Genomic DNA, 121896 nt, shown 5'->3' on the forward strand with positions numbered 1-121896 from the left:
AAGCTACCTACAGACTTCTCTGGTCCCTCTGAACTGAGACAGGAACCCATCCTGTGAAGTGATACTGGGCCTTGACGCAACAACTGCTGCAACAAAAATGTGGAACTGAGCACAAAGCCCAGTCGAGTTTCAAGTCCTGGTTAGTAAATCCTACTGCGGCAGGCTGCTGTGGCAGCCTTGTGCACCAACCAAATGGATGGTTTCTACCAAAGTTTTCCACATGCCCTTTGACACCAGGCAGTTACTAAGCGGAAATGTTGTCAGCATCCTCAAAAAATCACATGTGCCATCTTCACAGTGCGGTATGTCTCCTCCTCTCCAGGCAGGAGAGTTCCAAAGTTGTCAAAACCAAGCTCTCCTGCACAGCAAAGAGCTGAGATGTTGACAGACATCAGTGGCAGCAGAGGGCAGGGGGCAGTGGAGATAAATCCTCAGTGCTAACGAGAAAGATGCACTTGCTCCGAGTCTCTGAGGACAGATGCTAAAGAAGTTGGGCATTCTGTATGTCTGGGACACCTGCTGACAACTGGTCTCAGCCTTTCTCAGAAGAGCTTTTTAACTAGTCAGTGCACTTTAGACCTCTTTATTCCTGACTCAGGCAGAATAGCTGTTTAAATGCAGCCTGGGGCGTGGATGTATGGCATTGTGTTGCAACTGCCTCCCCAATATTTGCAAAGGGATTGCTTATCTATTATCCAGGTATTATGCATCTCCCCTGCTTGCTTCTTCCCATAGGCTACTATTGAAGCACAATGCAATTGTGCTTGAAAGTCTTTTAACCCAATATATAAACATTCACCTCCATGAACAGCTCACACAATGTATTTACAACATCACTACACCTAATATTCTGAGATTGCACTGTAGTATCTCTCTGTCAGCCACCTAGCTATAAACCCTTGGAGATGTATGCCAAAGGTAACTGATGGAGGGAAATACAACTGGTTTGAAGTAGGATGCTGGCACCTCCTCAACATGGTGTTTATTCCTTGGTCAGAGCTGCTCAGCCATGCTCACATGTAGCACTGCTCTAATCATGAGAAGCTGAGGAAGAACTGAAGAGGCAAATCTGTCTTCTCAGTCAACCAGACCTATATTTGCAGATGGAAACCTGTATTCCAGCTTCTTCTTGCACTCCTGTAAGTATGTATATATACACACTTGATTTTGTGGCACAAGACATGAAAAAAATTCCCTTGCCCTTCTCCCAGGAGTTAGAGCCATTTTGCTCCTCTATTACACTTATTAGAGCTGTAATGAATGAGAATAAATGAAAACATAATTTTGATTGGAATCAGACTCACAGGAGTTTGTAAAGGAAGGCACAAGCCTTGCTCAGTGCATCCCACCCTGTGTCTACTTCTAAACTACTCAGAGATTTGGTATGGCAAGTTGATCAGTTAATTCCAGTTTTACTAACGAGCTGGAAAAAATATACAACATGAGGACTAGCTTTGCTAGCCCCTCAGAAGAGGACACAAGCTAACAGGCACACAGGCTGGAACATTTTCCTAGCTAGCAGTAGCTGGGATTTGAGGTACAAAAGCACAAAGTCTGGAGGAGACTCTGCTGCTGTTACCAGTAAAGGAATAAGGAAAGACATTGCCAGGTCTTCAGTATAAACACTCAATTTACAGAATGTAAAACATTATATGAATCACATGTGCAAAATGAGGACCACAACAAGATAAAAACATTGATTTTTTTTTTTCTCCATGGCTCACAGAGTTCAATTCTGCTCTGATGAAACCAGCAGAAATCTTTGCCTTTGTCTTTCAAAGGACGGACATGTCCTTTTACTCTCCCCTCACAGAGTCCTCCAACTTCTCACCTCCCTTGCTTTTAGTCCAGCTTTCAACAACAGTCACTTAGTGATTCTTGTAAATTAGCAGTAAGCATACAGCATTTCTGTTTTTTATCTCACTTCTTTTCATCCTTCCTGCCTACTGATGGTGGGGTTTGGTTTGTTTGGTTTTTCATTTCTAGGCATGTCTTTCCAGCTTCTCCTCATCTGTTCCACTCTTGAGTTGCTGTCCTTGCCACTTTTCCACATTCCTGCTTTCTACTTGACATTTGGGTTTAGGTACACCTCATCCACATCATTGTTTCCAATCCAACTACTACCCGCAGCTTTTGTTTGCGTTGACCAACAGCTCCCTAATATTTGCTGCCTCTACATTTAATCCATCACAAGCCATAGGAGACCTGTTTTTCCCACGCTTGTCTAGCTCTTGAAATCAAGATTGCAGATAATCTGTAGCATTATAATCAATAGATATATAACTCAGTAAAGAAATGTAGCTCAATTAATGACCACCCATACTTTCCAAACTAAAAAAAAAATAAATAAAAAAATCAAAGTAGTAGAATACTGCACTGGTTACTTTAGCAGTTATTTTCTAAGTATCTTTTCTGGCCTTCCATAAGAGTATCAGCAGTTCAGACAAGCATGAGTGCACAGAACAAGAACACAGCCATAAAATTAAGTACTCATTAACTGTAAATTTCAGCATCCAGATTCCTTTCCAATATACCAAGAAAACCAAGATGAAGGACTGGCAGGGATTTCAGGCCTGCTGTATATATTTTTTTGTAATTTCTTTAAAGACATGGTGAAAGAAAATATGCTTGTTTGTACGACTCTTTAGAAAGAAGCAAGATTTGCTTTGAAGTTCACAAACTTGCAAGTATTTTAGCTGTGGCTGTTACACTGAACTGCTCGTTAAGTGTAGCAGGAACAATCTGTTGCACTATTAATTTAAGAGATCTATATACCTGCACTACTAACGATGCTGTCATTAAGAGAAGACGGAGTGCTTCCTTCATAAGACCTGATCCTGCAGTGATCTTCACATCAGCAGGTTATCCATCAGTCTGGAACTCACAGAGGGACCAGGCACCAATCCCCTACTTTCTCTTTACAGTTTGTTTACTTCTTTTGCAACTTGCTTAGTTTCATGTCACCTTAGAAACTTCAGTTGGACTCCAACTGATCACACAGCTAACAGTCAGAGGCATGTCAACGAGAAGATATTCGAGTTCACTCGCATTTAGCTGATTTAGCCATGTTAACTACAACCACAGCAGAGCGTGGGTACCTGTGCCAGGTAGCAGCAATGCCAGAAGCAGACACTCCCTGGAGACAACTCTTAGTGCACTGAGTAGATGTTGATGTCTGCTGACTATTGTTTGTGTCACCTGAGGTGCAATTGGGTGCCCAAGAAATCCATGCAGGGCTGGCAAGGATGGCACTCCAGGTATGTGACTCCTTTAACAATATGGAGCAGCAGCTGGAGTCCCAATGGGAGAACAGCACTTCCAATAGTGCTGGACTCCTACAACTAGACCAAGCCTTTGAACGCTGGTGGTTTAATCTGAGGTGAATCCCATGCTTACTTATTAGAAATCCTCCACAAAAATATGTAAGAAGATCTTAAGACACATCTCTCTTAAGTTTCATGGGACATAGTAGACCTCTGAGAGACAGCAGAAGAGTCACCATAGTTTTGGTGGTTTGAGGGGGATGAACGTCCAATGCACACTCAACCTTTATAATTGTTCTATATTTTCAAGGATTATTTTAGTAGAAAAATGACTGGAAATCTTTTTAAAAGAGTCTGGAAAGCCTAAACATTTTCAGAAGCACACAAACACAGGGAGTCAACACATCTGTATGAAGTGTCTCAACTGAACTCCAAAAACATTGCTTTTGAACGAGTAACTCTGGAAGACTTCACTACAGTCATCTGGACTTTGTAAGAGACTGAAATATAATTCCTGCCACTAACACTGTGTGACTGCACTGCAGTGGATGCTGCTGCAAAAGGTCTTCTGGATGCTTACAGAGAATAGAAAGGTGCATTCTGGAAAAACAGAAAAATCTTGCAAACCAGATTTTCTGGGCAGTAAAGCCTACAACCCTGCCGGAGATATTCAGGAGTAAAAGTAGCCTTTGAACTGTACTTTATATGCAGCAGGTTGCTGTCGATAAGCCTCAAATGGGAAAGCAGTGACAGATCAGGCAGCTTCTTGTCTAGCTAGAAAAGTATCTCAACTGCTTTTGGGCAAAAGAGATCCCCAGTTCTGTTTCTCATTGGAATTGATTCCTCACAATTAAGGCTAATCCTTCATTTGATGTTTACTCAGTTTATTGCCTTTCTGCACTTTACACTGTCCACATCTGGCATTATGCTTTGCATTTATTCTAGCCAATATACATTTATTCATCAGCTGTGTTTGTTCTAGCTATGGTTGAGATGGAAATTTCATTTTAAGTCTCAACATGCATTGATGGATACATTACCTTTCAGGTGAACCTTTTCATGCCTATTCTCAGGACAGAACTTCCTTTTTTTTTTCTGCAAGTTGGTCCCTTTCAAACCTGTCACATTTAGATGTGACAACACGTCATTTTAACAGAAATGCTTTTCGATATGAAGTGCTTTTTATTTCTGCCTTTGAGGCTTTCCATTTTAAAGCAACTCTGAAATTCTAGGCAGAAGTATTTCTTCAAATGTTACCATAAACGTGAAAAAGGAAGGCACAAAACCATATTTAGGAAAGGTAAGATTTGTAAGGAGAAGAAACACCACCACTCCTGTTCGTGCATGAACTCCAATGGGAGGGGGAAAGTGTGTTACTGTGAGACTGTTTGCGTCACGTTTGCATACAAACAGTTACACAGCACTGAAATGAGTCATGAAAATTCACATGGTTTCTAAAATGCAATGGTGAGCTTTCAATTCAAGATATGCAAAAATATTTACTGTTCTTATTTCAAAAGACTTTAACTTCTGTCCATTATTCCTACCTACTACAAAAGCCTATGTAACTTCACCAAATTCAGATTTTGCCAGTATTTATCTATGCAGAGCTGGATGGATATTTTTTTTTTTTTTTAAGGAAGGGTGGATTTTTTTGGTGCAATCTAACATATTTCTGATGAAATGCATCATATGTCTATCTTGTGGCCACAACATCATCTGCTTTGTTATTCCCCTTCCTAGAAACAATGCTTAAAAACAGCACTATGCAACATCTTGAAGGTTATCTGAAGTAGAGCACAGAGCAGTGCTAACACACTGACTACAGAAGGCACTGAAGAAGATACGACCCTTCTCATGAAGCTTTACTTCCTGCCTGCAGGAACCACTAAGGTGATAAACCTGCTCATTGCAAGCACACAGGCAGCCTAAAACTAGCATTCAGAGTGGGCAACAACGTCAGCTGAAGGAGCAACCGAACGGGATTTCTGGAAGCAAAAAAAAAATCAGATGAGCAAAAAGAAAGCTGGGGCAGGCTGAGGCCCGGAATGGACAGGATATATATTTATGACAAACATCTGGCAAAGGGGTAATAGTGGTATCTTATCAAGAAGTCAAAAATAAACTTAAATTCTGGTAAAAAAAGGCACTTGGCCTAAGATGCTCAAATGTGCTGTCCAGGAAAGCAAGGAAGGTGTCAGAGAGCTGGGCTTTGTGCAAAGAGAAAGATGAGAAAGAGCTACCATTTTTTGGAAGAATGCTTCAGTCCGTCCTTGCAGAGTTGTGTCAGGCAGTATGAGGATGACGGAAAACGAGTTGAGTACAGTCTTCTGTTGCTATAATGACAAATATAAAAAAACCCAAACATACAAATTAAAAACCTGAGTGCTGTTCACGTCCAAGACCCAGGAGACAAAGCAGCAGGCTTACCACAGCTTCAAGAGCTCACTCTCCATTAAAAAGGTTTATAAAAGCAAAGGTAATGTAACAAACAGCAGAAATAACAATGGATTTTTCTTTCTCCAGTACTAAGTGCAATAGCTAAACAACTCAGAAAGACAACTTGTGTTGGTAACTCTGTTCCTATACCAGCTAACCTAAGCACTTATCCATGCCATGGGTAACACTTCTATTGCTCTAGGAGAAGACATCACGTGAGGACTACAGGAACTAAGAACTGCCTGACTTCTGCATCTGTCATCCTCACAAGCTGCCTGATTTTAAAACATTAGCAAAAATGGCAAGGTAACAGCTTGTGTTTGTTCTGTCATCCCCCCACTTCAGGACCCCTGACGCACTGAGAGACAGACTGTGGGTCAGGTTCTGCTCTGCCCCGTTCTTTCTGTAGTTATTTACACCTGTACAAACTGAGTGGAAAACATGCAAAATGGTACCATTTTGTTTTGATAGTGTTTTACCCTCACTTCACAGGGGTGAGAATGAATAGACAGGGTGCAAGGCAGTGGAGAATCAGGGATTCTGTGTATTAAAAAACAGTGCAGACAGACGCAGAAAGTGTCAAACCCCATACAAAAGGACTGTTCGTGCGTTCATGCTCAGCATCTGTGATCCGGACAGTATAAACAGAAGTCAGTATCTTTGTGCTGTGGGGGGCTTATAGGGTTTTGTTTATATAAGTTAAAAATCAGCAGACCTGCAAGGCTGAATGTTGCAGGGTGCTTTGCAAACAGCAATCTCACCCGTTCACAGCATTTCAGAAGCCTCCAGAGCATACGCTGAGGAATTCCCTTATTGTTGGTAGATGGTGAAGCCTATTGTCAGATGCCTGACACTGGCTCTCTGCCACATGATGCTGGAGCCTACAGTTTTAATTAAAAACCCTAAAACAATGTGAAGAATTGCTTGTCTGAAGCTCTGATTAGCTAGGACACCTGCCCTTTCCATAAGCAGTTAGGCAAGTAATAGCAACTACGAAGGAAGCCCTCCTGCTACCCTGAAGGGTTAAGATCTGCAGCTGCACATGCAAGAAAGCCACCCCCCAAAAACCAGACCTTTGATGCTTGGAGCCAAGATGCGTTAACATATTCTGAAAGGGTGGACTCTGCATCAGTCCCCTAGTGAGGCAAGGGAGCTAAATTCACAGATGTGCAAGAGTCATGAAGAATGGAAGAAGCATGGTGGCTAAAAGCAATCTGGTAGAGCTGTGACTGAAGGAGAAGGAAGGTAACAACCAGCAGAGCTGAGAGCTTCTCTTATCTACGTCAGCTGCCAATGACAGCTGGTGATTACTAAACCGGCATTATGGCCTCGTCCTCCCCAGCAGGAAAGGGCTTGACAGCAAAACCACAGCAGAAATAACGTGAGTATGTTTCCATATAGGCTGCCTAGAAAACAATTTAACTTCCACTCTGCCTAGCTGTAATCAGCAATGCCCCACAGGCATCAGGGTCAAAGTGCATCTTAAGGAGTAATTTGAAGGAGAACGGCTGGAGAGAATTTTCCAGACCTTTGTTCCAAGCATGGAGGATAGCATGCAGGAAAGCATGAAGATATCTGGGTGGGAAAAGGACTAACGCATGGTAAAGGCTGGCACTGCTAGCAGTGCAAAGGTCACGTTCAGCAACGTGCTAAGTTAATAGAACTGGAAATAATGGGTGAAGAGTGTCCAAAGAAAGAGCAAGGTTCTTTTTTGTTTGAAGCATGGAAGATGTAATGGAGGTTAGATGCAGGTTTTCCTCTTTAGCTATCTGGTTTGTAAATTGATGGCATTTTTTGCTGTCTGGAAGAAAAAACATGTATCCTGGGATTTTATTTTGGTCTCCCTCATACTGTAAGCATGCTTGAGAACTATTAAGTTGAACAGCCACTAGTTAAGCAGTTCAAGCTGGTCTCTGACAGGTTTCCCAAGCTGCTTCTAAATGTATTTGGCAAATAAATTCCTCCTCATCTGCTAATTTCAGACTTTTAAAATAATTTAGCTCTCAAGTACATAACATAAAGTGATTATCTTGTTCTTTACAGTCTGAGGGCAGAATCTATTTAGAACCTGAGCAGGCTGGCTACATGCAAGTGGAAAGCTTTACACAAAATTCACTTGCCAACCCAGAGCAGTGAAACCAAATTCCCTCTCTGCTCTCACAGGCAACTGCTATACTACCCAACTAACAGCTACATCCCCATATACATTTACGAACACACCTGAAGCTGGATCCAAAAGCTGTCAACCGACAGGGAGAGTCTTCCTGGGTTTCACTGAATTTGCATCAGGCCCCATGTGCATAAAGCATCAAGACTACTGAGACTCCATCAAAGGAGTTTCCACAGCCTATTTTATGTCTAACCCACAGCCACCCCCATAACAGCTGATCCACGCAGACAGCCTGCTCTATTCTATACAGGAATGTACATTTGCAGCTTATACACATGCGCTCAACTCCACAAAACATTACCAAAATAGCAGAAAAGAGAGCAATTGGCACGCTGCAGACTGCTCCCTAAAACAATTCTGCAAGGTGTGTTGCTGCTCTCAGTACAGAGCAGAGAGTATCATCTCCCCAAATGGCAATGCCTTTACCAGGTTTAAAAAAGAAACATCTGCATTACAGCAAAAACCACCCAGACAACAGAAAAATTACCTAAACCTTTCCCATGACATTTGTTTTTCCTGGATGGAATCTATACAAACACTATTGAAATCAAAGTAGAAGCTCACATTAAAAAAAAAAAAAAAAGACAAAACCATTGAAGCAGAGCATGGCCACTCTGCACTAAATAATTTGTGTCTGCAAACAGACCCAAATACCCCAAAATATTCATCAGCACTTTAACGCTAGATATGTCTTTAAAGTGATGCTGGATACTACTGAAACATCCAGTACCCCAAATGATACTAAACAGATACAGGAAGAATGACTTTTCCCATCTTGTGAAACTCTTCACGATTTCAGCAGTCTTACTAGCATGCTTCAGAAGAAAATCATGAGTATTCTCCTGAATATTTTCTCAGGAAACTCTCAGAGAAGTGGTCTGATGTTTAAAAGGCCTGTCAAAAATCAAGACCTCATATTCCATTCTTCCCAGTTCAGACCATAACTCAGAATTTCCACTGTACCAGGTGAATGTCTCAAATGCCCACTTCTGGAGTGCCTCGCATGTGAGGGTTATAAGGATCTCATTGGATCAGTCCCGAACCTGTATCTCGCATAAGCTACAAAATTTATCTAGCTGGGGCTAAAATCAGCACAGTTTACTTCACAAGTTGTCCTAACAGGAGAGAGAAATATGGGAAACTTCTTCAGAAGCATTCACTTTCTGGATGGTGTGGCTTATTTTAGCTTGTCATTTCAAATGAAAGAAACATAAAGCAATGAACAGAGATCTGAAACTTTAATTCTCCCTCTCCCCTGTTCCCCTTTAATCCTTAGACTTCGTTGTTCCAGCTCCAAGTCCTCATACAGCTATGACTGGTGCTTTCCATGGTCCTCCAGCCTCAACATGCTCAAACCAACTCATCATCATCTGCCTTCTGCCCCTCTCCACCAGTTCCATCAGGTTCCTGACAGCCACCTTACTGGCTCTGCAATACCCTATGAGTTCCCAGCTGGAGAGCAGGATCTGAAAGCAATCTATGGCCCCTGAAAAGCCTTCTGGAAAGGAGACCAGAATGTCCCTTATTACAATGAACTTCTGCCACCACAGAATCATTTCCCACATTTACTGACATTTCCCCCTGTCTGTCCTGCTCTCAAAAGAGATATTCCCTTTTCAAGGAAAAAAAAAATTAAATTATAAGCTATAAGCTTAAAAGCTTAATTTTAAACCAGTGGTCACCTGTGAAACAGCTGACCAGAACATATACTGGTTAATAACTCTAGTTCTGGCTGCCAAGCTTGTGATAAATGGGACCCGTTCCTTCAGAGTGCTTGGCATTTCCATTACATGTTAGACATTTAACAACTCCCATTGACTTCCCATGTGGTAAACAGTCTTCTGACAAAAGTCTGCTTTAAATGACTTGTCCATCATCTCACAAAAAAACTTTGTGGCAGAGGCATGGATTGAATTAAGTCCTTCAGCTGGTTTATGGGAGTGTCTTGCCTCTTTCACAACCCTTTGCATACCTTCTACAATAACTAAGGCAAGGCTTCCACAGAAAACAGCCTCCCTGTGTAAGTCTCATCTATGCCACAAACAAATAAGCAGTCCTGCAATCAAAGATTACCATAGCTAACAACAGGCTGAACTATGTCGTAGAAAGGCACAGAGCTTACAGCTACAGCCATCTAGCCTAGAGATTGCACTCTGTGGCCTGTAAATCCCCAGCACTCCACAAGACCACAGCCAGAACAACTTCTCGGTATCAGTATCTGTATCAGTCACCACTCATTTTCTTGCTGCCGTCAAGTTTTTTAATTAAAATGTGTGAAGTCACACACACAAAAAAACAAAACTGGAGAATTGTTGGGGAAGTTTGAGACCACATCAAACCAGGGTGTTTAGTTAAACCATATGCCAGCTGGGCTAAGGACAGCTGGACTCCAAAGTCAAGAGAGTACTGGGGTAGATCTAGAGTCTTTTAGACTTCTGTATTAGGAAGAAATAAGTCACTACAGAAGCAACGATTTTCCCAATTGCCTGTAAACTATGTCTTGAAAGACAGGCTTAGATGTAGACATCAACCAGACACATGCCTTAAGTCAAGTGAAGTGAATCCCATCTCCAGCGCCAAGAGACCTGTAGAGCTGTGAAAGAGAGTAAGGAGCACAAAACTATTGCTACTGAAGTGAAAACAAAGCAGAGTGAGAAGGCAGGAATTCAAGAAACTGCAAGAAGTCCAAATTCTGACTGTTCAACAGAGAACAACTGAGATCCTCAGCTAGGTATAAACCAGCTGTTTTGTTCTGGTCCAAAACATTCTAAGAAGTTTGCACATCCTTTTAATGTTTTCAGACCTCTTGTCTCTGCTGGAAACAATAGCTTGAGGCCTTAAGTAATTTAATTTTGAGTCCATTCCCAATTACTTTAATGTTGCCAAATTTAAACATCTTGGGTGCACATATAGTTTCAGTATTTTGACAAAAGAAGTAGAAGGGTTTCTCAAGCATGTGTTTTGTAATAGTTGAAGGCATTCAGCCTTATGGAGCAATTGACATGAACAATGTGGCGGAATTATCTCCAAATGTATTTGTAGCTAAAAACCCATCAGGAGAACATACAACTTTAATTCCACCAAACTGTACTCTTGTTGTCCACCACTGCCTCTACAAGCTGTATTTTGCAAAAGGACTGTACGTAACCCTCTGATGACCTTTGACAAATATTAAATCATAAAAACACATAGCTTGTCTTTTCCTGCAATCATCCGTTTGCAAAGAATATATGTGCACTGAACTTCAACTAGCACAAAACCCCACTTGCACTTCTGCAATCTGGTAAGAAGCCTGGGTGACCTTTTGCTGATCTCTGTTGAAACAATGAGGTATGGATTTGGGATTTATCCTGTAGTGTACCTCAGCATTACTCCACATCATCAAAACTGAAAAACTATAGCTTTTTGAAACTGAAAATTACATGCTTATCTCTTCAGGGCTAGGATTAAAGGTGACACTTTTAAAGGCATCCAACATCCAGTTTTAGAACTTAGAGACAGATTTTTCCAGGTACGCAAGTGCATAAAATGCAATATAAACTTAGTAATATTTTCCATAGTACTTAACTTCCTTTGATTTAAATAAGCAGCCTTTCAGCTTTCTGAAGTTTCCGGTTGTAGCCTCTTTATATCTTCTGACATTTTTTATGCAGATTTTTATGCCACGGGCTCCTCTCTTAAAAATAGTATGTAGTGCCTCTAGTCACTTAGACCATCTGCAAAAGAAGTTTGCATGATGACATGTAATAGTTCCATACTGAACTTTCAGGCATCCAGCACCAGGATTCATGAGCGTGAACTAGGGGCACACATGACCTTTAGGCTCTACAGGCCTCAGAGACACATCATCCCACTGCATTTCACCCCACCTATCCATCTCCAGCCTCCCAATGGGAGGAATGACCATTGTACAGAGACAGAACTCAACTAACCAACTTCAATTACACACCAAATTTTTAAAGGCTAAAACTGGGATACGATGAATGAGAAAAATCAGTCATCTACAGTGCAATTCACCTCATTTGGCATCTATAAGTCAGGCTTCTGGTCAAAGTCAGTTGTCCAGCTTCTGCTGAGAACACTGGCCCCCAGTGAGGAGATTCATTCCATCCGAAAAGAGGTGTTGAACAGGCACAAAATGAATCACTCTTTGCAGGTGTCTCTTTTTCTCTCTTCCCACTGACTGCAGAGAGACACCAAACCTCCAAACAGCTGAGATAAAGTGAGATGAACCTCACCCTTGAGAATGGGTGAGTCTGCCAGGCCAGGCCCAGCATTCAGGCTTCTTGCCATTCAGGAGATGCCTTTACCCCTAAGCTACAATGTCAGGCTCCCTCTTGTTTATAATCCCTCTGGCCCTTTGAAATTTGCATCTGTTTCTTTACCATGGCAAGCTTGAACAGGATGGGTGGGTGTCCTCCACCTTAGCCTTATCTCTACTCTGGTCATGAGGGGTGCTTTGCAAGCAGAAAGGAGTTTATATCACCTCTGATGAGAAGAACATTGAATTTGAGCACTTCCAGGGCAAGTGCTCTCACGAGAAAAATTACTTATAAAAGAGCAGCAGTTCCTTTCTTTCACTCCCCCTGAACTTCCTGACAGCTACAGCTGCTGCACTTTGTGCTAAGCTCCATGCTGTCAATGTGCATTTAAGCATGATCTGAGCACACCTCCTGGACCAAGCCTCTCAAGAGATTCACACGCATACCTGTTTTGTGATTCCCAGGTGGGTCTGTGCAGGCGACAGTCACAAAGAAAGTCAGCTTAACCTAGATAACGCTCATTCTGGGCCTATAATGAAGCAAAGTTTTAACAGCCTAGGAAACTTCACTGGAACTCACGTGGTTCAGCAGGACTTGAGAGGGTGCACTTGTATTTAAGATGTGTTGCATAGTTTGCTAAGCTGCACTCCCAGTATCCAAACCCTGAGTGCAATTATGCTGTCCCGATCACAGAAAAGTTTGCCTCTACATATTAGTGAAAAAGGATTGAAAATACTGCGCTGTCCTAACATAACCAACAACAATAGCTTTGGTAAAGCACTAAACCAGCACTGCCTGCTACAAGGCTTTCCAACACACAACAGAGAGAAATCTACCTGAAGTGAACAGGAAGCCAAGATCACAGATTCACCAACAATCAGAAGACAGTCTCACTACAGACTCCATTTCTTCGCTATGTTCATGAAACATTATTACTAAGCTAGAACACAGAGCACACTATACAAACACATCTATACTCAAAATTATAATAATTTTACAATTTGAAGGAGGGGGGTGTGTGTTTAAAACCATACCTGGAACAGATTTTCAAAACCTTCTCCCACCAATCCAATTCCTCATCCCTCCTTTTTCCAGGGAAATTAAGCCAGGCATTTTGTGATCTCATTCCTACAGTCCTGTACCTAAAAATCAAAGATAGGCCAAAGTCGGAGACTGAAGGGAGTAGGCCCAGCCATATGGATAACTAACAAAAAGAAGCAGAAGCTTATTTTTTATTCCTTGGTTTATTCCTTACCGCATGAGAGGTACCACCAGTAACTTCCTGCCTGGTCTCTCTTCCTGTTCTATTCTAAATGGATTTTTCAGCAAAATTGCTGGGGAGTGCAAAATTTGCAACATTTTAGACCTATACGAATTAAAAGGTATCACTAGAAAAGCTACGGTAGATGAAAACCATCTGCTATGTAAGCTATGCACTAAGAAGTGAACTTGCTTGATCCCATAACATAGAGATCCCATAACTTGCAAGATCCCATAACCTAACTGGTTCACTTCTAGAAGACATGCTACATAATTAAAACACAGACCTTGCATTAATAAAATAGTTCAAGATCTTTAAAAATAAATGTTTCTGCTTTAGAGTAAAAATGTACGAGTTAATACACGGATTTAATACACCGCACACCAGGAACACTTACTATGCCAGAGAGATAGATGCTGCCTCCAGAAAGATTTAATGGCAGTTTTCTTCAAGTAGCATCAGGTAAGAAACAGCCCTTTGCAGATGGCAGTTTATGTAGAAATGCCTTCAGGGCACTGGTCCTACTTACAGGAACAAGAAATCCTACAAAAGACAAGAAAATATTAGAACTGAAGTGTCTGACCTTGGACTTAATACAAATGTCCCAGCAAAGCCCCACAATTCAGGTAGAAACACCCCTCTTTGCAAGGGTGGTGCCAGAAAATGCAGTCTGAGTAAAAGGCGTTCCTGCAGAACAGTAGTTTGGGAGTGTAATCACAAAATGATACACATGTCAAAACTGAATCAGAACAAAGGCCTGCCTATCCTAAAGTCCAGCACTTCTGGCAAAAACCAGACATGGAGAAAAAAAGAAAGAAAATACATGTTTTGCCACAATACTTCCCAAGCCTCCAACAACATGCAGCTTGGGAATGTAACAGCAGCAGATGAGGGATGTTTAAAAGTGGTGGTGAAGGGAATGATACTGTAAAAAAACAACATTATTCCAAAGCACAGTGGGGGGACAGAAGATCTTACAGTTGGCAGATCCATGACATTTGCAAACATGGCTCAGAAAAGGATGGAGTTTGGAAATGGGGGTCAGAAAACACATCCATGTGTTCTGTGAAGAACAGAGGGGTTCAGAGTGGGGTAGGTGCACTCGGCTGCATGCTTGCAGCCAAATGAGGTACCTGAAATGAGGAGCAGTGACACCAGCCCTACTGTTGAGCGGTGCTGCCAGGGAGACGTGTAGAGCCCGGCCAGCAGCAGCCGGGGGTGCCAGGAAGCAGGACTCATGTTCCCAGCAGCACGGTTGTTCACAAGCAGCCCCTGCAGCAAGGAGATGTCACCTGTGTCTGCTCTGGGGCTGCTCACGCAGCTTCCCAGCCTGTGGTGCACAGCAGTGGTGTCCCACCCGTGGATCCACTCCACCCGGACCAGCACCGATGCTCTGTGAGCCACCAGCAGTGTTCACACACGGCAGAAAGCAAGGGCGTGTGGCCGAGGGCTCGTGGCTGCAGCTGTATCCCAGCCAGCCAGCACTCTTGCACTGGGGGCATGGGGACAAAGAGGGCCTGCTGCATTGCATGGAGAGGAGCGCTGGAGCAGGGGAAAGTGGAAATAAAATGTACAACAAGATAAAAAATTGCTTTCCCCCAAGGCAGCTGCGGAGCGCGATGAAACCCCCTTTCAGGCACAATCAGCCCTGAGCATCTGGGCAAGGATGAGGTGGGTGCAAAGTGCACGGAGAGGAAATGTGTCAGCTGCAGCATCTGAGAGCAGCGGAGCAAACTCAGACGGGAAATGAGCTTGCAAAGTGCACCCAACAAGATGATCGCGGGGATAAGTTGCTTCTATGGAAACTGCAGCCCGATGAACCAAAAAGCAGTTCGATCGCAAAGTTTTAACAGGAGCCGGCTCATGCCTGGTTTCAGCTCCATTCCCCACCCCCTGAAGAAAAAAAAAAAAAAAAAAAAGAAAAAAAGAAGAGAAAAAGCTGCAAAAGCTGCACAATGTGTTTCTTGTTATTGACAAAAAAAAAAAAAAAAAAAAAAAAGAAAGAAAAAAGAAATGGGGACACAGGTTTTTTCCTGTATGGGCCACATCATATTAAGCTGTAAGTTTAGTTCTGGACAAACAATCTCTTGTTGCATCTCTGGGATGGAGGTTAATGAATTCCCACAGATGATGTTGGCCAAACAGTGGTCGGCTTGTGACTTGATTTCCAGCATCATGATGTGAGGGGATCAGTATAGAAAAGCACTTTGAAGGGAAGAGGCTGCCTACAGCAGGATTGTTTCTACAAGCTAATTGTACTGAGTGCAGCTGCACAAAGCTGGATCAACAGTAATAGAAGGCGGCGCAGACTTCCTGACGCCAGCCCCGCAGAGCTCCCACCAACAGCCTGGCAATTCCAGATTGTTTTCCAGACCTTATCTCTCCCCCCAAGTGTTTTTTTGGGTTTTTTTTTTTCTTTTTTCTTTTTTTGGTTTTGTGTGTATTTTTTTTCTTTTCGCCTTTTTTTTAATTTTCTGACCGGAACAAAAGTAACAGGAAAATCCTTTGTGAAAGTAGAAAATACTTTTACAGATCGGTGCCTTTCGCATAAGTTGTAACTAAATATTTTGCACGCATTACTGTCCCGCTCTGAAGAAAGTAAAAAAAAAAAAAAAAACCCAAACTTTCTAAAACTTGTTTGCATGAGTGGGAAACGCGAAGAAAACAAAAGGAACCGGGTGGTTCTTTAAAAGCAGCCGGGTTCAGGGAGATGTTTTACCTGGTACATTGAAAACTCCTGCATCAAAACGTATTTGGACGCCCCCTTCCCCTATTCCCCATGGCGCGGGGAAGCTGGATGGTGTCAATGGCTTGGGAACGGGCCAAGTTTAACAGATTTTTCAGTCCGGCTTCATGGCTTAAATACGCGGCAATTAAACCCACTTACATTATTGTTAGATGGTTTAGGTAAGTTTCCTTAAAGCAGGGGCTCGGAGTGCATAGGGGGAAGCAATGGCCCCCCCGGAGCCCCTCAGCCCCGCCGCACGGGCTGCTCTGAGGCGGCATTAAGAAACGAGAGGTCGGACAGCCTGCCCAAAACGCGTGATTTTTCCTCCCAGAAAACACATTTTCTTTCTTTTTTGGGGGGAGTGGGTTCCACAGCACTGAGCCCCCCCTCTTTCCCCGCACCGCAGCCCGGAGCGCTCCTTCCCGCACGGGTCGCGATCGGCGCCGGGATCTCTCCCTCGTTCACCCCACACACACACCCCACGATATTGCCCGTTTTACTCGGTTCTCTCCTCATTCTGCGACACCCCCTATCACATCCCCCCCCCCCCACCCCCAGCATGGCGGGGCGTCCGGCGGCGGCCCCCGCTGCAGGTGCGCCCGGGAGCGGGAAGCGGGGCAGGGCCGCCGCCTGCCGCCGCCGCGGGCGCAGCCCCGGTCGCCATGGCAGCCGCCTGAGCGGCGCCGCCGGGCCCGGGCGGCGCGGGCGGGGGGGGCGGCGGCAGGGGCTGATGTCACGGGGCTGGCGCCGCGCAGTCCGGGCCGGCCCCGGGCGCGGGGCGGGGCGCGTCGCCCTGGGCGCGGGGGGAGCGGCGGGGGGGGTCGCCCCAGGGGTGGCCGCGCACCCCATTGCCGCCGCGGGCTGGCGCCGGGGGCCCCCCACGGCGGGGCTTGTCCTCACTCCCCCCCAGCCACGGGAGGGGAGCCCCGTGTTTGTGCTTTCAAGAGGGGTTAAGGGGGGAGCGGAGGAGAAAGCGGCGCTTTGTGCACGGCGAGTAGAGAGTCTTCTGGCCAGATGTTTGCAGCAGCGGTGCGGGGCGGGAACCGGCTGTAAAAATCCCGGCCGAGCGCCCAGGCGGACGCGGCTCTCCGGGGTACCCGCTGCCGCACGGGGGCTGCGCGCTGGGTCAGAGCCCCCGGGAGCACCACCGCAGCGGGGCTGCCGCCGCTGCCAAACCTCTCATGTGAGGGAGAGGGGTCGCTCGGGTCGCGGCCGAAGCTGTCCGCACCGCAGCGGGGTGGGGGGGTGTCGGGAGAAGCCCCCGCACACCGGTGTGCCCTAAGGCTTGCCTTCCGTCGCATAACTTCGCGGTGGCTTAAGCAGCGTGCGAAGCCTGTAATACGGAAAACCGGATTTGCTAAGGGCTGCTGTGCGGAGCCGGCCGCGCTGTCCGAGCGACAGGCAGTAACCGTAGGAGCAGTAACATACCTGTTTGTGTTGGCTATTATTACACCAAAAATAGTGTCAAAATTCCGTCCAGAGATGCATTCAGCATACGGAAACACAAGCACGGCAAAGGGCTAAAATCTGTGGCTGCAGATCAAGTATCAGATACGATAGACACGGAGATTTCAGTGGTGGAAAGGACTGAAGTCGCTCTAAGTGGTGACTTTAACCGAGTCGTTAATTGGCGGGATGGGTTTTATCATTATTATTTACTCTCTTTAACCGCACCTGGGCATTGTATTTGCCCTCCCGCAGGCTGGATGTCGGGATTCAGCCCCGGCGGTCCAGGGCGCGGGAACTCCGCCGCTCGCCCCCCCTTCCCCGGGGTGAGCACCCCGGTGTGACAGTGGCCACGACGTCCCGCGGGGAATCAGGCAGCCCAGGAACGAAGCGGAAATGGGCAAAGCCACCGACCTAGCTGCCCGCAGCTTTGTCCCAAGTATCGGGAGCGTGTGTCCTCCCGCTTCCCCAGCGCAGCGCGCATCAGCCCCGCGCCTGTCTCCCCTGAGCGGTTATGATGGACAACACTCTCCTCACGGACAGCGTGGATGTGTGCTGTCAGTACGTGCTTGCTTACAGTGACCACCAATGCCCCTTAAACATCCGGGTAGCTACTACAGAACTGCAGCGTTTTGTGTAGAATTCCATTTGTATTAATCGTATATGTATGTCCACACTGTGTGGACAGCGTGTGAGAAGAGGGACGGAAGGTCTGTCGGTACGTTACACAGGCATTAGTGTGACTATAAATAAACATAATGAGTCTAAACTCAAAAATTAAAAATAATCGAAGTTTCTTCTCCAGCTAAACACACACACACACACACATCTCTCTCCTCTCCCCTCCCCGACTTTTTCCTCTGGAATGTTTCTGGAAGATGTTTCATTGGCTGCAACCAAGAGCCGCAAAAAGTACAGCGCGTAGTAAGAGAGTATTTGCATTTGTCACCAGAAACAACCGTCGCATCTCTAGTGACAGCGCCGTGTCACCGCACCTACGGGGTGCGGACGAGTCGCCTTGCAAGGGCGATGCCTGTAAATGCGCCAAGTGCACATGTACTTAACAAGCATCAATTAACTGCGCCCACCCTCCCGCGGCGGGGGCCAGCAGCGGTGCGGCTCTGCCGGGGCTCCCGGTGCCCGCGCTCTCCGCGGCCAGGGCTGCACTCGGAGCAGTATAGCCCTCTCTACTCGACGATGCTCGCACCTGCAGCCGCTCACTCACGCTGCCGTATTTGTGACAAGTACGCACACACCCCGCTCCACAGTGTAACCCGCAGCGGGCCCCGCCGGCCCCTTGTTCCGGCGGTACCGGGTGTCCCCCACCCTCACCCCAGGCCTGCCCGCTGTGCCCTTAGGAAGCGGAGAGGCCTGCGATGGGCTCAGGGACCCGGGGCTCCGCACCGGGCCGCGCGCCAGCCGGCCGCTCACTATTTACTCCCTCAGCTGTGCGGGCCGGCCACGCCCCCTGCCGGGATTGGCTCTCCGGGCGGAAGGCCCGCGCAGCCCCCGCGCTGCCCGCCCCACCAGTGAGGGCGCCCCGGGGTGATGGACGTGCCGCCGGCCGCCAATGGCAGCGAGCGCGGGCTGGGCTCGGTGGCGGCGGCCGTATAAGAGAAGGCCGCGCAACCCCGCGCCTCAGAGCGAGCTCCGGCGGCGCGCAGGGACAGGTAGCAGTGACAGCACCCGTCAGGCTGCTTGCAGGGCGATCTGTCCTATCGGCTGTCTCCGTCAGCTGCCCACCGGAGCCGTTTTCTCCGCCCGCCGGAACCGAGCTGCTCTGCTCTCTCTCCGCCCGCCTTCCAGCAGCATGAAAGCCTTCAGCCCGGTGCGGTCCGTCAGGAAAAACGGCCTCTCGGAGCACAACCTGGGCATCTCACGGAGCAAGACTCCCGTGGATGACCCCATGAGCCTGCTGTACAACATGAATGACTGCTACTCCAAGCTGAAGGAGCTGGTGCCCAGCATCCCACAGAACAAAAAAGTGAGCAAGATGGAAATCCTGCAGCACGTTATCGACTACATCCTGGACCTGCAGATCGCCCTGGACTCGCACCCCAGCATCGTCAGCCTGCACCACCAGAGACCTGGGCAAAACCCTTCCTCCAGAACTCCTCTGACCACCCTAAACACAGATATCAGCATTCTCTCGCTCCAGGTAAGTGCTCTCCACCGAGACCCCGGCTCCTGCTGGCCGAGGTGGGAGCTGGTGGTGCTTGCGGCACCAGGTGCGGGTCGGTGCGGGCCAGCGCAGTGACATGGCGGTCCCCTCTGCCCTCCCCTGGGTCCCCAGCCCGGCTTGCCGCGAGTGAAACTCTCCATGCGCCGGGACCCTGTTCTCCCCGCTTCCCCGAGTGCGTGGGCACCTCGCCCCCCGTGACTTACCCCTCTGCCGTTTTCTTCTCATAGGCGTCTGAGTTCCCCTCAGAGCTCATGTCGAGCGACAGCAAAGCTCTTTGTGGCTGAATCAAACGGTGAGTGCGGCGCATCTCGTTTCTAAACTTCAAGCAAAAAGTGCTTTCCTGGGGAGCGGGGGGCGTGATGGTTACTTCCAAAAATCGGTTCTAAAAGTTGATTAGGAGATGCGGTTATAATCGGTAAAAAATAAGCCGAATAACTGAGCTTCGTAGTCCGAAGTGTATTTCGTTGCCGAGGTTGAGGCAGCACAGGCTGCTCGGGTACTGCTCACTGCTTAATGCAGATACTCTCGTTATCTTTTCTTGGGAGTCTTGGTTTCCTGGGCCAAAGTGACTGATTAAGTTGGGAATCTTGGCACATTTCCTCAAAATTCTGTGATGTGGGATTGTCTGCGCTATCAGTTAAATGAGTGACTGCTTTTAATCAAATAATTGCTGTAAGAGGCAGACTGGCGCCTCCGAGCATTGCAGTTACAGAGATCTAAATAAAGATTGGGATGAGAATCCTCTTTCTACTCTTTTCCCCTCGAGTGTATGTTATTTTAATGTTCAACTTGCGCTCTTGAGAGCGAGTGCGTGAGCGTGTATGTGTTGCATCTGGACGCCAGCGTTTGCCCAATCTCTGAGTGTTTGGTTAAATGTTCAAACTGTGGCTTCCTCTCTGGCGCCAGTCTGTCCGGATCTCTGCCCTGTTAGCATGCTCCTAAATATGCCTCTTTTCAATCTCTTGCAGGTGTTCCACTGATGAGATTTTTTTTTTTTTTTTTTTTTTTGCACAAGAAAATGTCTACAGGAGGTTTTTTTTTCTGTTTGTTTGGTTGGGTTTTTTTGGTGCTGAATTGTTCAGCTGTATCTGGAGGGGAAAATCCACGTTCAACAAAAAGGACCTTTTAAAGTTAATGAAGAAGAAGAAAAAAAATAATCAAGATTGATCTTTATCCCCACCCCATTCTTCAACTTGGACTGAACCTAGTTATTTATGAAGAGACTCTTAAATACCCTTTCCCTAGTTGGAAGGCTTCCTTTATATACTATTCCCAACGTGGGGAGCGAAACAAAAATCTCACAAGGAGTTGCCCATTTTAAAGCAGACTTTGCCTTTTTTTCCAAAGGTGGAGCGTGAGTACCAGAAGGATCCAGTGTTCAGTTTTTTAGGGAAGTCCGTGGTCAGAAATTACCTTTTTGACACAAACCTAGGACTGAATGCTGTGTATATATTTATATATAAATATATATATATGAGTGAAACCTTGTGAACTCTTTAATTAGAGTTTTCTTGTATAGTGGCAGAAATACACATTTCTGCAAAAAGTGTAATGATGTACTTAATCATGCTAAACTTTTTATAAAAGTTTAGTTGTAAACTTAACCCTTTTTATACAAAATAAATCCAAGTGTGTTTATTGAACTGATTGCTTGCTTTATTCTTTGGGGACCAACTGCTTGCTTGCTTTGATTTGTGTTGTGGTTTTGATTATTTTTTTTTAAATACTTATACATTCTGTTATGACTTTACTGAGTAAAAATTAAAATATGTAGAGAATATAAAGAATAAAATTACCTGAAGTGAAAAATCCTTGTAACTTGGAAAGTCATTTAAGTGTACATTCCAAACTTCTAAGTGAGCTGCCTGTAAACAGTGTGAAAGGAACTAGAAAAGGAATTTATTACACAGGGGATGCTACTGCCAAAGTGTTCAGAAACATACAAAAGCAGTTAATCCTGAGACATTTCCCTGGGAGTGTTGCCTCTCTCCCACCCCTATGGATGATTCAGCTCCCAGTAGTAATGGCCCAGATCTGTTAATTTGTGTTTAGAATAATCACTGGGAATTAAGGGTTGTGGGTGGTTGTTAGTCCCCCAACCTATTACATTTCTCTAAAAAGGCTTTGAATGTGAGAGTTGGTGATGCGTTAACATGCGATCTAGAGTGATGAAGTGACTTGCATTTCCACACTGGAATGTTCATGCTTCCATGCAATATTTCAATGAAATAGGCTTTCTAATCAGTTGCAGCAGCTTCTCTCTATGACTAAGATACTGAGAATTGAGCTAAATCGCTGTTGTGTTACTGATTAAACTTTGGCTGCTCCTAAAGGGGCAGACTCTCCCTAAGAATTAAATTAAGTTTGAAATGGGAGTCTGAATTCCTGAAAGCCAGTATTATTTATTCTTTCTCTTTTGCCCTCTGAAGCTATGCATTATCCCTACTCATTAAAGAGATGCTTTTACTGTATGTGCTCTCTTGACTCCACTGCAACTATCACTGCTCAGTTGTCATAAGACAGTGGATGCGGGAACTGTGCCTTATCAGATGACATTCTAATTTAAGCTTACTCATAAACTTGCCTGAAATGGGAAGTTAAGTTTTTGAGTCCTACATATGTTCTGAAGAGAATCACTTGCAACAGGAATGAAGGAAACTGCACTGATGCTTCGGGGGCAAGGACAGCTCTGTGGCAGGCACCATGCTTTGGGCCTGAGGGAGTGTGTTGTGCGTTTCTGGGGACACAGAGCAGAAGGTAGGAGCCTCACCTGGGGCCAGTAACACTTTCACCAGCAGGCAGCAGTGGGTGCCTTTCCTTGCCCTTGATACCAAATCCATTCACGTAGGCTGGGAGAAAGCCAGCTTTGATCTCTTAATGCAGGAACTGCCCTGCCCAAGCAGAAGCGCGCTCTCAGAGGATCAATGCAATCAGGAGACAAGAAGGGTTAGCGCAAGCTGGGACACGGAGCACGGGGGGTGACGGGACACAGAGGACAGAGCTGATCTCCTGCTTTTCCCCATGCCCTCCTAACCCAGACGAGATTGAAATCTCCCCTTGCAGCACACGTTGGCTGTGCCTCCGGTGGCCAAACCTCGCTACTGTCTCAACACCCGAAGTGCAGGTTTGTCCTAACTTTGTGCAATGAACGTTTAACCCTGGCAGCACAGTAATAAAATATTTCATTGCTGCAAATCAGCATGCCTCAGTCACCAACATGCTCCTTTCTGTGTATACTTTCCCTAACTATGAACAGCAGCAGATTTTGGGCTTTAATCACAGTATCAAGATTTTCATCCTTCTGAACCAGTAACGATCTAACGTAATCGCCACCCAGTTTGTTCCTCAAAACTAATTTTTCACCTTGTTCTTTTTACGGTGAGATCACAGCAAACCTCACTTTAAGCCCACAGTTTAGTTTACAAAATTAAAGAGTTACAACAGCCAGATCATTGCAATTGTTTTAAGATCAACCCCTTCAGAAACTAAGGCATTCAAGCTTTGATATTTTCAAGCTACAGGATGATTAACACACTCGTAGAAGGAAACCAATTTCCTTATCATGCGTAGCCAAAAGAGAAATTCACAATTTACAAGGCGTGGGGAGCTGAGCAGGAAAACAAACAAACATGTTTTTAAAAATGTAAATTAAGAAAGGAAAAAAGATTTTTTCCTCTTTCAGAACTAATTCGTTGACTCGACAATGCATTCCTACAGTCAGAACTAGGGGCTTGAGCTGGGTGCTTTGCGTAGAGGTTCACTCTTTGGTTTTCTTGAGATTTTGTCGTTCAAGGATAAACAGCAAGGTCAAAGCTGAGTGCTCAAAGCCTTGACATTTATTCTGGAAGTTTCCTTGAAGACGCAGGATCTCTATTGTATAGCATTGTCTCTCCAGAGTGCATTAGAAAACTGTCTGAGATTTTCACCACTTTCCCTGGCTTGTTTGCCCTGTCTCTGGACACAGTTCTCCCAACAGTGCTGTGCGCTGACAGGCTGGACACAACAGATCAGAGGACCCATCCTCAACTACGTGACAGCAAAATAGTTTTGGCAGTGATCATATTTAAACATGGAATAATCTTTTTGAGCAGGACATGTGTGAAAGTTGCAAATGCACCTATAGACACTTACCCACCAGGAAAAAGGATCCAAAAAGAGGTTGAAGATCTCCTCAGGGAAGTGGTGGATGCCCCAGCACTGGACACTTCGAAGTTTCAGCTGGGACATCTAGTCTAGGGCATGCTTTGCCACAGAATGTTGGACCAGACGATCCTTGGTCCCTTCCAGCCTGGTATTCTAAGATTCTAGAATATTGTTTAGACCTTCTGGGGGCTTCCAAACCGGGCATTGCTCGTGTATTGCTGTTAACAACACAGGGACCAGCTCCTAGTCTCATCCCAGACATGAAGGTGCACTGAAGTGTCTCATCGGGATTTTCAGGGAACACCTTTGTGTTGTAAAGTATGTAATGCACTGGTGATGGGTATTCCAGCAGCCCAGGGAATCTCACCGTATTTGCGAGCCCGTCTCACATACCTGGGTGGCAGGAGTCCCTCCACTCCATCACCGGGTAAGGGGAACGCAGCAAGCAGGCGGCTGCGGCTTGTTACTCTCCCCTGGGAAATCCGCATCGTATCCATCGCACCGAAGCCGTTCATAAGCCACTTGCGGGGTCCGCGCCGCTGCCTGCACAGAACGCGGCAGACCTGCGGGTCTGCGTCCGGGCCGGCAGCGCGCGGGCGCGTGGAGGGGCACTGCCCCCTGCCGACCCCGCGCAGAACAGGCGCCGCGCTCGAGCCCGGCGCGCTCGGCAGAGACGCGTCTTTAAAGCGGTAAACGGCTCCGCTCTTGGTGTGTCACGAGTCACCATCGCCGCGCTGGTCTTCCCCGCACGATCTGGAAATCACGTTTTACAGCTGCTTCTGGGAAACGCTGTTTTAGCTAATTCAGCTCTGCTAGCTGGGGATGTCACTCCTGAGAAGCATCATAGGATCACAGAGCAGTTTGTGTTAGAAGGGACCTAGCTCCAAACCCTTGCCATGAGCAGGGTCACCTTCCACTAGACCAGCTTGCTCAAAGCCCCGTCCAACCTGGCCTTGAACACATCGAAGGTAAAGTGGTTTGTAAAAATCTGAAGAAAGAGTTGCAGTAAAATAATAAATACTTTGCTTGCACATTCGGGGAAAAGCACTAGCTTGTATTTGACTCTGGAAAGTAAAACATGCTCTCTAAACAATCTGGTATGTGTTAAGGATTCTGCTATACAACAGTCTGGATCAATTCATGCTATGAGGAAAAGATATAAAATAATTTACTAATGGGAATTATAATCTTTGTAAGCACCTCCTCCTGTTTACTACTTTCCTTGCTTACTTGCAGAACAAGAAACAATTTACACAGCTTTTACTGGAAGCTGTAAGGAAGAGGGATAACAGAATGCAACTGTTGTGTGACAAAAGGTTGAATAAATTACGTGAGCAATGGTACTGAATTTTGTTCAGGAAAAGGTGTTCACAAATGTCCTCTTTAAAACTACTGTTGTGCAAAAGGATTGGTGTTCTCTGATTCTACAGATAAACGAAAGTGTTGGATCTTGAAATCCAATTTGGTCTATCTCCCATTACGATTCTCCTCTCTAGAACGGCCACCAAAGTTATCGTAATTCTGAAGTGTAAGAGCCAACTGTAAACACTATTTCAATAAAATATAGGTTATATTGCACAGTCATAGTCACTGAATGTGTGAGCCACTTGCTAAAGGAAATCAAAGAAGAAATCAAGAGAGGAAACAAACAAATGCAATTGCTTTTGGAGTCAATCACCGTAACTGAAAGAAACTCATAGTTAGACTGGTTGCTTGCCTTGTAAAAAAACATTAAAAATGAGGGGACATGGGCAAATAAATAGGGTCAAACTGAGAAAAACGATTAGTGCAGATAGTGCTGCAGTGGACTTACTGCTGCTAGCTGCCTAGAAAATGGCCTTTACTTGCTGCCTATCCTCACAAGAATGTGATGAATTAATAGATAATACAGTATTATACGAAGTTACAGGAGCTATGAAGATTTGAAACAATTAAACTACCTAAATTACTTGCCAAAAAGAGTACGTTGTTATAGTTTCCAGTAAATATCCCCACAAATTACACCATGTCTGTGGCGAGCAGTTTTATGAATAGATCAGGTATTTCTACTTAAAACTAAGAGCTTGAGCCAGCTCTTGTTTTACTGCTGATGGCAGAACTTCAAAGCTCACACAGAGCTCCTTTTTGGTTTTTTTAACAGAACTGGACTATAATTTCTCTTTCATTTGGAAGAGAACAAACAATTTTGATCCTCACCAACTTGTGTTTGAGCAGACAAAGGAGCAGTGGTACTGCCACACTGAAGCCCACACCGTGCTGTCCTCTTGCTGACAGCTGCAGTAGCTGGTGCCTGGGGAAAAGTGTAAGACCAGCGTTAGGTGATAGTTCCTCCACATATTCTCAGTATCCTGTGTTCTCCGATGTATTTTTGGCATGTAGATTCACTTTGTTGTACTGTTTGTCAATACTGAATTTGAATAACCCTACCTGAGTTATACCTGTCATCTTACGCTTTTATCTTCCTGAGAAGAATGGTAGTGCTTTGAAGGAGGAGAGAGAGGGCAGGAAGAAAAGGGGAAGACAGAAGTAATGCAGGAAAGACTAAGTATCTCCTGCATATTAGACTGGGCAAAATCAACACGGCATATGTTACCTTAAAAAAACAGTGAGGTTGAACTCTGAGTTGTGTTTTCAGCCTTGGGCAAGTTCCTTTCACCTGGAGCAGAGAGCCCAAACTGACCATCCCCACTCAAGCAGAAAGTTTCTTATGCCCCACAGAACTGAGCTGGTTTAGCTACGTCTGATCCTGGCACCCCAGGGAAATGGAGTGTACTGGACAACCTCTGGAAGTGTCCTTCAGCCTTATTTTCTGTAAGACTTATGCTCGTCCAACAAGCTCTACAGTCTACTGGAAACCAATGTAGAGAGCAGAGAATACAGGAGAGCTTGTATGTGCTCTCACAGGCGCTGGTGCCAAGATTTCTGCCATGTTCAGACCAGTAGCTTCATACCCAGCTGTAACATATTAATGAGCTCTAGAAAAGACACAAACTCATAAAGCACCAGAAAGGCACAGACTTACCTGGGAATGGGAGAAAATGTTACTCATGGACATCATTATATGAAGGAGGTTAACTACAATAGGTGTGGAAGACAACAGAAGATACCGATCATCCATTTGTTAAGGATAGGAGAGATCTGTTCCCAGAACAAGAGTACGCAAAAAAAGAGCAAAAATATGATTGTGTAAATATTTACTTTTAAGTCCGGATTCAGTGCCAACATTAGTTAATATACAGGAATAAAGTGACGAAAAGGCTATTTCAGGAAAAAAATGTTAAACTACATTTCGCAACTTCTTGGAAAAGTATCTCACTTGTGCTTCTGTATTTCTGCTCTTAAGTACGTGAAAAAATGCCACTGCTAGGGGTTTGCTTTCATAGTTAAAAAATCGGTGTAAAACACATTAAGTAAACCTTCCATTAGTACTTTTCAAAGGATGTAACAGTTTGAAGGCTGAGTAAATTACATGCCAAATCTATAAATTCAGTCTAGCTCTTGTTCCAAAACTCTTTTACTGCCCATAGATGTTTCCACCCAACAGATACAAAGGAAGTTGCTACATGTGCAGACACATGCTGTTTACTAATCCTTACTGATTCCCTTTTTGCTCAGATTATCCCACCGTTGCTCTTACTGCTCTTGCAGAAAAAGCTGGAAGTGTTGGCTGGACCTCATCCTGTACGTATTAAAACTTCACGGTACCTATAAAATTAAATTTCTAAATTCCACTGTAAATCTGGTTCTCCAGTCAAAAACAAATTTAAGAGTTCTTTGGAGATTTAACTTTTTGAGTGAATTGAGTGAGTTCGATTCGTGCACTGACTTAAGTAACTTTTTATCCTTCCAATCTAAATCTAATTCAGAAAAAAAGCAATGCTTAGAGGAAAAAAAGCTTAATTGTTCACAAGTTTGGACCTTTGTAATAAATAGATACGTAAAAACTGTGTATGTTATGTACACAGCACATCCAACATGCAATTAGCAGTTTATTGACAGCATGATGAAAATTCTCATAACCTGAAAATCTGAAACAGATTGTGACTAATATGCAATGGTGCGTTGGGTTTGTTTTTTTTTTTTGGCAGCTTTGAGTATTTACTATTATTACTATTTTAGGGGGCTCTGAGGTCAGCTATATTGTCTGAAAAGATAAAGGTGATAAACAGGACTTGCCAGGGGAAAGGAAGCACTTATGGAGAGATATCCAAAGGCAGAAACATATACCTGGGCTATGAGAGACCTGGGGGAAAGCAGATTTGTGAGTTATGAAATCTAAAAATGACTAAAGTTTTTCAAATGAAAAAAGAAACTTGGAAGCCAGGCGCCAGAGTGAGAAAATGAAGCAGGTACTTGAGGATTTATTGGGGGTTCCGCCGGAAAATGTGAAGTGGCAACAACCTGTCATAAAATAATGGAAATGTGACAAAAAGTGGAAGATCAAGACAAGAAGGATAAATGGGACAGAAAAAAAGCATATAAACTTCCCATCCTGAAAGAAAAACACCATAATTCTGCCAGGGGAAGGGAATTAGAACAGGTTCTATGCAAAGAATCACAGGTAATGCAAAAGTGGAAAATACAATGAATGATGCAAAGAAGAACTGCCCAGGCAAGAAAGAGGCAGAAGAAAGCATTTTTACAATGTAGAAAGCGAATATAGTCACAAATTCTACATGGAAAAAAAAAAAAATCAGAGATATTGGAACAAAGGTATGGAAAATTTATTGTCCTGCGAACTAAGGAAGAGGGTGGGCGGATTTATTCCCAGCCTCACTAAAGAGTTTTAACAAAGACCTAAAAAACCCTATTGCAACTCCACAGTATTTACAAATAGAAATGGTTAGTTCCAGCTGACCTTGAACCTCAATCAGAATGTATTTTCTTTTTCCATTCTGTAAATTATTCACACTGCTTAACCTGTGACAAACTGTGATTTTAGTCCTTGATTCTTATGCCCAATCTAACATTTTTTTGAAGGAAAAATAAGATAAGTACCTGTAAAAGTATTTCTTAAAAGCTTCCTTTTGCAGGTTTATTTGCTAGGAAAATTATGAATGAATCAGCTCCAGTAACTCAGTTCCTGCCAAGCATACTGTAACAACAAAATATTATCATAGGAAGCATGTAATTCACTTAAAATCAAGGAGAAGAAAAAATATGTCAAATGGCCAAATTTGACAACTTGTATTTTAGATTGTATATTCAGGTTCATTGAATGGTGTTATTTCTGATTAAATCCTATGTATTTATAACATAGATGACCTCACGTACTATTTCAGGGGTTTACCAATAAATGTGTAAACAAACAAGTACTCAGGAGATTTTTTAAAATTGTTTACAAAGGGAATAAAAAGTGTTAGGTTTTTTTTCCTTCAGATCCATATGCAGCAAAAGATAAAAAGAACTATTATTATATAAAAATAATAGACATGATGAGCAGAGTTTAGTAAATGACAGAGAGGAAAGGAGGACTGACAACTCAAGAGTTTTGTAATCTAAATTTCTCTGTCAGATTTGCCAATGAAAGTTGTTCAGTAAGAAACAATAATAGCAGGTTCTTTTGATATACAATTTTCAAGTTCAGAAAAGAAAACCAATTATATTGGGGGGCATTAATCCATGCACCAATCCAAAAGTTAGAGGGAGAGTGGATGTGAAGACACAGCATTTTTCCAGACTGAAAAAGGATACATCTGTGGTACAACTGGGAAGCTTGACTGCAGTATGTGAAGATTAACCTAAGCAAGTTTTTCATCTTCTTAGTTTGGGTACCAACACCAGTGAAGATTGGCCAGGACAGACATCAAGTAGCAGCCATGGAAAATATACAAGTCTGTACTGACATCTGAATCTTCACAGCCTGACCGCTCTTGATGCTTCCAACAGCTGCTTCAGTCATACTCACTTGCGTGAGCTGACCTAACACCAGCAGACTACTGTACAGGCATACCCAAAAGCAAATGCCAGAGGGCTTCAGCAGAGACATACTTGGAACTATTACTTCACCTAATCAATTACTGGATATCTGTCCTTATCTTTGATATCTGTCAAAGATATCTTTGATACCTGTCCTTATCATTGAAATGTAGCACCTAAAGGTGAATGTAAGGTAACTGTGTGGCAATTTTATGCAAGTCATAAAAGAATAAAGGTCTCAAAAAAGAGCACTTGCAGAGAGGCCTTCTGATAGAGACCCCTCTTTAAACAGCCTGCTCAGTGAAATGCTCAGTTTTATAGACATTCTGCAGTTTCCTGAAGAAAAGCGCAACATGTTAGAAATCCAACCAATTTCAAGTTTAAAAGGTTCACTCTCTCTTAGTATCTGAACTATCGCTGAAATGTATTTTTAAGCTGCTACACATTTCTTAAGCACTTAATTACAAGTCAGGAAAGAAATCCATTTTATTTGATGCCTATAAAGTTGCTGAATGATTTAAGGTGTCCATGAAAACACTTAAATGCTACAAATGCTTCCTACCTTTCCATTTGAAGCTACAGTGTTTAAACAACTCAAACAAGTAATTTATCAGCTGCTGAAGGTGATGAAACAGGGCTTCACTGATGTGGAGGAAAATAACAGTCTCGTGGTTAGACTGGGAGTTATGAGACATAGCTCTCAGCCACGATTTCCCACAGACTTCATATGTGACCTCTGCAAGTCATTTCACTATTTCATGTTTCTGTGCATCTGTAAAAATAGGAAATTTAGTTCTCTCTCTTGGGAATTCTTAGGAACCAGCATGTCCAAAATGCTTGGCTACTTCTGTAATGCTAAACAATGGCAGCTACATACTTGGGCGTTAAAATTGGTAATTTTTCATGTGAAATTGTACCCGCCACAGGCTGACACTTGCCAGTCATTGGAGTTAAACAGCCTAGAAGCCCTCTCAGAATAGCCACTGCTTTTAATATTATTTAGTATTTTATTTTAAAGACAAAGTGTCAGTACCACTAGGAGGGATTCCATCACAACAGGCCAAAGAAAGGTCCTTATCCCATTAGAAGTGTTAATGTTACTCCAGCACTTGTTTTGCTTATGTGCCTGAGTAAAAAAGAGCCAGGAAGAAAGCATAAGCACTGGGCACTCACGTACCTTTATGTAAGGAAAAATCCACTTCTTTGCACTGGGTAGATCAGGTAACAAGATTTTCTGTAGATAGCACTTTGCTTAAACAAGCATGTTAAATACACATTCTCGCTCCTTTCTTACCATCCTATAATAGAATCATAGAATCACAGAATAGTTAGGGTTGGAAAGGACCTTAAGATCATCTAGTTCCAACCCCCCTGCCATGGGCAGGGACACCTGCCCACATATACTATATAATAGTATATAGACGATTTAAATTTAGCAGACCCATGACGAAATGAGCAATGTAACGTAAACAGTGAGGAGACAATCAAAATAAGAGCCTGAATGATACTGCGACAAAGGAAAGACAGGGCACTGAAGTACAAAATTCCGTAAGAAGTTAAAAAGTAAACAGTAAGCCACTTTGCTTGGGTTTTTCCAAGACGCATTCATTTAATATGTTAATAGAATTGTAACATTGAAGCAAAAACCCAACATGAAGGCAGGCTGGGTGGAAGGTCACTGTGCAAAATACAGGAATCACACTTGTGACTGGAAGCTTGGCCACCAAAGGCACGAACAACCAACTATTAATTTGATATGCAAAATATTTTGGCTTGCTCCTGTGAACTGGCAGCCACTGTATCCCATACAACTGGCAAAGTCTGGGGTTTCCCCTGTTCTTCTTGCCGCTGCCTCTTTGCCTCCAACGAGCACTGTCCCCCCTGGCACTTTCTATTTCACACTATGAAGTATGACCTTTTGCATTTGAACTTCTATTTCTGCTCCTCTGAGGGAAGATTTTGCAACTTTTGCTCATTCGTGGGTATTTACACCCAGGCCTACTCCATCAGTGAACTGCCCAGGAAAACACACGGTTTGGCACATGCTGGTTTTCCTTTGGGCATCCCAATGGTGGTAAACGCAGTGACAGCTGCTGCTTGAAACACATTTCTGTGGCTTTTGCCATGTAAAGTTAAATAGTGCAAACCAGAGCAGCAGGAGGTCATCTTAGGATTCTTCTCTTTCACGTATTTACTCTCAAGCGCTCCCAGCGAATGAAATTCCACAACTTCCCTACATAACACTGACACTACTTTATTGGAAACCTTTTATTTTCAGAATATTGGTTGGAGTTTTTTCCACCATAAATCAGGAACTGATTAGTTTGTGCTCCACTGACGGAGCTTCCTCTAATCTTTCTGTAACAATATTTTAAAGAAATCATGTGCATTCAGCCTTCCTTCTTTTAAACTCAACAAATCCAACTGTCACTATTACATACCTCTAAGTCATGTTTCTAAATGTTTTGGCTGTTCTCCAGTTGCTTATTAAAGATGCGCAGGTTTGGATACAGCACACCTTCAGCAGCAGGGAATACCTCTCCTGGATTGTATGATACTCTTACTAATATACCACTCGGAGATTTTCTTTTCTTCCCTCTACCTTCAACTGTATCACTTACCTTGTTAGATTAGCACTGCTTTACTTGCCACGCTAAAACCTCATGGTCTTCTGCAGTGTTTCAGTGGGTTGTACTCCATTTTATATTTGTGTATTTGATTTCACTTTTGTAAGTGCAATACTTTATACTTGTCTTTACTGAATGACATCATGTTAATTTACAGTTCTCTATACATCAAGTAATTCTGTCCTTTGAGATAAGGCAGGTTCAGGCAAAAGTATACTTTTGAATTCCACCAATAAGGTTGCTAATAAAAATACTAAATAAAAATGGACCAAAGGCTTCCATGTGATCCTACTTTGACATGAGATAATTAATTATCACTTTTTCAAGCAGCCTACTTTCACTTCATCGCATGATTTGGTTAAGCTTCAGTGATGAAAGTCTTACTGAAGTCAAACATAGCCCATCTGCCATACGCATCTTCTGCAGGCCAGTTTCTCAGCCAAAGGAAATTAGAGCAACCTGATAAGAGTCATTCCTGAAAACTCCATATTGACTTTCATACTTGAAGTTTAAACACTTGATGAATATGAGGCTTCATGAATAAAGTTCTTGCAGATATCAAGGTAAAGATGATTTGTAATTCCCCAGACCCTCCCCTTTAAATACGGTTCCTGGTAGTCCTCTACATCTACATCATATAGGTGTCTCTTCTTTTCTCCAAGAAAAATAATCATAGTTTAGAGATTGTTTTGACTGGATCCTTAGCTTCAACAGGAAGCAGAACTACACCATACTGACTTACACCAGTCATTGAAAGAAAAACAAATACACTTAAATTACTATCTGGACAAAAACCTGTTGGAATGCTGGACAGGTCTAAGTGTTCAGAACCTCCTGTTTCTCATTTCAAAAGTTGGTTGGGGTTTTTTTAATAATTATTAATTTCTTAGGATTACACAATTCCCTTGCATAATTCAGTTTTGTATGACAATTGGAGAGAAGAAAAATACATTCAGAGGTGACTCCTTGGCACTGTTCTAAAAGAAGCCAAACAGTTATGTGGAGTTAAAGATCTTGAATTATTTTTCTGTTTCTGGAATTATTCTTGTGTTTCTGCCTGCTTTTCTTCAGAGAGCATTAAACAGAAAACCTTACAATGGCTAAATGTGAATGCATCTTGATAATGTTTCTTTAAGAGTATTTTCAAATCCAAGTAATTCTAAGATATCTGAATATATAAATTTCAGTGCTACATAGGATCAATTTGGAAGAATTTAATGACCACCTTTGGTATTTCTTTTCCTGAAATCTCTTTCCTTTAGCAATGATTTACTGTCTTATAAGAGTTGTTCATTTACATATTTATATTGTAATTGCATGTATCCTCAGGCAGTTAAGAATTTTCAGCCTTTGCTCTATCGATGGCATGTGTTCGCACCACATCCTTAGTCCATACTTGAGATACAGGTGCTGTGTCATCTCAGTTCTGGTTCCACTACAGAATTCCAGAGTTCTCAGAAAGAATTAACCTTCAGGGTAACCTATAAATAGTTTTTATCTCCATTTTTAAATATGTATTTAAACATTACTCTCAGTGACCTGGAAAGGGTGTCCAAGTCCTTATACTAAGACTGATGCCACTATGACTAAGCAGGCTCCACCAGAGATGTGCCATATATCATCATCCTGTTGAGCAGCCTTTTCAGCTAGCTTTGCTCAGCTATTAACATGATACTTACTTGATCCTGTGAAGATGAAACACCACCTCTTAACATCCTGGTCGTGGAAGAATGACCTAGGTATGGGAAGTTACATGAAATTTACATTCCCTAGTTAAAACAGAATCACTTTTGAAGAGGGGAAGCTATAGAACTTCACAGATGCCTTATGCAAAAAAGTGGAGCATGTCTCAGAAGTGATATGTTATGGTCTTGTACTGAAAATGTGTAAAAGGAGACATCTTTTTGCATCAAGTGGCTGAGTTTCACTGACCCAGTCAGGGATTCCTCAGCCATGGGATTACACAGTTAGACCTCAAAATAGGTGTTGATAGTAGATACAAACAACACCCAAACCCAAAACAAAAAAAGCCCTAAGGTATTTTTCCAGGTATTACACAAAGACTAGAAAGGAGCTCAACATATAGCAGGATGAGTGTCCAACTACTTTATTCAACCTTTCAGCGTGAATGAATCCTGAGGAGAAAAAAATTCTCTGATGTTTCTTCCATCCCCAGTCTCCCTTGAACTCCAGGGGCTATTTAAATACAAGTTATGGGTTTGGTGTTTTTTTTTGTCTGCTGGCACTTAGATGATGATGATGATGATAATAATGATGTAAGAATCACAAAGCAGTTTATAAAACCTGAGCAAACTGGTCTGACAATGTTTTTAGAAGCCAGTCATTTAGGCAAAGGAGTCCTGGTCCATCCCAGATGAGCTAACATCACTGTCAGGTCTTTGCTAAAAGACAGCTAGTCCAAACAAAAGTCATATACATTTTTTTTCTGAAAGTCCAAATATTTTCAAGGATGAGACTGAAGTAACAGCCTCCTTCCTATGCTGGAAAATAACAGAAGTGGGACTACCTTCCTCAATTTAAATTTTAAGCCTAAATGCCTTCTCTTGCACATCTAGGCTTCCTCACCATTGTATTTTCTGCTTGGAAATGTGTGTACTGTAAATGAAAAAAGAAAAGTGAATTCTATGGGTCCCAGTATTGTAAAGAAGCTACCAGGTGCTTACAGAAATTACTGTACAGAGAAGCCTGAAAGTTGATGTGAAGACTATGGGACAAAAAAAAAAAAAAAAAAAAAAGGATATAATTGAATACTGTAACCATGGACTACAAAATTAAAGACTCCGGTTCATATTAGCATATAAAAAGACCTGATAAAGCTGAGCTAGTCTCTGCCATTAGGCACAAGAGAGGCAGAAGGTAGCACAGATGGTGAAAACAGAGGAAATTATTCATGGTTCCTCATCGCACCTTGAAAGGAGCTACTGAAAAGATGATGTTGAAAATTAAGACCAGAAGGCCTCCTGGAACAACAAAACCTCTAAACCCTCCTTTATATTCCAAAGGTGTAAATATGTCCTGAGGTTAAATAGGCTTATGGTTTGAGCATTTGTCTTTTATAGAAAATACAAAAAAAATAAATCAAGATTTCTTTTTATCTTTCAGAGTAAAAATATCTGAACACTAAAAGTTGGCCCTTAAGTCTCTAAACAAATGTAGAACCTCATAAATGCTGGCATACTAGATCAATGCTCCTGAACGTAAGTCTTCAAAATTTGTCTTCAGATTACTTCAAAGCAACAGCTAAAATGTCCTGTACGCTATATGCAGTGCCATTCAGACCTGCAGCATCAAGCACAGCTTAAGAGGTTCATAAGGAAAATTAACCCTCCCTGTGTGCAGCCCTTAAGTTCTTCTAGAATCTTAAACTAACTACTTACATAGCAGATGAGCTGACAACTGTGCTTCTCTTATAACATTGCCTGATTACTTATCAGGAACAGTTTTAAGAAAACAAAGAAGCAGTGTTTTTCCCACTAAATAAAGTTTGGAAGATTCTTTCCATTAGCAGATATAAAGACAGGTTTTTAGATGTGTCTGTTACTGTCCACCACTAAAGCATCTGGTAAAATATATTTCAAAACCAGATTTGTGGACTGTGGATATGTACATCCCTGTGAATTTTCCAGGACATGAGGAAGAAGATGGAGAGGAGTGAGGGAAAAATTTACTGTAGAACCTCAACCCTGCCTAGGTTGTAAAACACTTCTAGGGTAAAAAACCCACCAAACAAAAATCACCATCCAAGCAGAACCACCAGTGCAATAGAACAGTGTTTTCTGCCAGTGCTGAAGTCGGAAAAACTGCAGTGTACAGCAGTTCTGAGGTTATGATGAAAAAGCTGAAATAAGTCGCACTGTTGCACTGAAATAGTTCCGAGTATTCTACATGATGAACATGGTGAGTGAGGGTAAGACAGAATAGAAGCATGTCTGGTGAGAACAAGGGAAAGCAAATATACTTAGTCCCACATGACTAGCATGTCAAAGACAATCAAAGTTAGAATCTCAACTTTTTGCCAAAAGGAGAGGACCACAAACATGCTGCAAGGTTTACAATCAAACAGAAAGCAGAGAGAGTGGAAAACAAAAACGCTGAGCAATGACAGCTAACAGTAATCCTCACTGCAGATTTCAAGACTTTTCATGGTTTAAATGAACATAAAGGGGGACTAAAAAAAAAAAAACAAACCCATAACAATATTTTGCTGATATATCAATAAAAGTCCAACTTGTCTGACAGATGAAAGCTCAGGATTCAACTACTTACTCTCCTACTAAATACGTACAATTCTGTATTCTGCCATTGCTGAGGCGGTAAAGGATTTTTCTTGTGTCCAAAAGGAGGCTAGTAAAATTTTTCTGCTTCTCAAAAGTACTACAACAAATTCAGAAACATCTGAAGGTGCCACGATATGTAAATAAAATCACGAATATGTTTTGCCTTTAGCTAAGTACAAACCATCACATTATCTCAGAAGAGAGAAATATAACAAAACAAAAAAGTTAAATCTCTGCTGATTGCTTTCCTGCAGTTTAATTACTGAGGAAAGGCAGTAAGGCATCACAGAATTTCCATTTTAGTTTTACTGTTCCCCACAGTCAATATTTTATGCTTTTGTTTTCATTTCTAGGTCCCAGGGACCCATATGAACCATTGAAACTTTGTTCCTTTTGTTTTCTCATCATGAAAAATCCTGGACACAAATAAAATCTTATAATGTACCACAATTATTCCTTTCCTCCTGTTCTCTTTCATAAACAATAAATACTTACTCAAATAATGATACACAGAAACTTGGGTTTACCGACAAACATAGTTCTGCAATCTAGGTTACTTCTGTAAGAAGCAACAAGGATTGTGTTATATCAGTAATTATAAGGGAGACCTGAAACATGAAAGAACCCTGTACACGGTGCTATGTAGAGTCCACACCAAGAATTCAGTAACAAAAAGTATGCTGTTGCTAGAATTCCATCTTTAAAAGAAATATACATTCACTCTCAATTTTTTGTTATGTAAAACTCCACATCCTCTCACCTTGTTTCCCCTCCAAAAGACAACATTCTTCCAAAATATTCCAAAAGGGTTTTTTTTTATCTTCTACTTCAGAAGAAAGTGACATAAGTTATGACAAACTAAAGAGAAAGAAATTGGCCAATAGCATTTCTTTAGAAGTTTATCCAGTGTCAGTGTCATAACAAAACATGCTTTGGGGGAAAAAAAGAACACTTCTTAATGGTTTTTAAGGCCAAAACATATGTTGTTGTGAATATCAGTCTTATTAAGGAACTACAATCACTTATGACTGAGGAAATACTGCGAAAAAACCTGTAGCTCCAAGTCTTTCTGGAAGACAGGTCATACATTTCTAAAACAAAACTCAACTAAAATACTGTGTACATCATAGGAGTCAGACCTGCAAATGAAAATAAAGATGACAGACTCAAAGCTCAATAAAACCAGAAAACCTCCTCTATCATTAGTCTTATATTTTACCACAAAAAGGACCGAATCATTACAGTGCCAGAAGCTGTGCTAAGCGGCAATAAACACGTCTCTATTAGAGAATTTCATGTAAAGACTTTTTAACAAAGCAACCACAAGCAACCTAAGCAAAAGAGCAATGAAATTAAACAAGAAATATGCTTCAAAAAAAAAAAAAAAAGGATATTAAAAACCTATGAGCTTTTCATCAGCTTTACATTGCATTCTGACTCCTGTAACCTGCTTCCATTTGTTAACCAATGGCAGAGCATATTGCATACTCGGCTTGCATGATAAACATAATTAATGAAAAAGTTACCTGGACGTTAAATAGCTAAAACAATCTTTCTAACACTGTCTGACAGGTATCTATATGCCAATTAGTCTTTAGAAAATCCTAGTTCTGTTGGACACATGATTAAATATTATTTATACAATTAAAATATTTGAGCAGCCACTTACCTGTTTTTTTCTGGTTTTTGTTGAAATTCAGACACCTTTGAGAACACGTCAAGCTTATGAAACTCTCCTGTATTCCCATGGATAAAGATTCTAAGTAAAATTATCCCCACCCTACCCATATACTGATGAAACAGACCTTAAGAGAGATTTTGATCTAGAAAATATAATGCACAAGGCTAGCAGAAAACAGTACTGAAGGTTAGCACAGTCTTTCCAGTCTTCTTTGCTTAACTGGAATTTGAATTTTCCTCCAAGTTTTCCCCACTGCAGCTATTACCTGGCACAGAAAAGACCAAAATCCTCACAGCAGGCTTTATCTTACATTTATTAGCACACTGTATTTCTATTACATCTGAAAATTCACTACTAGGTAGCAACACTTCTATTTACAACTGTGGCTTTCAGTTAAAAGACCTCAAATACCCAGGTATTACTTTCTTTGGCAATTTCTTAGTGATGTATTTAGAAACTTAAATAAACATGTCACAGATGATAAAGCTGATGAAGATGATCAAGGCCACAGGGTGCAACATGCTGGACTATGGATAACAGATGCTATTGGGATGCTCTACCCGTGTGTCTCGTGGCTGTACAAAGAACTTCCCATATGCTTACTGTAAAGTCCAGAAAGCTTCCCATCAGAGGTGCAAAGCTAAAAAAACAGGCTTTGAGGATTCTGTGGACAGAAGTAAACTGCTTAACCCCAGACCACAAGAGAAACCACGTATTTTTAGCATGGTGTATAAACCCATGCTAAGTGTGTCCCAGGGAAGTTTTCCAGAGATTATACAATGAAAAAATAAGGGAAGAAACAAACAAACAAAAAAATCTGTATTTGAAAACTTAAGCTAAGGGCTGAAAACTCATTAACAGCACATATATATTCTATTGCATGGGCAAAGCATGATCAGAAACCCCAGACTGACCAGGCCAGGGACAAATTAGAAACCTTTTTCCAGAGTCTCCAGGAATTTTACTAGATCATTATTTTGTTGCAAGTTTTACAAGTGGGATGTATGAATTTCCCTCCCCTCCTTCCTCATAAACTGCAACCCTGGAAAAGGCTGGCAAACAGCCTCAAGAGTCTCACATAAATTCTGGAATGTTACTTGCATCCAATTTTTCCTTTCAAAACAGATTTATTTTCACCCTTCCATGCAAACATATCCACGCATCAGAACAAGAGGACGAGCCAAACTGTGCTCTTCAGACTCAGTTAGGCAACAAAGTCATGGTTTCAAGTTCCTGAAGCGTTCAGTCATCCAAAATCAGAGTGGATACATAAGCTATCATTACAAAAGTTCTGGAAAGTGGTGAGTACCAGAAATAAGTCTGCAGTTGTCTTATTGTTTTATATTCTTCATCCATTTCCATTCTCCATGGAACTCTTGGGTTCCATGATTCCCACAAGTCACAGAGCTAACATTCAATATTTCAACACTGGAAATTGTTCATGGTTTCTTAACTCTAAGAATTGTGCAACAAACTAAGCAAGTGAGTAACCATAGTAACTGTGGTAGAGAAAAAGACAAGTTTCAGCTATGAAACTGCAGTGTATTTTTAATTCTTGCAAATGTTATTTTCATATTCTACATGTGAAAAATTCATTGAACTTGTACAGTAACTAAAGTATATCTCTATTATGTGCTAAAACCCACTTCTTACTACTGTGCTGTATTAAATACTCCATTTCTCTCTCCTCTTTCTTTTCCTCTCTCTTTGTATCAGAGTACTAAGCTTCCGCTTTCTTATGAAAACTTGTAAAATGTTTCAGTGGAGAAGAAAAATGCACTCTGTCTTGTTATTTTTATGCAAGTAGATTCTAAGAGTCAGTTACATTTACTGTGCTATTAACAATCAGCTTTTCTAGCATGCCGTCCTTGAATTGGCTATAAAGCACTCATATTTTGCTGATCCTAGGGACTTTGCTAGGAAGGCATTAAATAACAAGCCTGTGAAAGCATCTGATTATATAAACTACAGCAAGCATTACTATATAATGCAGTTAAAGAGGGTAAAGGAAGCAGGACTGAACCACTGCTTGGAATCAAAATTATTTTAGGTACCTACATCCCATAATGGGAGTGGATCTACAGACCCAAACAGAACATTACATTAAGCCTTGTACAACCTCAGGCACTTCACTTGTAACTACTGTTTCTTAGTGACGGTGAGCAATTACACTAGTATTAATGAATACAAGATAGAACACGGAAAAGCTTTCCACTCAACTACCTATTTCAGTCCAATGTAGGTATTTTATGAAGACTTGCGGGATAAAACTTCAAAGAAGAAAAAGATCTCAAAATGACATGACAATTTAAAATTCATCCATTTGAGTTATTTGAGGACTTGACCAGACAAAATGATTTGAAATAACTGGTATCTTTCATCAATACTGTGCATTTGTCTATATGAAGGTTACACTTCTTGTCCTCTCTTCTAAAACAATGTTTGTATCTTTCTGTAAAAAGCTTTTACATGTCAAAAGTTCCAGAATGCAGCGTGATGTATTTTTTTCTTTTTCTTAATAGGAAGAACCTAAACAAAGAAACAAAAAAACCCCAAATCCTATTCCCAAAGATTCAGGAAAATACCATGAAGCTACACACCCGCCTATTTTGTTTTGGGTGTTTTTTTGGTTAAATTAACAATCTTTCTAATTTATAAAGATATGTGCACATAAGTTTCTAGTATTTCCGTAACACTCTGATGAGCACATTTCAATTCAATCAAATAACGCACCAATTTAACAGAACCCAAAAACGTATAGATCACATCTCCAGGCCTGTTAAGTATGAGACATCCATGGAATGAAAAAATAAAGAGCATAGATACAGCCAGATTTTCTCTGTTGATTCTGGCACAGGAAAGTATCCTCTTGATTTGGATAACAAAGGCCACAACCACATGGTCCCAACTGGAGACATCTGGTTGGAGACGCACTAGGACAGAGACAAAGCTGTGCAGAACCACCAGCACATGTTAACTGCCACAAACAGCAGGATCACTGCTTTGGACTAGCGGGAGATGGCCACATCTCTGCAGCTCACAGCACTTCCTTTAGAAATGTCTGCTTTGACAATTCCATTTATCAAATGTATTTTTATACTTGATGCTTACTTGGTATTGTATTAATAACAATATTGGTTTAATGCATTCTTTTAAATTAAATCCGTGAAGTACTTTAACCAAAACAACATGGATGTAACATTTTTATCAAGTGAAGAAACAAAATACTGCAATAAATAGAAATCTGGACACAAACCCAGCATGCCAATTTATTTTTTTATTCTCTTTGTACTACCAGAGCCTAGTTTGAACAATTCTTCCTCAAAAACATGCAGATTTCACTGAACCGTATAAGTAGTTGCTACAATAACATTCAGGTACATTTCTTAGATGACCTAAAAATCTTCAAACACTGTACTTGAGAAATAAAGAAGCTGGCACAGAGCTCTGACAAGATTCCAAAGGCATACGTTATTTTAAAAACGGCAAACTACGTACTTTTATTTCCCTAACCAAATGATAAAACACTGTACCAAGGAAAGATCACGCACAGCAACACATAGTCCATAAGTTCAGACATCATTCATACTTTATCCTTACAACAATCTAATGTAGCTCAGTTGCTTGCACCTATTTAGACCAGTGACTGTAAAATTATGTACCTATAATAAATAATGGATCCACTAAATCAGTGATAAGGCATTACCCTATAAATAACTGCCAATTCCAACGACACATCAAGACAATGCTTTTTACAAACCTTATCACCACTCTACCCAAAGTTCACAAAGTCAACAGTGATTACTGAACATACAGAGTGTAAAAGCATACATATAGCCAAATAGGTATCTTAGCACTCAAATTTCAACATATATGATATATGTTGCACATATTAATCCACTAATTAATGCAAAGTTTAATAAGGGTGTCACAGGTTGCGGTATTTCATTTTCTGGCATCTCTCATATCAAACAGTAAAGAAGTTTTAACTTTACTTGCAAGTATGCAGACTTAACTGGAATGTTTAGAAGGGATAAGTAACATATATCCCAACAGAAAAGTAAAATCACATAATAATTTTAATAAGCAAACCATACTTCTGTAACATCTCCCCCTGAGCAAACCTTTGCATGGTATCTTAAAGAACTGGTTTTCCATGCTGACAAGTACTGCTTTTATATGTGGGGAAGGCCTGAAGTAATTTGCTGCTTGTAAAAATTCCTTCTTCTCTCCAAGAAAATAACTGAAAATAATCTAGACCTTGTATTACAATACTGAAAGCTTAAACTACAAAGCTTAATGTAGCCACACACTGACAAACAATTCATAGCAAGCTACAACTCATGGGCACACTCCGGTTTAACTTGGCTGCTTTTTACAGGATACTCTCTCTTTCCTCTCCAAAACCAGCCCCTTCTGAGGCTGTAACAGTGTGGAGCTCTGACGAATCTTTTGAAAGCCTGGTATAACTTGAACGCTGGCTCCGCTTGTGAGCAACACTCTTCAGGTTCTCATTGTGAACTGCAGTTGAACTGGAACCTGAGCCAGGGTGCAGGATAATTTGAGGTGAATCTCTGATACCTTGCATTTCTTCAAAATTTTGATTAGCTCGATTGTTTGGAGCACTGTTATTATTTAAGGTTACTGTACTAGGGGTTCTATTTAAATTAAAGGCTTTCTGGCAAGCTGGCCAGTTCTCTTCTGGGCTACTTGCAATCAAGCTGCTTTCAGAAGGGCTTTTTTTGTCTTCTGAGCAAATAGACATGCGAACCACAGCTGGATCTTGAAGGCCACTAAGGCTGTGTGGAATTCCTCTCTTTCCACTGTGACTGTCGTCTTCAAGCTCAATGAGATTTGCCTTTTCAAGCTGTGAATCATCTGCTCCTTCATTATGGAGGGAATGATTTGGAGAACTTTCGTTGGATCTTACACCAGAATCAGACGAATCTTTTTTATCCAAAAGGGCATCTGTTAAATACTCCTTTGCTTTGATGAAGGTTCTAATAGGTTCAGATCCATGTTCTGGAGATTTGGGCTGCTTTTCAATTTTGCCATCTGTCTTCTTATCCTTACCTTCCTTAAGAAGTGGAGTATTATCTGATTCCTCAGTTCCCGACTCATCTTCATCACTTGGAAGTTTCTGATACCGAAGAGTACCTCCTTTGAGCTTTAAATCTGCAGCTTGGAAAATACTTGTTCTTTCCGAAGACTTCTTTCCTGGGAGAAGCTTGGAACCAGACTGGTCAGATTTTTCATCTTCTTCAGTAATAGGATCCAAAGGAGACGCATCATTAGTAGAAACACCTGAAGTACTGTAATCAACAACATCATTCCTCTTCAGCAAGAAGGCCTTTCTTCCATCATCTTGTTTCTGTTCACTGTCTTTTCCTTTATCCTGCTCTGTACTGGAATGCAAGGAACCTCCTGATGTACTCTGCCCCATATAGAAAGCACTTGAACTATGAGGGGAGGATCTACCACTTACTGTAGTAGAATTAGCACCTCCTTCTAACTGGGACATTTGAGCAATATACTCTCTATATGCATCTCTATATTCTGCCTGTACCTTGTCAGTAAGCTTTGATATTTCGACACTAGAATCTTGAGAGTTAAGACTTGAAAGACTTGGAGTTCTACGAGTTTGTGACTGGAAAAAAAGAAAGAAGAGAGATAACAGTTAAATGAATTATTTATTTTTACTGATATTTTTAAATTAAATAATTCAATGCATTAAGTATGTGCTTAAATGATTTTTTTGTTGCTGTGAAGAGATTATGCAAGTGAAATTGTGAATGCTATAATTAAAATATGCTTACTATAATCATATATATGCAATCACACACACATTCACTAAACTTACAAAGTATTCTTATTGTTGGTCCTTATAAAGGAAGATTCCCACAAAACAAGCATTCTATCTGGTGCATTTCAGGCTAACTCTCTTGAGTATATAATTATAACAATTGAATTTATATGTCAAGATGGGCTTTTCTAACACATTTTTGTACATTACAAAATTAGCATTTTTTTATTAAAGACAGAAAGACTTCATCTAAATGCTGAGCATCTCTCAAACACATTTTTAAAAGATCTCTATCCTATGTACTTCAACATATCCTGGCAATATTCCATTGCATATAGCCGATTTCAGAAAAAATCAGTTCTCAGACAAACATATTTCTCTTTTCCCCCAAGTCTGCTCTCTTTTAGTGTGCACATAGAGAACTCCATAGGCATAGGACCTAAGCCATCTATTAAATACTAGAATCAAGGTCTAGGTGAACAAAGTAAAGGAGTAAATAGTGGCTGAACATACGGCTTCATGTCACAGATATAATGGAGATGCTCATTACCGAAGATGTGCAGTGCCCCATGCATCAGAGCTGATGCATTGACTTAAGCAGGAAGTGCTTTAGGAAACCTGCTCAACTTTGCAGTGCACAAGAGAGAAGAGTGTGAGGAGTTCGCCACTGAGCAGGTAGGAGCAACAGAGACAACGTGTAATGAACTGACCACAACCTTCATTCCCTGTCTCCCTGTACCACTCAGGGGAGGAGGTAAACTCAGGAGTAAAGCTAAGCCCAAGAAGAAGGGAAGGGTTTTTTAAAATTTGGTTTTATTTCTCGTTATACTACTGTGATTTGATTGGTATTAAACTAGTTTTCCCAAGTGCAATTTGTTTTGCCTGTGACAGTAACTGGTGAGTGATCTCCCCTTGTCCTTATCCCGACCCACAAGCTTTTCTTTACATCTTCTCTCCCCTCTCTAGCTGAGGAGGGGAGTGATAGTTTCGGTGGGCACCTGGCATCCAACCAGGGTCAACTCACCACAACAGAGAAGCAGCAATATTCTTTTTTATCAGTATCAACTTCAAAAATTCCAGCAGGTGAATTCTCATGTTTTCTTAAGGAGAAACTACCTTTCTAATTCTTCTGATTCAACTTCAGATAATTATATGGACATCAGAAGCACTCTTTATTTAAACTTTCATTTTAAAGAGTGTTTTAAAATATATTTTCTTCGATGTCCTTCTGTGCTTTTGACCAAAATGACATAACAAATGTGAATTATGACACTTTGGTTTGGAAAATCATACATTGATATGTTGCTGGAAATAGGCAGTAAGAGTAATCACACACACACACAAGCGTGCATCACATCCACAGGGGTATCTGAGATAGAAATCTACCTCTGAATTCTGAATATTAAAAATATCACCTATAGCTAGCAATTTGGGGTATTTTCCTATTTTGATGCACCTTCAAGATTTTCTAATTTAGAGTTCCAGAGATTAAAAAGCTGCCAAATGTTTAGATTTGGCTTTTTGTTTTGTTTTGTTTCTTAATTCTTTATTCTAATCTCTATTTAGATACCAGCTCATTTGTCTGGATTTCTTAAAAAGGACAAAAGAAAATTACATACTTTGGGTGATTTCATGAGATACAGAAGAAAACTGACCATAACCAATGGCAGAAACTATAATTAGGGAAGGATGCCAGCTCTAGAGTCTATGAACAGATACTGCACTGACAGGACAAGACTCTGATGTCATGGTTGTAGTTGTCTGTTTAAAAAAACAAACACCTAATAAATGTATCTGTAATCCTTTGAACAGCGTAACATCCGGCTAGCGCATAGCTAAAATATTTCATACACAAAGTCCGAATACTATGCTAAGCAGAAATCTTGCAGAACATCAGCCTAAGATAGATGAGAAAAGCATGAGAGTTCTGATTTTTTTTCTCTTGAAGAGTGATTACTGGAACAGATGAACAGTTTTCAGATGGCAAAGGCTAAAGACATTGACTCAGAGTGTGGTTAGAGCTTACATCTCTGCAAACAGGTCTTTGCCAAGACTGAGAACTGAAAGTATCTGAACTGTCACAGCAGACTTACTTCTTGACCTGTCTACATCCAAGAATGGAAAAAACCCTCTACCACACAGGTTAGCAAGCAAAATACATTTCTCTACTAAATACCTGCCAACTTAAGTTACTGTGTCGTGTAGGAGCTTCATCAAGACCAATTGTATTGAGTTCTTCAAAGCTGAAGTTAAGTGTGTAGGGAGCTTGACCAGAAAGACCTGTGAGGTCAGTGTGAGGTAACTCAGTGTTATGCCCTGGACGACGAGTAAGTTCACTATGAGGAATCACAGTGCTAATATGCTCAGTTGTTCCACGAGGATCTTCCTGAACAGCCTGGTTTTCTGAATTTCTCATTTCAAGTATCTTAACACAAAAAGAGACAGTAATTTATATAAATAGAAGTTCTCAAAACTCTTACAGAATTCTATTAAAAATAGGAAAAAGGAATTCACAACTGTAAAAGCGTACTTGCATATGTGGTTGTGACCATGGAAAACTGTCAAGAAAAAAGCCCATTCACGGCTCTAGTGCATTCTTTGTCTACTGCAAATCACGTCTTAATATTTAATAATTTTTTAATTTACATATTATTTTTATTACTGCCCAGACCATTAAAAGAAAACACTTAAATTCTTGTAAAACCAAGTAATTAATTACAAATTTAAAAGCAAACCTAAATACTTCTGGTTTATAGCTTAATCAGCCTGAATCTAACAATAAATCTCATCTTGACATTTTCAGTGTTTTCGAGACTGATTTAGCACTTCAGAGACATACTGTTATTTTCAGACAGAAAACTGACAATATACTAAAATACTTAAGAGAAAACATAGTTCACTGTGATGATAACCCTCACTGTATTTACTCTCAGACTGAGGGAAGAGAAATGGGGGAAATTAGGTATCTATATATATGCTTCAATAATAGCATGCAATGCAGCATTCTCACATTATAAAATACGTGTCAATTGAATATTGTACATTTATCTCATTGGCTTGACTTTTAGCTTCAGTTTCCCTAAAAATCATGCTTAAGCAATTGTGTGCCATGCACCTCTAACAGCCTGGCTGTCCTCTTCCTCACACTGATATACTTTGAACTCCCTGACTAACTTTTAACAGAAGGACAGAGGCTTCAAAGAGAATCAAGTTCTGACAATTTCATTAAAATAGGCTAATTGAAGGGAAAAGGGAACTCTTACAGGAAAAACAGATCTTACAGAAAGAGGAGGCAAAACTGCAGAGTTCACAATCAATTAAGATGCAAATCCATAGGCAACCAGCCCTTCATTAAAGTGCTCAAGACAAAAAGACAAAGTACAAAATAATAAATGCATGCATGTTTCAAGATAATACTTATCACCTTCAAGATGATGATAACAAGAAACAAATGGGGGGGGGGAGGGGGCAGAGAGAAGAAGCTAAGGCTCATAAAGAAAAAGACTAATTGACGATGACCTGATTACTGAAGAGAAAGTCTTACCATGCTCCTGAACAGGTGCCAGTCACCAAAATTCATATTCATTTCTTTTTTCAGTTCATCAATGTTGCACTGAGCCAAGACACGGCCATTTATATTTGCCTAAAACAATAAAACTAAATAATGTAAATTACTGAAACAAGAATTATGGTGTGGTAGTAACTGACTAAAAAGATAATTAAAATTGGATATATTGATGGGCACTACTAGTGAAATTCCCCAAAATCATTCTTTAGTCCAATCCTATATAATAAATACATGCTTCTTATAAAAGAATGTTTATTGATGACTGCCGACGGACAAGAAGAACTTATATGTCATGAAAACATTAAACCCATCACAAATGTGGACATGAAAATCAATGCAATTGTGTTCTACAAACAGACATAGGGAAGTAAAACATCAGTGCTAGAAATTTTCACAGACAATAAACCACATTCATCTGCTTACATTTACCCAGACTCAGAAGACAAATGGACTGCAGATACCCAAGTATCTGAAGATAATAACACAATTATGTCCCAGGTACCATCTGACCCCTGGCTTGAGGCATCAAAGATCAAGTACTACCTCCCATCAAGTTCACTCCCTGCATAAATGCAGGCTTACAATCCTCCCATCACCAGGGATACCTGGGGATGGAAGACTAGACTTTTATTATCATTCAGAAATCAACATGGAAGTGCCTAAACACCATTTACATCAGTCACATTTATATAGTGCTTAATTTCCAACAGCACCAGATTCAATACAGAACCCTTTTCATTACATAAAAATGGTGTTTCTCATCAGTGGATGGACAGAATGTAAAAGAGGAACCGTGTCTTAGGACAGTAGCCACAAAACGGAAGACCCAAGCTAAGAGCTCTGCTAAGTCTGATAGATCTCAGTGGTTTCGCTCTCATATCCCAGCAGACGGTCTTAATCAAATCAGGAACAAGACCAGGCTGAGCCATGTTCATGCTTCCTTTTCACATGATCTCGTAGTGAGAAATGTGAAAATATAAATAAGAGACATCTCATTACAGATAACTGATGAGCACACTCTTTAAGTGCTCTAGAGCCACCAAAGCAACTGGATTTTTTTGCAGCTATACTTAATGAGCTGCAATCTGACATTCTACTTCTTACATTAAGCAATATCACTGAAGCTTTTTCCTATGATAAACCTGTCTCTTAATCTTTGAATCAACAGCCTCCCTATATTTTTTAAGATATGATAGGTATCAGGATAAAGCGAGCTCAGCAAAAACATTCACTAATGACAACCTTCATATTTTTCCCTTCTTTCTTCGTGAAAGGAGCACAAAGAACAGTGAAAAAAGTAATAAAGACAAAAATGATTCAGTGTTAATGTCTCTGAAAAACACAGCAGCAGAAAAATGTGGTAAGAGATAAACAGAACATCTTCAACACTCATTTACAAGAGATGTGCAAATTTCTCACAGGGAAAAAGAAAAGATGTTGCGACCTGGATATAGAACATATTTGCAACCCTATTTAACATGGTAATTTTGAAACCTTTTTCTTGCTTCTTTTCTCACAATAAAGTCTCGTCAGCACTTATATTTCTGGTTTTCCTCCTTGAGAGAGAGCATTTGCTCTGAAAAATATATACTTGCATCAAATTGTCCTCCAAACCTAGCATGTGTAGAAGTTAGGATGCTGTTTTGACATCTGATGTGTTTAAGTAAGTATTTTCAAGAAAAGAGCAACAAAATATTTCCATGTTTATCTCCACATTCAGGTACTAAACACATCAACGAAATTCAGCTAATACCTTTTTAATAGTTGCAGAGTACTGAGGTAACATGCTTTGGTCCAGACCATCTATCTGCTTTAGCTTCTCACACACAGCTTCCACACTCATTGTGCTCAGAGCCACGTGTGATACTCCTGCAGTCGACCCTGTGCCTGCTCCCTGTAAGAAGTGAGAAAATGTGCACGTGAGATTTGTTCAAATACTCAGCACACCCAGAATTTCACAATATACACTAACACAAATCAAGCTGTGTTCAACTACATTTTAAAATAAAGGGATGAGAATAAGAATGCACAGGCATTTTTAATTACTATCAGACTATCTATATACTGGCAAACATTTATTCATAGGTATTCATATGAGAAAAACCCACAGCATCCTGGGTCCTGCCTATCTGAGAAAATAACTCTGTAAATATTATTTAAGAAAAGCAGCATAAAAATCAGAATCAGAAATATTAAGTAAGGGTTAATTAATTTCAAGTGCACTTTTAATCAGCTTCCCCCTGATTTTAGTATTTAGTTTGGGTTTTGGTGGTTTGCTTTTTGGTTTGTTTGTTTTAATAATGCAGACACAATTTAGATTTTCCTGTCTTAACAACTCCTGGTTTAGAATCAAAGATGACCTAAACCATAATTCCTCAGTTACTTGGATTCATTGGGTAATTTTAGCAACATCCATTTTCCAGAGGTTCCTTCAGCTCCATTTATGCAAGATCAGCCAAGGAGCTGTGTACCACAGTACAGAACCAGAGCAGCACTGCCACTGCTCTCCAAGATGCTATAAGAATGCTTCATATATCTCAAACTCTGGCAAGATTGAGGTAGAAATTATTCACAACTCGGATCTGTAACATGGAAGTTGTCCTCTTAATGTTGCCAGCTTCTGGGAATTTTGGATAAAGCATAACAAATGCATCTGTAGGCAGTCAGTATACTAAGATAGTATGCTCTCAAAAGACCCCATTCTTCCTGGATGGGGACCTGTGCATTAAGTAGGAACAAAGTGAAAAGCTCTAAACAGTTATGCTAGTGATTCCAAATTCCTAAAAGCAAAATCAGAACCATTTCTATCAGCTATGAAATATTTGTATGCCTCCTCCTGGAAGGATGGTGGCACCCAGCTTTTTTCTGAAAATGAAGTTTGGGCTTCAGCACTGTAGGCCATGCACCAAACAAAGCTCATTTTGGGAGGATGCAAAAGAGATTCTAAAGCTTCAGAACTCATCAGCAATATGCATAAACCCTGGAATGTAAAAGTGCATTTTGACTATCCAGAGTTAAGTTATATATACACCCCTGAAATCACCAATGAAGACTGGTTTAGTCACAATACTTTTTTCTTTTCTTTTTTTTTTTTAATTACTTCATACTATTTAATCTTTCAGAATATAAATTAATAGATCCAAATATGTTGCTTATGAAAACCAAGGATTATCACACAGAATGGCATTAACTATATCTGAGTTTTCTAAACCACGATATTTAAGAAGAATTTATTCAAGTATTACTTCCAAGGCAGCAAATCCAAAACCCCACTATCTACTACCATTTAACCTCAAAGTTATTTCTAACTTACTGTTATCAGAGACACCTGATCTGGGGAGGCAGGCACGCTCCCCACCTTAGCTATTCTGAGTTTCAAAGTTTAGATGTTGTTATATGTAATTCCTCATTAATTTTTCTGCCAGATGTGCTTGTAATAGACTCAAAACTGGTAAACTATTAACTTCATTCTAGAATATAACAAGAAGTTGTGGGGACTCCAAGCCTTTGCACACTTGCCTGAAAACAGAACTGGGGAACTCATCTTTGTTCCTTTGACCATTTACATTTTTATTTGATACCAAGTGGATACTAGACAAACATTTTCTGGGTAGGCAGTCTCCCTAAATTATTGCAGAAAAAATTAAGCATTATAATGCCACTGCAGTCTAGGCATCTAACTTAGGGGCTTGGTACTCCTTCTGAGGACAAGACAGCTTCAGATTCTGCAATGTTTCCCTAATTAGGTGCCTGCGATATTTAACTAGTTATCATATTAAGCATTTAAAGGAGGAAATGTAGGTCTTAATCTGGTCTGATTTTTAGTACAGCTAAAATCGTTATCATGTTAAAAATATAAGCCAACCATCAAATGAAGATGATGGAACAAAGCTTCATCCAGAAGTTATTTATCATATACTTTTTTAATATACATCTGTATTTTTCCTCAAAAAAAAACCAAAAAAACACCTGAGTTTTTCTCCAGAATACCAGTTTTGTCTATTAATTCCCCATAGACACACTATTTACTATTGGTATGAGTTAGATAATACATCAATAAAGAAAAGTTATTAATTCAAATTTGAATTATTTTGTGAAAGGAAGCTTATCAACTGAAATAAAAGAAATCATTATAGCTAAAATTACACTGTGGCACTACTAAAATAAATGATCCCTAAGCAACGTGTGCAAGCAATTGCCTTAGTTCTCTGAATCTATTAAATACGTTATCTGTCATGTATCTACAAATAAATGAAGAAAAGTTTTAAACATTTGTAATTTAACAGCTTTCCTTCAGATCAAAATATTTTTTATCAGTGAAGAACAAATCATTCTTTCTGCATGCATTTAGAGTTAGTTTAGAAACTTTGCTTTCTGTGTATTAAAAAAAAATACAGAAAAGCACTAAAATATTTAGACTATTTTTGTTAGTGTGAACTGCTTGAAATAGATGCACATTAATCCAAATCATTCTTTATAAAAAGCATTCTCTGAAGAATATGTAATGTAATAGCTTTAGGGATACTGTCATCATGTAAGTGAATTAAAACTGTACTTAAACTGACACATTTTTCAGCCTTAGTGGTTTTGTTAAAGATGCTTAGAGAACATTAGTCTGAAAAGTATTTGCCATGCAAAAGCTAAAAGCAGCTTGTCAAAACAAACCTCAAGGCTAGTAATGAGCATTAGTTTACAGACAGCCCAGCATGAAGCGCCAGTATGATAGCTTCCAAAACGACTCTGAAATAAGGGAATGATAATTCACAGAAAGTGGCTGTACCTGTCTGTTTAACCCAGACTTACACAGCTTCGAGAAAAGGACAAAACAAAATGAAAGGAAAACAACAGCTTAAAGTGACATCAGAAAGGTTGAAAATACAGACGACGCACTTTGAAGTAAACAGAGGAAATCAATGTTAGGGCACAAACGGGATATTTTCATAACATAATGAAACATTTAAGGTAGACCTTCAGATGATACATTGAGTATACGCTATACAAATACTATTTTCCTATGAGCAGACTACTCCATTTTGTATTTGTAAGAAAACAACACAATGTATTTTGTTTGCATAAAAGTTTTACATTATGTTTCTGATCGAAAATCCTGCTTTTAACCAAACATTCTATTTTAAGGCCACATTATACCACCAATGGACCTCAAATATCTTTGAAAACTTTATCCATGTCAAACCCTGCCAAAAAAAAAAAAAAAACCCAACCAAAAAAACCCAAAAAAATACCCCAAAAAATAAAGCAAGCACATCCTCCCCCACCCCCCAATTTTCTGCCCAGAACTGAAAAAGTACTTCTTTCAAGAACAAATATTCAAAGCACAAAAATACTACATAAAAGCACCTGGAAAATCCACACAAAAAAACTCCCACGCCACACATTTTCATTCATGCTCAAATTTCTGAGAAGCACTTCCACTTTCTTAAAAGAGTATTGTATGCGTGTCTATGCTACATGCTCTGGGCCATGTTAGTTTTCATTCAAAGCACACATACTACATCTTAAGGTATTTTATATTCAATGCAGTATGAAAAAAAAATATCTAAACAAAGTAATTATATTGCAACAAGCTGCATCCTAACAAGTCATAATTAACAATGCAAACTAAAGCACACAATTAGGTTTATGACAGATACCCACTGCTAATGTTAGTTTAATTTCTAACGTAACAGAGTACTCTGAACAGATATTGATAACGCTACAATCTAATGATAAACTCTTCAGAAGAGCACTCTAGAAGTTTCTTCAGTTCCTGTCAAAAATAACCATTTTTATAGTAAAGCCAGCAGAAATGCATGTTTGTCTCCACCACAGATGTGCAAAGGCCGACATCAATCTGACTTTTGTTAGTGATTTAAGACAATACCCTAAAACGTCTAATCAAGCCTACTCTCAGTTTAAAGCCATTCCCCCTGTCCTATCACTACATGCCCTTGTAAAAAGCCCCTCTCCAGATTTCTTCTAGGCCCCTTTAAAGTATTGGAAAGCTGCTTTTATATCTCTAGCCTTCTCTTCCCCAGGCTGAAAAACCCCAGCTCTCTCAGCCTGTCTTCACAGGACAGGCGCTCCAGCCCTGCGATCATCTTTGTGGCCCTCGTCTGGACTTGCTCAAGCAAGCCCATGTCCCTCTTATGTTAGGGTCACCAGAGCTGAATACACCACTACAGGTGGGATCTTATGAGAGCAGAACAGAGAGGTAAAATCACCTCTCTCAACCTGCTGGCCACACTGCTTTTGATGCAGCATACAGTTGGCTTTCTGGGCTGCAAGCACACACTGCTGGCCTACGTTGAGCTACTCATCAATCAGCATCCCCATGTCCTTCTCCTCAGGGCTGTCCTCAAGCCATTCTCCTCCCAGCCTGCAGTTGTGCTTGGGATTGCCCTGACCCAGGTGCAGAACCCTGACATTTATGTTTTGTTCCATTCAGTAAAGAACAGTAAACTACAGTCTAAGACAGACAAGTCTTAACATCAGCAACAGAATGCAAATACAGAAAGTGGTGTAAGTCAAATTCTTGATACAGGATGACAGCTCACAAAATATTTCTGATTTCCACTAAGCTAACCTTCACTTACGGTGATTTTACAAGACTAACGGTTAAGATCTGAAATTTCAGGACTCGGTCAACTCAAACGTCAGACTAACAAGAACACAAGGCCTTAACTAGATCATGTAACATCCTTGACACAGCTCTGTCAGCTCATGCAGTGATTAGCAACGACGAGCTGTATGAAAAAAAATTTATACTCCTGACAAAACTAGTGTTCTGCCCTGTAAGACTTAAATATTCAAAATAACAATTATTCTCTATTTTACACACAAGTAAAAATGTAACACTTCTGGCTCCTTGCCAGCCTTGAATGACAGACAGTTTTGATTCTACACGCTCCTCTTGTTTTCAAATCACCAAACCAATTACACATCTTGGTGTTCATTAACTACTTTGTACAGCTTTTTAGTTTATTTCATTACTTTGCATGCCCCAATCCATTTAATAAATAAAAGCTGTATCATTTATATAGTACCAATGACCCATCAATTAAGAGCTACCTAAATAGCTGGATAAAATTATTGCGCACATCACCTGAGGATAATCGAAGGTCCTAACTAAATATGATACTGCTTCCTGTCACAGAAATTTCAATAAAGTCTACAAAAGAAGTGGTTTTAGATAGACGAAACCCTGATGAGGCATCCTGTCAGGCACACAAAATACCATACCCTTACTAACAATGTTCTTGACAGCTACCCAAGAGATTTTAAAAAATGCAAAAGCTTAGATTTACACTGTAGGTTAAATATTGCTAAGTCTTAGAAAAGTGTATGATCTGATGTGATGTGCTACACAGGCTGACTGTAGTATAAATTAAACTAAAAAACAGATCAAATAAAATTCTTCATTACCATTATTTTGAACAAAGTTTCTTTTTAATATTCTAAATCCTGTATTTTCTTACCTACGGCCAACAGACTACATAACTTACATGAGCCTTTTAAATTGCTCTTTGAAACCGCGGCCGACGTGTCCTTAAGATATACACTCAGAGCAGCAAGTAGAAGAGCAACCAGGTGCAGGTCTGCTGCCAGAGCTTATTCACTAGTTTGCCCTGAAACTAAATCCCACTCTTCCAGGCTTGTGTCCCTTCTCACATTCACTGTTACACACACACTTTAGCCATCATTCTACTACTTTCTCAGGAAGTAGTTACTTTTTAGTCACTGACAATCTGCAAAGGACTGGAAAGAGAATGGGATACTGAGATAATGAATCAAACACAGGGTAGGCATTAGCATCTCCAAAAATGTACTATAAGAAAAAATTACTCCAAAGTCATTCCTTCACATGAGGCAGCTAATGACTTGGGAGAAAGAACTTCAGGGTACATTTTCCATTGCAGCACCCGTATGTGGCTGCTCAATGACAGCTACGTGCAGTTAAACACAGCTTTGGAATTTGTGGGGGGGGGCTGCTGGGGATTTTTTTCCACAGCACAACAATGGAAAGACTTCTGTGCAATGGTTTACGTGAAAAAAAAATAGCCAAGATCGAACTATACCTCTTGCCAACATCTACTGGCAGCAACTATTAGAGACATAAGGGCAATGATATTAACCTCTTTGTTTTCATAATAGAGGACGATTTTCCACTGATTCCCACAATTAGAGTTCAAACAGATACCCACAAAGATGACATCTTTCTGTAAATACTCAGGATAAACCAAAAAACAAGTTAAGGAAAAGGCAGATGCTAGCATTCTGACTCAAGAATGAGCTTGTGACTGGCAGTTTTATTTTTCTTTCTATTGAGAGTTGCTTTATAGTGTGTTAACTGCAATAGCTTTATGTCACCAGAAGTAGCGATCAGTTGACTAAAGCAGAAAAAACATAGTTACTTCTAAGATCTAAGCTCTAAATGACCAGCTGTCATTCTTCACTAGCTACCACAACATTCTCTTTACTGAAAGCTCAACCACAGCTACTGAAAAAGGGGAAATCTACAGGGAAAAATATACATAAGTGAAATATTAGCTCTTAAATTCATTCACGAACTACATTAGTTTTCAACTACTCTATTTGCCCACCAAAGCCACTGATGCAGTGTTAGTGAACTGCAGTTACGATTAATGCAGACTCATTACTGCTGAAAAAGCAATGAGATGCTAAAATTTCCACACCACATGACTACTCATTTACCATTGAGGGGTCTGTGGGTGAAGGAAGCCCCTCATCAGCATCCTCCTTGATAACATCCTAACAACAACAAAATATCATCGTTTGGGTAAAATGATCAAGGGCTCAACAAAAAATATGAAGCAAACAGTAAATGAGAATGATCTTGAAATACATAATTCAACAGAAACACATTTGTTTTCTTCAAGTGATTAAACATTTTACCACCTTTTAAATAGCTTTGCTCGCTGTATCAATATCCTAGAATCAAAGTGATCGACAAGTGAGGCTTTTACTTTTTTAGCTTTCCTCATTTCTTAATTGCATCTGAACAGCCATCTGTTAGTAGAATAAATACTGTTAAATAGGAATTTTATTATTTTATAGGAAGCTAGAAAAGTCTGCTCATTTTTCCTTTTCAACTGGTAAAGTTGAATTATACGTACTTGCAAAACCAAGCCACAACTGATGCATACTTAAGATAAAATGTATTTTGTTTTACCAAAATGTATTTTGTTTTACTTAAATATTTAAAACATTCATTTGAGCTTTTTACTTTGGCCTTCCAATTTCCAGTATTCTTTCCAACATTAAAGGATGTCATTTTATATTCTCTGGATGTTAGGGTTACAGAATTTCTATTATTAAAAAAATTGAAGATAAAATTACAATATTGCACCATATCAATTTATTTACTATAGTACAGTTGGCATTTTCATCAAAATATTTTCCTGCCAGTATTACAGGCCATACTCCTCTAATACTGACACTTAGATGTTAAAATCGGTTCTCCTCTGTGAGGAATTTCTGAAGTTAAAACAAAATACATTTTAGGTTACATGTTAATAACACCTTTGTTTAGAATATTTGTAATACAGAGCATGTACTTGTCTAATAGTGAACACCATTAATAACCTTCATTTTCATTACTCACTATATTTATTGTCTAGGTTAGTATTTGAATTATCCTTCAAAATACTTACTAGGCCATTGCTCTGATCTCTGGACAAACTCGTTTTTAGTGGTGGACGTGAGATGAGATGAGAACTGCCAGGGTAATACCTTGGCATGTAAAGATATGGGGCAAAGAATGGCTATGGAAAAAAAAAAAATGTAACAAAAAAGGGACAAACAATTACACAAATCAAAATGTAGTAATAAAATAAAAATTATTTCAAAACACATCCTTTAGTTGAGTTTAATAAAGTGAAAATAGCAATTACTAATAGCTTGCTTTACGTTTCGCATTGAACAGAATTCAATCACAAGCTCTGGAGCGAGTTCTTCAAAATCCCTCAGCAACCAATCCCCTTCTACTCTCCCCATGGGTGCTCTGGCATTTTTCTCTGGAGAAACAGAGTTGGAGTGGATTTGATAGCTACACTATTTTGAATATAGCTACATCTATTTTGAATACGGGCAAAGGATAATTTAAAGACAATTCTGATGATTCTGCTCTTTCTGACATGCTAAACTCTAAAACAGATGCTCAGTAAAACTCAGAATGATTCATAATACCAAGAAGAATTGTTCAAAAAAAAAAAAGTGTGATACATAACAGCACCACCAGAACTTCAGATATTTGTGGTCACCAACCTGAAGGCTTCCACCAATACCAGATTTTATAAATCTATAAATAGATTTTCATAGCAGACAATGTATGAGCTTTGTTTTGTTGGAAATACGTTAATGCATATTGTTCAATACAAATACCATTTTTAAAGGACAACATTCATTAAATTATTACGTTTAATAATTTAAAATTAATTTATTAAATATATAAAACAAATATATAAAAAAGTAAAACATACATTTTCTTATAATGATTTTTATAACCAGGTACTTTTTTATCCCTTTTTACTAACAAATTTTGAGAAAACAAACACTATCCAAGTTTCCAGAAGTCCCATCAGCACATCAGTGTAAAGGGTCCAAATAAGAACTTAAAACTTTTAATAAAGTCACTTTGAGAAGATATAGAGATCTCAGAATTTCAAATACACTTCCATTTGAAGAAATGATTCCATACGCTCCAATCTTTCAAGTGCTAAGCCCAAGCGTATAAATACGTTTTCTAAAATTCACATGCTAACCACTGGCATGCAATGAAACGTGTATGTATGTGTGTGTATAGACGCATGAGCACACATTTGAGAGTTATGAACCTTACAAGTAATGCAGTTAAGAAGTACAAACTGCTTGTCCAATACTGTGAAATTCTGTTTTAACCTGTGAATTTGAGCTTTATTTCAAAAATCTAAGATTTTAATGTCCTTATCAATTCTCTTTTAAGGCAATGTACTGGAAAGCAATAGTCTTTAGACTTTAGAAAAAGCAGAATTATAGCGCTCATTGCTTCCAAGTCATTGCGCAGTTATGAAAAAAAAACAATCCCCCAAAAACCCAACCCAAATGTTCAAATCTCAAAACAAAGTCTGTATTACAGATTTCTGATGCTTCTATACACAGCATTTTCAAAACTGCATTATCCAGCTATTTAACAAAACAGAATGTATTATTTGGCTTGTGTTTCTGCACATGACAAGATTCTGATTAGCCCACTGCACCACATTCAGTATAAAGAACTTTGTGACCAAGGGCCAACCTGTGAGGGAGGAGTACAATTTGTGGAAATAGTCCACTTCAGATTTGTCAATAAGGACTAAAAAGCCCCTGCATTCAGAAGCAGCTAGAAGTGAACTGAGAAATTCAAGTTTAACTCCTGCATATAGCAATTACTTAGATGTCATATGCTACAACTATGAGCAATTCATGGAAAATACAAATGGTTCTATATCCTTAGCTGCTAAAGGGAGTCTCTCTGCACACTCTTTCACAAAATTACCCACAAAAATTTCATATGCTTTTACAACATATGAAATTACACGATATGCATCGTAACCATAAGCCTGAATGGGGAAGTTTGGTTTGTTTTAAATAGTTAGAAGAACCAATACCTAGCCTTTGCCTTACAGTTATTGGTTAGCATAGGGTGGTCCAGAAAATTCACAGATGTAAAATTATTTCACTGCCAAAAGGCACAGATTCTATGGTATATTCTGGAAATTAAAATCTATTCAGAAAAGTTCTGGAGTATTATTTCTAGAGTAATTTAATACCTCAGTTTTCCACTAACAGCTTAAACTGCGTGGAAAACCACCAAGCATGAAATACTTAATGATCATACTGCATTCGAATGCCTAGCTCTCACTGCAAAGCCTATCCTCTGAAACACGTAGCGCACCTGTTTGGTGATTGCGAGTCATCAAACTACAAAGCAATGAAAAAATATTTGGCCAATAGGCAATTATCCCACAATTCTTTCATAATTTCTAATTATGCCTTGAGCCCACTTCAGCTACTCCACTGTTTCCCAACTGTGGGATTAATTCCCTGTTATAGGCTTAAACTCTACAGACTCAATCTTCATTTGAAGTACAGATATCATGAAAACATGAGATCAATACCAACACATGCTGAGCATAAATCAGCGTAGAGCTGCTCTCCAAATATGCAAATAGGCTATAAAATGTAAGTGTGGTGTTTATTATTTTTCCAAGACATCAAAGAATTTGCTCAATTTGGTCCTCTTCTGCAAAAAACAGAAGTCTTCACACACCAGAATTTCTAGTTCCTACCCAGGAAATCCCATTTAGACTTGCCTATTGCTCTGATCTTCCCCATAAGAAATATGACCTCCACAAAGATCCATGATAGTAGTGATTTTGAGAAGCTGAACTTGAATCCAGCTTGTTGCCAGCCCATTAGGCAGTGGTAAAATGTGCATGTCCAGTATAGTCCTATACTGAGAGCCAAAGTGCCAAGCTGAAGAGCTGATAAATAGGACTATCATCTTTCTTTCATAGCTATGCAGAGGGAGAATGGAGTTTTAACCAAAAATCAATAGATTATGTCACTGGGAACTAACATAAGAACATCTAAAGAACAAAGGAGAAACATACACACATAACAAAAAAAAAATAATTTGTATTTCCTAAAAATATACAGTTATTTTCCCCAGCAGCTCAGAGGTTTTTTTCTCAAGCACAAACTAATGCTTAAAGACAGCAGGACACGAACCACTTACTGGTCAGAATAAGGCATCTATTCCCAGAACTTAAGAGCATTTTTGCATAAGACCTCAGGCATTTCCACAGAAGCATTTGAACCTATTATGTTGTGTCATACAGGTATATGACCAATAATACCTCTCCCAGAAACTTCTACTGGGGAGAACCTATTCTTCAGTTGCTGTTCTTTTATAAACACCACTGAAGGAAACAGCCTTTCAGTCTGTATTTCCTACCATTATGTAGTTTTCATCACTTATCTCAGTATGTGGCATCTATGACGGTACCTTTATGACTCCAAGGAAATGAATACAGCTCTTTGTCAATATTTGAAAGTGTGAAACGCTACAACCAATTATACCTTAGAAGGGTAGTATAAAGTTTCAAAGATAAAGGCCAAACCAGAAGTATTTTAGTCTTCATCAGGCAAAAAAGCAAGCATGCCTGTAAGCTTGTGTATGCACTTGGTACAAACAACCTGATTGTAAGAACAGCTTATGACTCACCAATAACTGCTTCTGTAATGCTTATTAGAGCCAAAACCCCATACAAGTTTCAACAACATATCACCCCATACTTGTCATGTACAGTAACACAGACACAAAACCAGCGCTGCCACACAGTAACTGCATTCTGTATAACACCTACTTTAACAAACCTGAGCTAGTATCACCATAAAGATTTGTGTGGCAAGCATTTATCAGTGTTGGACTACAAAGTGTACGTCTCAAAGTTATTTTCAACAGAACAGTATATTATCACTATATTGAAGGTACAGAAGAATAATTTTAGAACAGATTACTTAGAAAGCTTTGTGCTACGTGTACTCTTTTCTGCCTTGGTTAACAAACACTGATTTAGGAATAACTCTGTTTTCTTTCCAGCTTATTAAACTAAACATATACCTATGGTTAAGTCTACTTAAGTTGAGACCACTTCCTGCACACAGAAGTAAGCTATGACTTTTATCAGCTTCTTATTTTTTTTCCCCCTGATAGGACTGCTGAAAAAAAAAAAGTAAAAAATAAAGTGTAAAAATACTGCATACATCCCACAAAAATAGACAGTTTAGACTCAATCCAATTACACAGTGAGAATTTTCAAGGGAGCCATATCCAGAACTTCGTTTTCAGAGGCTCACAAATAGCTCAGAAATGTACTTTTAATGCAATTTTTGTTAATTCCTTTAAACTAGTGCAATATTGGTTTAGGGAAAAGATCCCAGACCAACTTTAAAAAGAGTCAAAAGGGAAGACAGACATACATTCTTGTGATGTAGGCCCCCACTTGAGTTTCTGTATGTTTTAACCAAAGACACCAAGAAAAAGCCGGGATCCCTTCCAATGTCTATGTGAACAATTGAGCACAGTTCACCTCACAAAAATTAAAGAAAAAAACCCCAACCTGCTATATCCTACAAGTGACCCGAGTGTCTCAAGATGATTTGACTTTTTTTCCCCATGGTAATTTGTTTTTCTGGTGCAGTTCACCACATTTCTCCCCCAGACTAAGTACTGTGAAATATACCAACTTTTGGACTTTTCTCCATGCCTAAATAAAACCTGCATGCGTCTTTTACTATTTTGTAGATGACATCTGCAGTATTACCAGATTCAATCAAAAGAATGTTAATTGGTTCTCGATTATTTACCCGATTGTAAAATGGATGTTGAGGTCCCGTCATACCGCTGTAGTAACTGCTGTGAGGTTGAGGTGATAAAACTCCACTATTGAAAGGTCCATTGAAAGAGGTTGTAGAAGAGCAAGCTGAGGAAGGCTGACTGAACAGAGAGGTCGCTCTAGCAGGTGCCTCGTGTAAAGGCAATGTAGGATAAGGAAGTCCTCCAATATTCATTTGATCTCTTGCAGCACGAACATCTGAAAAATAAAAAAAGTAAAAGAGATTTTGCTTGAAGTATTTGAAAAAGTTTTGATTTGTTTGCCAATTCATTGCAGTACATTTTTGTGTATTTAACTCCAATCAGAACTCATCAAGTAGAACATCAATGCCATTTGTTGATTTCTCTTGAGGATGACATCTACACAGAAGGCTTTAGGAGACTTAGAACAATTTATAGCATAAATTTATGTAGCATATTAAACGCTTCTAAACATTCTCTCTCAGAGAGAACATGTTACAAATCCCAACCCAAATGGGAGGAAATGCAAGAATACATCATGCTAAGTATGTCTCTGAGGTGATAGACCTGTACTGTTTCTGCAGAGATTAACAAGACAGAGCTTGTGAGTGACGTCAGGCCACCTCATGGTAGTTATTAAGTGCAGAGAAGAAAGTTGAATAAAATAACAAAACAGATTCCAGCTGAGGACTGAAGAAAAGTGTCATGACAGAAAAGACAGGCAAAAAGAATTATTAATTCCATAATTCAGTTCCCACCTAGAATACTGACTTGACTCATAAGAATGCTATTTTAAATTCTGGCTTTCTTCATAGCTTTACCATCTCTTAACAGGCAGAAATGTCAGGATGCTTTACCCTTACTCTAGAGGCAACTGCAATCCCCAAGATCAGACAAGAAGTGCCACAGCATGCGTCACATCAATCCACAATAGCAGTGAGTACTCAGAATATTTAATGCCGAGCAAAGTGTTTTTCTGCAGAACAGCACATAGCTGAACCTGACTGCATTTTTTGAGAATACAAGCAAGTACAGAGAACCGTGTAACAATCACAGCACAATAAAAAAACCTCACCCTAGGATGAATCTAAATATAATACTATAGCAGATGAAAAAGTAACTCACAGGTACCAACTGAATGGGTATCTAGTAGGATATACATCCAAATGGAGATGTTCTACTTTGTTTCCCGGCTTCGGTTCTACAGGATCTTATTGGTGCTATTCAAAATTGCAGTCAAAGATCTGGAAGCCAACTTGCATCTGTACTACTAAAATATCACTGTGTGTATTGGTATCCTCCATCTGCTAAAGCAGTCTTCAAATCAAAAAGAACAAATACCTCTTCTGAAAGAGAAGCTTTAGTCTAAGTATGATCTGGCCTTTACAGCAAAGCTACTAAGTGAAACTGAATGGCCGGTTACTGAAGTCAAATCAGACAATCCGCCGGTCTGATGAGATGAACAAATCAGGATTCTGTGTAACATGAAAAGTAGCTCTACCTAAAATGAAAAGAAGTAATAATGTCATTTCCCATTTATTTGAGAGGGTACTCACCTGCAATAATTTCTCGTAGCTTGGGATCTAAGTTTACAGTACATGGCAAAAATGTTCTTACATCACGTGCCACAAGAACAGGCGTTCGTGAAGATAAAAACACTTCAAAATTCCGTATATCTCCATCAATTTCAAGTAGAGGTTCAACATCTTTAGTTGTAGGGATATTCTTCGAAATTCTGGGGAAAAAATTACACACAACAAATGAGATTTATTACAGCATGACTTCCATTTCCATAGTGATACTGAAGGGTGAAATACTAGCCCACTTTCATCCATTCTTTAGAAAACGGACAGAACCCATAATGAGCTGCACTGTCTGCAGAAAGAACAATGTAACACTTTATAACTTGCAAAAAATCTCAAACTGCTAAGTAATTTGACCTGATTGCTTCAGAGAAATCTCAAAGAAGCCATACTGAAGACTGAATTCAGATCAAGAATTTATATATCAGCAACATCAAATCTAAATAAAGGGAAGTTAACATCTGTCAACATTAACTTCAAACATCCATTCAAATTCTGATACCCCAACCAGAAATTCCATGTTAAAAAAACCTCAGTCTTAAACTAACACTTCTTGTAACAGGAACACTCAGACATCTTAAAGATTCATCAGAACACAACTGTGCATGATTTCATGGTAAAAAGTGGAAAACCAACTGTCTGCTTCCAAGTTATTCACCTTCTGAGACAAGAAGCCACTAATAGAGAACAACAAAAACAAGGGACATGATCAATATAAGGGATTGCTGATACATTATGACTATTGTCAAGCAATGGTGGGTTTTTTTGTAAGCAGTATTATAAAGGAGAGTTTTAGGAAGGAACAAGGAAAAGGATTAAATGTTAGCCTTGTGGAAGTTTATGAAAAGTTTATGAAAAGCTCCTACCAAATGCAACAGATGAAGCCTGACATAATGGGTCAGATGGACCTACATTATTTGACATGTCATCTCACATCATGATGACTGGTATCTCACCTGATACTAAATGAGAAATTATAATCTAAATCAAAGATTACTTAAATGAAAAAATGTTTCTCACACCCAGGACAGTAAAAATGAACAGTGAAAGAATGCATTAAGAATGGTTGACATGGTTATAGTAATGACTATAAAGTGACTATGACAGCACTCTAAATGGATACCAGTGAAGTAACCATGCTGTATTTAAAGTCAAAATAGAAAAAGTGTTATGAGAAAAGCAAAACAAAACAAAAACTTTATATAAATATAAAATTAATGATGCACCTCACTAATTAATGGTTTTTCCCAAAGACATATTATGATCGTAGTTCCAAGAAAAGTGGAAAGGGGTGACTCAGCATAGACACACTGACTGCTCTTTAAGCTGCTGTAACTTGCTAAGAAGTTAGCATAGCACAAAGTCTTCTCCTTGATAATTAAAGCAGCTGCTACTGCTGTCATGGGGGAAAGGACTGCACTGATGCATGGATGGAGGGAGGAAAGAGTCCCTCATGGACTCAGTAGCACTGAGTCTCCCCTCATAGCACTCAGTAATGTATTGAAGTGCAACCAAGAATCTCATACATTAAATAAATACACTCTGATGTGTTCATAGAGAGAAAGAAAAAATATTCTGGTTGTAATTGAACTGTATTTTTAATACAGCTAATGAACTAAGTCCATCATTAGCTAAACAATCTTACCTTGTTTCACGATTTGTTACCTTTTTGAAAGCAACCATCTTTTATCTTTATTTTTAGATACTCTTCCACATTAAAAATGTATTTTAACTGTGTGTTAATATTTTGATCTGATCTTTTAGGACAGTCTTGCCCTATACTAAAAGTAGAATTAATAAATTCCTATAAATTATACCAGAAAATATCTAAATGGACCGTGTACCTAACAGATGGAGGATACTGCCATACAATACTGTCATTAGCATTACCTATGAGTAACTTTATTCACAATGAGATGTTACTTCTACAGTACTGGAAAATGTAACAAATGTAAAGCATAAAAGCAAGTGTAGCTTATTCTAACAAAGGTTCTGATCTTATAAATCATTATGAGATATCATCCAGATGGCAGTGGGATTATCCACTCTAGGGAAGTTGTTAAAGCTTCTAGGGAAGTTGTTAAAGCATCAGCCTTAACAGAATAAAAGGTGGTGCTTCTGTAAGAAGACAAACTTGACACCCAGAAGCAGGTTAGTTTCAAAGAACAGAAACCAAAACCAGTTCGTTTGCCACCATTGCTTAAAGAAATCTAATAGGAGCTAAAAGTGGTCCTTACCTCACGGGGTGAATGGTCAAAAAAAAAAACCAAAAACCAAAACAAAACAAAAACAAACAAAAAAAAAAAAAAAAACAAAAAAAAAAAAAAAAAAAAACAAAAAAAAACATTGGCAGGATCAAAGTAAAACTTGTATACTCAACAGAATCTGAGAATTCCACATTTCACATTAATATTTAGCTACCTCCTAGGTTTATTTTGTCTTACAGAAAACTGCGACTAAACTGACTGCAAATGTGTATGATTTTATTCAAACATCAGAAATGTAAAAAAATCTCAAACCCACGAATGCACACTTTAGTTATATATATTTACTGTGAGTATTCTAGACAAGTGTTCAATACTGGCATAATTAAAATTAAGTCACTTCTTAAGTCAGGGACTGAAGAGTTAAAGAGTGGCCTACTTCAACACTTAAATCTACAAAATAAAAAGCCAAAAGAGAATGTGACATAGATTTAAATAAAACACACAGCTGATGAATCACATGAAACAAATTAGCTGAATTTTAATGCCAGCTCTACTTAAGTCTGAATGCGAACAGTGTTCTGAATACGATGAACAAAGCTACTGTTCAGAAGCCAATAGCCCACTGCTGGTGTGCAGATTGAAGTCTCTATTCTAACCTCCCGAGCTCAATGTCTTAAGCTACGCCTTTGAAAGAAATATTTATGTAAATGATAATCTTTTGGCAAAGAGCCACAAAAATCATATGTGCCTGTACTTCTCAGATAAAAAATTAAAAGGTTAGCATGTAAAGTACTTTAGGAGCTACTTTTCTAAAACATAAGCACGTCGATCTAAAAATAAGCACTGTGAACACCCTATTCTCATTTTGGGGCTAGATTTTCCTGAGGCAGAAGAATTATTCCTTAAATCAGAAACATCAAAAACTGTCAGTGTTACAGAGTGTCTGTTTCCATTAAAAACTGCTTGCATTTAAAAGGAATGAGCCCAAAACAGAACATTACATTGACAGAAGAGAACCTTAAAAATTCATTCTACTATTCTGCACGTGTCCTTTCCATGAGCAGCTAAAATTAAAACCTGCTTTCTGTGTGGATTAAGTTATATTCCAACAATGATGGATTATTTCTGTGCTCTTTTTCCTCAGATAAAAATAATTTAGTGTAAGTACATACACATCATCTTATCTTCCATTCAAGAGACTGTAAATTTGCTCTAAATTTTTTCCAGTTTATGTTCATCTTGCACTTCTATGACTGACTTGGAAAATAACCACCATGGTCCAAGAGTGGCTCCAGCATTAAATGTTGCCAGCACAGCTTAGAAGGTGCTTGTACATGACACAGCTTACCTATTCACCACCTACTGCAGGAGATGGTTGCCACCACATGATGCAGTCTTTCACCACTCAACCAGGTGATGGTAAAATGGCAGTAACATCAACCACCTTCATCCACTCACTGTGGATACAGCCTCTTGACTCACTGACTTGACCTCCCGGCTTGAGCTAAAATGTGCCTTGTGGCTGCAAACTACTGGGCTATTTGCTATCCCTGGTTACCGTCCCTAAACCTGCTCTGACTTTCCTGTTTGACTGCTGTGGGACTGCACCCCTTGCTAGCAAGCACAACACCCTGCCTGTCTTGCTGTTGTCCTCAGCTCTCAGCTTGCCTTCTCTCATGGAGCAGCCTGCCCTGCAGTCTTCTCTCCAAGTCCTCATACTCTGAAGAGTCACTCTCCCTGCTCTTCCCAAACCTCTCTCCCTGAATGAAAAAGCGAAAAAATTCTACAAAGTACTCTTTGCACACCTAAATACTTTTTTTCCTCTCATGTGTTTTACAGGAGCAAGTAACTATGTGGACAAGAGTCATTTAACTTTTGCACTCCATAAAAAGCAATAGACCTAATTAATGGTTATTAAATAACAAAGCAACAGAAGGCATAAGCATGAAGGAATGTTTTATATATCATACACCTTTTAAATTTTTCTTTCAATAGTTGAAGACAAAAATGTTGCTTAAAATAATGAAATAATGTCTCATTAAAAATTACACAAAACCGTATTTTCTAAAAGTTTGATATTGAGAAACAGAAAACTAAAAAATCTGGGCCAAATACTAATAATACAGTGCTTTGCTCTGAAGTTATTTATCTCATTCTTCTCATGTCTGTCAGTATAGTGACAGTGCATCTTCATGCATAAGGGTACATTTTTTCTGGACTAAAAGCTCTCACACAAAACGTTCCAGAAAATTTGCAGCACTATCAGTATATCAAGAATAGTGCTGCAAACACTGTTTCAAACTGAAATTTGCAACAGATTATTTGAAAAAGAGTATTTTCTTATGTACACACCTGTATAAAGCCAGGAATAAAAAGTCATCACACACTCAATACTAAAACATAAGGGAATCAATGTTTTATCTTAATAAAGACCAAAGAAAAGAAACCTATAGTTTGACATATCTATCTAGACAAAATTAGAAACCCCTCAGTGCACACTGAGCCATAGAGACTTCACTGAACAGATGCAACAACTATCTAAAAACTCCTATTAGCATAGGTATTCAGGAAAGCTTGCTTTGCAAAACTGACTCTGTGCATTCAAGTTATAGCAGATAAAACATTTCTTCTGAGTGTTCCTGCTTTTGATCATTTCAGAAAGAAAAAACATTCTGATCCTTAAAAGATTGGTATTTATTAAACTAATCTCCCACACCCACTATCATGCACTGTCACTGAGCCATATTAAAAAGGCCTATTTTTAATGCAGTTTTCCAGAATACACCCTACACTGGCATTCTTTATAATTAAAAGAAGTGTTAATACGGTTACAAATGCTTGGATTTTTTCACAGCTCTGCACTGCTATTTGCATTTCAGAAGGCAAAAGAATTTAAAAAAAATACTATTTATTACACAGATGGAAAAGCAGCAAAACAGAGTAGCACAGAAGAATCGAATACTGCTCAAGGGTGCTTTGTAAATAAAAAAGTAATTATGTCCCACTAACCAACAAGCCCAACAAGATCACTCACACAAGTGAAGTACAAGAATACTGCATTATTTTGTTTTGGTATTTCATCACTGAAAGCCAGTTACAAAGCTACTTTATGGCTCTATGCAGGAATTCTTTTATTCAATACTTCCATCTGTAGGACTTCAGAAATTCAGCAAGTATTTGCAGGTCCTCTAGCATAAGAAATAGCCATGGTTCACACAAATCTTCAGCACAAGATTCTTTTCTGTGGTATTTTATGGCAAACAGGTAAACCTCAGGGCCTTCTCCAAAAGTCCATGGCAAACACTTCACTAATAGAAGCACGAATTCTACTTGTCAGAGTAAGTCAAAGACTAATCTGTGTTGCAAATGCAAAACAGAAATGGAAGGCAAAAGGTACAACTGCTACACTACATTAGCTTTAACAGGTTAATAACCAAAATTCAAGTCAACCAGTACCAAAGACATATTACTTCCTTTATACATCATTTGAAATACCTGATCTATTCCTTTTCTTGCTTTCTGAAGCAGCTTCTTATGACAAAGTTGACCTAATGAGACAATTTCATGTATGCGCACAGGAACAAGTCGTTGCAAGAATACCAGAGCATCAGCTTCCAAAAGAATCTGATGCTGCATGCTACTGCTCAGTGGTAGGCTTTTATGGCAATATGAGACACTGGTCTCTTCTGAATATAAAGCAAGAATTTTATCTCCTTTTTTTTCCTGAGAGGTAGATTGTCGCATTTATCATGGGGTAAGACCCAGGATATGGGCCACTAGCAGTACGTAGCCAAGAGATACATTTCCAGCTTATTATCTTACCTGACAATGTTTTCCCTCATTCTCAGGTTTTGAATAAATATTCTACTTCTGACAAAAACATTCAGCAGACATAAAAGGCCACCATCTCCAATTTTATTTCTCAATTTCATCAATTCCCCACAAGCACATAAGTCTCAGGAATTGACTTATAAAGTCTACTTCCCTGAAACTGTTCATAGTGTTGCTAAAATTAAAGTTTCTATGTTCTACCCTAAACTAGAATCAACCAGTGGTGCTTGAAGGGATTTGAAATAGGCCCAGGAGCATTTTTGAGAGATGTCATTAATGCACATTAACTATACTGTAAGCATTTAAACCTATCTGGAACATATTGTAGAAATATTACTATAACTCTGTATTACAAAGGTAATTAAAAAAGCTACAAATATTCCTCTGTCTTGTTATGATTAGCTTTTGTTTCAATCCTTTTTTTTCTCCCCTAATACCTTTCCATCTGAACTTCCTTCTTACTTGTCATGCCCTCTGGTATTCTTTTTACTTCTCCTTCATGCCTTGCCTCATGTAGATCTACTTAGTAGACAGTTGAGCAACAACCCCCTACTCCCAAACTGGTATGTTGCCTTTTAACATTGAGACCACACTATTAGCACAGTAAGAAACATAATAATTTTATGTGTCTTGCGTTTAAAGTAGGAGGCAATAAAAGGAAACTGGAAGACAAAAAGCAGGTTAAATATTTAGAAGCAACGCCTCACTGTAAGGTCTACAAGAATATTAAATTGTCTACTTACAGGAAGTGATTTACTTAAACCTGGCCTGGGCAAAAGATGATTGCAGAGAACATTATAACCAGAGTGATGAATGTGACACCTTCCATAGTTTTTTCATTTCTATAATCACTAAAGAGCTACACTTCTTAAATTAATACATCAATAGATTTTATACAACTTGCAAATCCCTCAAAAGTTAATTTCAACCTTTTTATTAAAAGGTATTTAAACAGTGTCAAACCTGGAATTAACATAATAACCTTCCAGAAAAGTTACATTTCAAATGATCTTGCTCAATTTTAACATTGCTGGAGATTTGGTGAAAACATGTAACATACTTTTTAAAAAGAATAATTTAATAGATACTCATCTAAAGCACTGTAATGAAAAAGTAGACAGATAATGCTTATCTTCAGTTTTTATTTTACTTCTTTTCTTCTTTCTTATGTATATTAACAAAAAACCCTCAAATGATTTAAACAAAAGCTTTTAGCTCAACACATAATTGCAACAAAATTACAATAATTGTACCAATTAAAATAATCCTGAATGAACAGTTTGTCATCTTAATGTTCCAATGGTTTATAGAAGGATCTACTTAATTAGCTGAAATTGCTTTCCAATGTTAGTATCAAATGTCATTTGTTAAAAGTTGAACGATTTCGAAAATAATTTAACAAAGCAATTTTACTAAACACCAAGAACCAACATTTTCTTTTCAGCTGAATAAAGCAAGCAGATGTGTCATCAAATTGCTATAAAAATAAATGAGCCTTTATATGGGGAAAAAATAAATTTTACTACTAGTGCTACAGAATCCTATTTTCTGATTTTTATGAAATATTTTTTTTTAATAAAATGATTTCCTATCATTTATACCTTGGTGGTATTTTTAGTACGCTGTAACTACACCTTCTTAAATTGAAGTAGTAAACAATGAAGTAGAAATATTCAACTGTATGTGAAACAGAAAAATGTTTTAACCTAAGTGATTTCCTAATTTGATTCACCATGGGCGTATAACACAGAAGACCTGAACTTATCAGTAAAACAGCCACCAATGAAACCACACTACAGAACTCCAAATCTATAGTTAACTGCTGTTCTACTTGGAGCTAAAGTAGTTTTTACCAGTTTAATCTGAAAAAGTAAAAAATAAGAAATAGAGGATGAGTTGTCTGATAACCCAAAATTAAGTATTTCTCTGGTTACCATTGCTAGAAGTAACTCTTTCTGTGGTTGCTTCCAAGAAAGATTAACTTCATTAAAAAGATCAGGGAAAAAGGCAAGCAAAATTACATAACAGTGCTGAAACTGGAAAGACAACATCTAGAATTGAAGAAATTAAGAAACACCAGCACTTTCCATCACTGATCAATCAGAGTAGATGTCTTTCACAAATTATTCCTTATACTGATGCAAGTTGCAAAATCATTAAAAAAAATTTTAAAAAAATATATATAATAACTGAACTATGGCTATCTGAGATCCTTTAGTTCCATACACAAAAAAGAATCCCGAAGAGAAGAAAGCTATTATGTCATTCTTCTATTTGGTGTGTTCTGTCTTGGCACGTCATTTTGCCAGTCAATTTACCATCCACCATAGGTAGCCAAGCATACATATGTGCACAAATGCTTTACTGCAGAGGTTAAATTAAGCCCAAGTGATGGATAAATTATATGTTGCTAAGTTTTAAATAATGGTTACTTACAACTCTGAGGAAAGCAAAACCATTTTCTCATCCTGGAAGATATGATCTCTTTTTAAAAAAACTGAAGAGTTAAGATTCCTTATTTCCATTTCCTTTAGCTTCCCCAAAAGCATGTTTTCAAGGAGATTAAGTATAAGTGGGGATTCTAATCTGAACAGACTGCTCATGAGGGTTTCTTCTATCCTGAGCCAAGCTCTCATGTTCTAATATTTTGAATGAATGTGTCAGAATAGCCATGTCACAGAAATTCAGGGACCAGCAACTACTGGCTGATACCCCCACAAAGAATTGATAAGCTCTGTCTTAATACATAAGTTTGAGCAAAGCCTGGGCAAAGAATGACAGGTAGGACTGTTCCTCATGATATCTAGCACAACAAGCAGAGTAACATCAGAACTAGCCTTTCTCACAGCTTTGCCAGGTATCCCAACATTCTATCCCAAAAGTATCCAGATATGATCATAACGAAATTCTCATGGATTACTATCAACTTCCTACTGAGATTTTACCCCAATGTGCCTTGCTTAACAGGTAGGTCATCAAATCATTCTGGTAGCCTGCAGTGTGTTCCCTGTCATTTTCTTTTCAAAGGCCAACTGGAACTTTATTACAGTGGCCTGTCTAGACAACCCATCATGCTTATCAGAATGTTCTTGCGACCTGCCATATAGCCTGCCCCAGCACTTGGTATAACTAATTGAAACACATCTACCTTCAAATTAAAGTAGCCTTTGCTTCTGCGTTTTGTGCTGAACCTAGTCCCTTCCTCCTACTGCAAACATGCTCAAACTACACTTATTTGTTCAGGCTTTTTATAAGGGTTTCAGCTACTTCAGGATCCTGAACAGGCTCTGCATGCAAGGTAAACACCATGAGACTCAACTAGAGCCTTGCATTAGCAACTCAGACCATTCACACTAGCAGAACTCTAGATGATGCAGGAACTTCAGGGGTAAAAATTCATACCATCCATACCTTTTCAAGCGTTTAAAAGTTAGTCAGTAATTTTCTGAATTGCATTCTTGAACTCAAGGGGCATATGCATGCCTGAAGTTCCACTTTCAGCTGTATAAACTGTAACACATGGAACACACTTTAATCATTGAAGACAGTCCAGCTGCTAACAGCTTTAAGAAGTGACAAACTGGTAAATCTGCCATATCCAGAAGAAGGCTCATAGATGCAGAAACTCATCAAGGCCTACAGGCAAGAGGGTTACAAAATTACTTTAGTTACTTCTAGGAACATCTTCCAAAAGACAAAGTACTGCAGATTTTGGTTTCTGCCATGATAATGACATAAAGAGGTAAAATGTCTTCAGCAGATTATCTTATTTAGTGAGTAAACATAATGAGGGAAGGGAGACAGAAGACATTCCCTCCCACACAATTAGATGTAACAGCACGATTTTTATCAACAAGGTGGCAATATCAAATCACTGCAACCTACAGCCTTGAGCAGTGGAAAATACCAAGAAACAAAGTAAAATGACTAGAACTCAGAACCTCAAACTGAAATGAAAAACTAAGGTTTTGAGGGAAAATAAATAGATTAATCAAATGTCTTAGATGCAGAAGACTTGAGAATCAAAAAAAGAGAGGAGAAAGTATTCAAGAGAAACTGGGAGTCCTCACTGCACGGGGAACTGGACAGACAGTGATGATATCCACAGCACACTGATATGAGACGAGGGCTTTCCTCATCCTCTTTACTATCTGTTCTACATTGGTACAACCTTTTTGAAATGTGATGACTAGAATCTCAGAGGATATAATACAGCAGATATAATACAATACCTTCCTTCTTTATATTGCTTTGCTAGTACCTCCTAATGACACTTGCATTTTCTGACCATTGCTGAGCACTGAATGTATTTTTCCAGAGAAATCAAAAGATTTGTGAATTTCTTTCCTCAGTGCAGATTTTCAGCCCATTACTATGTTAGCAGGCTTATAGATGAGATTGGGTTTCACAGTACATTATGAAACCTATATCCACAATAATCTTAATCTGCAATTTACTCATAGCTACTTCCACAACCCTCTGTGAAACAGCTGTCCTGGTTATAGCCTCACCACACTGCATCTTCTGCCCCTGCCACACAGTTTACACGTATGTCAGAGTACAAGTATTATCTTTGGAAACCATACACACAAGTTTCTCACTAGACACTCAATCTTTAGCTTCCTTCTTTTGTATTCCTGAGGCAATCTTCCCTGTTATTACCTTAAATTTTAATATGTTTAAATGTTCTTAGATCAAGACTTTGCTTAAGATTTCCTGAATTTCAAAATACTACATTGCCTTCTTCACACGCTTACTCACTCTGTTGAGAATTCAGTTTCTTGAAACATATCTATACAAAAGTCCCAGTGACTTTCCCCAGTATATCATTTACTTAGATCTGGCACTGACATTTACTCTGGTGTCATTTAGTCTTTGCAAGAAACCACATTCCCATAGCTGGCTAATTTACAAGTCTGAGAAGTGTTAGTTGCAAACATTCAACAGAAACTTGCTTTAATCTGACAACTTAATTCTCTTACAAAGTCATTTACAGAAAACCTACATATTTTATTCCACTCCAGGGCTTTTAAAATTTGCTTGTTGCAACCTCTGCAAACCATTTTGGCATTACACAAAACTGACAATAGGAAGACTCTTTATAGCAACATGAAAGAGAATGCAGCACAACATAAATGTAGAGAAATATTAACTGAATACAAAAGGGGAAGGAGAACACAATAGGCAAGGTATCAGAATTAAGAACTCAACCTGGCGAGGAGAGAGACTACATGAAAATCCTGATAATGAGATGACTTGAAAATGCAACACATAAACCCAAAGGAGTAAATGCTGGTATCAACCAGCGTGACCAGCAGGTCGAAGGAGGTGATCCTGCCCCTCTACTCTGCTCTCGTGAGACCTCTCTTGGAGTATTGTGTGCAGTTCTGGTGTCCTCAACAAAAACTGTTGGAACAAGTCCAGAGGAGGGCCACAAGGATGATCAGGGGACTGGAGCACCTCCCGTATGGAGACAGGCTGAGAAAGTTGGGGCTGTTCAGCCTGGAGAAGAGAAGGCTGCATGGAGACCTCATAGCAGCCTTCCAGTATCTGAAGGGGGCCTACAAGGATGCTGGGGAGGGACTATTCATCAGGGACTGTAGTGACAGGACAAGGGGTTATGGGTTCACATTTAAACAAGGGAAGTTTAGATTGGATATAAGGAAGAAATTCTTTACTGAGAGGGTGGTGAGGCACTGGAATGGGTTGCCCAGGGGGGTTGTGAGTGCTCCATCCTTGGCGGTGTTCAAGGCCAGATTGGATGAGGCCTTGGGTGACATGGTTTAGTGTGAGGTGTCCCTGCCCATGGCAGGGAGGTTGGAACTAGATGATCTTAAGGTCCTTTCCAACCCTAACTATTCTATGATCAATACCAGCTGGAAAGCTAAACCAAGCAAAGATCCAGACCATCAAAGAGAGAGACTGGAAATGAGAGGATAGAAGTGAGATGATACAGCCAAGTGGGTTTAACAAATAAGAAAAGTAAAGACATTTTTCTCCATAATCTGGACTGAAAGCCAACAATGCAGACTCAGGCACTTTTTTATTTTCAAAATCTGACAGAATTACAGGGCACAGCTTGTTCTCCTCTATAAAAGAACTATAACACAGCATCTCTACCTGTTACTAAGACAGAAGTCCAAGCAACTCCAGTTCATAAAGACTGTTCAGAGACATATGCCTCTGCCACAAACTGAACCTTAATTTTGGTTCGGGGTTTTTTTCTTGATTTGGTTTTTATTTTGTTTTAAGACCCTGGGAAAATGTTGCCAGTAAACATACAGTAGGTTCTCAGATCACTGTACTGCATGATCCAGTAAAGATACACTACTCCTGAAGGTTTCATACTTCCCCCAACAATCTTTCACAATAAGAATACATTAGTTAGCTTTTTTTTAAAGTAAAAAAATTGAAGCATAAGGATATGGGTAATTTATTTAGTAACCAAACTGAGATACCAACTTTTTTTCAGAGTACTCCACCAACTGAAAGCAGAGCTCTCATTAGCTTGAGATACAGCTGAAGAAAGAACATTTACTAGTATCAGCCTACAGAACCATAAGCTGTATACCACCTCCCAGCAAAGGCACAAATACCATCCAAGTGAAAGGTATAGCAGAGGTGACTAGCACAACATCCCACAAACTCTGATGAACAGTTCTAGACCAGCTTTCAATTATCTTAGTTTTCCTATTGGATTCTTTTCAATGGCACTGAGATGTGTCAGAAAAGAGCCCTCCCCATTACCACACAGCCTGCCTATACAGTTTGCAAAATTAAATTCGGGACATCACAAGACAGGAATCTCATGGAGGCATAATGCATACATAGAGGGAATTAACTGCAGGGAATTAATGAGGCTACTTTTTAATTTCTTAATGCTTGACTACTTGATTCTTTTGATTTAACTATACTTTTTGTATGTTGCGGATGAATTGCTTATTCTTTAACATACTAAAAACCAAAGCATGTAGTGAAAGAGATCACTAACGTGAAATATGAACAGAGAAAATGCTGAGACAAAAGAGCGAACAGAAGCTGTCAGTTATGCTGGACTGTCATTCTGCTGGTGCCACCTGCCGGCACACCACCACGATGCACACAGGTACCATGCTTCACTCACACTGAATCACACTGCCTGCAGTATCAGCAGTATCGGTAGTGAAGAGCTGGTTATAATCTGCCTTCAGAGATACAGCAGTGAAACAACGTGGGGTTTAATATCACTTCTCGTTTCCTCAGTGCACACACAAATTACCTACTGTAACTATTCAGCTGAGAGTACCAGTAACAGATCAATCCATTGTGTTAAACCTCTGCCATGCAGTCAGTGGTTAAGAGCACAACTGTGTTCCCACTGCAAGATTCCAAAATATTTTAGCACATGGGATTTTACAAATTGGAAAAGTAACTCTAATATCAAAGCATTCTCCTTATACAGAGAATGGGATCAGGAGTGAAACTCCTACACTTAAAAGAGAACCTATAAGATTCCTTTCATCCAAGGGAGATGTTCAAGCAGACCCCTCTCCCTTGACACACTTGAAAGTTCATAAATGCAGCAAAACCAAAGAAGAATTTGCAGTGGTACAATAAAAAGTAGTTTGACACAAACTATTCAATACTAGGAAACTGTAGTCTTGTTCCTGTGCTAAAGTACGTATAACAGCCTTGCAGAATAAAAGGCAGCAAAGAAGTAACACAAACTCAGCATAGGAACTGAAGCTATAAAGGTACCAAAATATGTTATTTATGAGACTCAAAAAAAAAAAAAGCTGCTTTACAAAGTAGAAAACAGAAACTGAAGTTTTAAAAGAGGAAGTAAATAACTCTAGTTTAAACTAATACAGAAACAGATATTCAAGCCAAGTGACTTCAAACTGTTGCAGATAAAAAGAATAATAATGACACAGAAAGGATTATTTTTGATAAAACAGAATTTTTAGAGCATTAGATAATACTAGAGTTCAGAGACCTTTTCATATTCAGCATATGGTAAAGATCATAACCTGAACCACCACAGATGAGATTTCAGCTGTCACTACTACATCAGCAGTTACATATTTAGTTCCTTACACAGGTCAACAAAAGTGGCTAGGAGACATCAACTCTTCCTGAGCATGAGGCAATGTTATTATTATGAACCTTTTTATTCTTGTAGTTAAGTAGTCAAAGAAACTCAGTCTTATAGCTTTATCTTTTCCATACCAAATGATTCTGGTGGTATTTTTTGCTAGAGAGAGACTCCTGAATACTGGTCCTCTTTTCCTTTTCCTTGTTTTCCTGGTATTTCAGGCAGAATACAAACAGCTTTACTTAAAAAATCATCACCTTCCTTTCTCCAAGATAAGGTACAAGTTCTTCACTGTTTCTTCACATTACAGATCCTAGTTTTATAACACAAATATAAATGTATTAATACATTTATAACTGTCAATTATGAATTGGCACTGAAATGGCTACACTGCTTCCAAACACAACCTGCATAGCAAGAGGCTCAACAACATAGCAGGAGTCATGGATCTCCTCCACACCTGAACTAATAAACCCTGACACACTCCAGTTGGCACTGAGTATCAACAGCTCAAGTGTCAGCAGTAACAACAAATAATCCAGAAACTAAATAAAGCATTCACATTCAATTGTCCTTTCCCTCTCATCATGTTAGTTTACTAAAATTTTAACATTAGTTTATACTGGAATATGTAGTACCAACTTATGAGAACAATTCAGGTCTCTAATACCTCCTTTGGTTTATTAGAAAATATAATTGTCATTATATCTTGAAGATACAAGCTTTGGACTTTGATCACTCCAAAGAAACTTATTACTGTTGATGCTAATAATCAAAATACTGTAATGAGTTTGTTCAATAAATACTGAAAATACAAAATTGTGAAATATGCCATATGACAAATCTAAATAAAGAGAACTGAGACGTATCTACAGCAAGGGTACTGGAAAGCATGACAGGAGAGGGAATCCTTGATGATTCTGAATTACTGTACTTACCTGATCACGTAAGCATTTACGACACCAGCTGTCTAAACCCACAATGAAGAGGTAGGTTCCCCTTGCTTTATAGGCAATGTCACAGGTATCTTACAGAAAAAAACGCAAAGCCCAGAAACTGGATCCATTCTCTAGAGGAACGTGTTTTCTAATCCTGCACTTATTTATCTTGGCAGATAAATTTTTCAGAAACAAACCTCCCAGCCTGAAGCCACCTCAGTCTTTGTATGTTGTGGAGGAATTGCTTATTCTTTAAAATACTGAAAACCAAAGCATCTAGTGAAAGACATCACTAACATGAAATACGAATAGAGAACATGCTAAGACAAACAAGCGAACAGAAGATGTCTTTACCCTCTTTGTCCATCTTCAACCCTCAGTCTCATCATGCCTCATCCACCCAAGTCCCTCTACCTTCTGGGCTGCGTTCAGCTCTTAATCTTACTTCAACTTTCGTAACACAAGTTACTTCAGTTGTCTTTCCCAATCAATCCTAATTTTATTTTCAACAGTTCAACCATTTCCATCCCATCCCAGACCCTCACCAAGTTCATCTTCTCTTATTCCATGACTATTGGTACAGGGGACCTTCCCAGAATTTTCTGTACAAGTTCATTCTCCTCTCCATTCTTCCCCTAGACCCTGCAAAGTCTCAAGATTTTCCGGTAACTTAATCAATCAATACCAGTCTTTCTTCTTTACCTCAGCTGTTCTTTTCATCTTATCTCAGTTATTTCAAACCCTTCTTTCCTCTCACTGACTGCCATTAATAAATTAATTGAACATGCAGATGTGGTCTTGACTCCATATTCGGATGATGCTAGAAAGAACGTCCATGTATTATGGTCAAAACAATATTTGGAACTTTGCAAAGAATTCTTAGCCACATCAAATGTCATTGCTAAATTAGCAGTTTCTACTAGACAACTGGATCCTAACGCTACTCAATCTCCTCTGCAGATCAAGGACTGGTATGACAAGCAAGAGGATTTTGATATTCTCTTCGATCGCATCCTAGAGGATATCAAATCCATTGACCCACAAATTTCAATTCCTGGCCAAATTAATGTTGTTCCAGGAGTCCTTGCCTGCAAACAATTAGACTCTATTAACAGAGCTGGATGATTGCTTTGGTGGCATATTAATGCTTTAACTTGGGGAGAATCTGTAGTGGCTGAATATATTGCAAAATTAAAAACCTGGTTATTAACTCTGCCAGAGTTTTGTGGGAAAGATGCCCCACCCATTGAAGCAATCACTAGGAGCATCAGAGTGGCACCAGTGTCTCATGAACTCTCTCAGGAGCCTAGAAAGGCTCCTAGACAAAGCAGAACAGGTAGACCAAATTATAGACAAAAAGTGGTTGTCCATACCTCCAAGACAACCTATGGAAAAAGTAAAAACAAAGCAAAGTCTCCATTGCAAAGATCTGCTACTCCAGCTCCAAGAAGATCTCCCTCTCCTAGCCAGAAGAAAAGAGGGAGCTCACACCTTGGGTAATTTATCTGGGTTGTATATCAAATTTCAGGATGCACATTTAATCCTTATTGGAAAGTACCTGGTCTTTCAGCCACGGATTTAAAACCTCAAATTAAAGAGGAAGTAAAATCTTAGATCTGGAAATATTTGACCCTGGCTAGGTTTTGGCCTAAGGGCATTTCCTACTTTCGAAGAGAGGCAGGAGTTAAAGATAAATACCCAGGGAATGAAGAGACTCATAGGTTAACAGTGGGTAAATATTTTACTAAATTGTATGAAGCAGGAATTCTGTACAAACAAGTTTCATGATCAAAGGTCACTTTCAAAGGTACAGTTCAGCAGTGGGAATAACAATACCTTGCTGAACACCATCATGGGGAAGCGACAGCACAAAACAATGTCTGTCCACCATGCAGAAGGATTAGAATCCTCGATGCATCGATTAACACCATTGATGAAAAAGTTAGCCGAGGCTTATCCCACAATGTGGAGACAGGACTTGGTAGTAAACAGACTGGAGGCAAAAAAAGCAGCAACTTTTTATATCCCGCCTGGTAGGGAAGGCCTCAATTGGGATGTGGAAAAGTGGGAAGCTGCAATAGGCAAACCATCGCCTGCCATGTCACCAGAGAGGCCCAGACAAGAACTGATAAAACAACCACCAGACACGGCATCCTCCGACTCACCAGAAGAACCAGGCACGCAGGACCATTCCGTAGAGACAGAATCATCCCCTCTGGTACCACAAGATTTGCAAGCACCGGATCTCAACTTAGGACCCCCACTGCCAGTAAGACCCAAGGGGGGCAGAAGAGGCTCGAGGATCCAAGCGTTTGGGATGTCTGTCTTAAGCAACCTACTAATCGTCCTCAGCGTTGCACAGGTCATGTTTTTCTTGTTGACAAAAACTCGCGAAATACTGAGGAAGCTAGACTGGTGGTGGACTTCTCTCAATTTTCCAGAGGAAAGAACGCATCGTCCTTTCCAAAATACTGGGCCCTGAAACTCTGCGCATTGTCCAGGATACTGCCCCTGGAGATGTCCCAGATTTCTTTGGATGTGTCTCAGGCTTTTCATCATATTCCTACGCATCCTCTTAGTGCTGTGCGGCTTGCTGTATCTGACGGACAACACATCTATTATTTTAGGAAAGCTCCAGGGGGGTTGGTCTCAGCCCTTTTCTCCTCCATCTCTTCTCTACTGCCCTCGCAGCCGAAATTGCTCACTGTCTCAATATTTGGGCTTTCACTTATATGGATGACTCCCTTCTCTGCCACCCAAGTCATCGCTACCTTGCTACAGCTAGCCACGCTGTATGCAATTTTCTTCACGCAGTCAGCATAAGAATAAACTATGATAAACATACGCCCTCTCCTGTTCATGAAATCAGATTCCTTGGATACAAGATTTCAAGAACTGACATTTGCATTCCTTCAGATCAGCGGGAAAAGACTTTGGCCGTAATTAAGAAGATTCAACCTGGAAAAGCATATGACTTCGAGATCATGCAGAGACTTGTGGGACATTTGAACTTTTTACTTCTGTTCACACGAGAACATATTTCTTTGTTGATTCCAATGTACAGAACAATTTCTCAGAAATGTAATTTTGTGTTTTCTCATACATACAAGATTCTGCTTAAAAAGATGTTGAACCAGAGAGTAAAAATAGAATTGGTACATAAATTGTCTGTATCAATTCCTAGAGTAGCCACTGATGCTACCACCCCTGATGTTGGAGCCATATCCCGTATCACCGGTGGATAGTTCCACATCAGGTTTAGCAAACCGAGAGCAATTCATATGCAAGAATTGCTGATGGTGCTAGTCACCAGGTTACTCATTAACCCAAGGTCAATATTGGCTGATTTTGCTTTCTTCCTATAGGCCCAGCTCCCAGTCACATTCTTTCTCTTGCATCTCCCACTGTCATCAAATCACTTGACATAATCCACAAGTCCTTTCTTACAAGCAGTTCTGGTGCGGCATGTTCATTGGCAACACAAGGACCATTTGCTCTCAGCTGCAATACTTGAACAGCTCTGTTGGACAGCAACTTGTATCAGCAGTGGAGAAAGTCATGCTTCACTTCAACATTCTGTAACTGCAGCAAAAGGCACTACCATAGCCCCAAGAACACTTGCTATGCACCAAACCTTCAGAGATCTTTACTAGTAAAGGCAGTTTTTGCAGAGCTTAGCTCAGATTTCTAACTCGGGAAAAAAAAACACCACAACGTCTAGCTTGGCCAAGGTAGAGATAGAAACCATCTCAAGAGACAGAAACACTATCTGTGGAAGACTTCAGCACCCATTCATACGTAGGGCATTAAACAGCAATGAAAGTAATTTAAAAGTTTCCAAAAGTTAACAGAAGAGACTAAGATTGTGGGAACTTTTGATTACAACTGGGTAGCTGTTTGAAAGCCATGTTATTCTAATAATCATTAATAATGACTGCTATTTTAGTCTTTGAAAGTGCGTACCATTGCCAGAATAACACCTACCTCTCATAGATGGTTTTTAAAGTCAGCTGATCTGGAACACCTTCAGTCTCTTCAAGATGCAGTATGAGCCATGACGTTCTATACGGCCACTGCTCTGTGAGATTGATCCAACTAGCCAGCCTATCCCAATTGAATGTGATCTGATTAGCTCTCAATAAACGACCTAATGTAACAGGGAAGAAGGGAAGAAACACATGATTTTTTTTTTCCATTATGAAAGATCCCCCCATCAAGTAACAGCTATGTAAGCGCTTTAACTTGATCTCTGAACTTTCTGGTATTGTATTTTTAGCTCAGTAAGTTCAAAATCATCCCAAGTCACATCTGAAAATATCATTTCACAACCTAATAAAAATTTTTGCAAATACGGGTCAGAACACAAACTCTCCAAAACTGTCAACTTCAGCTCCATTTTAAACACATACTACCACCATCCTGTTAAAAGCGAATCTTAAGTTACTTTAACAAAACTCAATAGAGAATTTTACACAGCATTAATTTCTTAATTAAGAAAAATCATGCTAATACTGTGAAAGATTTTCTGGCCAGTGGCATATTTAATATGGTCAAAGTAAGTTAAGCATACAACTACCATCTTCAATAGCCAATAAAGTAAAATTCAAAACTATAAACAAAAGACTGTTTCAAGTTAATAAGGCAAGACATGGATTAAAATAAAACTGATTTTAAAAAAACAGAAAAAGTTAATGCTACAGTTTATGCATTCCAAGTTTTAGCAAATTTTCTAAAATTGCATTATTAATACTGGTGACGATGTGCAGCTTACAGCCTGAAGGCTCTGCTCACAAAGCTGTTCATGAAATCACCATATATAGCCACAGATTATAGTACACTAAAAGCGCTCTTGCAGGGATTGGTTTGTTTTTTCACAACTAACAATTTGTGATTTTGTTAGTTTTGCATATGCATTACAGTCGAGCAAAATGAGACATTTCATGCTACAAATTGTAATGACAATACTACAAGACTGCACATTTATTTAAAAGATTAGATCAGAATTTTAGAGCTGTTATTGCATACGAATGATTACTAAAAAAAGGAAAAGGCAGGGGAAAATGGGGAAAATGACAAATTAACATTCTTCTATTAATTATGCTAGCAATTAAGTTAATGGAATAGAAAATAACCCATGGGTTATTTTTACTTAACTTAAACAGCCTTTACATTTAACTCTTTATAACCTGAGTGAAGCTATATTACGACAATCCAAACTACGCAAGCAGTGGGAATAGAACTGCAGAGACAGCCAACCACTCTGTGTTACCCACGTTGGTTCAGCAGAGCTGAACCTCAGCTCAGACATACAATTATATTCTGGTATCATATTTCCTACTGAGATGCTCACCTTGGCACTGTACTACACCTGAATCAATTGCACCTACTCGTGACATACTGGAAATAAGTACTTCCAAAGGCAAATGCTGGGCAGTGGAGGTAGCATTGATATTGGTGTTGCAGATTTCTGCTACCAAATGGATCAGCAAGTTCAGTTTTGGCGTGTACTATTACTCTGTGCATCTATTGGTAAAGCAAACACCCTACAGGCAACCCTGAGTGGTTGCAGCAGGTTTCTTAGCTCCAGCTATGTGCTGTGTAATAGAAACAGGTTGATTTCTGAGCTGCACCCAATGCAGGCAACATGGATACAATCACCCGATGGAGAACTTAATGCCAAATCTGCTGATCCCACCCTGATATGCCTGCAGGCAATCGTGATACTTCTGTATCTGTGAAAGTTTTCTTCCCTCACAGTGAAAAGGTGTTTTACTACCATGTGGTGAATAACGGCAGTTTTCTATAAGGGTACCCATCCTAATCATAAACATTTAGAATACAAAGCCTGGCACAGATAAAAAATTAAATTTAATCCTTTTGAGTTATGGATACTGAAATTAAGCTCAAGCTTTTGGCAGGATATTTTTTTTCTGGTTAAAGATCAAGCCAGTTCTGAGTAAATGTCCAAGTTGCCCAGAAACCTCATTCTGTACAATAGCAAATGCTTATGTAAAAGCTTCAGAATATAAGGAAAAATAATATTCTCTTTTGTTATTCCAGCCCCTGGCAATTCATTGCTTGCTTTCTATTAGTACTAGATGAATTTTACTTTTCAGGTATTTAATTGTTTCTGAATCCATGTAAGCTTCCTACATCCATCTGATACTGTTGCAGAGTTACGCACTTAGCTATATAGTGTGAAAAGTAACTGAATTCTTTTGTTCTGAAAGGCTATTTGGTGCCTTTTGTTGTCTGTAATCGAAAAGACAGTAACAATTATTCCCCGTTCACTTTCTACATGACACATGTTTTTATTAGACTTCCACAACTCCTTTACCAATTGTTTCCAGTTTTCAAACCTCAAAGACATCAATGTCTTGATTGTGTTTTGTTGAAGAGGTCATAAAATGCTATCACGAGCCCCAGACAACCATTTAGAAGAAAATGAACTCCAAATATCCATATCAAACATGTAAAGGATGCACACCTGGGTTTGCCTTGCAGTTTACCTCTTAAGATACCAACACCATGGGCTTTGTTCACATCAGAGTATTACAAACTCAAAAAAAGTATTTTATTATCCCACTTCAAAATTAAAAATATAAAGCTTCCCTAAAAATGTAGACTAGAATTATTTGCCAACTGAAGTCAATGAAGCAACAAATATTTTTTAAATTCTACACAGAATAGTCTACAACTTTGCTTACACTCTGGAAGATTTTGCTTCAGAAGGAGTTCGAAAAAACACATGGACTGCCTTTAGTTAAATTCAGTTTACACACTAAAAAGTCTGAGTATAATTACAAGCGACCAAAACACAATACTGTTTACTGTACAAAAACACGCCACACTTACCTGTCACTGAAACAATATTTAGCAACCTTCTCATGGTCTGAGGACTGATATCACTGAACCAATCCTCTGTAACCAGCAGCTTGGTCAAATCAAAAGACATCTGGCGGGTAATGGTACGCTGTATCTGGCGTCTTCGGTAAGTATCCTGACAATGACACAAAAAAGGCAAGGAATTCCGATTGGCATAGAAAACTTTAATGTATTTGAAATACTTCAGTTTTACTTGATTATAAAGTTTGAACCTTTGTGAGAATACGTATCTGTGAGGCTGACATTTATACCATAAGAATATTTATCAGTACTCAATTTTGATTTAGCAGTGTAACAGTTGAACATGGAGAGTTACATGTTATACTTCCATGCCAACTCTGAGAGGGCAAAATAGAGCAACACAGTGAGATACTTTGTATAAAGGTTACTAATTTCAGCATTGCAATCACTGCTTCCTACTGTCTCTATAAGAAGTTATTGCCATCCATTTACTAATTACATCCTAAAATTAAAGTGAACATCAGGTTCCTCTGTTACAGAACTCCCTAAGTCTCTACTTGTGGCAGCTCAAAAACCTCACGATCCTCAGATTCTGCACTGCTTTCTACTACATCCTAGATACCTTTTATTTAACCACTTTCTGATTTTACATAAAGATGGGAAAACAGAACAGAAAGCAGAAGACAGTGTGGTGGACATGTTGCAGTAAAAGTCTAATACTGTAATATTCTAAATTCCTTTATTTGCTCAATTACTGCCCCTTGTTGATACACTCTGTGACAAAATGATACCACGCTTATATACAAAAATACAGAAAACCATCAATAGATAGATAGATAGATCATAGCTACTGCCAATACGCTGTACCACCTCAGCATTTACAGAGAGCTGAATTTAAGTATATGTGGAAAAGAACACTGGTGAGGAGTGCTTTCTCCTCTTTTACAGAGCACCAGTCTACTGATTTAAGAATGTACATTTCCTACATGGATCATTTACAATAATTTCATAAAAATTATTTGATAAGTCTTCCAAGCTGGCATAATTAAAAACATGAAAGAAAAAAGAAAAGAAAAAAAAAAGCATTACCAGTATCTCCATCTAGTCTAAAAAGTTTTCTCACCCGCCTATTGAGAGCAGTTTTGCTACCAAGCTTGCTCATTTCTCCAAGACTGTTCTGAGAAACTCTCCTGTCAACCTCTTCATGTAATCCTACAGAAAGGAAAACAAAATGCAGGCATTTTTCTCCATTCATATACATTTGACTGACTTTATAAAAATAACATTAACGATCTACCAATTATTTAAATAGTTTGTTCCAAGCCCAGATATTTGGAACATTGGTTTTGTAACTCCTGCATAACCTTACCTGCATTGTCTGTATAAGGAATATCTCCATTGGTTGTCGAAGCTACCATCAGTTTTTTTGCATTACTAAGCCCTCTGCTATTCAGAAAAACAGGCAAATGGACTATGTTTCTCATGTAATCATGTCCATTTATGTTTGAATCACGTAGAACACTGTTGAGATTCTGATTAATAGCCTTTATAATGATGTGTGGGTCACTTGCAAAAATAGCAATAAATGGGCCTTTCGAAAACAAGACTCGCACCTGTAAAGAAGTAAACAGTAAACCTCGTTAATAATAATTAATAGTAAGCGTGGATCATTTGAATATCTGACTCAGCATTTTGTATTCATTCAGTTCAAGTTATAAACTTGAGAGGACAACTCACGTATAGACATGTTGGTTTCTTCAATATGAGATATCTAGAAACTTATCCACAACTAGAAAAGAGAACACTTGACAAATTAGCAGTAGTAGCTACAGTGGAAGTCCTCACCAAGAAGGTATCGTGCAGTAATGGCCTAGCTCCCCTCAATATTTAGCATTTAAGTATTTTTCAACTGAAGTAATTCAAAAGTAAGTAAAACCTCTACAAACATCCGAAGTTTGTTACAATAGAATATTACTCTGCAATAATTTACATTACTTCAAGACTTGTCACAAGTATCAATAGGTACAGCCCTACTGGGATTTAATTTTCAACTTTAAAAACCCACTGCTCTTAGTAGTACAGTTATGCCAATATACACAAACATTAGAAGACTACAACACAGCATCTGTATACATGCCTTCTTTCTATAGAAAATGTACAATAACTGTATATGAACTCATCTATGGAAGAGATCATACTGATGATCCAGAGATCATTTTTAAACAATAATCAACTCACAGTATCAAGCATCTGTAAGACTTTATCCTGTTCACAAGCATCCAATCCATCAATAATTACAACAAGTCTTGTTTGGTTCTGAGTGAAGCTGTCAATGGTTTTTGCCATTCTGGCCATCAGTTCAACTTCACATTTCAAAACCTGTAAAAATGAAAAGCAAAGAAGGACAAGACATCTCTGTAATACTTAAAACTCACAAAAATGCACACAGTTCCTTTTGCAGATTGCTACTTATCCCAAAAATACTTCAGTAAGATCACAAAAATAAACGCATTTCACCCAAAGTGAAAGTCCTAAAATGTCACTTCCAAAACTTTAATTTCATGTTTGCACAAAAATGTACGACATATTCCAGTTGAACATAACAAAACTATCCTTATTAAGATTCCATTACAATGTTAGTTAAAAATAAAGTAACATGCACTGTAAAGCAGTATTTTAAGAGTAAACAAAGCGGTATTTGTAGCTTCAGCTAATCCACTTACATGTAACAACTATCCTTAACATAGAAACAAAGGAGGAATTCACCTGTCTTAATTTCAACAACTAACATGTAGAAATTAAAATCTCATCTTTTTGCCACTAGATTGATCTTGAATGTGCACATTAAGATGACATAAGTCATATGAATAACGCTACAGAAATACCCACATCTCTCCTTTCATTGCAAAGGATAAGCCTAACTCCTAAATGGCTGAAGTTATGCCAGATAAGTATCACCCAAAAGACAACTGTCAAGAAAAGAAACACAGCAGCAAGACACAGATACTATCTTCTGTGCTACAAAAATACATGAACAACATACTGTTATACAATGTATTAACTGTAATCTACAAAGATAATCATTATGACAGGCCGAGAGCGTTGGGCTTGCTCAGCCTGGAGAAGACTCAGAGACCTTAGAGCAGCCTTCCAGTACCTAAAGGGGCCTACAAGAAATCTGGAGAGGGACTCTTTACAAGGATACATACACATAGGACAAGAGGGAATGGCTTTATGCTGACAGAGGGGAGATTTAGATTAGACATTAGGAAAAAAATTCTTCAGTCAGGGTGGTGAGGCACCGGAACAGGTTGGCCAAAGAAGCTGTGGATGCCCCATCTCTGGAAGTGTTCAAGACCAGGCTGGACGGGGCCTTGAGCAGCCCAGTCTAGTAGAAGGTTTCCCTGCCCGTAACAGGGATGGGGTGGGTGACCTTTAAGGGCCCCTCCAACCCAAACCGTTCTATGATGCTAAAATGTTTATTTTCAAATAGAAGTACTCCCTTAATTAAAATGTCACCAAGGCTCATTCTAATGCTGTGAGACTTGGCCTGATCAAATAAATGGTGTCCCATCTTGAGAAGGCTATGGGTTTGGAGTTTTGTTTCAATTCTTTTAACGGCCAATGCATATAAATACTTACCTTCATGAACCCCTCACTTTTCAACTTGTGAAGCTTGGAGGCAGCGTTGTGAAGACGTTTTCTTTGAGAATTCAAAACTGAATCCATCACTTGCCACCATGTGCGACAATTCAAGATAAAGGCCAAACCAACAACACAGGTAACCGTTATAAGAATAACGTTCACTGTCATGTTGGCTGGTTCTACATTAAAAATTGCCAGCAGGGCAATTGCAGAAACAACACAGGACAAGATGAAGAGAAAAATCACAAAGGATGGGAGACAGCAAGTTTTCTTCCATTTCTTTTTACCTAGGAAACAAGAATTTGATATTAATATTAATGTAAAATGTAATTACAAGTGATGACAAAAGCTATTAACTTACATTCTTCTCATAAAATGCTAACTTGCACAAAAAGTCACTGCAGTATAACCATTCAGTCACAAACGTGAAAAGAAAAATTGTTTACAATTTTCCAAAATTCTTGGAAATCCTGAAGCAGAGATATTCCTTAAATCTTCAGTTTATTTCCATTATTTCAAGAAATCCATACCAGATGGAAATGATCTTTATTAAACAGATTTCAATCAGCAGTAGCATCATCTTTTGTAGCATCTCTCAGTAAGTGGATTTATTCAAGGTCAGAGAAGCTGAACTCAAACCAGAAGTAAGTCCCCTATGAATTGAAAAGTTAACCCCAAGAACTCCCTTTCTTCACAATATCATAATGTTCCAGAAATCTACAGACAGGACAGAAGAAAAAAGTTCATTCCACTTGGATAAAGTAGGAATGAATATCTCATCCCATCTGATCAGCACTCATCACAGCAGTTTATGGCTTCGGACCAACATTTGCTATATATTTATTATTTCCAAGACTAAGCAGTAGTCATTCATAAAAGCATTGAATTAAAATATAACAAACTAAACAAAACTTCTCTTAACAATACACAAAAGCATTTCCCTTTATCTGACTCAGATGCAATTTCTATAGAAAAAACACCATGCTGCATCTAAAGGGATGCAATATAAATATGCATGTCCATTGACACTTCTGAAAACTATGCTTCACAGAAGATACTCTTTTATTATATTAAAAAGAATCAAGATGAACAAAGAAAACAGGGCATTTTTCTCTCCAAAACAATACAAAGAGCTTCCCCTTCTGAATGAATTTCTGGATGGCTACAACAGTTTCTAACAAGAGCTTATAATGTGACAGAAAGAACCCCTGATAACAGTGCATTGACATGGAATAATTGGAAATGTCATTCAGGTAATAAAAACCTTGTGTATCTTCTGTCTTGAAAACTCGAAATAGCCTTGTTGCTAAGAAACCAAATTCCCTTTCGCAGGCATCAGAGAGGGTAGCAATCATCTCAGCCAATGAAGTTTCTCCACCTACACTGGACAGTCTATTGTAGTCCGTGAACAAAAATCTGGAAGAGAGAAAAACCATGTTTTTGTATACTCCAGAAAGATTCAAATATTTTCTGGAAACCAAAACAAAAATATTGCCACATCTCTGCAGCTGGAAGTTTTTTCAGGTGGCACAAACACGTAAAACACTTAAATACTTTCTTCTTTTTTTAACTCTCCATGGAATTTAAGCATTTATTTATTTATTTCTTCTATTTAGCAAACTCCTATTTGCTCCACTTCCTATTGTAAGACTTTTTTTCTTAACTAGGTAACAATGATCACATCACTAACAGCATCTCAAACAGCAGTAAAAATATAAAAATATCTTTATGATGCCAAAACATAATATTGGCAAGTATTTTTAAAACTCCATTGCAAACTATTTTCAAATATTTATTGAGGATTTAAAAAAAAAAAACACAACAGAACAAGATCACATAATAGCACCATGAGGTGAAAATACAAGCCTCTAAACAAGAGAAGTAAATAGAAGTACAAAACACATGACATAACTTTTCTTGCTTTTAGGTAAGCTAGAAGCTTTGAGTAGTCTGATGCTGTACTTATGAAAAAGGCAAAAAGGCGCCAGCAGAAATAATCAGTAAAACAAGCTTTAAACTTAATACATAGTAAGCTGTACCAGAAAACTGAATTCTTATTTTGTCTGTTACATATATCAGTACGACAGTCAAAACCCCTAATACTGAAAAGCAGCAGCGTTCAACAACTTTGCCAGAGTTGTGAAAACACCCCTATTTTCTTCAGTCTTAAAAATTTAACTACGTGCTCTTCCAGTGCTACTGTTTTTCAAATAGAAATCTCACCAGCTTTTCATAGGAAGATAAACACACAATAATACACACAGTTTAAAAAGTATCAGAGTGAAACTGAATTATTCATTCAAGAGTAAATAAATGGAATAACTAACCTGACAGGTAAAGCTTTAGTGGTTTGCTCTGGTAATTCTGGTGGGTTCACAAACATGAGTTTGAGAAGCAACTCTAAATATCCAATATGTCTTGCCAACCTCGCACTTAACACCCAGGCCCAGTTCCACCTCTCACCTTCTCTCCGGCCACCAAAGTAAATTACAGCTAAAAATAAGAAAGACATGACGGCTACATTTTAGTCAATGTTCACAACTGAATGAACTATGAAGTTTGAAAGGAGAAGGTATGGAGTTGTGTAAAAAGAGCTGAATGAATTTTTAACAGTTAACGCTAAAAGTGAGAATGGTAAGAATAACATAATGAAGTTAATATACAAAACCTGGCTGTTTTCAAGAATGCCCTCTAAAAATTACATACAAAATACAAGTAAAAGGTCTGAAGGGGTCCTATTTTCTACAAAAACTTTCAGCATTTTTTCTGAATCACAAAGCACGTCTACAAAGAAACACTGAATTCCAAAACTAAATTAAAACTTTCACAAACTTCATATAAAGTAAGACTTACTAAAGAAAATGTAGAGAACTGCTAATAAGCTGAGTGACACTGCTATTCCAAGCTTTGCATTCACTGTGAAAGCAAGCAATAAACCCAAACCTCCGCACAGCAGAAGCGTGAGGAATACAACAAGCCAGGAGAACTGAAACAAAGGTTCAATCTGCTGTCCTGCAAAAGTCTTCATTTCATCTAAAACAAAAAGACAAAAACCACTTAACATGTAAAATCATTCTAGAACAGAAAGCAAAAAGGGTATTATAATAATGATCATCTTTGAAATGAAACACTTTTCCATTAAAGTGTGCAGCTTTTCCCTATTACTGATAAAAAGACAATTATACTTGAATTCTTCTTCAAACATTAGTTCAAAACCCCAAGTTTTCATCCATGCAACGAATGAAACCATTTAAATACACAATACACTGCTTGCTGCAGGTTTTCTGCTTTTAAAGCATATTAAAAGTCATGTCATTTCCTATCCTCCTTCAGTAGTTTAAAACATATTTTATGACCCCCCCAAAAAATATATCTGTCAAAAAAACCCCACCAACAACCCCCAAAACCTCCATCACTGAAATCTGGTCCATGTTCCTTAAATAGTCAGATGTAACAGAAGAATGTAAAGGCCTCACCATTTATTTCTCTTTGCTGGTTTGTATTTACTAAAACAGGAATTCCTGAAGAAACTTATTTAGGATCTATTGAATAAGAAATACACAGTCCAGAACAAAAAGATAAATGAGGAATAGGAAGAAAATAGTGAAACAGGTGTTTTAAAAATGTAAGAGCTCTTCAACAATAAACATTAAATATGGACACCACTTCTTGTTTATGACATGGGGCACGAAGTAAACAAAATAATGTAGAGACCCCATTTTGACTATCACAGAAGCTTCTTAAAAACACAGATATCACAGAAAGTAAGCAATATCAAGACTGCTATAATTATTCTGAATTATACTGTAACATCTCAGAAAAATATCCTTTGTTAGAAAAACCTAAAGCTGTAAATAAGATGCCTATTTCCACAGTGAAAAATATTGACTCTCCATTTTCTGCATTTGCCTTCTTGTCATTACAGAAGTTCAAAAAGCTCAAACTAAATAAAGGGAAAGAGAAGAAAACTGAGCGCAGTCAAAATACACTACAGAGAAAAAAACGCTAATAGCCTGGAATTTGTTCTTGAACACTTAAAAAGAAAATACATATGACACAGGAGGCACAATAAATAAATACTGCAGCAAAACAGATCCGATCCTGATCTGACACACAAACACCCACAGCAAGGCACATTTTAGCAGCTATGCTTTCAGCAGTACCTAAAGCGTAGATTCATTGCTGCAGGAAGCCCAGAGGTCAACAGACAGCAACACTTAAAAGACTGTATTAAAAACACTTAAAATGAACAAAGCATCCTATGGATGAAGTGACCACACTGCAATTTAAATCCTTTCATTACAAAAACAGAGGCTAGATACAACACTACATGGGCCTAGGTCTGATGCAAAAACTTGTAATTCCCATGTGATGCTTTTCATAGGTAAATTCTAACCTACAGAAAATCAACTTTCACCTTCCAATTTCTTGAGCAGGAAAGATTTTCCACTACCCCACTGTGCATATAAGCCTACACAGATAGGTGGCTGCATGGTTGGTTCACTCAGAATATCAGCCAAAGCACTGCTGTACAGATCGTAACCCAGCATGTCACCGTCAGATTCCGTGGGAGACAAATGTCCTGTAATACATAAAGCAAAATACATTACAGATCCCTGCTTTAAGAAATCTCAATGTGACAATTCTCATACCTAAAATCATTAAAGGTTCACCTATATTTCTATATATACTCCTCCATAAAATGGCACATTCTTGTTCAGAAGAATTTTAAATCATCCACATAAATATCATATAATATGATAACCATTAATATAATAACCATTAAAGCTTACCACAAAAGACTCACACAAAATCCCATATCACAGCAAGTTAAAGAAAACAAGCCCTGCACAAGCAAGAGGCAGGTAAAAATGAAACAATCAGCAGAAGTTGTACCATATCCAGTGCCAAAAGTCAAAAATAAGAAGTACATTTGGCCTTTGTTAGACTTTCAGAATGCCTATTTTTTTTTGCCAATTTTTTTTAATGCTCTATTAGTTACAACATTTAAAAATCTAAACAGTTACCACTTTCCATGCAGAATGGAATAAACTGGATTCTCAATATACAAATGATAAAAAAGGATATAAAATTAAATACTTATGCTTACTGGCTCCAAATATCTGTGTTAAAATACTCTTTTGGTGGCTACAGTCAATATTGTAAGGTGTTTCTCCTGCTTTGTTGGGTCTATAAAGCAATCTACCATCTTTTGGATTTCTTAAGAGTAATTCAGCAAGTTTACGGCTTCTTCCACGAATGGCAATATGAAGTGGAGTATCTCCTTTCTGCAATTAAGTGAAAAACTAATAATATATAACATGAATTCCTAAGATTACGAACAGACCATAGGTTCCACGTTGTTTCAGATGTGTTAGTTACTTGAAATACACCTTGAGGTACTCTCAGCAGCATTAATGCCTTACAGCAAGCATTTTCTCCCCTTGACAAAGCATTACAAAAGTTTCAGAAAAGAAAAGGTAGCTCTTACAATGCTAAATCTAAGGCACTATCTTCTTAAACATTTATAACAATGTCTTAAGGCTCATGAAAGCTGTTGTCTCTATTTAGAAACAAGTGTCTACTAGTAAATTCAGAGACTTGTTGAGAACAAGAGATACTTCTTGTTAGAATTATTTCAATGTCTGCTCAGATTTATAACATCAAAACAACATTATTACTTATTTGCCCTAAATTTAATACAAAGAGGTCAGAAGGGTATCAAATAAATGTTTTTGTATCTAAAAGGTTTACAGTCAAAGTAAGTAACGCATAAGAGGACAGCAACAAACCATTGTATTTGTCCTTGGCATTGCTTAGTTTAATGCCTACTAATCAAAAAGAAATCAGTGACAAGTAACAACCATTTTCTATGCTCTTTTTCAAGTGTATTAAGAATTAGAATTCTTATCTGTGAAAATCTTACTCCTGACCTGGAATTTTTATTTCTCATATTGCTAGAAGCACCCTATTGCTAACCAAAAAAATCAATGTATTAACGGTGCGAATTAATTTATAGTTAAGTATTCTGACCTATATTATTTAGTATGTGGTTCATCTTAGTATTACGCATTTAAGCATTAAGGTCTGTCTAATTTTTAAGCCTATGGGAAACTCTTTTTGTATTAGCCTTGACAGATCACTATAAAATTCTGCTGCAAATGCAAGATGATTAAATGCACTAAATAAACATTCTTTACCTTGTCTACAGCAGAGACCTTAGCTCCTTTATCCAGAAGAAGCTCTACTATTTCAATATTTCTCATCTTGGTTGCCTTTATAAGTGGTGTTTCTCCATCCTAAAAAGGAAAAGTAAGCCTAATAAGATCTTCTCTGTATATTCAAAACCAAGCAAAAACTAGTGATAGCATAAGAAATTTAATATCAAACTTTTAAGATAATTTTTTGATATGCTGCTGTGCAAGAACACCACTTCAGAGCAAATTACAGACCTTGTATTCTAGATTGATTAGAATCACAGAACAAAATATATTTCTGTTCATAACAGTGCCAAACAGAATAAAAACAGATTCAGATATAATGCAAGATGTTTGAAAAGAGAAGAAATGGAAGAGGTAATTCACTGCTGTACATACTACTCCTTCTATTTATTTTATTCCTGCACATGCAGTAATGGTGGGTTGAACTTTCATGCGTATTAATATCAGAAACCTCATTCTTCAGTTTCCAGTAGTGCTCTCTACTCTATTACTGGCCAGGTCAATGATGCTGAGGTGAAGTACCCACTCTTTCCCCACTACTGAGTTTTAGTAGTAGGTAAAGTTTATCAACAAAGGGGACATTACCACTGCTGAAAATAAATTCTGTACCTCAGAAGAGTATTATGATCTTAACATCACACTGGACTTGAAAAAAGAACAGATATTAAACAAAGCAATTCAATTAAAATTCTAATCATTACCTTGGTACACGTTTCAGTATCAGGGTTGCACTGCAAGATATCCCTCACCATTGTAGCATTTCCTTTCTCAACTGCCCAATATAAAGCAGTTTTATTATCCTGAAAAAAAGAGAGTATTAAATGTTAACAGTACTGTCATTCAGCTGGATTCATTTAAAAAACTGTATATAAAGTACAACCACTATATTGAAAGCAGCACGTAACACAGCAAATTTGAACACAGCTGAAGGAAAAGGGACACACCACCAAATCTAATTGGCACACTAGTAGAACTGGGAGGGGAAAATGGAAACCTGGCTAGAGAATACAAATTATTTTATAAAGCCACGCAAAACATATGAATAGCTTTAACAATCCAAGCAGATTCAACCTCCTTGAAACAGTTTCCGAAACTCTATATAAAGTATTCAGTTGTAACTCAAATATTCAAGTTGTCTAATCAAGTAAACCCACTTTTTCCAGTGTTGTCCTTTTTTATTTTAGTCATGTTTCCTGGGGCTTTCTTTCTTTTAATTTAATACAGAAAATTCTCTCATATTACAACATGGAAGTGGAAACCACTCTGAAGCCTTAAAAAAAAAAATAAATTCCTTTTTGTTCTCAATTTTTCAGTATAGCTTAATAAAGCTACTGAACTGGTTGGCTGGCCTAAAAACAGGCCATGCAAGCTGAAAAGCTGTAGAAGCAGATGGACATGAAAGTCAAAACAAAGCACCAGAATGCAGATCAGCCATACACTGTACAGCTGAACCAGTTGGGATGGTTGATAGCTGCAAATCTTGTGTCATCTTTTTTTCTTTTTTTTCCAGTGATGTGTTCTGTCCCAGAAAGTCTCCATGCCTCCACTTTTTATGTAGCCTAGTGATCACATCATGACTTTTTCTGTTTGATGCTCACTGTATAGAGACACTTTAAGAAAGGGCTCTGAACACACCCCCGCTTCTAAGTAGGAATGTCGAAGTTCCCCTTGCAGCCTTCTCCCTTGCTTGCTTCTTTCATTTGCAGCAATTTCTCTCCCACTGGTGGGCTTCACTGACTTTAAAGCCTTTCTTGACAGTTTAACAGTCCTAGCCACTAGGATTTCTTTTTTCTGGTCACCTGAGCTTCATGTCCTCCATACTTCCATCAGGTGGCTTCCAACAAGACACCAGCCTGAGGAAGCTGACTCTGCACCAGCAACACCAGCTGCACAGCCAGGCACTGGTCTGTCAGATGCTCCCAGCTGGGCCCTTAAGCTTTATCAGAAGGGCTAGAAAGAACATCAAGAGCAAGTCATCCACAGCCCCAGCACTCACTCCCAGAGCCCTGTAGTCACATTCTGTTTGCTCCAAGTCTCCCCAGCTAGTGTCCATATGAATGAACATACGCAGCAAGGACCACAGTTGCTGTACAAGACTCTACAATCTTTCTGGAACATCACAGATTTGAGCAGGCAGCAAAACGCCCCAGATTAGCTGGTCCTAATCTAAAGTTCTGAAGCACACAGCCAGAATCTTCCTCTGATGGTACTCACTCCTCCTGTGTCGACAAGTTTTCTCCATATGTTTTCTCACAAATATTTTCTCTGGATTAACCACTGCAAATGGCTATACAGATACTCTTACACTGCCAGAAGTCACAAGCTTCCCACCCCTGAGGAGGCTGGGTCCTCTTGCTACTGCTGTATTGCCTCGGTTACATCAAAAGCTCCCCATTTTCAGACCCATGTCTAAGACACACAATTCCAAGTTTCCAACGGCAGATTAAAGGAAAAGATCCAAATGCTACTTTTTCACTAAACTAAAAGCTTCTTGGCTTCTTGACGAGGCTCTGCACCAAGAGCAGGAACTCTTTGCAGCTTAGTGACCAGTTAGTTTTGTGTTAAAACTTGGCAGAACATATGTGCCTGCAAGCGGAGTGATTTGAATAGCTTCAAGCAAAAGAGGGTAAGTTGACTGCACAATAAAAACAAATAAGAGAGTTTTCAGTAGAAAAATAAAAACCTTAATCAAAGGACAAAGAAGGAAGGCAGAGATAGAAAGCATGGAAATCACTGACAACACTGCTTAACACCAGAAAGGAAGTTAGTGAAGGAGACAAGAACCCACCAAGCACAGTGACAGAACTGCACTGACAACAGGTATAATCTAAGGTGTATCATATTTTGATATATTGATACTAAAATTAAAATATTAAGTATTAAAATAATACTGCTGGGGGGGTAAAGTATTTAATTTTTTAAATGGTTTAGCAGTGCAGCTGAAATAAGCTCCAGTTACATCTTTGACTTTTCAACCATTATACAGATCAACTGAAAAAAATGTTGCTTAACAAGTCACTGCAATTATGTATGTCTTAGATCTTAAAAACTGTGGAGCAACATGGTGCATTTTTAATGTTTGATGGGCATTTGAGTTTCCTACAGAGTAGACCGAGCAAGTTTTTAAAGCCCTAGTTTTAGAAACACCATATAATTATTTGGTACTCAAATTCACATCCTACTTAAGAACTACTCTAACATTTAAGCCATTGTACTTACCTGACCTCTGATATCTATATCAGCATATTTATGGAGCAGAGCCCTCACAATTTCAACATGACCTCCTCTAACAGCCCCAATCAGCACTGTATCACCACTCTAGAAAAATAGTGAAAGAATATTGAAGATGAATTAATACTATTTAGCAAATAAAAATGCAACACAGAATAAATTATAGCCTCAGAATATACATTATGCCTATTTACATTAAGAAATCTGCATCCATTTTAAAAATACAAAAAAATAGTTCTACCTCTGCAAAAGAATCAATATATAGAAGACAAAATTCTGGACTCTATTTTTTATATTTTTTTGCAAAGAGATTAAATATTATATATACGGTAAAACAAACACCCCGAAAAGGGGTTCATCTTAAACCACTATTCTAAAAAATAACAGCACAAACTAATAATCAACATGACAAAAATCTAGCTATTCTCTGTGTTCTTAGTAAGACCAATCACTCACAGTAATAACTGCTTTACAATTCAAGAAGAATGTTGGCTGTCTCCTGTAGATGTTTCACAACTGACAAAAGCATTTTACAGGATTTGTCCCTTTTTTTGTGCAGGTTTGACTGCTATCCTGTTCATATGCACTATGCTGGTATAAAGAAAAAGAAGAACAGCCTGATTTTATCTCAGATTGATTAAGAGAAAAAATATTTTGCTGTGGTAAATGGAGTTGTAGATATGTAAAACAAAGCTACAATTCTACTTAGGGCTTCTGATTTTAACACACCTAGAGATATGTCAGAATTTCAGAGAATGAAATCCTGAAATTACCTAATACTTCCTTTATGATAAAACAGGAAAGATAAATAAAAGTAGAGCTAAATCACAGGTATGGAAGGAACTCAGTTAGAAAGCTCAGTAGTAGTAGATTCCCTATCAGTAACTGTCATTACATACCTGACTGCAAAACAAGAGATTTTCCTTATCAAAATCTACTCCAGAATCTGAAGCTAAGACTACTCATTGTTTGATGTATTTTTGGAATACAGTCACCTAAACTGAAAGCTGTAATTTATGCTTCCTAAAGGCACACAAATGCAGACAGTTGTAGAATTTTGTGACAGAAGAAGTGGGGAGGCTGCAATGTATTTTCTTACATATTTAAGTTTTGCTTTGATACGTGCCTGACATAAAATCTGTTGTCACAAACAACACTTTATTTATGTACCGAGCTGCAGAAACGCACTAAGATGACACTTGAAATACAGGAAAATGCATCCAAAATATTTTTAAAATTATGAGGCAAATATTAGGAAGTCTTCCTCTCTTCTCTGCAACACCAAGCAATTAAATTTAGGGATTGGGCATTCAGTCTCAGAACCATATTACTGCTCTGAAATGAACCACTTATCTTGACAGAGGCATCTAAGCTTAGGTGTCTAACCACATATAGCCCCAAGGGTGTGGTGGTTGGCCTGCCTCTAACACTTCAGAAAAGCATATCAAGAGGACACTGCAGACAGTCCAAGCACCTATAAAGCAAACAAATCCCTGAGAGGCTAGCAAGCAGATTCACACTCTGGGCACTCCCTATGCCTCTACTGAGAAATGCAACTGCAGCTCATGCACACAGTCCACCTTTCAACAGTTACATTTACATGCCTTAACTTGGAGCTGAAGTCTTCTTGTAATATATGCAAGTCTTCTAGTAAAAAGTTTCATTGTAAAATATAAAGGCAGATGCTGAATTAAATGAATTCTTTTTTTTTAATAATACTCCTTGTTTTACTATTTTAACAGCACTACTACGTATGCTAATACACAAAACCCCCGCACCAAATACGCAAGTTAGTTCAGTCTTATGCTAGAGATACAACAAATTTACAACCATAAATCATTTCCATGACCTATGTAAACTCACAATTCAAAACTCTCGAAGAAAAAATATAAAAAGAAAAAAGAGTAATTTCTGTCGTTTATCCTTTATCTTCACACAGCAACATTTGCCACTAAACATACTTGTAAAATAGCAATACATAAAAATACCCCTAGGTGGCAGCAAAATTAGAAAGCTAGTAAAACCAAAACCACGTACCCACAAATTCACATATGCTGGTATCTCAATATATATTACTACTACTTAGATATATATAAAACCACAACTATGAATAATTTGAAATGAAAATTTACTCACTCTATCTGGAATATTCACGTAAGTTCCAGCATCAAGAAGATCCTGCACAATTTCAGTATGTCCCTCTTTTGATGCAATCATCAACGCCGTATTTCCATCTTTATCTGTTAAGTTGACATTTGGGTTCCTCTTCAGTATTTCTTTTACTGAGTCAGTGTAGCCACCCTTCACTGCCACAATAAGTGCTGTCATAGAATTCTTTAAACAAATCCAACAGATTTTATTGTAGAGTGAATATACAAGTCATCATTGTATCAGCAGTTTAAATAACAACAGAACACTAACTGACATACCTTTCTTAACCATACAACAGTTACTTCAGTTTTATGTTTTAAAGTACACTTGCTACGCTTTTTTAAAAGAAGTAAATAAACTATGTACCGTATTTGAGAACACTTAAAACGCAAACAATAAAGCTAAGTTTATTCTATCTCTTGAACTTCATACACTCGGTAAAATCATCCTGTCGTATGGGAACATGGTACCATCAGAGCACCCAGGTCTGCCAATACTGTTCACAAAGAGGTTCTTCTGAAGAACTTAAGAAATAATCATATGAATACCAAAAGTTATCCTAATTTTCCACATAACTTTGACTGAGGGTTTGGGAGTTTTTTAAACAAGCATTTAAAGTGTGTTATACTACACAAATTAAAGTCTGTTTTATTTAAAAACAATATGCAGCTGAAAACTTCTAAAAAAAATTCCAATTTCTAAAAAGGCACCACAGCCATTATTATTTTCAAAAGATGCTTTGTGCTCGATTTACTTTTCAAATATCACTGAGGAATATGTTGTTTGATGTATCAGGCTTGAGTACAGAATGAATTTTGATAGTGCTAACCTTCAGAGAAAAAAAAACCTGAATTCATTTATACTCATTAAAATTTACACTTCACATAACAGTGTGTCACCTTTCAATACAACTCCCTAGCTACAGAATATTTCAATTAAAAGGCACAAAGAAGCCTTTTAATAAAATCCTCACGTGTAGTTTGCAATTAGCTGGAAAGTAACATATTCCAACATCAACATTTCATCGTTTCACATATTCCTTGGTATTTGTATTATAAAATAAAATAGGACACACAGATGCAGGTACCCACACCTTAACCACTGGAAAACAAAGTTACTTACGGCTCCTTCTTGATCAACATCAGCTCCCATCTGCAGTAAGTATTTCACACACTCCAAATGACCCTTCCTCGCTGCCCAAACGAGTGGGGTAGTTCCATACTGAAAATAACATTTATAACATTTTATCATATAGCTCTCTATATTTAGTATTCCCTACAATCTAGTATTTACCCTATACATTATTGCTTTAGTTTTTACAAATATATAATTTAGTCTCATGAATTAACACAAGCATTTGAAAAGCCATTTTGACTTTTTCTTTGTAGATGATAGCTATAAGAATTATTTTTCTATGCAACCTTGGATAGCAAGATTTCCAACAGCTTAGAAAACAGAAATATGTTCCACTGCAAGAAATGTTCACAACACCTTCAGCATACTATGGAAAAACTTCTTGCAAGTATAGTGACTTACTCTAGCACGCTAATTCTAATCTCATACGCAAAATATAACAGCAGATGTTTTTCCAGTCAAAAGCTCATAGATTTTTAGGGTTTTAATAAAATGTACTTTTAAAAGGAGTATATCAAGCATTAATGAAATCAAATATGATATAAATATAACTTACTTTGTCAGAGCAGTTCACTTTAGCTCCATGTTGCAGTAAGAGATGTACTATTTCTGAGTGGCCCCGTCCCGCTGCCCAAATAATTGGATAAACGCTGTATTGCTTAGAATTAAAAACAAAACCAAAAGAACCCACATGAAATAAAATAAGCCTTAATTATTTTTCATTAACAATATCAATCACAGAATCCCGAGGGTTGGAAGGGACCTCAAAAGATCATCTAGTCCAACCCCCCTGCAAGAGCAGGGTAACCTAGAGTACATCACACAGGAACTTGTCCAGCCAGGCCTTGAATATCTCCAATGTAGGAGACTCCACAACCCCCCTGGGCAACCTGTTCCAGTGCTCTGTCACTCTCACAGTAAAGAAGTTTTTCCTGATGTTCACATGGAACCTCTTATGCTCCAGTTTACACACATTACCCCTTGTCCTATCACTGGACATCACTGAGAAAAGCCTAGCTCCATCATCCTGACACTCACCCTTTACATATTTGTAAACATTTATGAGGTCACCCCTCAGTGTTCCTCTTCTTCAAGCTAAAGAGACAATAAACCCATAGAAGGAATATACAGAAATAAATCTAACTACATTTCAATAACTGTTGCCGAGTACATCGTCAAGATGATATTTAGGAAAACATCTACTCTTTGGAATCAATTTTGGTTTATAACTCCTTAAACAAGGTTTAAGAATTCACATCCTCCTGTTAATATAAACAATTGTGAAGTAAGAATCAGCAACAGAATGCTATGCAACATTCCGACTAATCAGGACTGCAGATCAATTACGTGACACATGCAAAAACCGCAAATGCAAACTAGATGAAATCAACAATTGTAACAGTAAGTCACTAGTATTCTTTGTTAACTGTTCACTGTAGCCTCAAATACTATAGAGCTGACAGTATAAACAAATTGTTCACTGAAGTTTAAACATGCTCATACTTTACAGAAAATTCTTAAAAAATAAATCTCAAAATCATAGGGGTTTAATTCTTTTTCATGTGTATGGTAAATATTTATAATGCCACTTGATAACTATTATGAATAATTAAAACAAAATATTGTTTCCAAGTTGCGCATATTAGTTACTCTATTAACCTCCATAGATGCAGAAAAATGAAAATTGTGATTCAAGTAGCATTAGATACACTATTTTTCTATTATTTCCTCTCCTGCTAATTTGAATCTTATTATGAGCTCTACAGTCATCTGCTTTAATTAAAAAAAAATTAAAATTAAGAAAAAAAAGCGGCTGTCACGCAGGATACTAAAGCAAGCCCTTTATAAATAGTGATTAATGTTCTATTGCAAAAAAACGCAAAATGTTTAAGCAAGATAATAAGATGAATGTGCAATTCAGGACTTTAAATACTTGGGATGAGGCAGTGTTTAAGACTAAAACTTACCATTCCTGTGATGTTTGGATTTGCTCCTTTCTCAAGCAGCAGTTTAGCTACTTCAGTACGGCCTTTATATGATGCCCACATCAGGGCAGTCCATCCTCCCTGGCAAACACAATTCAAAGAAATGTAAAAACTGAAAAATACTCTTTAGAAACCTAATTAGTGACTTTTACTTCATTTTTGTATTTGTCCTAAGACGTTTTGCAAGTCCAAAACATAGTAAGGACTAATTACACAACCTTGTAATCCTACTTATGTAGGATAAATAGTAAGCACACATATGAAAGTACTGATTTCCTGCTGTTGCAAAACTTGGGAGAATATCATGTCCCGAATGTTCCTGAATTTGCTGTAAACACTCAATTCAGACTTGAAGTGCACACAAGTGGATAAGCAAACAAAGAAAATAAGCACTACCTTAAAAAAAAAAAACAACAAACAAACCAAAAAGAAATCTAGAGTCCAAAACAATTAACATGGAGGGTTTCCTTTGGATTTGTGTAACAGGCAGCTGGCCCTCAGCAAGCAGTTATGTAATGATTTGGTTCTTTTTCATGAAGAAGCAAATCATGTGTCCTCTTAAGGGAGTAATAAGAGCAACCAATTTCAAACTGCATTGGTGTATGCATTGAAGTTTGCAAAGTAGCAAACAAGGATTCACTACTTAAGGCATGTAACAGGTCAGGTAACCAAAATAAATTTTAAAATAACATTTTTAAAATATGCTTCTGATAAATGTAAGCAAAATTTTTATTTCTTTCTTCATAATACACTTTTGGAGAGGTAAAAAAATCCCTCTTCAATTGACAAAGGCCTAGAAATCAACCACTGGCCATGTAGATGTGCTTAATGTTACTCTTATGAAATCGTAGATTAGTAGGGTATGTCAAGATGCCTCAGCCTTGTTCCTCAGAGTGGAACTTCCATTAAAAGAAGCACTTGTACTCTCCCCTTGTAGTCTTCCATACTTTTAAGGCAAATATTAGTCCTTGCAGTACCTAATTTCCTCTTTGGTCAATGAAGACAAGTCTATAGCTTCTCAGAGGCATCTAACCTTCCAATCACGTAAGCAACTTCTGTAATTCTTTAGGTGACCTCACTATCACCTACTTTCCCATACAAAAAATTCAGCAAGATGAATGAAAACAAATTCCAGAATGTTGAAAATACAGACTGCTCTATGGATAATCATGGTTTGTCCAGAGAAAAAGCAAATATGGACAGGTATCTTCTGGGAAAATGTAACATTTATTTTACCAAAAGATTAAGAAAAGCCACACTACCAAATAAAACCATCAACAAACCAACCCTCCTACCCTCCTCCAAAACACAGCCAAAAATCAAACTGTTTCTCAGGTTAGTTTTTTCCAAAGCAAATTAAGAACAAAGTATCCCTGGAAAACAAGTTGCCTTCATTAACACTAAAGCAACTATTTTAAAGCTGTAAAAACAGTATTTAAATATATATTCTCTTCCATTTTAACAGCACTGAGTACACAACTTAAGAATAAAAGATCTTTGGTTTGTTCTACAGAACTGAAAATTAACAATTCTCAAAATCACTGTTCTTACTAAAAACTTTAATTTTTACACTAAGACAACACATACCAAATCCCGATGCTCCAAGTTGACATTGTGATCAAGTAGTTCTGCTACAATAGCTGTATGTCCTTCCTTAGCTGCTGAAATGAGAGCTGTCCAGTTATCCTAGAAAAAGGAAAATACATTTTTAAGTGATATTCAATATTTCAATACAATTACTGTGTTTAACCCACAACAGCAAATCCACAACCCCTTTAAAAGGCTGTCCTTTAGGAGGAAAAAAAAAAAGTAATAAACTCATAGGCTACCTGACAGTTAAAATACATGAAAATACAAACTAACAGGTACTCCAAACCTCCCTTCCAATTATCTTCTTTCCTACCCACCACTTTCCACTCTTCAGTTCACTGTAGGTTAACTTAAAAATTTTATGGAGGAAGCAACACCTACAGAGAATGAGGTCAAAACATTAAGAACTGCTGGATCAGGAAGAGATGGCAACCAAGACCACAAAAAATGGTGGTGGTTTGCCTCCACATACAGTGGGTAACAGCACCTGAGGGGCTAATATGCAGGGAATTTGGAGCACAGCTTCTTAGCTTTCTGACTTCAGGAAATCTGTTTACTCTTGCATTACACTTACCATCCATTCACTGCTCAAGCCATGTCCACCAGCAGTGGACTACTGCTTTATGTGCTATCCACACATAAATAAATCAAAAGTTTATGTGGGAACTGTTCTTCCTGTAAGTACAGGAACTGTAACATCTACAGCAAACGTAATCAAATGTCTGGAAAAAGAGAGACTTTTTTGTCTGATTGCATTTTTGGTTTCTTTTGTGGGTTTGTGTTGGGGGTATTTTCATTTGTTTTGTTTAATTACAGGTTTTCCTGGATGTCCACACTGCTACAACTAAACTAAGTGTACAAGAAAAAATAAACCAAGCAACATCCTTTTCCTCTCTCTCACTCTTCACTGGAACATCCAGACCTTTGAAAACTTATTAACAACACCTCTGTTCTATTCACCCTTTCTGGGCATCTCTCATCTAGAGTCAACGCCCTCCTCAACAGCAGGAAGACAATTCATAAATTTGGAATCCTTCTCTGCAACTATTCTGGCTTTCACCTGAAATAATCATTTAAACTAAATTCTTCCTTAGTATTTATTGAAAAACACCAAAACCAAGACGGGAAAAAAAAAAATCCCAACATCATCAAGATGAGCAAAGTCATTTGAACCTCATCTATGATGCTGTATTTCTCTATTCTGCCTATATTTTTATATCAACTACTGCCAATCTTAACCTTAACCCTGTATCTAACTATAGCTCTCTAATACTAATTTCCCAGAAGAAACAGCAGCAGCATTCACATTTAGCAGAGACCCTCAGACATTTAAAGCGTCTTAAATATCCTGATTCTGTATGAGGAATCAAACCAGAGGAATACACAGCCAAGCAATTTTGAATAAAAGTTCTCTTATACATCATCTTTTTCCATCTTCTTTTTTTCCCCCTCCCCTTAACACTAAACTAAGCTCCTTTTCTTTGTCTGCTTCTTGAAATTTCTTCTTCCTCTGCTGTTAGGTACCATCACATAAAGCACTAATACTTACTGCATCTTCCAAGTTGCAATTAGCCCCCTTCTTGAGAAGCTCCTGGACAATTTCTAAATTGCCTTGCTCAGCAGCCAACATAAGTGGAGTCTGGCCATTCTGAAACCATAATGATAGAAAACATGACGCATTGGGAAGAGATGCAAATGATGCATACACACCACCACCAAAAGGCAAAAAACTACAGAGCTATGTTGTTTATGGTTTTTAATTGCCAGCAAGAACCAGTGAGGAGGGCTGCTTTTCAAACCATGCAGTAAATATGCGATAAGAACAGAGACCATAATATTAAACTCTGTCATATAAACGATAAAAAAAAGCCAAACCAAACACCCACACAAGTTTCAGACATTTAAAATGACTAGCTGAAAAAAAGTTGCACTGCTAAACAACTTTCTTTCCGAATGATTTTCCCACTGAAGACATTTTTACTACAGCCTGTTACACCTTTACATCTTGAAATAGCTCTGTCACATTGTTTAGAAATGAATATATCAATCAACCTAGCCTAGGAACCACAACGACCATTAAAACATATATACTGATTCAGAGTAACAGTAAGGTTTCTTGCTGAAGTCTTAGAAGAAATAGTCAAGTTATACACAACACTTTTGTCTGACAGTGTACGAAATACAGACATAATTGCTGTCCTATGCAACACAAGATTCTTAACAGCCAACTTCATCTCAGGGAAGGTGAAAGACAGAAAAGGTGTTTTATTTGCTTTCAATGATGTTTTAAAAGTCCGTTAGAATCTCTTTCATCAGTTTATTTCTGTGCCAGCAAACTTCTGAAATACAACTGCTCTGCATTCAAAATGATACCTTTGCTTTTAGCTCCTAAAGTATAGCAGTACTTAGGTCTGGTCATTTAAAAAAACCCAAACAAACAAAAACAAAGAACAGCTCTCTTTGGAAAAGAGACAAGTCATAACTTTGGCTCTTTAAAATAAGTTCTTTATATGCAAGTTAGTATTTTGGGAAGATACGTGCCAAGTGATTTGGAAAACAATGCCTGACCAATCCGAGTGCCTTCTGTGATGACATCATTGGCTTCGTGGACCAAGAGCTGAGACGCTGTTTATCCCATCTCTAGCAAAGATTTACAAACTCTCTCCCCCACCATCCACACAGACAACTAATGAAATACAGACTAGATAAATGGACAGTGAGGTGGACTGAACCTGGCTGAACTGCAAGGCTCAGAGGGCTGTGACCAGTGGCACAACGTCCTGCTGGAGGCCAGTCTGTAGCCCAGTACTACAGGAGTCAATACTGGAGTCCTGTTCAAGCCCTTTAAGGGCCTGGTCAGTGGGACAGAGTGCACTTTCAGCACCTTTGCAGCCCAAACACAGCTGGGAGGAGTGGCTGATGCACCATATACTTGTGCTGCCATCAAGAGGGACCCTGACAGGCTGGAGTACAAGAAGGTTCCTCTCTGCCCCAACATACTGTCCAGGTGTCCAAGTTTCAGTATTGGGGTAGCTGCACCAGGTCTCTGTGAAGAGAGGCTAGGACTGCCCTGTGCTGGACACAGCCAATTTCAGCTGGCTTTAAGCAACTTGTCTCAGAACAGAGGACTGGATAATCTCCAGAGGTCCCTTCCAAGCAGTGCTTTAGAAATACACACAAAAATCCCTATTTTAGCATGAGCATTCTTCTTACCTCCTTCTGAACAGTTATTATTGTTATCACTGTGATCGTCTTCCACAGGTGGATAACACAAACCAAACAAAAGTATCTCTGGGCAAGAGGAGGTTGTGAATGGGAAAATGATCCCCTCCTGCAAGAAGTATCACACAGTTGTAGACTGTCTCTGGTATTCTTAAGACAAAGGCAAAACTTTTCTATAGGGGTACTGAAAACATCCTTTGCTTTTTGCTAGAAGATGCACAAATACAGATTCGACGGTTTTAGCCAATCATGAAGATTTCACCAACACAGAAACAAAAGATAATTACTATGCTTGCGACGTTCACATTAATTCTCAAAAGCTGCTCAAGAGTCTAGACACTCTACAACAACTAAATGCTCATATTTCTCACAAGCACATCAAGTACTGTGTATTGGAATACCAAATTACAAAGGATCAGACCAGTATCTTTTTAAGGAAGCCATTCAGTGGTGTTACCTTACAGATTAGCTCTCTCGCAATCTGTGAGAGAACAGAAGATTCAGAAGGGAAGATGCAGAAGGTACTTCAGTATAAAGAGCAGAAGAGCAGAAAGAAAGCACATCAAAGAAAACTGGAAGCTGTTAGGATCAAAGTGTATCACACAAGGCAAGCATCTATAATCGGTTGTTAGGTAATCAATGTATCTGGTATAAGAGAAGAATATGCACAGGGGAAAGAACACACAGGACAAAGGCAGAAAGACTGAGATATGCTCCACTTAACTGAAATTGTTGGTCTTAATCCAACCAAATCGTCCATACACAAACTGACCGGAACATCCCAGTTTTTCTGGCAACTGATCACAGTCAAGATATAAAGAGTTGGTTACAATGTGGGTGATCCTACTATTGGACAAGTCACTGCTGCCTGGGAGGTCCTGGCACTATGCAGGTTTAAAAAAGTAATGCAAGAGAACACGCATTTTCCAAGACTTACTTTAAAAAAAAAGAGATGAATTGGAAAGCCAGTCTTCCACACACTACAAAGTGAGTAAAAACTCTGCCTGCACTGTCAGACTCAATGGTTAATGGTCAGCTGTTGACAGTAACTGTTGACAACAACTGGTGCCCAGTTGGGACAGTTTGATTTGGGACTAACATTGTAGCAATTTCATGAACACCCAGAACCATGAGACAGAAAGTGCTCTAAGCAAGTTTACAGCTACCCCAAGCTATGGTGAGCAGCTGATAGGCCAGAGAGCAGAGATGCATTCAGAAGAAGTTCAACATGCTGGAGAACTGGGCAGACAACCCTCCTGCAGTTCAACAAAGGCAAACGCAGAGACTGGACCAGACTGATCCCATGCAGCAGTACTGGCTAGGAACTGCCTGTATGAGAAGTCATACTGCAGAAACAGGCATGAGGTCCCAATGGACAAGAGGGCCATGAGTTATCAGGGAGCCCCTGCAGCAACAAAGGCAAATCAAATCCCAGGCTGCCTTAGCAACAGCACAGCTACCCCTCTACTCAACACTGGTGAGCTGAATTCACCATTTAGGTGTTCCAATAGAGAGACTCCCAACAACAGAGGTATCTGCAGAGTCCACCAACAGGGTCACTCAGATGACATGGCTGAGAGACTGGAGCACAAGACATGCAAGCAGAAAGTGAGAGATGGATTTGTTCAGTCTGGAAAGCAAAAGAGTAACGGGCATCAATATCAGTTTCAGACCACCGGGAAAGAAGGAGAATCTTGGAAGAAAAGGCAGATTATTCTCAGAGATATACAAGAAAACAACAAGCAGCAGCCACAAGATGTAGCACAGAGTATTTCAATAAAACATAAGGAACATGTTTTTAAACAAAGAGCGGTTAAGCACTGGAGTATTGCCCAGAGAGGCTGCAGGTTCTCCATCCTTTTGAGAACTTTCAAATTTTGCTTGTTAAGTCCCTGAGCAACCTGATGTACCAATGAAGCTAGTCCTGCAATTAGGAGACTGAATCCAATGACCTCCAGAGGTCCTTTCTATCCTGAGTTTTTCTATAAATCTGATTCTCTGAATATGCCACATAAATTGACAAGGGTCCAGTTCTCCAACATTATTTAGGAAAACAGAACTAAAGTAAAAATTAATGATACAAGCTCTACATCCAGATGAAAGAAAAGTCCAGACACTTACAAACCAGAATATCTACTACAGAAGATAAATCACCTAAACTTACTTGTAAATACACAGAAGACTTAATAATGCATCAAGATAACCTGAACTTTAAATGTCATGCAAAACAAGGTAAACAGTCACTAGCAACAGACATTTGCATGAATCAAACATCCCAAGATTCCTCTCAGGAATCTTTACTGCAGTATAAATGAATCCACAGCTCATCTGCTTAAATTGCTGGTGGTGATATGCCCAAAACATACTAAATCAGATGACAAAGCACAAGCTAACAATTACTGCACTACCTGAGGATTCCGAATAATTCATATTTAAACTCCCTACTGTGTATCAAGACTTCCTGTGTAATCCTGGTAAAGTAATTTAATCCTCCTGGTTACATCCAGACTTACTTTTTGGATACATATCTTTTCATTCAGATGAGCATCTGCCTGGAATGAATTGCAATATATGCTCCTATTTGGATTATGTAATAGCTTATCTTGCCTGGAAACCAGGATGTGGGGAAAGAGTTGTAGTCATTGCAGGCTTCACCCCAAAATAGGCAGAGCAATAAAGTACATGCAGCTAGATCTGTGAAATAAGAAACAATTCCTAGCTACAAAAATACAGGTATAATCTCCACTTACAAAGTAAGGATGGAGCCACATTTTCCAGCTCAGAAGACAACTCAGAAAAACAATACAATGAAAGATGCTGAGGTGCTGACAGAGACTGAGCAAGGTGTTCAGTCTACACAAAGGTTAGCAATTACTTGAAAATAAAACTGGAATTTGTATATTAAGTGACCAGTGCGATCTCACAAATTCATTTTGCAAACACAAGCTGCAATATGAAACCACCCTTTCAAAAAATGGTCTTACCTCATTTCTCTCATCCACATCCCTGCACTTCTCAAGAAGTGCTTTCAGAGCAGGGACATTTCCTTCTTCTACATAGGTCAACAGGCTCTGACTCATCAGACTTGCCATCTTCATGCAGTATTTAAAACACTTCTGTAACAAAGCTTATCTGTATTTAGGAAAGGAGAAAAAAAAATGCATAAGTAAAGGCTGTGAGTTAACTCTAACATTAGGAAGCATGAATTGCACATGACTATAAATTATTGGCTGGGTAGGAACACTTGTCAGTCTCCTGAACAGAACACTCTGGAGACATGTGCACTGAAATATACTACATTTCAATGAAAAGTAAATTGTTGAATCTTTCTAGTCCTTAGAAAATTACAGAAATTATTCCAATTTTTAGATCTTATCTAAATAAGCGTTTTGAATGGAATGCACAGTAGTCTTTCATTTGCATATTTTTTTCTGCATATATAACACTATAGGAATATCTGTATATGTTACATACTTTATATATATGCTGGTTATTTACAATACAACCCTTACCCTTTCTGCACACAAGCAGAACATTGAGACTATTCAGCATTATGAAATACAGTGAAATACCTACATTGCAGCCATATGGAACTCTGAGAAACACCATTTACTTAATCAGTTATCACCAACTTTGCCCAGACATGCCTACATGTGATGGCACAGTGTTAACTTGTCAGTCAAAATTAACATAGCTTCTGCTGACTTGTTTTATAATTTTAACCTCTAATATGTAAGACAGGAAAGTTTTTTCTTGGTTAAGGCAGACCACTAAGAACCATTTAAGACTTCTTAAAAAGCTGTGGGCTAGTAAGTTTGGAGACCAGAAGTATTGTTGCACCAAATTTATACACATATGGCTCCAGCAGCTGAATTATGCACTGCACCTAAATTAAGTTTTACTGGATGAAGAACAAGTCGCATGGCTAAACACAGGACTACACCTATCACCTTTCTCCTCACCAGTGGATGACACGATTGCTCTGTCTCTGGCTTTTTCTTGTGACAGCAATGTAACAGCAGATGAAAATATACAGCTTAGTGTTAGCTAAAGCCCACTGGATAGGCTACTCTTTACCAGGAAGAAGCCAAAGACCAATGGCTTTTCCAGGCAAACGCTCTAACCTTTATTCTCACATAAAAGCACCCAGTGAATTTTTGTGAACTCCCAACTGAAGCGGTACATTAACTCAAAACAGACAAGAAGGAGTGAGCAGGAAGTTCACTATGCTTAGCACAGAGAAGTTAGTTACAGATTTAGATATTTAAAACAAACAACCTACCTCCACCACACCCTTTCTCCTTTAGCAAGTAAGTATATTGAGACAAAGATACTATTGTCAGGGTATGTTAGACACAACCTGACCTCACTTGTCAGAGAATCATAAAATGGCTTGGGCTGGAAGAGACCTCAAAGATCATCTATTTCCACTCACCACCCCCCCATGAGCAGGGACACCTTCCACTAGACCAGGTTGCTCTAAGCCCTCTGCAGCCTAGCCTTGAACACTTCTATAGCACCACAGCCATCACACTGACCCACATATAAAAACGTCTTGCTCATAAATGTGCTACCAAAGAAGCCAACATGTCCAGGTCAGTTAAGATGCCGGCAGCTCTGGGTACACGTATAACTTCATGCACACATGAATGTCTAGTGACAAAAGAAACTATAATCTATGTACATTTTAGATCTGCAAGCAGAAAAACATGAGAGGGAGAAGGGGCAATCATGACTCCTACTGTTAAATCTGGGCTTAAAATCCAGGTTATAGTTTAAGGGACAAATTCCAAAGAGGACTTAGGCATCTGAACTTTCCATATTCCAAATGTCCACATACCAAGTAAAAATACACAAATCAAATCTTATCATTCAGACATAATTTAAAACACAAACCTAAAATCAAAAAAGTAGATTTGTCATACAAAGCCCAGCAACAGTTATACTGGGCACTACACAAATAGCCAGTCTCTCCCACAAAAAAGTTATAAATACACTAAACACAACACGTCTGTCACATTCACTATGCAGTTAAAGTAACATCACACAAAGCAGGGTGACCAATACTACAGTGGTATCATATAATTGTCTTTATTTTTTCAGTAGGAGGAAGAGCTAATTGAGGGGTTGCAAACTTAAAAAAACAACCAACTAAACCACACCAAAATACAAAAGTTGAAAACAAGCAATGATTGTAGTGACTCAATTGCCCACATACAGGCTACTACTGCCATTTCAGATACAAAAATACCAGAAAAGTCAGCATCTTGCCTGGCACCCAGCTGCCAGTCCAAAATAGTCTGCCTCTATCATGGCCTGCACATGTCCTATGTAAATGCCCTATGCAAATGTCTCACATATTCTTGGGCACTTAAAATGATATTATTCACATGTAGGCACCTGCATTCCATCATTTTGTACATATTTTGACATAAAATCATAAAACTGACTTTGCCACTAGCTCCACTGATACCACAGACATTTTCTGATTTCCCTGTGAAGCGTTCCAGCTTCTCTCCTGTAGCTGTACCTTAAATTCTCCTGATATTTTCCATACCAAATACTAAATTTGAAAACATATTAAAAAACATCAGCAAAACATGACTAGTGTCTCACTGAGTTTATACTCTACGGTTGCTATCAATTAATTCTTAGCTACTGTGAAAAGGAAAAAAGTATTCAGTGTTCCTTCCTCAAAGTAAGCTTTTTCCCCTTGATGTTCCCTACTGTCATATATTAAAGAGGAAAAGGCAGCCCTGCTGCACTGTAGATAAGTATCCTGCCTCAGAACTTACTGCTTGAACTCCCAGTTATTAAGACAGCACAAATTTCTGCCTTAATGCAGATCTGAACCCTTAGAGGCAACTTAAACTTTTGACTAAAAGCAAAATACGTGATGCTAAAGAACACATCTAGAGCTGCATTTACAAGCTCAATAATATTACTTTTTAAAAATTATAAAAGCTTTGTAGGGGTGAACCACCTACAAGTACATTAATATTTTTTATCCCTTACGGTTCACTGTCACATAATAGCCCCTTCTTCAAATTGAAGTCTTATTTTTCAAAAACAAGCAAAACAAAATCAAATATAATAATTTTTAAATTTTATATCCTCATGCTTTCATTTGCCACTTTTCAGGCTAGCTTCTTAAAAGCATCAAAAAAATTAACATCACTGGAAGGCTTTAGGAAAGCACTGTTTAGGGAGTCAGCAACATAACTTTCCATTTAAAATGCAACCTGAATTGACCAAACTAATTAATGTATTAGTATTCTTTTCATCCTTACATAAACCGGGGGAAAAAAAAAAAAAAACCACAACCAAAAAACCCCTCAAAAAAAAAAAAAAAAAAAAAAGGTACCTCCCTGCCCCATAAACTAAAAACCAAGCCAAAACAGAACAAAAAGCCACCACCCTGTGACCAAATATATATATATAAAAGGTTTGTGTTGTTTGGAAGCTTTACTTATTATCCCTCCTCAAGAATCACAGAATGGTTTGGGCTGGAAAGGACCTTAAGATCATTTAGTTCCAACCCCCTGCCACGGGCAGGGATGCCTCACGCTAGACCAAATAGCCCATGGCCCTGTCCAACCTGGCCTTGAACACTGCCAGGGATGGAGCATTTACCACTTCTTTGGGCAACCCACTCCACTACCTCACTACCCTCACAGTAAAGAACTTCTTCCTTATATCTAACCTGAACTTGCCCTATTCAAGTTTAAACCCATTACTCCTTGTCCTATCACTACAGTCTCTGATAAAGAGTCCTTCTCTGGCATCCTTGTAGGCCCTCTTCACATGCCTAAAATTAGGCTGAAGTTTGTTCATGATATTTTCACTTACAACAGTAAGCCAATTTAAACTGAGCACAGCCACAGTCCTCTTTTTTATTAAATAAGATTCATGTTGTTATGTTACGCAAATTAAGCACTGTACACTCCAAGTCCATATGGGTGCTGGACACTACGGTGGGATTTCTTCCAATGCTTAAGATTGCTTTTAAATTATCATAAATGCTTTGAAACAAGACTCTGAGCTACATTCTCTAGCTAGATTAATAACTATTCTGGCCCCTTCAAAGGAAAAAGCCCCTGAAAGATATATATTCAAAATAGACATCCTAGAACAACCACCACCGAACAAAAACACAAAAAAACAACTCAATTGCTTGCCCTTTGCCAAAATAAAGGATGAGAACTTAATCTCTGCCCAATTTTATGAATCTAGTGCAAAACCAATCCCATTCAAGAGTATCTAATACATAGTCTTTAACTGCGCAATTAACTTTGTTCTTTGACACAGCAGAGGTATTTTCACAACCTATAACAAAACTTCCAATTAAAACCAGGAGCCCATTTGGAAACTGATCCCTTTTCCACTAAGGAATAATGCTGCTGGTTTTTTGTCCAGCCAAAGCAAGCTGATTCCCAGCCCATGAACCAGCTCCATTCACACTCCAAACCTTAAAGCTTGGAAATCTCACAATGCCCTCAGGCAGCAAATTTTGATATTTTATAAGACTAATACCACACTAAGAACTACAAAAAGACATGTTAAAAGCAAAAATGCTCAGGTGAAGGTAATACTTGCACAAGGATTAACCTGTTTGTGTAAGGCTCTCACAATTCTGAGCTGAAGCACACGTTATCACTGTTTTGGAAAGACTGCAAAAATTTGCTGATTTGCAAAAATGTAGTTTCTCTCAACTGCACCAATACTGACTTGCAGAGGTCCTGATAACTCAAATCTGCAGATTTGTACTCTCAGAATCTTGTACCAGTTTTTAATTACTGCTCAGCGTTTTCCCAATTCACCACCTTTCTCATAGCCCTGTCCAGTATTTTTTTAAATGAGCTGTGATCATTTATAAATAAATATCAAAACTGGTCAAACACTAGCATTATTGAGAAGACTTTCTTTTCTTGTTTCATTTTCTATAGGTAATAGTGACTGACATGAAATTCACACTTTTTATTATCAGATAAGAAAAAATTGCCACCTTCTATTCAACATGTTTCTATTTCCAGATATAAAAGCTACTACCTTCCCAACATGCAATACTGTGACAGATATTTCAGTTAACTGTAAAAGGAAATAATTACAGTGCTGCTGAAATCTGAGCATGTACAAATCAGATATGGAAACATGCAGTATTTTGCCCTTAGGAACTGGAAATGTCATCTTTCCAAATCAGAATTAAAAAAACCCCTGTAGAATGCAGAAGAATTGTACATATAAACTGTATTATAAAACACTAACATCACTTTCATATTCTTATACTTTTATGCTTTATGATGGCATTCAAAAATTAAAAACATGTTGGAACATCACCTTTACTCACACTGCAAAGAATCTTGCTAATACAAGCATTACCTATCCTTTATGACACTTTACTGTAATCATTTGGTAAGTGGACATACTTTCATAAACATTAAAAGATCACAAGTTAGGCACCACATGAAGCTGTAAATACTCTTAGTTGTTCCTTCTATAGGGACTGAGTCAAGCAGGATTCTGTTCAAAGAACAAATTTCCAAACAGTTGAAATGAGTCTCTAAAATACTGATTTCTGGCATTGGAACAGGTTGCCCAAAGAAGTAGTAAATGCTTCATTCCTGGCAGTGTTCAAGGCCAGGCTGGATAGACCTTGGGCGAGATGGTCTAGGGTGAGGTGCCCCTGCCCATGGCAGGGGGGTTGGAACTAGATGGTCTAAAGGTCCTTTTCAACACAAACCATTCTATGATTCAGAGGCAGAAAAAAATAATAACTTCAAGTTTCCACAAGCAGCCTACACCCACACCACTTCTCCAGGGCCTGAATTCTATTATGACTAATGACCTTATGCTGATTTTCAGCTTTTCCTTATTTATTTGGGAACATTGATTCTACTTCTTTTAGCCACATCTGTTATCCAGATGAGAAACATTGTAATAAATTATACTTTTGTTACTTTGCATCAAAGAACAAATAGTACAATTGGAAAATATAAAAAGACACAAAGAAATAACTAAAGATAGAGACACCCATAGCCTCCAGAACTAAAAAACATTTGCAAAAAAAGGAGGACCAATGGGTGGAACAATTAGTAGAGTACACAGTAGAAAATACAGGAAAATGAAGATACACAAGTCATTCTTTTCCGCCTTATGCACTCAAAACAGCCACTTCCAAATACTGCAGTTTTGGATTTCTAATTGTTTATTTGGGGAGGTGGTGTTTTTTTTGTAAATAAAATAATGAAGACTACAGATTATATCCAAAATACTGGAAAGACACAAATACATATTTAAATAACAAGTCATCATTGTCATCTGATAGCAACTATCAGATACAGCCATATTCTGTCCTGGTTTAAAAGATCAGTTAAAAGAAAGGGTTTGTGAAGTATCTGACAATGGGATTTAAACCTGATCAGAAAAACCAGTCTCCCTTTAAGAGAGAATTTAAATATGAACAATCTAAATCAGCAATACAAAGGGCATTGCTAAGAACAGCTGAATTCTGAGAGAAAATTCAATTCTTGTACAAAATGCTTACTCCTACAAAACACTATTTCAGGTTTTAAATGGTTCAAGAAAATAAACAGACACAGGTACCAGTATTAAGTTCTTAAAAAAATTATACTAACCAATATAAATTAATTCTGGTAAAACCCATAAAAAACAAACACAAACACAAGGAATTCCACATCATCTCATAAAGCCAACAGGTTTTCCATTGTAAAATCAAGGGTTTGTTAAGTCACAGACAAGTTCTATGGCAAAAATCCAACTTTGAGAGTATTTTCAGTTAAGGAAAAAGTCAGTTATGTGATGGAGATATTCCTGTTAAAAAGATTTTCAAATGCATAAGGCCACATTTCATAAACTGTGATTGCACAAAGTTTCACATAGATTTGAATTTCGAAACAATCAAGTTATTTTAAATAACCACCACTGCAGAACAAAGAATAAATGCCTATCCAATACACAAATATATGGGCTTTTTAGACATTCTGATATGATAAATAAATTTCCATTTAAACTTTCCATTTCCTTACTTTTTGATGGGGGGGGGGGGTTGGAGGGGGGAAACGGGAGGTAATTAATCCCATGATTCAAACACTTTTCCAGCAAGACATATTACTTTATTATTCCCCCCACCATTCCTCATTCCTTTCTAAAAAGTCACATATGGGAAATCACTTTTCCCATCCAATTTTTAGGCATATATGAGAAGTGGCAAAGCTCTACCTTTAAAGAGATTTTGCCGCTCAACTTTCTCAATAGTACCCAGTCTGAGAACCAAAGACAATGGTAACAAAACAAAATACAGGTGGTGGTGTTTGAACATCATGAATCACTTTTTCACTGTGAGGGTGATCCAGCACTGGCACAGGCTGCCCGGGGAAGTTGTGCATTCTCCATCCTTGGAGACGCACAAAAGCCATCTTGGCACAGTCTTGGACAACCTGCTCTTGGTCGCGCTGCTTAAGCAGGCGGGTTGGACCAGATGACCTCCGGAAGTCACTCCCTATCTCAATCATCCCGTGATTCTTTACCTTGGGAATTAGATGCCAAACCTTCCTGACGGGTCGAGCTCGTATCTACCTTTCCGAGTTAACAAAAGGAAAGGAACAAGTTAACAAAAGGAGGTACAAGAGGCTCCCCCACCTCCGGGGACGGCGCTGACAGCGGTAGCCAGCCATACACCTCATGGGCCGTTTTATCTCCGGTAAACCGTCTCCGTCACCTACAGAAGACGGCCCCGTTCTCACACCTCGCCGCCGGAGCGCCATGGGCTAGCCCGGCCGGAGCGGCCCGGGCACCGCCGCTGCTCTTGGGGCAGGAGGGGGCAGGCCCGCCAGCGCCCCGCTACCGTTAATCCTCCTCCCGCAGGGAGCCCCGCGCGCTGCGAGGGGGCGCCGGGTGCGGCCGTGAGGAGGGGCCCGCGGCGGCCTTTGTTTGGCAGCCGGGAGCGCCCCCTCCCCTGTGCCCTTCCCCTGCCCTTCCGCGCCCGGCCCGCGCTGTCCGTCTTCCTCTCGCCACTCACCCCACAGCCGAAGGGACTCGGCCCCTGCGGGCGGCTCCCCGCGATCAGCCGGAGACTGAGCAGGAGGCAGCGGCGCCGACAGCTCCTCACTTCCCCCAGGCAGCGGCAGCCATTTTACCTCCCTCTGCCCTCCTCCCCACTCTGCCGGGTCACGTGTGCTGGGGGGCGGTACCACCCTAAGGGAGGGCGGGCGGTGGCGACGGCTGCTGCCAGAGTAATGTCAGCGCCGTGCCCGGCGTGAGCCCGCGGAGCGCGCAGACTGCGGGAGCTTTGCGTTGAGCAGTCCCAGGCCGCAGGGCTGCAGCGCTAATGACCGTGTGTAACCGGCTAATAACGGCACCCAAGAAAACCCTGCCCGGGAGCCCTGCGGCTGTGAGTCACCGCGCTCCGCTGCGTTTCGCCGCCCCGGCAGCGGTGAGGGCGGGAGGAGGCGCTGGCTGAAGAGAGCCGGGAGCGTACCTGGAGCGCGGCGCCTTAGCTGTCACCCCTGGGCTGCTCTCTGAAAGAAAAGCTGGGGAAACTCCAACGAAAACGTTGGTTGCAAACTGAAGGTGAGGACTATCCTTGGTAAACATGGAGGGTGTGGTAAATACCGCACCTCAGCACCCCACAAACCTTGAGATGCATCAGCTTCTCCCCGACATCCCCCACAGCCCAAATGCCTGGGCAGCTTCGCGGGCATTTTGCAATTCACCTCACAGCCCAGGGCCGGGAGTGGCGGCAGCCTTTTGATGCCATCTCCAGCGTGTTCTGCTGTTCTTCAGCGTATACTTTCTGTGATGATAAAATTCACCCAGTGACTGCAAAAGGTCACGTCCAAATCCATGATAACTGATCCATCTTTAACTCATTTGGACAACTGGAAGAGAGATGACCTCTAACACCTACAACAATAACATCTCCCGCAGAGATCGCGGAACCTATCTTAAACCTGGGATGGCAACAAACCAGCAAGGGAAGGGAGCACAGCCCCCATACTCCTGCTTATTTCTAAAGTTACCGATTCCAAGGGTCAAAGCATTGATTTACAATACCGCGATCTTCCATCTCTCTAAAAAGCCGCAACTGTTAGCTTCTTAAAGAAACATCTGACAGTGCTTCCTGTATAGCCCAAATACTCACAAACAGAAAGTGTGCTGTAAGTCCCTTTGGCTGACTTTCTAAAGCGTGATTTCTCCTATTGCCTTAAGAAGTTCTTGCACTCAGATAAACGACTTCCTTACATGCACAAAAGTTGTTAACACAAGGCAAAAGAGCAAGCTATGAAAATCAAAATCTATATCCACTTAGATCTGGCACCAAAACACTGATTAAGCCAAAAAACTGGGAGAAATTAAGGACAAAAAGCACATTCCTATTTACACAACAGAAGTGCAACCTGAACAAATGGAAGATGAATGAATCCTTGCAGTTGCTGCACTGAAGTGCTCACTGTGCTACCTGAGAGGTCCTGACATTTCAAGCATCTGTGTAACCTCAGGTACATCAGAAACTACAGTCTGATAAGACTGCTTATGCTAGCCTCATATCATTTTCAAAATATCACTTTTTTTTTTTTTTTTTCTGCAGTAGAGTATATAAGCTGGCAAAATAAAATGTTTTTTTCCAAGCCATTTTTTTTTTTCTCTTCTCAGCTTTTCCACCTCCTGCAGGATTTCATGGAATCCCGGAATGGCTGAGGTTGGAAAGGACCTCTGGAGGTCCAAAACTCCTAGATAAAATTTAGCAAGACTCAAAAAAAAACCCCAAAACAAAACCAAACCCAACCCAAATGCCCAAACCAAAAAACAACCAACCAAAACACCCCCCCCCAAAACCCCCAGTAAGAACATTTTTTCAAGTAATTCTTAACCTTTCTGTTTAGCTTCCCTCATAATAAATATATATGATTTTTAATTATTTAGTTTGTAAATAGCTAAAAAATTTAGCTTCCACAGTAACCCAGCTTGTTTCAGGCTCATAATTGCCCCACTATTTCAGATTTCAACATTGCCCAATAGAAATAGAAATTA

General features: G+C 39.0%; 2 protein-coding genes across 12 annotated transcripts; one reads left to right on the plus strand and one right to left on the minus strand.

The window, feature by feature from the left end:
- The first annotated feature begins 19222 nt into the window (after positions 1-19222).
- On the plus strand, positions 19223-21394 carry ID2 (inhibitor of DNA binding 2). The gene is made up of 3 exons (XM_080614497.1): positions 19223-19727; positions 19979-20043; positions 20720-21394. Exons 1-2 carry the CDS (start codon positions 19380-19382, stop codon positions 20033-20035), a joined length of 405 nt encoding a protein of 134 aa, XP_080470623.1. The 5' UTR covers positions 19223-19379; the 3' UTR covers positions 20036-20043; positions 20720-21394.
- A 20275-nt stretch (positions 21395-41669) lies between these two features.
- Positions 41670-120018, minus strand: KIDINS220 (kinase D interacting substrate 220). Of its 11 annotated transcripts, none has more exons than XM_080616850.1 (32): positions 119885-119999; positions 119394-119438; positions 111831-111978; positions 108838-108955; positions 107174-107272; positions 105622-105720; positions 104017-104115; positions 102606-102707; positions 102038-102136; positions 100901-101098; positions 98753-98851; positions 96235-96333; positions 95513-95611; positions 94423-94600; positions 93730-93894; positions 92166-92345; positions 91640-91805; positions 90577-90728; positions 89310-89599; positions 87906-88046; positions 87037-87280; positions 86791-86879; positions 85677-85821; positions 82806-82968; positions 63745-63923; positions 62200-62426; positions 57462-57572; positions 56503-56559; positions 49544-49684; positions 47767-47865; positions 46399-46647; positions 41670-44066 (listed from the first exon to the last, which is right to left on the minus strand). In XM_080616850.1, the coding sequence occupies exons 3-32, from the start codon at positions 111848-111850 to the stop codon at positions 42795-42797; spliced, it is 5379 nt and encodes a 1792-aa protein (XP_080472976.1). In that variant the 5' UTR covers positions 111851-111978; positions 119394-119438; positions 119885-119999; the 3' UTR covers positions 41670-42794. The 11 variants fall into 11 exon arrangements, with proteins under 11 accessions (XP_080472976.1, XP_080472975.1, XP_080472972.1 ...); XM_080616849.1 differs by having other exon boundaries at positions 119394-119442; positions 119885-119966; XM_080616846.1 differs by lacking the exon at positions 119394-119438 and having other exon boundaries at positions 119885-120018.
- Positions 120019-121896: the final 1878 nt, after the last annotated feature.

This window comes from Psittacula echo (assembly GCF_963264785.1).
Source record: "Psittacula echo genome assembly, chromosome: 4".
Lineage (NCBI taxonomy): Eukaryota > Metazoa > Chordata > Aves > Psittaciformes > Psittacidae > Psittacula > Psittacula echo.

Bases quoted from the DNA above. Each gene is read 5' to 3' on its own strand.
- ID2 (XM_080614497.1), top strand. From the start codon at position 19,380: ATGAAAGCCTTCAGCCCGGTGCGGTCCGTCAGGAAAAACGGCCTCTCG. The intron at 19,728-19,978 runs GTAAGTGCTCTC...TTCTTCTCATAG, and splicing joins TCAGCATTCTCTCGCTCCAG to GCGTCTGAGTTCCCCTCAGA.
- KIDINS220 (XM_080616846.1), bottom strand. From the start codon at position 111,850: ATGTGGATGAGAGAAATGAG. The intron at 92,346-93,729 runs GTGAAAGTTGAT...TTTTTGTTTTAG, and splicing joins CCTGCTCAAGAAATTGGAAG to ATGAAATGAAGACTTTTGCA. The intron at 57,573-62,199 runs GTAAATAATCGA...TTTTTTCCATAG, and splicing joins AACATCCATTTTACAATCGG to CCATTCTTTGCCCCATATCT.